We start from the raw sequence: 144,179 nt of genomic DNA, 5'->3' as shown, positions 1-144,179 counted from the left end.
CTTTGCAGTTGTTTGATTAAAATCCCTATTTTCTTTCTATTGGCTGGTGACCATTTTCAGTTCCTAGATACTACCTGTAATTCCTTACAATGTGGTTCCGATAGGCAACTCAGCCTAGATGTCTGCTTTCTCCAGGCTAGCAAATTGTCTGCTGATGCTACTTATTTATTTTAAGAGTTTACCTGAAGTTGGGCATGATGGCACATGCCTGTAATCCCAGTGGCTTAGGAGACTGAGACAGGAGGATTGTGAATGCAAAGCCAGCCTCAGTAATTTAGTGAGGTCATAAGCAACTCAGCAAGACCTTGTCTCTAAATAAAATATAAAAAATCTCTGGGGATGTGGCTCAGTGGCTAAGTGCCCCTGGGTACAATCCCTGGTACAAAAAGAAAAAACAATTTTTGCTTGAATGGATCAAGCTCACTGAGGATGATCTCCAATTTGAGACAGACCAATAAAATAGCCTAATCATAAGAATGATAGCTCATCATATTAACGGTTTTGCCCACACTCAAGGGGTGGGAGTTATACAAGGTCATGGTCACTACCTCCTGTATGTAGCCCACCACCCACAAATAGAACAATTAAAAGATTTTTCAAGAAGTACTCCTTGGTGTAATCATTTTCATACACTAGAATCTTGACTAATATAATCACATCCTTCTAGATACCATTATAAAACAGTGCTATTTCAAAGTTTCTCAGATTCATGACTTTTTCCTTCCTTCATCTCCTTGTCATTTACTTAACAAATACAGGTTGACTAACAACTACCACCAGGCACAGTGCTAGATGTTGGTCTAGTCATGGTCTCAGGCTTTGCAGAGCTTATAGTTAAGGCAAAGAATAAAACAACCAAACACAAACTCAAAACAGATAAGGAAACAGATACAATAGTCACTGATATGTGTTAAGAGCTTTCAACCAATGAAGGGCATTTTAGCAGAGTAGTGATATTGTTCAGATGAAATTTTTAGAAGATGACTGTGTGTGGAGAGTTGACATTACTAAGGTATTAACATTTATTAAGATGACTAAATCTATTCACAAAATGAGAATTCTGTACTTTCTACTGCACAGAAATATAAATGTGTTACCCTGTAGGGAGAACTCAAACTTCTTTCATAATCCTACCTTAAATTCTCTCCCAATGGAAAATAATAATAGATTCTAATTTTGTACAAGACAGCACACTGCATTTGACCACAATCCTAGTGGATGGAATCTGCTCACCGATGACCTTTGTTACTATGTCCTTGGTCTTCTTACCATTGGATATAATTTTTTTTAATTTATTTTCTTTTATTTTTACAGACTGCATTTTGATTCATTGCACACAAATGGGGTACAACTTTTCGTTTCTATGGTTGTGCACGATGTAGATTCATACCATTCATGTAATCATATATGCACGTGGGGGGTAATGATGTCTGTTTCATTCCACCATCTTTCATACCCCCACCCCTTCTTCCCCTCTCATTTCCCTCTACATAATCTAAAGCTCTTCCATTCTTCTCTCACTCCCTGGATATGATCTTAAGAAAATTTTTTCTTTGCTTGGAACGGTTCAGCACTTAGAATTAGTTTGGCTGCATATAATAGCAATATTTAAACCAAATAGAAGTTTATCTTTACCACATGACTGAAGAAGAAGGAGAAATAGAAGAAGAAGAGGAGGAGGAGGAGGAGGAGGAGGCCTGAGCATATGCATTCTGTTCCAGGGCTGGTATAGGGATCCATGACTTCATAAACCCAGTTCCATCAACCTCAGCTCATGACTTCCACTTCATGGTTTAAGAAACCTGGTGAAGTTCTACCTGGATTGCATGGAAGTCAGCTGAAAAGAGGAGGACTTGAAGAAGAAAGGGGGAAAAGAATATATTGCCAACTGACCATTAAAGAGAATTTAGAAAACTTATAAAGGGTAGGAGGGGTAGAAAACACTGTATTTTACATCTCATTGACCAAAACTTCACTAGATGGCCATCTGTAAATGCAAGAAAGATTAGAAACTATAGGATTTCTATTACAAGGAAGGAAAGAAGAAAGGAATCTAGAAAAGGTAACTAGTACTCTCCCATGTGGTAAAAAATTAAGGGATGGATTTAAGTAGAGAAAGCAAAGTCTACAACTTCTGGCCAGTCCTGCTCTAGACCACACACAGTAACCCAATCTAAAAAAAAGTGTCCTCTCCCTGGCTCAGGCTCATCAAATAATGTTCCCAATATGATGCTTGAAGCTGAAACACCAACTAGAACTGTTGTCACAATAGGAATCATGGGACAAATGAAAATCTTGGTATATTCGGATTTTGTTAGATATATATGACAGAAATCCACCTTAAATGAACTAAACCAAAAAAAAAAAAAAAAAGAAAGAAAGTTTTATTGGAAAGATATTTAGATATTTGCCCAATGTTCAGAATTTAGAAAATTACGAAGCATCCAAGACTTTTGGAGAACAGGTATTGAAATAACCTCAAGGATAAGCCAGACACTGAAGGAATCTTCTAAATATGGTAATACTAACAGTTTTTCATCTCTATTTCTTCGGAAGATGAGATGGTGTCAACTCTATTTTCTTGGATTTCCCAATATGGTGAATATGTGGGATGCCTTCTGACTAACTAATTAAAGGCCACATGCCACAGTTCCTGACCAAGAAAAGACTCGATTCCTGGAAAGAGACCCTGGTTTACCCAGGTTGGGTAATATTTCTGTCCACGAACCATTGACTATTAGCCCCCACTGAACTAGGTGAATGAAAACAGTAATAAGTGGGAACTATACCTGAAGAAGAGGGGAAGCTACTGAGAAAAATCAGTTCAAGAAGTCTGATAAATCTGGAGTTGACATGCAAAACTTTGGAAATCATAAATGCCAGTTCCAACAACAGGAAAGGAGGCAAAAAGAAAATAGATGTTTCTGTACTATTTTAGAATTTTAATATTTCTTCAGGAATTATTTAAGAGTAAGATCAATTTAAGGGACTTTTCATTTCTCAGTGGGAACAAAGGATGTTCTTGATTAAGAGAAGGGACTCATTTTGTTTAGTTTTATAGGAAGACAACAATTTTCAGACATTTTATATTTCTGGGCTCATATAACTGAGCCAGGCTTTTATCTCGCGCATGTTGCATAACCCTGGCTAGTTCTTCCACCCAGCTGCACAAGAAGAGCCAAGGGAGCTCCCTTGAGTTCCCTTCCCAGCCAACCCCCAAAACGCAGGGGATGGGAATCCAACCATTTCTGCCCTCTATCTTGAGCCAAATATTATCATGGTTTTCTGTGCTTTCTTCTTCCAGTGCTTGCTGTTAGATGGTGTGCTTTCCTTGATTCAAGGAGTGCTGACATTCAAAATTTAGATTGGAGTAAAAGCAAAGAAAGCAAACGGGTCTTCCACTCGACCTTGGCTCTAGGCTGCTGAGGCCCAATAAACCAAGCTGAAAGAAGTGAATGGTCAAGGCTAGCTCAGCCCACTTGAGCTCTTCATGGGAATTTGGAGCCAATCCCAAAGAGTATTACTTCTTTTCATTTTATTTCTGATCATACATTTTCCTGGATATGTGGGTATGAGTACTTATTGAGAATAGAATTAAGATGTTTACAGCCAGGTGCAGTGTTATTAGCCTGTAATCCCAGAGACTCAGGAGGCTGAGGCAGGAGGATTTCAAGCTCAAGTCCAGCCTTAGCAACTTAGTGAGACCCTAAACAACTTAGTGAGACCCTTTCTCAAAATAAAAATAATTTTCAAAAAAGGTGCCTATGATGCTCTGTTCTGGATAATAATATCTCTTTCCACAAAAATCTGTTGCAGTGTGTGTGTGTGTGTGTGTGTGTGTGCACGCGCGCACGTGCCACACACACACACACACACACACACACACACACACACACTGTTAGGCCCAACTGAACCAGGTGGATGAAAATAGTAATAACACACACACACACAAACATACTTCTTCATAACTAAATGCATATATATATATAATATGGGGAGTTTGATATATTAAAATAAAATGGTTCTGAAGTAGACTTTTAGTTAGGTTTTACTAAGAAGCTTGTGAGATCCCCTTAGCCAGTTTGGACGAGGTCATATGGTATCTGTACTTCTCCAATCTGGAGTAATTCTATGTACTCTTCTATTGCCCTGATGGTTTTTATCAGGCCACCTACACTGGGATTTGACTCTTTCTTATTTAAAAGCCCTCATTACTATTTTGAGAGTAGTCTTCTTTTTTGTATCTGCAAATGCTCAAACTTCACTATCAGTTTATTTCTTTAGAGAGTTGGCCCCTCTAATTTGTTCCACAAAATTCTTTCAGGCTGCTTTATTTCTTAACCTTGAAATGCTCATTCTTACTCATTTTCTCCTCCGCCTCACTCTTTCCCTTCCAAAGGGGAAGAAAGTTCTCGGGGAGCACTGGTATTATATTCCACAAATTGGGCCAGAAAAGTTATCTCCAGACAGGATTATAACTTTTACAGTGACCAAAGTATGACTATCACATCTGACACAGCCTACGTCAACCCTGACTGCAGAGATTAGCGGGTGCAACTACTTTTTCATTTTGTACCCAGAATCACAGAGATTATAGTAGATACAGGGAACACTCAGTACTAGTTTTCTTCTTCTTTGTAGAAATGAGAAACCACAGAGGCAACAGACTCAAAAGAGTCCCAGAGGGGGCAAAAAGAGACTAAGGCAAGAGACACTGGCTACCACATCTCAACTTCACCACTTCATGCCTTCCTTCATAGCTTGCCCTTGGCCTGCCTTCTCTGTGATTTAAGAATGTCAGGAAAAGGCTTTTCAGAGAGTAGGAGTGGCACTAAGAGTCCATTTGTAAGCTCTGAAATTAGGAAATCAGTAAGAAAAGTCCACTCGACTTGACTTTTTCCTTCTAGGTAACCTCAGATAGTCCCATATTGTCGAAAGTTAACTCTGCCCACTGTGTTTAGAAGTCTCACTGACCTGAGAAGGTTAATGAACCCATGATATTTCTCAGCCTTGCTTACATCATTATTACTTGTACTGATTTGCAAGTGCAATCAAAACATAGGGAAAATCAGCTTGAATTAAGGCAGGCATGCTATGTTATTATTTAAAATAAATTGAACAAGTATCTAAACTAATTAGCTAGAAACCATGTTGTTGTGACCCAAAAGATATGGCCATCAAAAGGAGGATGCCACCTGCTATGTGCTGACACCTCTCAGTGACTTGCTTTTAAAAGTAAATTTGGACAGATTCAAATTTTTTTTCCAAAATATTATTACTTTCCTTCATTGTATTTTTTATATTTGTAGAGCTGGCACATTCTTTATGTTCTGCCTACATTTCTTTGGCTTCCTTTTATCATTCCTAAGCATTCTTCTGCCAGTTGCTGGCCTATACCTAAGACTTATGAAAAAATACCTGAAGCTGTTTTGCCTGAAGACATAAAGCAAAGGAACTGAAAATCCCTGGGAGATTATGTACCTCTTATGCTTCCAGCCCTTGGTCAATTATTTACTTACTGATGCAAAAATATGAAAGCCCAGGTCTTTTCCCTCCTCAGGACAATACCGAGGCAAATTTTACATTACAGAGAATTTGACATTCCTGCAAAAGCAGGCTGATATTTTACTTGGCTTCTTTTGTGTTCCATTCTGCTAAACTTATTACTTTCCTGCAAGACTTACTTTACAAATCACAGCTACACAAATCCCTGTTTCAGAATTGTCAGGGTTCTGAGAAGACTTACCCAAAACGATGTGCTGTCTCCAATGTAAGAGAATGGTAAACTTGGTGTGTTAGCCAGCTTTCCATTTGCTGTGACCAGAACACCTGACAAGCACAATTTAGAGGAGGAAAAGTTCATTTTCACAGTTTCAGAGGTTCAGTCCTTGGTGGCTGACTTCATTTCTCTGAGCCCAAGTTGAGCTAGAGAACCATAGTGGAAGAGCATGGTGGAGGAAAGCTACTCAACTTACGACATCAGGGAGCAGAGAGAGAGCAGGAGGAGCTGGGGACAAAATGCATAATCCCCAAGGCCTGTCCCCAGTGACCCATCAGTCAGTAATCCATTCAAATTATTAATCCATCAAGTGCATTAATCCACTGATTCCATGACAACTCTCATAATCCAATCATTTTGCCCTTTGTATTACCACAGAAGCTGGGGAGGGGGGACATTTCATATCCAAATCATAACACTTAGAGTTGTTCTGTCAGAAATTCATAAACCTGAGAGTCCACCAGAACTGTCCTTCCTAGGAATCTAAGAATGTCATCTTTCACATGTTTCACTCCCAAAAAGGAGAGAAGAAGAAGAAGAAGAAGAAGAAGAAGAAGAGGAGGAGGAGGAGGAGGAGGAGGAGGAGGAGGAGGAGGAGGAGGGGGAGGAAGAAGAAATAAAAATTTAAAATATACCTCCATAAACTAAGCCTGCTTGATGGAGAGTCCTTTTATATATTCTATCTCAGAAAAGAAAAACTTGTCCATGTCCATATAAGCTTGAAGTTTCTTATGCCAATAAGAGGAATATTTCCAAATGGACTCTTTTTAAAAAAATAATATTAGGAATATTATAATATATTGATTTACTCAAAAATAATGCCATTTTCATATCAGTTATTTTCCAGGTAAACGTGAGTAGTGGAAAATGGAAAGGACGAGAAACAAGAAATGGAGACAAAGAAGCACCTAAGAATCAGAACTTGTGATGTCTAATTTAGAGGGAACCTCTCGTGGACCATCTATCATCCCAATACACACCTATGTGTGTGTACATAGACACATGTAATTATATATACACATTTATATTCATTATTTATGTACTTATTGACTTATATATTCAACTCTGAGTTGAGGACTACAGTATTCCCTGATTATTTGCAGAGTATATGTCCCAAGATCTCCTCAGTGGATACCAGAAACTCTGCATAGTACCGAACACTATATATACTATGTTTTTTCTTATACATATAAATCTATGACAAACTTTAATTTATTAATTTGGTACACTAAGAAGTTAACAATAGCAATTAATAATAAGATACAATAATTATAACAATATGCTGTAACAAAGATTATGGGAATGTGCTGACTCTAAATATATGATTGTAATGATTGTGTATATATACACACACACACACACACACACACACACGCTATATATATATAATATATATATAATATAATATATATATAATATAATATATAATATATATATTTTATATATATATACATATATATAAAATGGATTGTGCCTGGCACAGAGGCACACCCGTGATACTAGCAACTCTGGTGGTTGAGGCAGGAGAAACAAGTCCAAGGTTAACCTACGGAGACCCTCTCTCAAAATTTAATACAGCACTGGGTGTGTTTCTCAGTGGTAAAGCACCCCTGGGTTCAATCCTCAGTACCCAAAACAAAAATCTTATGAATTATTTATTTCTAGAATTTTTCTATTTAATATTTTGAGACCATATTTGACATTGCATAACTAAAAATTGTGGAAACTGCTGCCACCACGGATAAGCAAAAAATATTGTATTCTTACTTTCATATTTCTTATGGAAAAACTACAACAAACTGAGATATTTATTAAGAAATTTGTCCAAGGTTGTCACACATTAAATAGCAGAGGTAGCCTGCTCCCAGCAATTTGACTCCAGTGTCTTGCTCTAATCCACTGTTCTATACACCTTGTCCTGGGAGACAATGAGAGAAACTAGTAAGGGAGAGTCAAAGAGAAGGAAAAGTATAAAGTTAGTTAAACATGGAAAAACTGACCCATACATAAAGAAAAACATCATGAGAAATATACCAACAAGGAGAAACACACTTCCCTGGGAGGCAATGGGAAACTGATACGAAGTCTCCTTGCAACATTGTCAGAAGAAATTCATACACAAAAAGGAGTACGTGGGGCTGGGGTTGTGGTACAGTGGTAGAGCGCTTGCAGAGCATACGTAAGGCACTGGGTTCATCCTCAGCACCACATACAAATAAATAAACATAAATAAACAAATAGAATAAAGGTATTTGTCCATTACAACTAAAAAAAAAAAAAAAGCATTCCTGCTTTATACAGACAGACCAATTACACACCAAGGCAGGAAAGGATGTGAAAGGATGTTCATATAAATAAACAAGACTCAGAAAGAACAGAATGGGCAAGACAAAGTAGAGTGGGAACTGTGAAGGATATGGAAATGACAACCCCCAAAATAGTGTGACCTGGGAAGAGGGAGGGAGGAAGAAGGCGAAACATTGATAACATTGATCCTTTCCCAATATGTCCTTTCCCAGTGACAGGACAATCCCTGGGAAGGAAGCAAATATCACCCAGTGACAAGATAATCCCTGGGAAGGAGATATACATCAAGCCTAAAAATGGCAGTCTCTGAGAAGGAGCCAAAAAATTGATCCTTCCCCAAATAAACCTTTCCTGATGACAGTACAGTAGACCCTAGAGGGAAAGAGATAAGCACTGAATGCAGAACTTGGGACCCTCCATTCTTGCTCAGCAAAAGCAAATTTCAAATTCTCACAAACTGTTTACCAAATGCCCAAGCTGATATTTTCTGAAAAAGCCTTCAATGGTTAAGTCATCTCCCAGTGTGCAACCTATATAAACACATTCCTTCCCTGTAATCGGGGCCATTTTCTACCCAGAAAGCGAGCCTTTCAATGCCTGACTGATTGACTCTGTTGCTGAATAAAGGCTTTGCTGAATTCATAAGGTCTGCCCCTGTCCCAGTCACCTTGGATTCAGGCAGGAAAGTTTTCAATATTGAGGGAATGGCTGTGGTAGGGTGCTGTTGTTGTGGAAACTCAAGACGCACTCGGAAAGTAGGAGAAACCAAGCTTTATTAATGCCGGTGGGTCCAGAGGAGATTAGCACTCCAAAATTCTGAGCCCTGTTCCACAGTTTCTCACAATATTTACAGGTTATTTGATGTCATCTTAGACCCATCCTATAATTGGGGCTTTTTCCTCTGTTTTAAAACCAATTCTTAATCTATGAGGCTGAAGTCCTGTGCAGGGTCTCTAACATAAAGCATGCTCACAGAACAGATAAGAAACAGCTCTTTTCACAGACATCTATTCCATTTCAGGAGGAAGTAGACTCTTAGGGCGGTTATTGACAAATGCAAAAGGTAGGGACCCATAGTTAATTAGACTTCTTGGAGAAAGGCTAAGAGAGGGAGGGGGAACTGATCCCTTCCCCAGGCACTGGACTCTTATTATAATGTTTTTGTAATTTTATTTCACAACCAGTTCTGGTTTTCCCATCACACTGTGAAGGGTAGCTACCTATGTTGGGAACAGAGAGAGGAGGAGAACTGACATGAACCATCAGATAAGGGAAAAATTGATCCAAGATGCAGAATGCCTGATATCTATTGTTATGTAAAAAGTGCCCCCAAACTTAATGGTTTGAAATAATAATTTTACTCTGTCACATTCTGTAGGTTAGAATTTGGTCATACTCAGCTGGGTGGTTATTTTGCACTAAGAATGCTGAGTCACTAGTTTTTGCCTGGAGGCTGGGCTGGGCTTGAGCAATCAAGAGGGTTTCACTCCCTTGCACACTTGTTTGCCAAGGTTAGCTGGGAGACTGGCTCAGCTAGACCCTTTGTCTCTTTGTGTTAAATCAGCTTTTTGTCACTGTGACCCAAATACCTAACAAGAACAACTTAGAGAAGGAAAGATTTGCTTTGGCTTATAGTTTCAGAGGTTTCAGTCTATGGCCAGCCAGCTCCATTGCTTTGAGACTGAGTTGAGTCAGAATATTATGGAAGAAAGGCATGATAGAGGAAAGCTGCTCATCTCATGGCAGACAGAAAGAGAGAAGACAGGCAGGACCAACATATAGTCCTCAAGGACATGACCCCAGTGACCTATTTCCTCTAACCACGCCCTACCTGCCTACACTTTTCACCTCCTCCCAGCAGTTCATTCAAATTATTACTCTATCAAATGGATTAATCCACTGATGAGGTCAGAGCCCTCAATCCCCAAAAGCCCCACATCTGAACATTGCCGTATTGAGGACCAAGCCTTCAGCACATGAGTTTATGGGGTATGAAAGCAAAAATAATCGAAACAAATCAGCAATGCTTTTCATTAAGCAGCAGGGGGGCACTTTTTTAGGAGAGAAAATGGCGACAGTCTACAAGAAGGGTCTGAGTTTTATAGGGTTTAGCAGAGCTGGGTCATGGGATGAGTTGGTCAGTTACTTTTGGTGGGCTCATTTGGGGTGGGACAGGAGGGAATGTAGGGAAGTTCCTTGGGGTCTATTGTACTGGGGATAACCGATTCAGTCAGGTTGGGATCAGGTGTGAGTTCCTTTTATATTTTCCCTTCCTGCCCTCCCTTTGACTGAGGCCTGGACTTCAAAACCTCCAATTTACCATGGACATCTCCGTATACACATGTGGCAAGAAGGTAGGTGGGGGAACAGCTATAGATAGGGGAAGTGGCCTAGAGTCTATTCTCAATGTCCTTTAAGGCACATCCTAGATCCAAACCATAACTCCATGTATTCTCTGTCCTCTCCAAATATTCTCTCCAGAAGTTTGGTCTGACTTCTTATTTTGTGCCTTAGGGCTTTATGAGACTGAAGCAGAAGCTTCCAATCTCACAAAAATAATGTGTAGAACTGCCATAATCTTCTTCACTGCATTCTATTAGTCTGATCAGTTTCATACCAGTCCAGGACCAAAGGAAAGGCAAATAGGTCCCACCCCTTAAAAAGAACAGTGTCAAAGAATATGTGGTATTGTTCCCCTGCCACACAATTCTAGCAGAAATAGGACAGTAATGCACAGATGTCTGAGAAATCAGCAAGGGTTCAAGCTTTGGATATTGTCCAGAAAAAAAAATATCATGGGAAGCTGCAATTTAAGAGCAGAATACGTCTCTGAGACAAATAGTGGACCTGATGGTTAAATAATTGTGGAAAAGAGTAGAAATGAAATGACAGCTCTTTGGTTATAGTCACACACATTTATGTGGAACTAAACATGCTGCATTATATGGGTCAAAAGGTTTCCTGCCTATTGCAGACTATATGTTGTTTTCTTTGTGCATATTGTCTTGATTGTCTATATAGTTTTCTAATTTTGCCTCTATGTCTGTATTAGTCCATTTTTCATAATTATAATGAAGTATCTGAGGAAGGTTTCTCTATAAAGAAAAGAGTTTTATTTTGACTTATAATTCTGGTCCCATGTTGAAAGGCCATCACTTCTTGCTGGCAGACTCCCAAATTGGCACTCATCCTCACATAACAAGAGTCAGAAGCTCATATGTGTGTCTTCTGTTCTCTCTTATAAAGCCTCCAGTGTTCAACTACGAGGTTCCAACCCGATGGCTCTATCTAATACTAATAAGCTCCCAAAGGTTCTACCTCTAAACATCAAAGTCAAATTAAGTTATCACCCTTCTAATATCTCAAAATTGAAGCCTACGGAAAACCGCTGCTTGCCACTGGGGCTGCTTCAAGCAGCTCCGCCTTACGGAGAACCCTGCTTCTTTGCCTGGCTTGCTCCAAGTGGCTTGGCGCCACTTCTCAAGCTTACCGCCCGACCAGCGGGTCAAAAGAACACGTACACTTTAGAGGTTCATGAAGTAGCTTCCCGTTTATTCAAATAACACCCTCAATATATAAGCAGTCTCATGCATAAGCAATTGTAACCAGATATGTCCATCCAATCCTGTTAAAGGTCAATCAATCACTTGCTTGAGCATACATGTTAAGTATATCTGTCCACGTGCTAGGCAGCTGAACTGATTATCATACAGCCAATTGTAAACCGTCCTGCCGTTCTCCAAGCATAATTAGGACGCCATTTGCTTTCTGCCAGTCGCCATTTTTAGATGCACATGGCGTAACCCTGAGCAGGGTTTCACTTGCCACAGAAGCCAAACTTTAGCACTTGAACCTTTGGAGAATGTACTCATACCTTACTAACCATAGCAATGACCATGTTTTAAAGAGTATAAGCCCTGGTATATTTCATTATCCTTTATATTTCTGAAATAGCATCAGTCTGTAAATATATTCAGGTGCAAAGAGCCCACCAATAGTTCAAAGCTCCAATCAGGATAACTCCCTTGTTCTATTTGCTAATTGAGACACATACACAAAACTAGGAGTGGATCCATGCCTGGTGAAATGGGACCGATCATTAAGTCATTGAATTGGCAGTAATTCCTCTTCCTAGACCAAAATATTTCGAAGAAAAATAGGTTGTATAGGCCAAGTAGTCACTGTGTAGTCAAGGGGAATCTGACATGCCATTTTCAGAATGCATGACTTATTTAAGCAATACTTAACATGAAATAAGTACTACCTACTTTCAGTCTTGTTTGGGAATTATTCAAGATAAGTACATCATGTATATAACACATAATGACATAACACCCCTTCCATTGAGCCCCACAGTCAGCACAGTAATCCCCACTGAGAAGCAGTGGTAGAGCAGGGGGCTAGAACACAGGCAGTGAACTGAGACCTAGAAGGCAAGCCAGGGAAGGCAACCTGTCACCCTGAAGTGGCTCATCTAGGGTTGGTGTGGTCCCTCAATCCGCACAGCACTCTAGCCCACAATCCCTGAGCATCCATGATCAGACAACCTCAACCTCCCCTGAAAAGTGGGTAAACAGAAGTGGGGTGAACATGAACAGAACTGCAGAGTTAACCATTAGCCTTGGTACTTTCAAGAACCCTGATTAGCACAAATTTGTACCAATAGCATTAGTGATTTTCCAAACACTGATTAGTGTAAATTTGAACCAGTAAATTGACCTAAGTGTTATATAAAACCCTAGGCTAGCAAAATCAAGTGGCCACACCTCTCAGGTCCCCTTGTAGGAGTTCTGTTTCTACTTACTTGAATAAATTCTACGCTTATACTCACTCATCCTCATCTTTGGATTTCATTCTTTAATTCTGTGGGACAAAAATCCAGAAAGAAGAAATTGGCAGGAGTTCACTGAGGTCTAGAGCAACACTGGAGGGGCTTGCCCACAATTCAGAACTATAAAACATTTCTCAGTTGCAGAGGCCTACAGCTTAAGCAGACTCCACCCACCAGCAGAAGTAGAGAAACTCTAGTTTCAATAATAGTAATTCAACAAATCTTAGTAATCATTAATATCTTACCTACTCAAATACTATAATGCAAGTAGAAAACTAGAATGAAAGAATAAAATTCATAGGTACAGACCATGGATCTAGTTAAATCTCTGTATTCTAGAACTTTAAATCCTAAAATAAATAAGTAAAATAATACCCACACATAAATCATATGATTATGTTGCCATTAAGTCCGGAAATACATATTATATTAGTTTTCACCAAACTTTATAAATAATATTTGTTCTATTGTTGTATTAGTCCATTTTCTAATGTTGTAACAAAATACTCAAGACTGAGTAATTTATAAGAAAAAGAGATTTACAATTTTGGAGGCTGAAAATCCAAAGAGCATGGTGCTGTCTCTGGTGAGTACCTCATGGTGGACCTCATCACAATGATGGATGTTATGGCTTGGGTATGAGGTGTTCCCCAAAAGTTCTTGTTTTAGTGCATGAGGTTTTAGTTTATGAGATCTATAGCTGGGTCAGTGGATTAATCTATTTAATGGATTGCTAATTTGAATGAACCAAGGGGTGATAATTGTAGTGTGGTATGATTGGAGGAAACATGATGCTGGAGGCATGCCCTGAAAGGGTTAATTTGCAACTCCTCCCCCTTCTTCTCTCTGCTTCCTGGCAACAATGAGCATAGCAGCAGTCCCTCACCATGCCCTTCTGCCATGCTTTACCTTGGACCCAAAGCAAGGGAGGCAGCAGCCCATAGACTGACATCTCTGCAACCATGAGCCAAAATAAACTTTTTGTCTTCCAACTTGTTCTTGTCAGGAATTTTGGTTACAGCAACAAAAAACTGACTAACACAGTGGGAGCAAGAGGGAGTGATCACATGGTGAGACAAAAAGCCAGAGAGAACAGGGATGTCTTGTTTTTTTGTTTCTTAGAATATTCCTTTCTTGAGAACTACCCCAGTGTCTCATAAAAACTGCATTCATTTCTTCAAAGGGGAGCATTCCAAATGACATAATGACTTCCCACAAGGCCTTGATTCTTACAGGGGACACTATTTTAGTTTTAGTTTTGTTTTGTTTTGTTTTTTGCGGTACTGGGGGTTGAACCTAGGACCCCATGCATGCCCAGCAAGCTTTCTACCACTGAATTATGCCCCCCAGCAGCCACCACCACTTCTTAGCATCACCACCCTGAGAGTACAGCTTTCAACACATGAAACTTTGGACTGTACACTTAAACCATATCCGAATCATAGTAATTTTGGATTTGATTTGTCCAGTGTCTGATAGGGAATTTTTCTTTTTATTTATTTACTCTTTGTTTACAGAAATTTAGAAGACATTGTTAAAGTAGAAAGAAGTGAAAGAGAATAGAATTTAAAAGTAATAGATTCTAAAATGAAATTTGATAGTTTCGATGGTTTTTTATGACTAAGCATATTCTCTAGATAACAATTATTTCATAATTATTATCGATGTGCTTATTATATTTTAAAATGCATATAATGCCTCAAAAAGAAAGTTCTCAATAGATTAGTGTTCTTCCAAAATAGAAAAATATTTGAAATAGATTCCCCACATCTATTTTATAGAGTCCCTTGATCTGCCATTTTCTGTTTTCTATATCACCAGAATCAGGTCACCAGACCTAACTCTCTTTTGTCCCCCGCAGTTAGATTTAACCTCTTTCTCAGACTTTCATTTTTACGGGAGTATGTTGTGTGTTTGCTTGTATGTGCATGTGTGTTTGAGAATTGTTTTAGAATTTTCACTTGATAAAGTTTTACGTTTTGCTTGTTTTTGGTTTAAAGCCTATCTCCTTCACTTGATTATAAGCTAAAGAAAGGCAGACTACCCTGTTCTATACCCCAAAATATAAACCAAATGTTTTTATGCAAAAATAAAAGATACTCAATAAAAGGGATTAAATTTACTCATACACATAATCCAAACATATGTCTCCTTAACCAAGAAAACACAGGTGATAACATAAAAATAATTAGCTTTTCTACACAAATATTTCTACACAATCTCTACATATATTTTTTGTCCTGTGTTATTTAAAATACTTAGCTTTACTGCAACATTTCAACCAAAAATACATCATCTAGTGTCTTAAAAATAGAATTGCAAGTAGATAATCTCTAGATTTTAAACCAGTGCAACTGCAAGTATATTCTGAGGGCCAGAGGCAGCATCAGGACCTGAGAACTTTTTACAAATGCAAATTATTTGGCTCCATTCCAGAAACATTGAAGGAGAAGCTCTTGAATGCAGGATGTGGGAATCTGAACTCTCCAGTTTGTACTGTATGTTAAAAGTGGAGAGATGCTAATCTAGATACTTAGAAATCTCCAAATGAAAAGAGAATGTGGGAGTCTTTTGATCAGAACCATTTTTTATTGAATGGGAAGCTGAGGCCATGGAAGGATATTTGTCTGAGTGGCAAAACCAAGATCCCAACCAGAACTTTCGAATCCGGTGTTCCTATCACCTTAACAGTACTTAAACAAAGCAATTTTGTCATCATTTTTTCCAAATTGTCAAGTCATCCTCTTTTCCAAATTGCTAACTTAGCCAAATGTTATAAAATAAAAATGGAAAGATTATAGTGCTTGGCTATGAACAAGGAGTCATACGGTGTATAACCTTTCTATTAATCCCATCACTCAGCTATGAACATGTAGGCATTGCAAACACACACAAAATCACATTTCTCTCCAGATATTTGACTCTTATGACGAAAACCTTCCTGGAAAAAAAGCAGACATCTGTGCTTGTTCCTGACATCAGAGAAAAAAATTTACTATCTTATCACTAAGTATTATGTTAGCTATAGGTTTTTATAGATGCATTTTTATTGTTAAGAGAGTATTCTTTCTTTGCCAAAAAAATGTCTCTATCAGGAATAGATTCAGGACTGTGCTTTTCACTGAGATATGTTTTCAGTTCAATCTTTCTTTTCTTAGGCTATAATTTAATATATGCATTGATTTATTTTATGCTAAAACAGTCCTATATTCCTATTACTCCTAATCCTACTTGATTATGACATTATCTTTTTAATATAATCTGGTCTTAATTTGCTAAGATGTGTTTGGAATTTTTGTATAGATACTTATGAATAATATCGATGAGTGTTTCTCTTTTTTGAACTTTTTTTTTTCTGGTAATACCTTTGCCTGGTCTTGGCATTTGCTTAAAGATGGCCTCATAAAGTAAATTGGGAAGTATTCGTTAACCATTAATTTTTGGAATTTGTATGAAATTGATATTATTTTTCTTTAAACATTTCTTAACACTTTCAGGTAAGCAATACAAACCTGGAGTAAACTTTATGAAAAGTCTTATAACTACAATTTCAACTTCTTTAACAAATATAGGGTTATTCAGATGACCTATTCTTGAGTGAACTTTGATAACCAATATCTTTCAAGACATTGGTCAATTCCCTCCATTTATCATGGTAATTCTTGCTTAAGCCTTTAACCAAGGGGATTTATAGGGCCACCTAATTTTTTCTCCATTTCTCAGAAATCTTTCTCTTTCTTGTCTTATGTACAGTTTTTAAAGATACTGTCAAATATCATTTATACACTTTTAATTTATTTCATATGTATGGTTAAGTCCTATCCCTGTTTCTTCATTTTGATCAGAAATGATAGCATTCACTAGTGTTTTCATGATTCTTTGAATGGTACCTATCACCCCATGGTATATCTCTTCCCATGCTTTTACTTACATCCTCCTTTTTGTTTAAATTCCATGCCTTGTCAATTGTCCAGATTTGGGCCTACCTACTTTTAAAAACAACAATCTGATAATCTCCACTTTTTAATTTTTGTGTTAGACTTTTCACATTAAATATAGTTATCAATACATACAAATTTAAGTCTATAATCTTGCTATTTGCTTTCTAACCAACCCACCTGAAATTCTTATTTATTTTTTTCTGTATTCTTTTTGAATGAGTATCATTTCTCTTTTTTAAAAAATATTCTTTAGTTGTAGATGGACACAATATCTTTTCTATAATTTGATTAGGGTGTCATTTGGTATCTCTTAATGATTTTAATTGAACTTCCTGTATTATTGGGTTTATAGTTTCCATCAAACTTGAAAAATGTTCAGATATTATTTCTGTAAAGATTTTGTAACATCCCTTCCTTCATCCCTTTTCTCTGGAATTTTAATTACATTTGTAATAAATGACTAGATAATTGTGCAAATGGATATTGATTCTTGGTTTTTTTCTCCCTGTGCTTCTTTGTGTATAGTTTCTTTTATTATGCCCTCCAATTCACCAGTCTTTTCTTACAACATGCCCATTCTTCTTAATTACATAGAGTGTGTTTTTCATCGAGTTATTGTATTTTCCATCTCTACAGGTTTCATGTGGGACATTTTTATATTATCTAATTTTTCTCACCATTTAATGTTTTCTCTACCATATTGAACATGGGGGTTATATTGGTAAAAGCTGTTTATACATTATTGCTAGTTTCACTGTCACTATTATTTCTGAATCAATTTCAATTAATAGAGTTTTCTCATAGTTATGGATCATATTTATCTGCACATTTTTCAAAACATTTTACATTTTAATGTCAATTGATAATGAGCATTGAGAACTTTATACTATCAATTGCTCTACTTTTTTATATTCCTTAAAATTGTGTCAAATTTTGTACTTCATGTAACTTGTAATATGTAAGTTATGTAATAGGTATATTATTTGTTATCAGTTGGATCATGTTGAGTCTTCTTTTATACTTTTTTACAATGTGTCTATAGTATAAAATGTAAAATTTCAAATTCTTTCTTAGCATTTAGAGCCTTACCCAGCTCCAAAGTCCTAGTAGTGAGTTCCCCTGCTTTCAACAAATACACCTTCCACCCATCAGGAAAGGCTGGCTACTTGGTTTCCCTACAAGCTGAACCAGCTGCACCTGACCTGGCCCTCAACCTAATGTGTTTTACTTCACTGTCCACAAAATTATACAAATAAGATAATCACAACCTACCAAGGGAACTAATGAATACCCATCATCCTGTTACTGCATAGCCTGCCTCCCACAGCCCCTTTGGGTTTACTCTGCTCCCAGGTGCAACCTCCTGTGACCCTACATGGCATAAGGATTCACTTCTAGGCTATAAATGCATGTGGTCAATAAACGACTGCCATTCTTTTCTGTACAGGGCAACGTATCCAGTGTTTGGTCATCCTGTACTATTTAGGGTAGAGGATTCCCCCTTCACCAATGGGGTGAATAAAGAGTCTTAGAAATGTATCCAAAGCAATCTTTACTTTAGTGCCTGTGTAATTTCATTGGGGATACCCTTCTGAGAATTCTCTCAGATGCATTTTGCTTTTTATGATCTTTATACATTTGCTTCAAAGAACATGAACAATTCCCAATCCTGTGTAATTTGTAGGCATTGTTCTACCTACTCCTTATGGTGGTTCTTTCTGAGATCCTGAGGTGGTTTTCCTATCTCCTATGTGCAGATCAGTTCTTGGCTAAAAACTCAAGGGACTCGTCTGAATTCTCAGTAATCCCACTAGCAAACTCTCAGTTTCACCAAACTGATTTTTTCTCTCAACTTAATAAGACCACTAAGACCATAATCTCTGTCTGGGTCCTATCCCTGTACTGCAACATGAAAACTGCCTCCAAATAATAAACTGATAAAAATCATTGGGCTTGCCTTGCACATTTTCCTTCTCTCAGGGATTACAATCCTGTTCTGCCTGCTGGGTACAACATCTGAAAACTCTTTTTTCTCATGTTCCTCCTTTGTAGTTAAGGCAATGGATGTGGGTAAAATCTGGTCTAAATTAGTTCATCTTGAATTAATTCAAGTTCACCAAAGAAAAAGTTCTAATTTAAAATTTTAAATGTATTTTTAAACAAATATTTACTTTCTCATAAATCTTATTATTAAATATTTATTTTTGAATAGAAATAAAGTCGCTTCCCCTTAGGGAACTCTGAGATTTTTATTGATGTACGAAGGACTTACTTTTTAGAGATTTATTTTGAAACCTTCAATTTCTGTCAATTTTCACTCCGATGTATCTGTTATTCTTGGCAATGTTTCTCATTTTTTTCTTAATTCTGTCTTGCAGATCTCTTGTCATCATACAATGCTTGATTAAAATAACTCCTGTATTTGATCTTCATGGTTCCAATCTTGACTTCTTTACAGATCTCTTGCCTATCAATACCAAACATACTGTTCTTTACCACCTGCTTCACCATAATACTGTCCAGCTCAAAACTGAAAGATATCTTTCTAATGTTTACCACATAATTAAATCAAAGTTTTAAAAAATGGGATTATCTTGTAATCTATACTATAAAACAATGTTTTTAAAATTAATAATAGTATACTTTTCTGACATTTCAAAACCCTACAGAATTTGCTTCTTATTTTCCACTAATAATGTGACACACAGACTAAATGGCATTAAACTAGAATGTATTTAGTCTACAGTTTTTTTTAAAAAAAATTATTTGTTAGTATTTAAAAGTTGTTTTTAAGGGAAAATTCTAATCACTTTTTAATTGACATTGATTATTGGCCACCTACTGAATTACATAAACTATATAGTAAATGTTCTACATATGTAATATGCTGAGGAGTAAATAAGAGGAGTAAATAAATTCACCATTCTCATTTAAAACTGGTGAATTAATAAAAACCATAAATATAGCTTATAACTGAATTAGCTAATAAATTTAATATTTATGAATTGACTAAATCACACAAAAAAAACTTACACGGCCTTTTCAAGCATTCTTGTAATATGAAACAAAACTTTGCATGATTTTTCATAACAAAATCTCAGTGAACTTTTAAAAAGCAGATAAAGAATAGACAGAACAATATGACAAATGGAAACTAAGAAAATTATATTCAAAACATAGTCACCCTTAAAAAAACCAAAAGTTTTGAAAAGTCAAAAGTCTTAAGTGCTTTTATAAAATTAAGTAAAAAATAACAAAAATAAAATAAGGGTTCCAATCCAATAAATGACAAAAAGAGCATAGGCAAATGAAAAATAAGATCAAAATGGACTAAATTAACAAAGATAAAAGTTAGAATTTGTATCTTAGCAAAAATAAATTGGAAAGCACAAGAAGAGCCCAGGTCAGCTAGCTGTACACATACAGAAAATTCTGGAAGAAATGTTTTTAAAATGGCTCATATGACTTTTAACTTGAAGTCTACACAAGAAAACTCTAAGAACCATAACCAGCTGTAAAGAAGTATTACAGAAGGAAGGTGAAGCTGACGTCCTAGTCCATGATGTACTGGACAAGATATTTTGGTATCTTGTCCAGTACACCATGGGCTGGGATTCTAATGCAAAGGGAGAGACCAAAGAGCGACAAAGGATCTAAAAAGTGGAAAAATTTGAACACATTTCTCTCAGAAACTGATAATTAAAGCGGATAAAAATTTTAAGTATCAAGGTTTTCCAGGGTAAGATTTGAGCAAAAAAAAAAAAAAAAAGAAAGAAAAGAAATAGTTATTTAGAGAACAATTAGGGAATGCACATTTTTTTCAAGCTCAAATGAAATATTTTCAAAAGTTGAACGGGTTCTGGGTCACAAATAGTCTCAACAAATACTAAAAACTCATAACATGTATACCACATTCTATAACTATTCTATACAAAATAAAAATATTAGTAACAAAAAATAGATTAAAAATAAACATGTAAATCAAGATCAGACAGTCAAATGTGTGGACATTTAAGAGGACAGTCCTAGGTAAACCATGAATCAAAGAAGAAATTCTGCTGGACAGTGATTAGTAGTAAATATTATGTCATGAATTACAATTAAATTCCCTGATAGAAAAATTTTGCAAGGAAAATGTGGTCTCAGAAGCATACATATATTGCAAAACGAGAACAAGTAAGAAGAATTAATGAGCTAAATATCTACCCAAGAACTTAAAAAAATGGATAAATTCTGGAAATAGAAAAGAGAATAAAACTAAGCTAAAATATAAATTTATATTGAAAATAAGGATAAAAACACAATAAAAGAAACCAAAAATGACTTTTAAAACACTAATAAAATAGAAAAATCTGTAACAGATTAGATAGGAGAGAGAGAGGCAAAAAAGAGAAAAAGGAAAGCAGGCAAGAAAGAGAAGAAAGTAGTGGTGTTTTGCTGGTAGACAGCTCTCTGGGTGGGGTTGGTCCCCTATTGATGGAAGTTTCTGATTAGAATAGTGTAAATATTCTTATCATTGTTGACTCAACTCTACCAGTAAGATGCCACTGACTGCGAACCGGAAGAAATGAGGCTACTGGCAGCCGTATCAAGTCAGCTGCAGCACACCAGAGCTGTCACAGAAATACTATTGAGGGGCTAGGGAGATAGCTCAGTCGGCAGAGTGCTTGGCAAGCATAAGGCCCTGGGTTCAATCCCCAGCATCCCCCCCCCCCCAAAAAAAAAGGAAATAATATTGGACACAATGTGGTAAAAATTTAAAGCATTATAAGAGAATGTTCTGAATAACTGTCAATGCAAATGAAACCTTGGACAAAATGGACCATTTCTTGGAGAAATCTAACTTACCAAAAAGGTCAAAACTACCTTAATGAGAGCTACATCATAATTGTAGTGAATAGTCTGAAATCTACCCACTACTTATAAAAACCAAGCAAGTCGGCCCCTTGGATTTTATAAATCAATGTTCCCAAATTTTAAGGTAGTTTTAAAATTCTAGTTCTCAGAACAAAAGCACTTGCTAGAAATGGGAATTTTCAAGTTCACTTCATACATACTAAATTAGAAACTCTGGGTGTGAGGCTAATGAATATGTATAAGGAAGAATTCATGCTGAAGTTTGAGAATTACTGTTTCAAGTAAATGATGAATCCTAAATCATACAAACTATTTTAAAAGACAGCAAAAGAAGAAATTTCCCTCTAGTGATCTCATTTTCTGAGACCAATATAGCTTTCACTCCAGAATCAGACATAAATACTATAAGAAAAGAAAATTATAAGTGGATGTCACATAAGATATAAACCCTCTAGGCAAAATATTAGCAAATGGAACTTGCCAATGCTTATGTGTTTGTGGGTGCGTGTGTGTGTGAGAGTGTACCATGACTAAACTGGGAGTATCCCATGGTGAGTATCTTATGACTAAGTTGGGAATGTCTATACCAAAAGACATTCTCATATTAGGAATTCTACTTTTTATATTAAGAACTCCATCACTGCAATTTGCCACATTAAGAAATTAGGAAAAAACATGATAATCTCCATAAGTACAGAAAAGATTTTTAATATCTTCATATATTCACATAATTAAAAACTCTTCACAAAGTAGAAATAGAAAAGCATTATCCTGGTCAATGCTATCTACTAAAAACCTTCAAAAAACATATTTTTGATGAAATCACAGATATATTCCCTTTAGGAAAAAGACAAAGATATCTGCTATTACCACATATGTTGAACTTTGTGCTGGAGGTCTGTACAGCAAAATAATAAAAAAGAAATAAAATGGATAGAGATTAGATAGGAAGAAATAACTACTATATTTGGAATATGAGTAATGACAGTCATTTGACATCAGTAACCACATTCCACCTATCTGGTCTTATCCATATCCTGTAGATAGATCCAGTATCTCATGAGAAAAGTAAACCAGATAGATGGTGTTGGTAAGATGGTAGGATCATTTTATGATTCCACCTGGTAAATAGGTGAACCCCTATGTTAGAAATCTCATCTCTGTTTGTCTAATTAGAGCTGAGATTTTTGAGTTCTGAGCTTTGGGGGGAAACTTACGTATGGAAAAATTCAAATGGGTAGAACTTGAATTAGTTAGAAATCCTTAAGTGCAAGAAACAGAAATCAAGAAATACCAACAAGCACAAGAAATATATAATAGGACTAAAGAACAGGGACACCTTTACACAATCTTCAGTCAGTCTTAAAGTCAGAGCCAAACTGTATCTGGGGATAACAGAAACAAAAGGACAGTTAAAGCCAGATGGGATTAATCAGCACCAATGGCTTTTTCCACTTTCTTCCTTTTTTTTTGCATTCCACATGAACCCCAAATTCCAAGAAAAAAGCATCTGATTTGTATAGTTTGAGTCACATGTTTGTCCCCTGGCCAGGAAAAATGGGGACATGTGAATTCATATTTTCATGGTCACATCCATAGAGAAGGAATAGCTTTCCCAATGTAAGTTCAGGGCACCATTTCAAAAAGAAGGGGAATGAATTTTTGGCAGATATAGACAACAGATGTCCACTGCACAACTGAATAATACAGATTTTGGGAAATGTACCAATGTAGAGCAATGTTTTGATTGCCAGTTTAACCTTGGTGCAAGACTATTCTTTTCTTTTTTTTTTTTTTTTTCCTTTCAAGAATTATATAAAGAAGAACCATTCTGGAAGTGATTAATAGTAAAATGAGAAATGAGGTGGGCCATTTCTTGATGAGAAAGAAATAGACCGCCTCTCCAAGGTTGAAGGCATTGTGCTTACATCAATGTTTTCATCTTTTTTTTTTTTTAATTATTTTTCTGCAGTGCTGGGGATTGAACTCAGAGGAGGCTCTAGCACTGAACTATACTCCCAGCCATTTAAAATTTTTTTAGAGACAGGGTCTGGCTAAGTAAGTTGCCCAGGCTGGCCTTGAACTTGCAATCCTCTGCCTCAGTCTCCTGAGTAGCTAGGATTACAGGTATGTGTCACTGTGCCTAGCACCAAGGTGTTATTTTAGAACTACCTCTGACTGAAGAGGCTATTGAGAACCTGTTTACTGTGGAAGTAGCAACAGCAACAATCATGAAGGAATACAAACTACTTTCTGAGCTTGTAATATCCATGATAGTGATTGTCTCTACTATGTCAAGGAAGGGAGGGAGTGGTAGGTAGTTGGTGTATGATCAAGCAAACAAAAACTGCCTTCTGCATTAAGAAACAAAAACAGTAAAACGCCATTTAGACTGCAGGTTAAAGAATCTTCTTTGCCCAAGATCAAGATGGGGTATCTTGATCTTGATGAAAATCTGTGGTAAGCAAAGTAATTCTCAAGAGAATCAGCAGCAATAGCAGCATAGCATAGAATAAAGATGAGAATGCTAGAGTAAAGCAAATACACTTTTTCCTGAGCCACATGTATACCCTACACACTTAGTGAAAATCAATTTAGCCATTCTTGTATAAAAAGTTAACAAAAAGAAACTAAAATTATTCTTTATACTGTTTGCATTATTTTTTATTACATATCTATGTAATTCATCTGTGATAACAACCAGAACTTTTGTTGATCAGTATATGAATGATAGAAAAAGGTTTTGGTTTGTGGAGTGGGTTTTCATTAATGAAATTAATGGCATTTGAAATATATGCATTGGATGAAAAATTTCAGAACTTCTTATCTTTCTAAGAACAGTATTAAAAAAATCCAGGGAGCTCTCTTATTCACTCCGATATAGTGCCAGTATTTGATTCATATAGACGTTGTTCTGCCTGCCTTGCAGAGGTTATGTGTAACCACTGTATAATCTGGTAAACCACTTTATAATCTGGTAAAGAGATTGTAGGAAATAGTTAGTCTTCACCCATCTCTAAACTTTGGAGGCAACTGTTAATTTACATAGATCACCTAAACGCTGTGCAAGATCCAATTGACTTAAGTTAGTTCACAATAATCAGTTAAATATCTACCTACATTTTACTCTAATTTATTTCATGGTTTCATCTTTTATTACTCTTGACCTCCCTGGAGTTTCTAGCCTCAAATGACTACAAGAGTAAAGCCATGCATATAAATGCACAAAGTGAACTAGCATAAAACAGGAAGTGGGAAGAACTGGACCAAATTGCAGACACCAGGGGGGCTGCCACTCCTCTGTTTGTGCCAAATGCTACCATCTGGGAATGTGGGTGCAGAGTTGCTTTATCTTCTCATTTACTTTTTCAACCAAGCATTTGTATTCTGATGTAAAATTTTCTGATTTTTAAAATGCCAAGCAACAAGCAGTACACACATGTGGTCCAGTAATATTACCAGGGTGGCCAGTTTGTAATCTTTGGTTTATAGTGAAAGAAATGGATGTAACATATATTTTTTCTCCAGGTAGGCAATTTTTCCTCAAAAATCATTTGTTGAAAAACCATTTTTCTTTTTAAAATCTCATCCTGCCTTCATCAAACATGTCATTTCTGAATATGAGCAGCTATCCCATTGACTGACATATTCAACCAATCCCAATTATTTCATAATTAAATTAATTGAAAATTTCACATAATTAAATTCCCCATAATTATTTTAACTACTACTATTTTTGAAAGCACTTTAATAGCTATGAGACAAAGTACATTCATCTATGTCAAAACCAACATCTCTCTACTAATATTGTTTTCTAAAATTTTCTTACCCATTACTTCCTGAACATTGGAGAAAATTTGAGAATAATCTTGTTTATTTCCAATATCCTTTGTGATTTTGATCCAGAATTTTATCTTCTATGTGGTTATTACTAATATGTAAGTATGTTCTCATGTATTTATTTGCATGTTTAATTTGAATTTCTTTTGATTTTAAGAATTTTAAAATTTATTCTTTTCATCAATTTTGAAATCTATATAATTGAGTATCTGGTAATCATTTTCTGGACTACCAAGCATTTTATATAATATGGAGAATTTTATTTATTGAAAATGCTCAAGAGCAAACTGTCATGTCTTGGAACTAGTAAGCTAATTCCATGATTACTGTGTATGTGTTTTGTGATTCTAGACATTTTTGCTTTCTGAAGACTCTTTTTGATACTAAATACATATCTCTTCTATGTACATTGGGCAACAAAGACACACAAAACCCTATTCTCAAGGAACTTATGTTCTCAGAAAAAGGATACTAAATAAAAAATAAAATTTAAAAATGTCAGATAATGATAAATGCTCTAGTGAAACTGAAAGAGTGTGATATTGTAGAGAGTGAAAGGCTGCAGGGTGGTTTTTCTTGTTGTATAAAGATTGGCATGTTCCATTCCAAGATACGTGATTGAGATTTTCAAATTTATTAGTATGGGGTTATCTAGTAATGTTAACTTATTTCATATCTATGATTGTTTTTTACTTTTCATTCTCAATACTTGTTTGTTTTTTATATCATTTTCTCAATAAAATTTGTCCACGATTTATCTGTTACATTTTGTATTTATGTTTAAATCAAAGTAAAATGTTTGGATTATCAATTCTACTTTGACTTTCTTATTTAGGGTATTATTCCTTGTGCTAGATTTTCATCACTGTAACAAAATACCTGATAAGATCAACTTAGAGGAGAAAACATTTATTTTAATGCATGGTGTCAGAGGTTTTAGGACATGGTTGATCAGCTTCATTATTTGGGACATGAACTGAGGGAGAACATTATGATACAAGGGATGGCAGAGTAGAGTTGCTCATCTCATGGCAGCCAGGAAGCAAGAGAGAAATAAAGGGGCTGGGGACAGACATACCTTTCCAGGGAATTACCCTGTGACCTACTTCCTTCAACTAGGGCCCACCTTCTACTATTTCTACCACCTCCCACTAATAATCTGTCAATGAATTAATCCACTGAAGAGGTCTGAGTCCTAAAAATTCAGTCACTTCCCAATAGCCTTCTCTCTGGATATTAAAGCATTGGGGGAAAGCCTTCAACACAGGAGTCTTTGGGAATACTTCATATCCAAAACATAACATTCCTCTTTTCCTGTTTCCTTTTTTAAGTTCTTATTTTCATTATTTTTAGTAATAAAACTTATAAGATACAAATGTTTCTCTGAGGTAAATTTTGCCTGCACTTGAAAAATGCCAATGAATTTATTCTTTTTATTCTTGTTTTAATATTTTATCACATTTTAATGTTGATTGGATTTTGGGCCTAGAATTTAAGAGATTTTATTGTGAATTTGACATGATAGGAATTTTCTTCCAATTCAACATCTTGTTATTATCAGTCATTGTGGTCAGAAGATATAGTTGATAAACTTCTGATCTGAAAAATGAATTAAAGCATTTGTTATAGTTTGAATATAAAGTGTTCTCCAAAAGTTCCTGTGTTAATGCAGAAATATTCAGAGGCAAAATAAGTAGATTATGAGAACTATAACCTTATATATGTTAGTTTGAATGGTCTGACTGGGTGATACATGGCTGGAAGAGGTGGGACATTGCTGGAAGTGGGACATGGATGGAGGAGGTGGGTCATTAGGGGTAGGCCCTGGAAGTATGCATCTTTTCTCTCACTATTCTTCTCAGTCTCAATGTCCTGAGCAGCTTCCATCTGCCATGTCTTTCTTCCTTGATACGTTGCCTCACATTGGACCCAAAATGATGAAACCAGCTAACCATGGACTGAACCTCTGAAACCATGAGCCAAAATAAATTTTTCCTCCTCTAAGTTGTTCTTGTCAAGTATTTTGGTCACAGCAATGGAAAGCTGACTGATGCTGGTAGTGAAACTGGTACTGAGAAGTGATGTCGTTGATGTGACTAGCCTGACCTTGTGGTCAGAAACCTGTGGTGCTGGTTTGCAGGAGGTGTTTGGAAAAGTTTGGGGATGCAGGCTGAAGAAGTCTTAGATTGTTGTAAGAAGAGCTTAAAGAGTGATTCTGATGGGATATCAGAACATAATAGCAATAGGAATGTGGATGGTGCTCATGAAATAACAGAGGGAAATGACTCTATTGGGAATTAGAGGCCACATGTGTTATATTCTGGCAAAGAACTTGTATACATTTTGTCCATGTCTGAGACTTTATGTGAGACTGAATTTAAAAGTGATGGACTAATTAATCTGGCACAGGAAATTTCAAGATAGCACAACATTCACTTGGTGAAATGGATGTTGCTGGAAGATATTAGATGGGTTCACCAAGAAAATCAATAGCAGAAAACAGATCTGAAGAACTTTTAAAACCTTTGGTTTGACCAGAAAAGTGCATAAGTGTATTTAAAATTGGGGCCAAAGAAGCTATGATTGTTAAAGAGATTACAGTCACTAAAAAGAGGCTAAGCACTTTGCATAGAGGCAATAAGGAAGATGACTTGAAGATATCTCAGGAATTTGCAAGATCACATTCATTGCAAGCTCAAGTATGTAGAAGGGAAAATGCCTGAGAAAAGATCCCAGGAGTCCCTGGCTTGCAAAGGAAGGTGTTGGGGAGGGGACTATGATGTTGTTTTAATGTACCCAACTGCCCAGGCACTCAGAGGCTAAGACATCTATAACATGATTGATGTCATCCATGTGGGGCTGGTTCTGCAGGAAAACAGGTTTCTAGAGTTAGAGGGTCATGGAAGCTTCCATTAAGATTTCAAAGGAAGGCCTAGAAAGCTAGGCAAAATGTAGCAGGGTCAGAATCCCTGCAAGTTGTCCCTGCGAGAGTGATATGTGAAGTTGTGAAGGTAAAGTCAAAACTGAAATGGAGATCCTAGGAATTAAGAGATGCCAGTAAAGTGGACCACGTGCAAAAAAAAAAACAAAAACCCAAAAACAAACAAAAAACAAAAAAACAAAAAAACCTGCTGCCTACAGAAAGAGTCATGCTAAAAGAAAGGTCAAAGGGGCAGGGGCAGGACTACCCAGGCCCTTTGGAAATCACATCTCACCACCATGTGCCACAGATACCAGAAATGGACTTACAAAAAATGTTTACCCAGCTGGTTGTATCCCTTCTTTCTATGCCCATATTCCTCCCTTTTGTGGTGGGAACGTTTACTCTGTGCTACTGACATATTGGATATATGCAAATTGCTTTTGATATTTACAGGGCCCTGCAGTAAGGAGTTTCCCATAAGTCTCAGAAAACATTTTGAACTTAAACCTTAGAGCATGCTGGAAGTGTTAAGACTCTTGCACATTTGGAGATGAGTTAAATGCATTTTGCATTATGACATGACCATAAGCTTCTGGGGGCAATGGGTCAAATGTTATGGTTTGGATATGAAGTATCCCCCCAAATCTTTTGTATTAATGCAGGAATAGTCAGAGATGAAGTGAGTAGATTATGAGAGCTGTAATCTAATTCATTCATTCTAGTTTGAATGGATTGACTGCACAGTAACTGTAGGCATGTGGGGCATGACTGGATGATTGAGTAACTTTGAGCACATCCTGGAAGGGTTCATCTTCCCTCTCTCTCTACTTCCCTGCCACCATGTCCTGAGCATCTTTCCCTCTGTCATGCTTTCCCACCATGATGTGTGCCTCATTTGGGCTCAAAATGATGGAACCAGTCAAGCATGGACTGAACCTTTGAAACTGTGAGCCAGAATAATTTTCCTGCACTTAGTTGTTCTAATCACAGCAATGTAAAGCTGACTATAAAAGTATTCTTTGTAATCTAAATATATGAGTTTCCTTCCTTCCCTTTTTTCTTCCTTCTCTTTCCTGCCTCTTTTTGGTAATTATTACATGGGCACCTTAATATGTTATATTCTTCTCTTGTAGGTATAAACTGTATTGTATACATATTGAATTAACCTTAAATTATCAATTTCTCATTATCATCTTTTTTTTTCTACTTTCTTACTCTATCAAAAATCAAGAGATGTATCAGTTGCCTAAGACAGTGTTTTTGATTTCACATTTGCTTTCTATGCCTAACTGAGAAAGTAGGACTGAGAAAGTAGAAAAGCTAGAAATGCACTAGTCTGAACAAACATATGGGATTGTTTGAAATACCATCTAGGATGTGTATAGCATGGAAAGCTAACTCATACACATTTAAACAATATAGGGGCTGTGTTATTTAGCTTTCCATTGCTATAAAAAACACCTGAGAATCAACTTATGAAGAGATGAAAACTGTTTTGGCTAACAGTTTGGAGGGGGTTAGTCCATGACCAATTTGTCCTGCTGCTTTGGGCTGTGGTGGCACATCATGGTGTAAGCATGTAGTAGAGAAACCTGTTCACTTTACATATGGCAACAAAAGGGAAAGGGGAAGAGAACAGTGTCCTACAATTTCCTTCAAGGGCATGTCTTCAATGACCTAAAACCTCCTATTGGACCCCACTACTTAAAAGATTTCTACCACCTTCCAACAGCATGAAACTAAGGATCAAGTCTTTTGGGAGATATTTCAAAACCATACTACAGCAGGAGCTGTATGAGCTCACACACTTGAGAAGTACAAGTCAATTTTAGGTGTGCTTCATTAAACCCACTCCATTCTCTCAGCCTTGTTTTCCTCCATGTATCAGTTTCAACTTCAAGTTGGCTTTCCTTACAGGGCAATATGAATGAGCCAGTTTCCTGTGTGACACCTGCACCTGATGCCATCAAGAGGAGGAGAGGGTCTGTATCACAAAAGTCATAGAATTGCACATGATAACATTGTCTTATATCAAAAGTCCACATCTTTACAGTTATTAGCCCAGAGGTTGGTATGCACTAACTGGCTTAATCCATTTTACATATTCCATTTATAAAACTAGAAGATTGTTTCCCAGAATCTCATGGATTCCTAATGGAAATCAGGAACAATGGATATATTAATTAGTCAATGTTATCCAGAGCAACAGAGCAGTAGGATATACATAGATACACAGAAAGAGATTGGCTCACATGAGTATGGAGGCTGAGAAGTCCCACAATCTGCAGTTAGTTGGTGATGCAGTTTTAATCCAAATCTATATGTCTGAGAATCAGAAAAGTTAATGGTATAAGTCCCAGTCAAGTATGAAGACTTGGAATCCAAGAGAACTCCTGTTTCACATAAAGGAAAATTGAGCAGTAGGGATAATAAGAAATGTGTGTGAGTTAGTTCATGGCACTTCTGACCCCAGGACTCTTCATGGCTTTATGAACTCTTTATTAACTCATGTCCATACTTCTTTTCAGCCAGGCTCCCTCTGCTTATCTTGAATCTATGCTGGGCTATTTGTGACACTGGTAACCTTTCTGAGTTTCAGTTGTATTTGCAGTAAAATGATAAATGTATTCATGGATCTGGACTATTACTGTGAAAAAGTAACAGTTGTTCATTCAAAATGGTTAACTTTTGCAATTCTTTCCATATTTCAGAATATCATCTGGAACAATATAATTCATCAATTTACAACCTTAGTGAACTAAATACTTGATGCCCAACCACATACTGGCATTTCCCTAGTCTGCTTTATATCTAAGGGAGCTAGAAAAGGTTATTTTTGAAAATCTTTTGACAGCTGATTTCCTGTTTGGGTCTGGCAATGAGAGGCATACAAATGCAAGAAGGTGGGAGGGAAAAGACAGATTCTGGCTCTGGCATAGTAAGTAGTAGGTGACTATGACCATGAGTTCCGGGGCTCTTGCAGTCTCTGTGAGGATATGGGGCCCTGGATTCCCATTATAGCAGTTTAGGAAAAAGAAAAGAAAAAACTCCAGCAACCCTGGGGAACTCACATGAATACAACTATATCCTTTATTCTGCCAGCCTTAGAAGAGCAAGTCACTTTTTCAATCACTTATTTCAGGGTATTCTCATCTTTCTTTTTTGGCTCCTCTAGTTTCTGACATTTTTGACCACCAATTCAGTGACTTTAATTCCCTTTCTTTGAAATACCTGAGGTGGTTTCAGTTTCCAAAACAGGATCCTTACTGATAGATTTTGTGAAGGTATTTCAAGTTCCTAGGTTAAAATTGTATTAAATTGATATTAGATATGCAGATAATTCTATATATAAACTTAAAAGCATATGATTTAAAAAACCATTTAAAACTGATTCTAAAATCCTGACTATTTATTTAAAATGTGACTTTGCAAAACATAGTTGCCACTTTCATGTCTATAAACTATTTCCTTTATGTGATAGAAAAGACTATCTTATTAAAATAATAAACTAGCTTTAAAAGAAACTTTTTTTTCTGTTGTTAAAAAATAAAATAGAGCATTTACTCCTATCTTTCAATATTACCCTAAGGAGAGATCATGTCATTTAATGCAATAAGCATGAACTTTGGTCATAATATAATAGCTAATATTGTAAAAAATAAGACATCAAGAAATCAATACAGACATCTTAGACATATAGAACTAGGGTTAAGAAAGGCATATTTGACCTCATAGTCAAACTATAAGATTTGACTCAGGGACTGTGTTTATATTGGGCTGTTTCCTGGGCATACATTGTCATGTTTCAATTTTAACTTCTGGGGCTGGAGTAGGAAATTGAGAACTATGCACAGAAAGAGCATGGATAATCACATTAAATAAAAGAAAAACACTAGCAAAACTTGCTTGTAACCTATTATTGACAAAGTAGTTCTGCTTAAAAACATGTATCATTTGATTACTGTAAGAAGAGCAACATTAAATGATAAGACAAGAGAGCAAGCAAAGTATCAGCTTTGGAAGCAAAATCTTTAATTCAAGTTTGCTTTCCAAAACTTTCTTGGTTTTATTTCTATTCACCTGCTAGCTATAATGACTGGTACATTCTTGAATCTTGTGTGTTCTGCTTCCAGACATATGTAAAAGTTATGTCCATAGCTATCTGATGATTGCTGGCATGTGGAAAAAAAATCCCCTAGCAGTTGCTATAAAATATCCCCAGACCAGTGTTGACAAACTTTTTGTCTCTGGATACCTTTTTTTTGGAACTGAGCATTGAACCCAGGGGCACTTAACCACTGAGTTGCATCTCCAGCCCTTTTTTTGTATTTTATTTAGAGACAGGATCTCATTGAGTTGCTCAGGGCCTCACTAAATTGCTGAGACTGACTTTGAACTCTCCATCTTCCTGCCTCAGCCGCCTGAGCTGCTGAGATTACAGGCATGAGACAATACACCGGGCTTCAGGATACCTTTAAATTTTTTAAAAATTATAGAAGACCCCAAAGAACCTTTATTAGTATGTTAACCTATATTTTCCAAATTAGAAATTAAATTTGAGGACTGTTTAAAATATTTACTAATTCATTTTAAAAGATTAGATTCATTAAGCATTAACATAGTTGCATACATGTCATTTCATAAACAATGACTATATTTACCAAAACAAAGATAATTAAATGAATAAAATGACATTATTTTTTGTTTTGTAGGTCTCTTTAATGTCTGACTTAATAGTAAATTCTCACATCTAGTTCTATATTCAAACTTTACACTAGACATCATATAGCCTCTGGAGAGAGAGTGAGTACAACTGAACAGGACAACCAGAGACTTAGTGTTTTATGTGTTAGTCAGCTTTTTGTCACTATGACCAAATTACCAGATTAGAATAACTTAAAAGGGAAAAGGTTTATTTTGGGCTTACGGATTCAGAGGTTCAGTACATGATTGCAGGATTTTATCGCTTTTGGTTGATGAGGGAGAACATCATGGAAGAAGCACATGGCACAGGAAGGCTGCTTAGCTCAAGGCAGCTGGGAAGAAAAAAGAGGGGAAGAGACCAGGGATAGATATAATCCAAGGCTATGCCCCCAGTGACCTGTTTCTTCCACCCATGCCCCACCTGCCCAGTTACCACCCAGTAGTCCATTCAGCTATCAATGGATTAAAGCAGCAAATGGATTAATCCACTGAAGAGGTAAGAGCCCTAATTGTTGCTTAAAAGTCTCAACTCTGAATCTTACTCCATTGGGGGTAGTGCTTTCAACAATGAGTGTTTTGGGGGAACATTCCAGATCCAAACTGTTTTGTGAAAATAATTCTCCTCTTGCAGACCACTTGCAAGGGTCACAAGTACCCCAGGGTCACTAGACAACACTTTGAAAACTACTGCCTGATACTAGCTAAATCAATATATGCTTCACTGTGACATTATATGATTTTTCTCATTCTTATTTTCCTGGATTTATTTAGATATTAAGCAAATAATAAACAAATACTTTGATCTTTAAGTAAAATAAATAACATCAGATTATTTCAGGTGTTGGGAGAACAGAATGGGAAAGAGCAGCCCTGGAGGAGGTGTGTGGTATTCATGCAAGTGTTCCATGAGCTAGTGGAAAATAGTAGGCTATAAATAATGGACAATTCCCAGCAGTCTGCTGCAACTCCTTTATCTTTGTTTCAGTAAAGCAAAACAGAATGATAATGACAGGAACATTATTACAGAGATATATTGATTCTTTTAGGCTCTGATTTATTTCTTTAAGTAAATAATTTGAAAGTTTGGGTCTTTAACAATTAGTGGAAACCAATTATTCTTAAAATGCCCCAGAATGTTGAGTGTATCTTTGCCTTGTGTCATGAAAAGATAGAAATTTATCACCCTTATAGATAGCTGGTGGAAGTGAGGTGTATATTATCCTAAGGATTCAATTTTCTTTATATGCAATTGCTGACAAGTTTACTTTTTATTCCTTTATATATCAGTACATTAATGTATGCGTATATACATACACATACAATCTCATGTGTATGCACATATTCATTCATTCATTCAATATATTTACAAAGACTGTAGCAGGCACTATTCCTCACAATCTGGATACAGAATAGAACACACATTTCTGCTCTCCTAAATCTTATGTATTAGAGAAGACTAATAAAGATGAATAAGCCAAACAAACCATATATTACATTGTGTAAGTATTAGAGAAAAAACATAATGGTGGTAATAAGAAATTTGGATGTTAGGATTTAAAGTAGGGTGGGAAGTAAAGGACTGATTGAAAAGTTGACATCTGAACACAATTGGAGGGAATGTCATTTTGAGTGTCAAAAGCAGAGGAAACAGCAACAGCAAAAAATGTGGGTTTGAGAGTTTGCGTACAGTCCTGCAGGAACCCAGAGCTGAGTGAGTAGTCCATGAGGTCAGAGAGGTAAAGAGGGGAGGCTGCAAAGCAGTGTGGAGATTCCTTAGAAAACTCGGAATGGACCCTCCATTTGACCCAGCTATCCCACTCCTTGGCCTATACCCAAAGGACTTAAAATCAGCATACTACAGAGATACAGCCACATCAATGTTCATAGCTGCTCAATTCACAATAGCCAGACTGTGGAACCAACCTAGATGCCCTTCAATTGATGAGTGGATAAAGAAACTGTGGTATATATATACAATGGAATATTACTCAGCCATAAAGAATGATAAAATTATGGAATTTGCAGGCAAATGGATGAAATTGGAGAATATCATGCTAAGTGAGATAAGCCAATCTCAAAAAGCCAAAGGACGAATGATATCGCTAATAAGTGGAGGATGACACATAATGGGGGGGAGGGAAGGGTTAGTGTTAGGGTTAGAGTTAGGGTTAGGGAGGGGGGCAAGTATGGAGGAAGGAAGCACTGTATAGAGGGTAAAGAGGGGTGGGAGTGGTGGGGGGAAGGGAAAAAATAACAGAATGAATCAAACAACATTACTCTATGTAAATTTATGATTACACAAATGGTATGCCTTTGCGCCATGTACAGAGAAACAACATGTATCCCATTTGTTTACAATAAAAAAAAATAAATAAAAATAAAATGTAAAAAAAAAAAAAAGAGGGGAGGCTGTAAAGCTATTGTATAGATTTTTGTTTTTACTTTGTTTTGGGAAGCCATGGGAGACTTTGAACAAGAGGAATGGTATGATATCACTTCCTTGTTAATGGGTTTATTTTGACTTTTGTGTTGAGAATTGATCAGTGTGTTGGGGGGGGATACTGTAATAATCCAAGTGAGAGATAATATAGATTGTAGTAGAGGTGTTCAGAAGTCAGATCCTGAATGCATTTTGAAGGAAGAGCCAACAGATTATTTACAAAATAAATACGGGATAAAAAAGAGAGGGACTAAAGATAGGTTTGGAGAAGGCAAGATGGAACCATTTATTGAAATAAAGATTATGGGCACGAGAAAGAAGTTGAAACCTGGAGGCATGCTTTAGTGAAATCTCTGCTGATTAATCCCTGTCTTACATCTTTTGAAAGACAGAATATAATTTATTTAATCTGTTCTTGTTTTGGTGGTTTGTTTTGGTACTGGATAATAAACCCAGGGGTTTTTTACTACTAAGCTACATCCCTCTCTTTCTCTCTCTCTCTCTCTCTCTCTCTCTCTCCCCTCTCTTTCCCCCCTCCCAGAATCTGTTCTAAATATGGACCCAGAGTATATAAAAAATACAAAAACCTTTCTAGATTAGAATCATTTATGGACTAGGAAACATACTTATGTTCTGATTGCAGCTCTATTAAGGTCTTTAAATCATTTAACCTTTTATTATGTTTCTTTGAAGGGTTGGATTGACTAGGTAAACTATTATGGTCTCTGCCATTCAAATCCCAGCTGTGTGCTTGTTTCTTTAAAATAAGACTACATAAGACCTAACTCATACGGTACCATGGGGGTTAAAACAGTTTATGTGTGTAAAGCACTTAGGACAATGCTTGGCATATTGGTAGTTAGTATTATCTCTTTTAGCTGGAAACTTCAATACCCGATCACAATTTTGCTATTATCTGTTCATGAGCTGTGTGGGAGGACGGGTAAAACCAGGTGGCTAAATGACAGGGAACTAATCTCAAATCTGGAGTGCAGATACTCAATATTTCTATATTTATAGTATAGTATTTAGAGTATTGACAGAAAACATCACTTAAGAAATGGCACCCTTAAAGAGGCTTTTACATATTGACATATAAGAATATGGATCCTGAAATAAGTTTTCAGAGAAATAAGAAAATGTACATATTTCTGTACATATAAAGAACCTGAAAATTTTCAATCCTGAATGAGTTAATGAAATAAAAAAGCAACACCAATGTAAGGAAGATACTGTCACACAATGCTCAAATATAAGCTCTTCTAAATATAAAAAGCCATGCTCTTTCATTCTCTTCATTTAACTAAAAATAAAGATTAATTGGGGCTAGGGTTGTGTCTCAATGGTGAAGAGCTTGTCTGGCACACTTGAGGCACTGGGTTCGGCACCACATAAAAAAATAAATAAATAAAATAAAGGTACTGTGTCCATTTACAATTCAAAATTAAAAAAAAAAATTGCTGAGTTCTGAAAAGACATTGTGCATGCTAAAACGAAATGGAGAATACTGCTGGAGTTTTGATAAGACCACATTCCTTCCCAGCACCATAAAAACTGAAAACAAAAATACACCCTTGCCACGGAAATAACCCATTTCTTTTAGATTCTCATACTGATTAATTTCTTCGTCCCGTTTCTCATGCCCTATTTCGTTAGGAAAAATAAGTCCAAAAGGGTAGTAAGATCCTTATTTCTCCCTATTAAATTGCTCGACCATTCAGAAGGTGAATAAACTGGAACGTCGCAGTGGGCTCCCCTCCCTGCCTTGTTTTTACGTTTTTCTTGAAAGGAAGTACTTTTGCCACAGAGGCTTTTCAAACCGAAACTCGGGTAGGCGCGCAAGAGCTTCTTTGGGGTCACAAAGCTGAGCCGCAGCACTTCCTGGTTGTACATGGGTTTTATTTGCTCCACCCCAAATCTCTCTCAGGTGGCTCTGCATTCTTCCTGGGCCTCCGGCGCTAATATGCACAAGGAAAGCAAATTTGGGATCAGTTAGAAGGCTCTAGTAAGCCAGTGCAGCACCCGACCCTCAGGAAAGGTGCAGCACGTGGCGACGCGCACCCAAGCAGAGCGTGGAGACAGAAACCCCGCCGGCGCGCGCGCGCGCGAGTGCGCGGCGCGGCTCCCTCCCCGCGCGGCCCCGCCCCCGCGAACGCCGGGCGGTCACGTGACGGCCGCGCGCGTCCCCGTTCGCTGCGGGCTCCGAGGCCGAAGAGAAAAGACTGCGAGGTGGCCGAGGCTGTGGCCGGAGAGGTGGGATTCGGGGCGAAGCCCTCGCAGGGGGCAAGGTGAAAGCCAGCCACTGGGGGACCCTAACTCGGGGAGAGGTGGCATAGCTCGCCGTGTCACCTCCAGCCGCGACGCACTTCGGGTCGGCCGTGCGCTCGGGGCCTCAGAGGGGCGGCGGCGGCGGGGTCAGAGGCCGGTACGTAGATGGACGCCCTTGGGCCGGCGCGATCCCGGCTGTCCGCGCGGAGGCGGGTGGGGACAGCTCAGCCCTTCCGTCGCCCCCGCTTTGGCTGCTGTCGCAGGCAAGAAGACTGTGACGGCCGCTGCGTTGCCCGCGGGCGCCGCAGCCCCTGCCCTGGGCGACGGCCGAAGCTGGTCGCCACCGGGGTGCGAGAGGCGGAGCAGCGGCCATTACTGCGCAGCCTCTTCCGCCCGGTCAGCGCCGCTGTCTTGGGTGGCCGCGGGTCCTTCTTCCCATCGGCGGTGTGTCAGGCCTCTACCCGGGCATCTTCTGGCCTCAAGGTTTAGGGGCTGCGACAGGTTGGGGAGTATCCTGCTCCCTGCTTCGCGTGTGGTCACAGTTTGGGTCAGATCGGAGTCAGGGCGCACAGCCCCTGCATTTTGTCTTGGAGCCTTTGGCTGCTGCTTTCTCTTCTCCTCCCTCCTTCTAGTCAGCCTCTGGGTCTTGCTTAATACCGAGAGAGCATTCCCTCCACCTTGCCCTGTTGAAACCTAGCATTGCATTTTCTTAGTTATTTTGACAATTTCTAAAGCTTTGGAATAATGAGGGGATTTGTCCAGAATGCCCGCTGTGCCTCTACAGCCTCTTGTGCATCTTAAAAGCTGAGGTTGTTGCTTTGTTCTGGTTTCTGGGTGCGGAGATCTCTCCCTACTCTTCATCCCGTTTAAGAGTATGGTCTTCCATTGTTGTGGCTAGTTTATTTTCTGAAGACTTCTAAAGAAATGCTGTAACATTGTTTTTTAGTGTGGCGATGGAACAGCTCTCCTCACAGGTAAACTCTGTACGACTGTAACTTTGCCACATATTCTGGCAACTAGTTTTTTTTTTTTTTTCCCCTTGCGAATCTTTCTGGTGTATGTTTTTTATTTTGTCCTAAGTGCTATTTTAGTGAGCCTGTATTTCCAAGTTTTGAACATTTTGTTAGGTTTTAAAACTACTTAAATAATGTAGAACTGAGGGGAGAGGAAAGCCAATATAAGATAGGAAAGGCTTTGTTCTTTGAATGATTGACATTTCAGGTACCGGCCCCCCACCCCCGTGTGTGTGTGTGTGTGTGTGTGTGTGTGTGTACACGTACGTGTACTTTTCAAATGGGATGTGAACATATAACATGGACGTTGAAAGCAGTATGTAATTACAAAATCTGGAAGATCTACAACATTTTAGTAAATGACTGGATTTAGACTTCAAAAAGACGGGACATGTTAGGACATGAAGAAAATGACCCACACAAAATAACAGGATTTGTGATTTTGGCTTTGCTGAGGTTTTTTGACTAGCACATTGTTTGTTCAATGTCTGGGTGCTGTAAAAACAAATGAAAATAGGTCAAGTAAATCATATTTTAAAGAGAAAACTAAAGAGTGAATGCCACTCTAAAAATAGATTTTGGATGTTTTTGTTTTGGCCTTGGGTGTCTTAAACTGGAGCACTTGGATTTAAAATTTACATGTCAAAATGTGCCAGTGTAAGTTGTGGGTAGAATGAAAAGACTGGTACTTAAACATTTGAGGGTTTCTCTTATTTGCTGGTCATTAAGAAAGCAGAATTATAATAATCAGGAAGACTTTGTCCACATAGCTGGTCATTAAACAAGAGGGATTAAAAAGGAAATGACATTTTATTTTTCTTTTAGGAGAAACCTGGTAAAGTGTTTCAATTTTCACTGACTTGAATTGTCAGAAGAAAGGAGCAGACTTTTCGAAAAAGTCCAACATGATTTCTTGATTTAGAAGAGGAAAATGATAGGATTAAATCATTTCACAATGGTCTGTTTAAAGAATATCATTTTCTTTATTTGCATTAAATTCCTGACAAACTGTTATTTGGGTATTTGAATACTTGTCTTTTTCCTCCAGTGTTAGTAATGAAAAGTGCTGAGACTTTTCTCTTGCTGGTTGCCTTTTGATTAAGGAATCTGAATCTGTGAAACCACAGGGTGAATTAGGAACAATCTTTGTGAGTATAGAAATTAACCTGTTAACATTGGGCTACAACCACCTATCCCTATTTCTGGATTATGTTTAGTGTTTACGCCATATTATCTTTTTGGTTAATTAAAACAGAACATGTTGTTAAATGCCTATTAATTAATGCACTTAGAATTACAGAATTATAGAGTAGGTAGAAGTAACAAAGACATGGGAGTGATGACTTGACCAAGATCACAGGTCTAATTAGTGAGAGACTTTCTTATTTACAGAATGGTACTGGCCTTGTATCGTCTATATTCCATATAATTAAAAGACAGTATTTGTTCATGTATACATGATGCAAGCCCCACTTTGGAGAGGAGCAGTGTAAAGGTTAAATGCTTAAATATTTAGATTGTGAAGGGAGTAAATAGATGGTTTTTAAGGGAAATAAATACAGTAGGGAAAGAATTATTTAAAATAAAGTATTGAACCCCATTTAGCTGAAATATATATTGTCTTCCAAGTGTGACTTGTGCTTTTTTGTAAGCTGGTCTTTAACAAGGGTGATAAAGGCTAAAAATAGATACATTATGACATTTAGTTATATTTCTCAATTTGGAACTCTTAAGAAATGTTAAGATTTATTTGCTAAATCAAACCTGGTCTCTACTCTCCATTCCTTTTTCTCTTGTGTGAGAATGTGTATACATATATAATATTGTACATATTATATGTACATTATATATATATATTTAAAAGGTAATTATTTGGATTTGCTATCTGGGGAAAAATGACTTTTTAAAAAAGATTTGTGACAGACTTGAAAACTGGACTTCTAGATATTTTCTAGATATTTTCATAAAAAATAACTCTTCAAATAATAGTGTGAATTTCTTGGCTGGTCACAAATTTTAAACTATACAATATTACTTCATTTTCAGTTGTACTTCTTATTTAATTGGTTGTGTAAAAATTTTTAAGTAATCACTGATAATATCTAAACCCCTTTATGTAGTTATAATAAATCTGTCACCCCTTTTTTCTCACAATTGTTATCTAATGTCTTACGTTACTTTTTAAATAGATCATCGTATTGAGTCTGGTGTGTAATTTGCAAATCATTTATTGCAGCAGAATTATGTGTATTCAAATTATTTTTGTTTAATTATTTTTGGGCCTGTGGTTAAAATTATACTATTCTATCTTACTCCCTGATTTTGAATAAAATAGAAGCATCACTCTCTCTACTTTAAAAAAAAATTGTCACTTTCAGATAATGTTGAAGATTTGGGGCTTTTTCACGTGACTGTTCCGAGTTTTACATATATGGTCTATTTTGTGTCCATTTCAAATTATATTCTGTAGAGGTTTATGTTGATGGATCAGCTTGGCAGAATTGGGCCCACCTAAACCTGTTAACTGATCAGAATAGAATATATGCAATTTTCTTTTTTTAAATCTAACATGGAGTTCATTTTTTTCTTTTTATTGATTATTGTAATAACTTGCCAGTTTTGTGTTTTAAAAAAATGTTGACATGCAAGAAATTCTAGATCTGCATTGATCATTATGGTAGCTACTGACGACGAGGAGCTATTGATCACTTGATATGTGGCCAGTCTGAACTGTGCTAAGTGTAAGATACACATTGAATTTCAGCATATATCTCAATAATTTCTTTACATTGATTACATACTAAAACAAGGTAACACTGTAGATGCATTAGTTTAAATAAAAATTTTAAGTTAATGTTACCTTTTCTTTGTGTTAGATTTGAAATTACATATATGTTTACAAAATGTTTGTTAGTGCTGTTCTAGTTCTTTTCCTTGAGAGAGAATGTGGTAGAAAGGATTTTTTAAAATACACCAGTATATTTGAGTTTGAATCCTATCTAACAGTATTAATACCTCTGTGACTTTGGGTCAGTTATTAGTCTTCTGAGCTTGGGGTTCTTCTTTTGTAAAATGGGTATTAGTCTTTTTTTTTTTTTTTTGGCGGTAGCTAGGGATTGAACCCAGGGCCTCATGCTTGCAAGGGAAGCACTCTACTGACTGAGCTATCTCCCCAGCCCCTATTAGTCATTTTTTTACAGGTGGTTTTGAGGATGCAGTGATACAATGAGACTACAGGAGCCTTTAAATCACCTGGAGATCTGATATTTAGGTCTGGGGTAGAGCTTCAGATTTGTGAGAATTCCCTGGTTAATGCTAATACTGCTGGTTAGGAACCATGGTTTGCATAGTTAGGATCTGGATTTCTATTGACACTTTATTTTCCTTCCCCCAACTTCTATTATCCATTTAGCCTCTACTTTGAAATTATCCATGAGATAGAAATTTAAAATGTCATCATAACTTGTAATATTCAGTAATATATACTATATATGCACTCTTAGGGATACCATATGAGTCCTGTTTTACAATTAGAAAGTTTTGTCTGCTTTTTTAGCTGGAATCATGTTTATTGGCAGGTTAATATTACTAAACCTCAGTCTAGAAGGACCAATTTATGTTGACCTACAAATTATTTTTTAAAGATAATGCATAATTAGAAGTGAAGTATTTTTAAGAATGCATCAAGAAAATAGGTAGTAATTGAGTTTACTTTATTGTTAAAGATCTTTGAAGGAAATGGGTGTGGTGGCATACCCAGCAGCTATAATCCCAGCAGCTCAGAAGGCTGAGGTAGGAGGATTTTGAGTTCAAAGCCAGCCTTAGCAATTTAGCAAGGTCCTAAGTAACCTAGTGAGACCCTGTCTCTAAATAAAATATAAAAAGGGCTGTGGATGTGGCTCAGTGGTGAAGTGTATTCCTGGGTTCAGTCTCTGGTACCAAAATCCAAAAAACCTTTTCTCATTCTTCTGTCTCTTCTCCTCACTTTATCCTCCTGGCTTTCACACTCTCTCTAGCGTGCGTCCTTTCTCATTCTCTTTCTTCTCCTCTCATTTTCTCTCTTACCCTGCAGGGAGATACTCTGTTTGCTTAATAAACTCCCTTATGTGAAAAAACAAAACAAAACAAACAAACAAACAAAAAAAAAAAAACAAAAAAACCTTTGAAGGAAGAAAAGCATCAAGATTTTAAAGATTGGTGGAAGTTTCTGAAAGAGTCCTGACAATTACATAAGGCCAGAATTTTAAAAAGAAATAAATAAAATAAAAATAAGGAAGAAATATTAGGCTAAATAAATATTTTTGTGTGTGTTTTCTAGGAAAGGGTATTAGTGAATATAAGGAAAGGTCATACTAGAGTAGGGATTATGTTCTGTGATAGATTTTGTTTACAAAACCTAACTAAAATAGAGGGGTCTGAGGGTGAGAGTGTTCTATTCATTGAAGAGGATGAGATTGTGGAACAGTGTCTTATGTTTATAGTAGATGCTGTGCTGTCATATCATGTGAATAGGTCTCTGTTCCTAGGTTTGTTTTTTCAAGAACTTCTTCAGAGAATATATTATTTTGTTGACAAGTGAATTATTTGAACTCAGTTATTAGTCTATAAGTAAGGAAAGCAGAATGAGAGAACTCCATCCCCTTGTATAAACTAAACATTTAAAAAATAACTTTTGTCTTAGTGTACATGTAGAAAAGCTTTTACTTCAATGTGGCTACAGCTTTTTTTTTAGCTATGTAAAATAGATCTATAAAAAAAGGTCAGAACTTCTTTAGTTACTCAAATAGACAATATTTAGAAAATTTCTGTGTATTATTGTTTTTATTTATTTATTTTTTACAGACTATTTTGATTCATTGTACACAAATGGGGTACATCATTTCGTTTCTATGGTTGTGCACGATGTAGATTCATACCCTTTGTGTAATCATACATGTACATAGGGTAATGATGTCTGTCTCATTCCACCATTTTTCATACCCCCCCCCGTGTATTATTTCAAAGTTACTTTGCTTCAGTTAACCTAGGTTCCTTTAGGCATCAATCTGTTTCATAGTTAAAATATTTATGAACAAGATAAGAATAAGCAAGAATCAATAAGAATAATAAGAATTAAATTATTAAAATCTAACAAGATTTTTAAAAGAAATGGGCAGTTAAATCTGCCAGAGCAGATTTAACATTCAATCAAATGTTCATAGAACAATAAATGAATGATCAAAGTGTTTTAAAAAACTTGCGGAACAAGGAAGCACTGCTAATGAACAACTAATGCTAATGATCAACAGCAGTCTCCATCAGTAGTTTTTATACCAAAAAACTTGGTCTCAGAATGGGAGTAAAGTGTAAATGGACTTTTGAACGATGATCCAAATACCTTATGCATGAAGAATGGAGTGTTTATATAATTCATTTTCCAAACTGGGATGCTTGAAACAAAGGACTCTGCTGGACAAATGCTAGGCCATCTTGTATGGTCATCCTTACCTTTATTCCTAGAGAAAGAGCTTTGTGAAGCTGTTTTGGCTATCTAGAAACCTATTTTGGCTTATTGCTGAATTTTTATCTGCTTTCTGGCGAATTCACTACCGGCAATAATAGTTAGATATATCTTGCCAAAAGATATGAATTTGACTTGAAGCTTCATTTGTAAATGTAGTTATATTTCACACCCTGTCTTAAATTTTTAAGTTCTTAAAAGGAATTAGTTATCTTGACGTCTTTTGTAGCTTTCAGCTGGGTGCCGTGTTCACAGAACACACATGTATTGTTATGTGAGTAAACAAATTTGGTTATTTTTGAAAGTTAACTTTTCACTTATGTAATAGCTCCCAATTCAAATAAAAAAATGATTGGCAGTTTACTAGCCACTTAAAGATATAAAAATGGTCCTATCTTCATGAGGCTTATTTTTTAACTCTTTTTGTCCTATCATCCCAGCTGTGAATCACCTATTAAAAGCTTAAATTGAGCAACAAATATACTGCTTCTGGTAACTTTGAAATATATATTGTTTTTAAAGTTCTGTTGAGAAAAGTAACAGGTGAATATGCCGGTTCAAAAATATTTTTAACTTCATTGTGAAAATGGCATAAACCTTACTGCAAAAGTTACTTTTACTCATTGTTCAACTGAACTAATATTGCTTGTATAACTGATACAAATGTAAGAAATGCATTCATGAAAACATATTCCAGAATTAGAAACTAGAGCTCATTGTCATTTTATTTCATTTCTAGAACAGTCATTTTATTTCAAGGAATGCATAGTATTTTAGATTATCAGTTTTCAGAAGTATCTGTCCTATATATAAGACTCTGGGATAATGTATACTGTATAGTAATGTGTACTGCACTGCTGTCTGATAAATTCTTAACATTTTGCTACTGTGGTTTATTTGTTTACAAGTTATAACCTGTATTTTTGTATTCCAAAGAATATGTTAACAGAAAACATTTTTATGAATGCTTGAGAAAATTATATTGTCACAGTGTCCTATTTATAGAATAATCTGTATTGTTGTTATTAAGATAATAAAGGTTATATAAGTTCTAGAATATGATTTCCAACCTATTTAACATTCAATCAAATGTTCATATTTCAGTGAACCTTTGTCAATTTTGTTGACGTATTCACTGAATTGAGAACTTGGGACTTAATGGGTTAATAGAAGAATCAGAATTTGAAAACTAATACCATCAGTGCATGTGAAATTTCACAAAAACATACAAAAATGTGTAACAATCCCACCATTATGTACAACTATAATACACCAATGAAAAATAATGGAAAAATATTTTAAGAAAAACAGAAAATAGAAAAGAGGGAACAATTAACTTTCTGGAGGTAAAGAAAATGGTAGGGATGATCATGCCAGAGCAATATATTGAAGAACAAATGGCATTTATGAAAGAATATGCTGTAACAGGTAGAAAGAAATTATAAAGGGAGGCTTGGAGGTGGAGTAAGTTGGCATAACTACAGTATTAATCTATAATGGTGGTTCTCAGAGTTAAATAAGAGTAAAGAGTTTGTTTAGGATTCAGATCACTAAGGCCTTTGTTGTCATAAGGAACTTTGCCTTTGTTTTGCAGACTAGGGAACTAATATTGGGCTTCAGGTATGGAAGGAATTTGGTCTGTTTTGTCCTTTATCACTGAATGAATTTGAGAGTGATAATGGAAGTAAGACAATTTCTGCTGAAGAGTAGTCCAGGTGAGAAATGTGTCTAACCTAGGGTGTTAGCAATGAATAGGGGTACAGAATAGTTTTCAAAGGTGTTAGAAATAAAAATTGGCACAATTTGGTGTGGTTGGGTGAAAGGGAGAGTGGAGGTGAGAGGATTTTTTTCCTCCATCAACACTTAGGTGATAAACGCACCGAAGCTGTGGTGTTACATTCACTGTTAACATTTATGTAAAGAGGGGGTATGTGGGGTGTACAGATGAGAGACAAGGCTGTGAGGGACTTAGGGGTTAAGAAATTGTGTTTCAATTTGAGCAGGAAAGGAAATGAAATCAGGAACTGGATAAAGGAAGGATTTGGTCAAGAAGCTTGAGGTCTCCATAATTAGCAGATGTGGGAATGATTAAATAAGCTGGAAGGACCAGAGCTCGTGATCTGAGTACAATTATGATTTCAGAGAGGCAGCAGTTTTAGGTGTCAGTTCCAAATATGATACTTTGTTACTGAGAGGAAGTGAGGTTAATTGAATTTAGGATTTTAGAAATTGAAAATTGAGGATAGTTTTGGACTACCTGCATCAGTATCCCTGACCTAGAATCTCTGGGTGTTGAGCAGGAAAATGCACATTTTTAGCAAACATAGTTGTAATTAATAAGTTAATTCTAATGAACATAGGCTGGGTAAAGTGTAAAACCCTCTGAGATAGATGTTAAATGGTTCATTCTCAAGTATATAATAGGCTCATAGTGATGTCAGAATTGGAGTGCAGAGGAAGATCAGTAGTGAAATGATAGTTAGTGCCTTAAAGGTGAAGAGAGAGTAGCAGGAGGGTGTTGTGAAGTGTATAGTAGCCAGTGGGAGAGACTTCAAGGATTAAGTAATGTTAGAGCAGTAGAATGTCTCCTCCTGACTTGTAGATAAGAAACAGTTGGGTGGGTGTGAAAATGGCACTTTTTCTTGTAGGCTACAGGAGGGACATGAATGGTCTTCTGTGATGCCATTGAATTTGTAGGCTATTTTTGGGCAAAGTGAGAGTTGTGAGGAATTTCATATTAGTGGAGCCTATGTCATCTAAAGTCAGCAAAATAAAGTCATATTAGAAACCTTGTTTAGTCAATTACTTTTGAAAGTTTACTGGTTCTGAAACTGCTATTGGTCTGTTAAATATTAAGTGGAATAAACTGTCTTGCATTTAGAGGCCTTATATATTACAAGTATTTATTTTTAAACACTAGATATCTTAGGGAGATATATGCCCACAACATAAGAGGCACATGGAACCAAAAAGATGAGTGAAGCTGTCCTGTCTTGTGCTTACTGTGAGGTTTGTCATCTCTTCAGTTAATCATATGTGCTTCATTTGAAGTTCTATATAGTATGATGTCCCTCTTGGCAGTAGATATGGTGAAGTGTAAGGAAATAAAAAGTGAGAAAAAAATTAATGACTGAGGCGTTCTGGATCGTGCCTCTGAATTTTTTGGACAAGAGGCAGAAAAGCTTGACTTAAAGGTTGTGAACTTGGGCATGCAAATAGTGGAAGTCGTAGTTAATGTGCTCACACTGCATTTGCACACACTTCTTGCAGAAGGCTATGACTGCTGAATACATTTCAGTATCAAAGATAGGCAACTTGGCTTTTTTGTCACTACTTTGTACATAAAGGTCTTGTTTTACTTTAAAGATTTTTATTGTGGTATAATATAAATAAAATCATTTTATGATTTAACTATTTTAACAGTATAATCCAGCATAGTTAATTTTATTTACAATGCTGCGTAGCCATCCTCGCTATGTATTTCTACAATGTGTTCATCATTCCAAACAGAAAATCTTTAACTATTGGAAATAGCTCCTCTTTCTCTCCTTTCTAATTTTTCTGTCTATAAAATTTGTTTAAATTGAATTAAATCCAATGTTTATCACTTTATGTCTGGACTATTTAATTTAGCATAATGTTTTCAACGTTAATCCATATTGGAAGAATTCATTTGCTCCTTTTTATTACTGTGTAACATGATTATATATGTTTTGTTCATCTGTTGAGGAATCCTTTGGTTCATCTCTGACTTCACTGATAATTCTGTGAAGAATATTGGCATATGAATATCTACTTAAGTCCTTTTTCCAGTTATTTTATGTATAACTAGGGACAGGATTGTTGGGTTATATAGTAATTATGTTTAATTTTTGAGGAACCATCAAATTGTTATCTGTAGTAGTTACACAGTTTTTCATTCTCAACAGCAATGATTGAGGGTCCAATTTCTCCACATTCTTGCCAACGTTTATTTTGTCTTTCTAAAAATTATAGTGGCTATATTAATCACCAATAAAATGTTAAGCATCTTTTCATGTGCTTATTGACCATTTGTGTATCTTTGGTGAAGTCATTATTCAAGTTCTTTGCTTATTTTTAATTCTTTTGTTCTTTTGTTATTGAGTTATAGGAATTTTTTATACTGAACTTTAAATCAGACATTATTATTAGATTATTTTTTTTTACTTTCTTTTTTATTTTTATTTTGTGGTACCAGAGATTGAACTCAGAGGCACTGCCACATCCCCAGCCTTTTTTTTTTTTTTTAATTTTGAGACAGGCTGTCACTCATTTGCTTAGGGCCTCACTAAGGTGCTGAGACTGGCTTTGATTTGTGAACCTCCTGCCTCAGCTTCCACAGCTGCTGGGATTACAGGCATGTGCCCAAATGTCTGACTCTTTTTACTTTCTTGACAATGTCTTTTGACACACAAAGTATTTAATTTTGATAAAATCATTTATCTGTTTCTCTTGCTACTTATGCCTTTGGTGCCATATCTAGGAATTTATTGCCAATTCCAAGGTCATGAAAATTTGCCTATTTTCTTCTAATAGTTTTACTTCTGAAATTTAGGTCATTGATCTACTTTGAGTTAATTTTTGCAAATTGTGTACAGTAAGTGTCTGACTTGATCCTTTTGCATTTGGAAATTCAGTTGTCCCAACGTTGTTAAAAAGAATATTCTTTCCTCCTTGAATGGATTTTATACCATTTTGAAAAATTGCCAATGGGTATGAGTTTATTTCTGGATTCTCAGTTCTGTTCCATTGATGTCTCTCTCTTTTTTTTTTTTTTTTTTTTCTCTCAGCATCGTACCGTCTTGATGCTTTTCTTCAAAAAAGACTGTTGGGATTTTGAAAGGAATTATATTGAATTTGTAGATCCCTTTGGTAATATTGGTCCTTTTAATGTTGAATCTGTAGATCACTTTGGGTAGTATTTATTGTCTTAACATATTAAGTGTTCAAATATATGAAGGCTGTTTTCTTTCCACTTCTTTAGTTCTTCTTGTTTCTTTTGATAATATAATTTTCAATGTACAGGTCTTTCACCTCCTTGGTTGATTCCTAGCTATTTTATTCCTTTGGCTGCTATTACAGCTGGAATCACTTTGTGCATTTCCTTTTTGGATTATTAACTGTTAGTATATAGAAACACAACTTTGTGTGTGCATGTGAAACTTGTAATCACAGCTTTGCTGAACTTGTTTATTGACCTTCTTGGGGATTCTTTGGAATTTTTTATGTATAGAAAATAGAAACAATTTTATTATATGTACAAATAGACACTTTTGAAAACTTATTTCTTAACAGTTTCCGTGTCTTTAATTTCTTTTTCCATTCTAATTACTCTGCTAGTATGTCCAGTAACCAATGGTGAAAAAACAGGCATCCTTTTTTTTTTTTTTTAAATAAATTTTATTTACTTTTTTTGTAGTACTGGATATCAAACTCAGGGCCTCACACGTTAGCCAAACACTATACCACTGAGCTACATCCCAACCCGCATTCTTGTTTTTTGTTTTTTTAAAGATAAAATTTGCCACAGAATTTTGTGAAAGGGTCATACATATTTGACTAATTCTGTTGATCTTGATTAGTCTATAGAGAAATTGATATTGAAATTTTTTTCTTTTGTAGAACAAAGAATGAATCAGCAGTGGAAGAGAATACAGTATAAGCTGGCTGGCTGCTGATGAAGATGATGTTTTATTTTTGTGGCAGGCTTCTGTGGAATCTGTAATAGAAATGTAAGTATAGCATCATGGTTTTTCCAAAGCTGCAGTGGCTTGGTCTAAAACACAGTCAGTCATCTATTATATTTAGTTTTAATTTTATCAAATGAGCATTTTGTATTGACTTACAGATACTTTATCAAGTTAGCAGTTATTTTTGCATTGTTATCATTATTGAAGTCTTCCAGTAGTCTCCTAGGAAAAAAAAAATCTGTAAGAAGTGAAACTGAAAACAGGAATTTGCTCATAAAAGGCTGAAAACTGGCAAGATCTTCAGGCCCTCTAGGGTCTACCTTTTTTTAACATAGCAATAAATGACCCAGTTAGACAGTATCTGCTTTTATTTAAGAAAGACTTTCTGGGTTATGAAAATAGTAGTTACTAAAAACTTATTTCACTAAATTTCAGGAATTTCTTCAGCCCATAGCTTTTTTTTTTTTTTTTTTTTTAAACTAGTACAGTATTGTTTTTTATTCATATCAGTTCACTCTGATTTATAATTTTATTTTCCTGTCATGTAGTTTTTCTGTAATATGCTTTAAAATGTTAGATTACTTGAACTTGCTCATATTGAACTGCAGTCTGTTATTGATGTAACTTTTCCCACAATAAACATAATTAGTTCTTTTTTTCAAATTGATATGAACCTTATTCAACTTGATGTCATGAAAAAAATCATCACATATTTCACTGACTTTTGAAGCTTTGTGATTATAGTGTTTAAATTACTCAACCAGAGTAACCCTTGTAGATACTATTCCACCTTCTGCAGTTTGACATGTAACTTGCTATCTTTGTTTTTAGTGTTATCTGATTATGTACTTAACTTTGAAAGTATGACCATATCATTCTTAGTGTTGAGAATTGGATAAAATAAAAATGATACCAGTAATCCTTTTTCTTTAAAATCAGAACAAATATATCTTTTATTTATTTAATTATGTTAATCTATCCCCCCCCCCCAGATTGAACCAGGCAGGGCTTTCTACATGCTTTGTAAGTGCTTTTAACCTCTGAGCTACATCCCTAACCTCAACTTTTTTGTTTGTTTGCTTTTGTTTTATCTTCTTGGTCAGGTAGTCTAACTGTTGATCATCAAGGAACTCACTGTGTTCTAGTAAGTGAGACAAATATATACATTAGCAATTAAATGGTGGGACAAATGTCATATTGAGGTAATAGTAAGATGCTGTTATAAGTGAGGGTAAGAAGTAAATCCTGAGTGGTTGAGAGTGAACAGAAGAACTTTTAGTTTGACCTAAAATAATAACTATAATTTTAACAATCAGAGAAACTTAGAAAATATTTTTCAAGTCAAAGGAATGAAGAGGGATATAGCAGCCTTCAAAAGTGTAAGTAAAGGGAATTAAATGTTTATTTAGTACTTACTATTTTACCAGGGGCTTACTGGGTGTTTTATTTGGTTATTGAGTTTTATTACTATAAGTTGCCTTAACTTCTGATGAAAAAACAGATTATGTTACTTGCCTGGGTCAGTGTACTGAGTTTCTCTGAGAATAATCACCTTGGGGCACTTTTTAAATGTATAGATTCTGAGACCCTAACCAAAACACTTGGGTTCGGTAATTTTGTCTTTATGTAAGTTTGGAAAATGCTAGGTAAACATACTAATAATACTTGGTAAACCCTAGATTTCATCTAAGTCTGTTTTAGCGTAAAGCCTGGATCAATGGTCTTGAAAGGTAATATTTAGGAATTTGAATTTAATTAATTTGAGGGAGAAAAGACCTAAGTCAGTTGGAAGGTTAGTATTTTGTACAGAGTGTGTCTAGGAGTCTAGAATTAGGGTCATAGGCTTTGGTAATGAAGGGAACATATTTTAAAGGAGTTTCTGTTGTTAAACAATAAAAAAGTGAAGTGGCCAAGGAATAAGGTAGCACTAAGAATGGCTCCAGGTGTTAGCCAAGGTAGAAAACAAAGGAAGAGGATACAGATTAGGGGAGTAGATACTTTTGTTTTCAGTCATATTTCAAGTACCATGAGAATGTTAAGGAAGACTTTTTGAATACAGAATTAGAAATATGGACTTTAAGGTGAGGATTTCTGGATATTAGATGTTGAGAGTCCTATAGGTCTATACATTAATGTCAAATATTTGGGGGATTGTCTAGGCATAGAATATAGTACTACCCACTTGTGAGAAGTACTGGTATTTAAAGGATGCCATAGAAGATAAAAAGAAATGAAAGAAGATAATTGAGAATACTATTATGGAAATGAAAAGTATGAAGTTTTAGAAAAAGAATAAGCAGTTAATGTCATTTAGTGCAGTAGTTTTGAATAAGATTGCATTAAAAGATTCATGAGATTTACCATGTTAATTGATTTTGAAATAATTAGAGTCTTGGAGGACATCAGGGGATGGTACTATCATTAGAAATTGAAGGGTTAGTTTTGAAAACAACCAGCAGTACCCTGTTCTTAGGAGGAATGATGATAAAGCAGAGTAAAGATACAGGTAGATTTTGAAGATTTATCTTTGGCTTAAGTAATTTGTCAGTGACATTGGAGTCAGAGTATCTCTTAAGCTAGGCATTGGAAAAGTTTTACAACAGTGTTTGGGGGAATAGGGAAAGAAAGATGTCTTTGCTAAATTAAAAGTTATCCATAGCAGGCTTGGTGGTTTTTGGGAAATCAAAATAGTAAAATAGCAAATCAACTTTCGCAGCATGCAATTCAGTGCCAATTGAAATTTTGACCACAGAAACTTTTAGTTCTTTCTTTGACACTTTTTGCAAACGTCTCCCCTGTTGTATTTTGTGGTGATTCTTTCTTTGTTCCCCATCTTTCTTGCAGACTGTTAGACCTCATTTACAAATTTCAGAGTAATCCAAGATTATGTGGTTGGCCTTTTCTCCTGCTGTCCTTGAGAGTTTAATTTGGGAATATATCAATGTGGTTTTAGTACCAGGTATTGAACTCAGGGGCACTCGACCAATTAGCCACATCCCCAGCCCTATTTTGTATTTGATTTAGAGACAGGGTCTCACTGAGTTGCTTAGCCCCTCACTGTTGTTAAGGCTGCCTGTGAACTCGAGAACCTCCTGCTTCAGCCTCCCTAGCTGCGAGAATTACAGGCATGTGCCACTGCACCTGGCCTGGAATTTATCAATTTTTGTGGTTCCAAGAATCATGTTTGTGTTAGTGACTCATCAGATTTTTTGGCAGTTTGATTTCTTCCTAGATTAGAATACCAATCTAGTAAATTTAGCTATCATCTAGCTGTCTCCTCCTGGAAATCTTATAAATATATCAAAGTCCTTATGTCTGAGACAGAAGTCTCCTCAAATTCTGGATTCTGAAAAGTAGCTGCAACTCTCCAAATACTTTTCTATTTCTTTTGCTTTTCTTATATTCTGTGTATTTCTACCTGGATGTATATAAATTCCTGTTGTTTTTTGCCCTCCCCCACTGCCAAACTTTTCTCCAAACTGCTGTCCAAAGTCTTGAAAAAATTACTAACCCGTTACTTTCTAAATTAAAACCTTGCAGTGAATTCCTCTTGCTGCTATAGGGATTCATATGTGGACCAACTTTATAGAGATCCTTAACCCCTTGAAATTTGATGTAAGACTTCATCAAATTCTTAATAAACTGACCTAAAAATGTTTAGGAACCATTGGCATTTAGAGTAAATGTCTAAACCTATGAAGATACCATAATGACAAGATTTTTGCAGCACCATTTCTTGAAAAGTATCTATTTAAGATACACCTGTGCCCTCCTGGAGGCAACATTTCTTTCTGGTGTCTGTTGTGCCTGTCGTAAAACCAGTAAGCAAGGCATGTGTTAAATGAATTTTCTTCCCTTACACTTGGATGGGAAATATGATGTATCTCTTTCCTAGATCCATAGGCATAATAGATAATGAAATATTTTCTTCCTTAGTTCAAAACAGAAAGGGAACAGAGAAGTACTGAAAGTGACAAACTACTCTTTGAGCAGGTGATATAAATTTCATTCCTTTATTAGTCTGCAAATTTTCTTGTTAACTTCTTGAAATTTTATCTTTTCTAAAATTATTTGTGGTGGTTCTTATATTTGGATAGCCATAGTTATTTCAGAGGCAATCTGTAGGATTAAGATAATAGACCCTAAATCAGATCACCTGGATTTGAAGCTGTCTCAATCATTTAATAACTGTGAGTCAGTGACTTTGGAACATCACCTGAACTTTCTCACCTCAGTTCCCTTATCTGTTAAAGAAAATAATTGACCTATTTTATAGGATAATATAAGCATTAAATATAAAGTGCTTCAAACAATGCCTGGCACATATTACATAATAAATGATAGTCTTATGTTTATATTTGAACATAGTGAAAGTAAACATCAGTGAACACCTGATTTGTGTTTTTGTTGCTGGCTGAAATGTTCTTAAATGTACTGAAGACTTTTTGTGTTTATCATAATTTTACCTTTCTTTTAACTAAATATCTTTAAGAAGTTTCAACAAAATCTGAGTCCTTGAAGATTTCCACTAATACCATCCTATAGTCTGTCTTTTTTTGAGAGAAGACTTACTAGTGTTGATAGACACACACCCTATTTACCATGCTTGTCTATGGGAATAAGAATAGGTTTATCCTTGAAAGTTATAATAGCACATGAAGAATTTTTAGTTAGTAAAAATGGCTTTGAAAATGAGTGCCAAATTTATGCTCCTCAGCAGAGTTGAATTAACTACAAATTTCCTTGTACTGAATTTTTCTTAATTTAGTAACCTAGAAATAAATTCCTTTTTTGCAAAATGATTTGTAGAATTTCCTACAACATTTATTAGACGGGGAATACTTCTTTTTTGTTAGCATTAATTCTTTACCAAATCTTTGCCCTACACAAAGGGGATGGGGAAGCATTTCTTACTTACACATTGGTATGAACATCTTCATATTTGGGCTCTCAACCTATTTTAAGATTATTGAAACTGTGTGAAATAGACTGTAGAATAGATTAAAATGGTAATAAAAACAGTCTTGAAGTACGTCTTATACGCAGGCTCGTTTGGGTTTGCTTTATCTTTACATTGTTAAATATCTTCTCTGTATCTTATTTGTTGTTTATGCCTCATCCAGAATTATATAAGAAGTATTATCAAATGTTTCTCCCAGTTTCGTAGTTGGTGTTAGACTGGCAGTATACTTGGTGGACTAAAGTGAATCAGAATTTAAAATTTGCTATTGCAAATTGATAGTTGAGAATGCTTCATATGAAATAATGCACCTTTAGTTCTCCAATGTCCCTTGTTTGTTTTCTGATAAAATTTTCCGATGAAGTAAACTTCTTGTGATGAGGGAAACAGAATATCTGCACAGGGTTGTTTTGCCTTTCCAAGTATTTCGATTTGATGGTTCATGCCTTGGGGTGGTCATAATTGCTTTTTTATGTTTTAAAGATATTTAGTTTTACTTATACATGCAAGGGTAAGAGTCCTACAAAATATTGATAACATTAAGCAGAGTGGAAAGTTTTTTTTTTTTTTTTAATTTGGGTGCTGGGGGATCGAACCCAGGGCCTTGTGCCTTGTGCTTACAAGGCAAGCACTCTACCGATTGAGCTATCTCTCCAGCCCCGGAAGTAATGTTTTTAGTTGAAAACTTTTTTTTAATGGTACTGGGGATTGAACCCAGGGGCATGTTACCAGTGAGCTGCACCTCCATATTTTATTTTGAGATAAAGTCTCACTAAGTAACTGAGGTTGACCTCAAACTAGAGATCCTCCTTCTTCAGCCTTTTGAGTTGCTGGGATTATAGGCATGCCCTGTGGCACCCCGGGAAAACTGTGTTTTGTATATAAACCAGTTGCATCTGGAAAACTGATGTTTTGGGTCAATTTTACTTAGATCAGATCTAACAGGTTTGGAATTATATATTTGAAAGTATGACATTGGTCCCAGTGACATGTTGAATATCTTGTTATCATTTTACTAGACTTGTATTCCATTTAAACTTAAATTCATAAAATTGTAAATTTGTCCATTGTTTATGAGTTATCTAGATAGTTTAGGATATGAACTTTTATTTGTAAGATATTGCTATTTTTTTCAAAATAATGATGAGCAGCAGCCCATTTTTTCATTTTTTCTAATAATAAATGATAGTCTTGTTACTCATATAAAAGATTACTTGTAAATGAATTTTTTTTTTCTTGATTGGAAATTTACATACATAGGGAAATCCTTAAAAGATTTTTGAGAATTTCAATGAAATTAATTTCTTTGACTTCAGTTGCAAAGAATGAGAGTTTCTAAGACAAAATGTGGTGGGCACTGCCATTTCTTTTGGGATGGAAAGAATGGGATAGATAGGGGTGTTGATTGGCCAGTTAAGCATGTGCTTTACTTGTAACTTAAGTTGTTTTAAGATCTTTGAAGACAAGGCAGAATATTTCAAAGCTCTTATACAGTGCCTAATACATATTAAGAAGTCATATTTGGTTGATTTAGAACTTTCTATGGATTAGGAAAAGTTGTACTTTGTTGGTTTCTATAACCTAGATTTTTTTGGTAAAGGAATTGATTGTTAATCTTATTAAGGTTTGAAAAAGATTTTGGAAATTAAGCATTTCTTTGATTAATTCTTCTCTAGATAAATGTAATCTTTTTAAAAACTTACATTATTAGTAAATTCTTGAGGAACCAAGAACACAGAAAAAGCAGTAAAAAAAAAAATGGGATTGTTACAAGATTGAATATGGTGTGATTAAAGCCTAAGAATATTTTTTTTTTTTCAGTTTTTGATTAATGTAAATATTTTTATTGACTATCCCCTTTTTTGTAACCACTGGACTTGGGCTCTTTTTTGGGGGGTGGGTACTGGGGATTGAACTCTGGGGCACTTGACCACTGGGCCACACCCCCAATCCCATTTTGTATTTTATTTAGAGACAGGGTCTCACTGAGTTGCTTATGGCCTCACTTAGTTGCTGAGACTGACTTTGAACTTTCAATGCCTTGGCCTCCCAAGCCACTGGGATGGTAGGCATGCGCCACTGCGCCCGGCACCACTGGACTCGTTTTTAAATTCTTGTTCTTGGACAAAAAGTAAAGGTCCTTATGGTTATTATAATCTAAGTATCCTTGTTTAAAATGGCAGAATTAACTGGTACAGAGACATTTTAACTCATTTTAAATATTTAATGGTTTCTAATCTCTTAAATCTTTACCTCCATTTCTCTGTCTTTAATCTACTGCCCTGTTATTTTCTCCCTTTTTAAAATAGCTTGGTTTCCTATTACTGTGGGATAAAAGTCAAATCAGATGTTTATTTGGCTTCTGATATCTTTACAGTTGCATCTTCTGCTATTCCATTGCTTACATCATTGAGTGCTTTGCATGTCTGTGCTTGAAATCTCCATTATCCACCCACCCAATGACCATTCCTTTCTCATAGTTCAGTATTTTAACACATTTTGTTTACTGCAAGATGTGATTATCCACATGCACGTTTGTTTCCTTGGTTCACAAAGTGAATGTCTTATTCATCTTTAGATCCATCAGTCCTTAGCATTGTATATGGACTCTAGTACATGTTGTTTACCTGAACAAATAAGGTAGAAATTCAAAATTTTATCTCAGTGTTTAAGTTCAGTACATCCAATTTGACAAATCTTGCCTTTTATTTCTCTTTCCCTCCTTTTCAGGGCAGTTTTGATAGTGGTATCTTTTTCTTCCATAGTTTTATATAGTTCTAACCTTTATGGAGCTGGTGATTACTAAGTATTTTGGGGGCCATTTTTCCCAGGGCTTTGTAAATTGAATTTTCAGGTGAGGAAATTTAGACTAAAATTTTCCCTGAATGACTAAGAGCACATAATTAATAAGAGAGCGTAACACTCAGGTTTTTAGAATTCTTGTTTATGTGTTTCACCATGTAAGTTCTCTCTTAATTAGTTATCCTTTTTTCATGGGCTGGCTGCAGCGTTTCATTATATAGTTCTTCATTGTGCTTCTTCAGGGCTGATCACTAAGTACACTTCAAGAATTTTTTATACATTACCAAGGTGTATCTAAGTACATGTTTTAAAAAAAGTTTTAGATCAGACAATTTAGGCTAAAATTATTTAAAATGAAACCCAAATATCTGTTTTATAATATGATCTATTCATGTTGTTTAGAAACATTCATTTTCATAAAAGTAAATGTTATATTACAATTCTGATAAAGAATGGGGAGTTCATGGTAGCAAGAAGTTAACAGGATTATTTGACTTAGTCATAGAGGCTTTCTCAAGAGAAGTGAAAGATGGATACTAGTTTGCCTATCAAAAAGGGTGTGGAAGGCAGGAGGTGAAAAGGAAGTGTTCCCTATGGGGAAAACTTATTATAGGGAGTAGTCAGTGTGACTGGAAGCCTGATCTAGGGGAAGTTTGATATGAGGTGAGGCTTACATTGGAGATAGGGGGCCAGACCATTCAGGGCATAACAGATTCAGAGATTTTGATTATTATCCTAAAAAACAACTTAAAAGCAAGTATTGTGTTTGAACCAATTAAAAGGCAATTCAATAATTCAATAAACGTTTGCTTGATAGCTAGGGAAGGTAGAGATGGCTATTAGGTAGATTTATGAGATATTTGCTAGAATTGATAATAGCAATGTTTTGGATGGAAATGTGTAGGAGAGTTTTCGAGTTGGATTTTTGGCTTGGATAAGCAGGTAGTGGTGTCACCAAGAAGGCTATTTTAGGGAGTAAGAAAGAAACAGATCATGATTTCAGGTTTGTAACTTCCAGTTTATACTAATTCTAAAATAGACAGAAATACAGGTCCAAAATGAATGGAGATATTGTTTGTATTAATTTTTGTCATTTGTCTTTAAGTAGTAATTGATGCCATGAGTATAGGTAAGATCATGTCAAAAGAATACAGTGAGAAGAACATACGGTTTAGAAAAAATAGAAAAAGGCAATAACAACAAAACCATTAGAAGAATGTTTTACAGAAAGGAAATGGTCATGCATGACAAATCAATGGTTAAACGTGTGTTTTTACATATACAGCAGAGGTATGGAACTTCTAGGATTTCAGCTTTAGTCTTAATTTTATATGGCCTCTATGAATTAACAAAAATATATTAACATGTGGCATAATTTGAAAATTGCTAGTGATTATCCTTGAAGGGTTCAAAATTGTTTCTCTTTGTAATCTTAGTTTTGGGCTGTGTTGTGGTTTTTAGACCGATTATAGTCAGACTGGATTGTATATTTTGAATGTTTGTATCTGGTTCTATTTGGTTCTATGTCACTTGCATATAATGCATGTGATAGGTGCTTATTAAGTGTTTTTTCTGAATTGTTGAATTTAGATATTGGAAGAGTTCATACATGATTTTAATATTGTATGTATTTTTTTCATTTTCTTAGGATGGCTGGCTGTGGTGAGATTGATCACTCAATAAACATGCTTCCTACGAACAGGAAAGCGAATGAGTCCTGTTCTAATACTGCACCTTCTCTAACTGTTCCTGAATGTGCCATTTGTCTGCAAACATGTGTTCACCCAGTCAGTCTGCCCTGTAAGCATGTTTTCTGCTATCTGTGTGTAAAGGGAGCTTCATGGCTTGGAAAGCGATGTGCTCTTTGTCGACAAGAAATTCCTGAGGATTTCCTTGACAAGCCAACTTTGTTGTCACCAGAAGAACTCAAGGCAGCAAGTAGAGGAAATGGTGAATATGCATGGTATTACGAAGGAAGAAATGGGTGGTGGCAGTATGACGAGCGTACTAGTAGAGAGCTGGAAGATGCCTTTTCGAAAGGTAAAAAAAACACTGAAATGTTAATTGCTGGGTTTCTGTATGTTGCTGATCTTGAAAATATGGTTCAGTATAGGAGAAATGAACATGGACGTCGCAGGAAGATTAAGCGAGATATAATAGATATACCAAAGAAGGGAGTAGCTGGACTTAGGCTGGACTGTGACACTAACACTGTAAACTTAGCAAGAGAGAGCTCTGCCGATGGAGCGGACAGCATATCAGCACAGAGTGGAGCTTCTGTTCAGCCTCCAGTGTCTTCTGCAAGGCCTCTAACATCAGTAGATGGCCAGTTAACCAGCCCTGCAACACCATCCCCTGATGCAGGCACTTCTCTGGAAGACTCTTTTGCTCATTTACAACTCGGTGGAGACAGCATAGCTGAAAGGAGTCATAGAGGGGAAGGAGAAGAAGATCATGAATCACCTTCTTCAAGCAGGGTACCTGATACCTCCATTGAAGAAACCGAATCAGATGCCAGTAGTGATAGTGAAGATGTACCCGCAGTTGTTGCACAGCACTCCCTGACCCAACAGAGACTTTTGGTTCCTAATGCAAACCAGACAATAGCTGATCGATCAGCAGCTGATCGATCAATAGCAGGGGCTGGAACAGTTAGTGTCAGATCTAGAAGGCCTGATGGACAGTGCACAGTAACTGAAGTTTAAATTAAAAAAGTCTTCAGCTCCATGCTCATGGTTGAAATGGTTATCTGTAAATTGCCCCCGTAACATTATACTCATCCCTAGTAGTGCAATTGGGGATTGGGGTGGGAATGGGTGTGGGAAGGATAGAACTGAAATTAAAATGTCTAACATGTCTCTGCTGAGAAATTTATTTAATGTAAGGAACTTGGGTGTTGATAGGAGAGCTGTTTAGTAATGACCCCTTTTCTTGATGTTTGTTTATGGTTTTTTTATTTTAAATTTCTTTAGTTCTTTTGGCCAGTGTGTGTATATTATCTGTGCATTAATAGTCCTCATCCAACTCTTGCATTACCTTTTTTTTCCTGCATGGATTGGCATAAAACCATTACTAAAATTTGGCACTTGTGAGATGTTTGGTATCATTATGAGCAGGAAGCTTAATTTAATGTGGAAATAGATGTGAATTTGGGATTTTAAAATAGATGAGCTAACAACTATTATATAGTAAAGTTATTCAAATGGATTGTAAAGAAATCATTTAATAACTCATGTTTCAGACTCTTTGTAAACACACTTCATGGCGTTCCCAGAGGCTTTGCTGTCTAGTCCTTGTAGTTTGAGGTTTCTCTTGATCTGCATTTTTCTTTTTTTGATTAAAAAATTTATAATTTAATAAATACTAGAGTTTATTGAAAATAATTTGTCTCTGGTTTGAGTGTGGAAAAAGGATGAAAAGTGTTCGATATTTGTGGCCAAAAGTCACTAACAAGTTAGTGTTTTAACTGATTGTATTCTACCTAAATAGTCACCTGCTTAGAAGTTTGATTTCTTCATAGAGAATATTTAAACAATGTGTAAGGTAAGTATGGAAAATAAACCTACAGCCTGTGAGACTTAAGAATTCTCTCAAATAGCTGATATTTTATATTTTCTGTAGCAGTCTTGCACTTACTTCATAAGTAAGTCTTACACTTAATTAGTGTTCTTACACTCTGAATTACATGGCAGACTTGCATATAAACAGCATTAACAAATTCACTTTACACATAATATTGTAGACCAGAAAATCCACTTTTATCTTGGCAAGATAGGAAGTAATGGGTTAACCTGGTAATGTCCTCAAAAAATGAGTCTGTCTAACTGTATTTTTAGAACTCAGAAAGCAGGATCATGCTGATTAAGGATATGCAAGTTATTTTTACTATGACTCAACTGGAATTAAATATAACACAAATAAAATCAAGAATTAAAAACTCCATAGTTTGAAGTTCTTTTTTACTTCTTATTGTGAAAAGTTAGAATTGGGACTTAATTCTTTGACATGTATTTTTAAATAAGTAAATTACTGGGATCATAAAAATTTGAGTTATGCATTTTTATTAAATTTACTTTTAAAATACAACTAGTTAGAAAAGAAGAATAGTTAGGATGTTTTCCGGAAAAACAAATCTAAATGCAAATTTGTTATAGGATGCTTCATTAATCTTAATGTCTCAACTTTAAAACTATCAATAGTACTGCTGTTAACAGAAGTTCCAGGAAACGAATGAACAATAGAGTCAGTTGATGTTCTGTATTATGCTTACTCACTGTTTGGTAGATCTTTTTTAAAACAAAGGGTCATTTCTCACTGCTTTTTACTCCAGCTGCTTGGAGCAGAAATGATAAATTATACCTTTTCTTATCTTAATGTTCTCTTGATCCCTGCCCATTTTTTTCTTTAACTACAAGGTTTTTTTGTAAGTTATTTCCAGGTAAGACAGAACAAAACATTTACGAAAAATAAACCAAGAAATAGGTTTTGTGTAGAAGCTTTCCTTTTCAAAAACTTCTGTTACAGTCTAAGAACTATTATGCAAATTTAGGAATTGACAAATATTTTTTAAACAAAAAGTTGTGTATATGTTAATAAGCCAAATGTTGGCAAACAAATGAGTTCAGATAGTCAAACAAAGCTGAATTTTAGTAGTAGACTTCAAAGTAATTCTATTCATATTTAGTACCATTTAACTTTCATAAAAATTATTCATTGAAGTATTCATTGTAGTATATACACATTTAAAAAATCTATTTATTAAATTTTCCTTTCCTAGCAATGGCCTCTAAATTTGCAGGTCCCCCCCATACTGTTCCTAAAAGATCTCTCTCATTCTGTAATGCCTCCTCTAAACACAGCTCTCTGCCTGAACAAACAGATTTTTTCAGAGCTCTAATGACTTCTGGCGGCCCACTGACAAATTGCATTAGCCACCCTTGTGCTTCCTCTAGAGATTTAGTTTCATCTGAAGACTGCAAGACCTCTTCTATCATTCCTATGTTTAAGGCTTTTTCTGAATTCAGTTTGAGGGCCCCACTTAACACTTTGAGAGCTTGTCTGCTGCCAATGATTTCAACCAGCCGGCTGGCCCCACCCCAGCTTGGAATTATGCCCATCTCTTTGTGGACAAATCTGATCTCACTCTCTGGAGTCATTAACCTGCAAAAGCAAAAAGAGAAAAATATAACTGCATATATGTGCTAACAATCCTAAGTACCAACTCTTCATAATGTGACATGAAACCACTGATCTTTTTAGGCAGATACATATTAAAAACTGAATATTAGAAAGATGAAGTTGTTCCATCTAAGATTTTTAACACACAAAAAAAATCATTTTTGTTGTGCTTGCTTATTCTTAACTTTGCAAATTGTTTATTTCTAAAAGCCCAATTTTTTTCTCAAGTGAGTGGTGTCCTAATGAGAACCTGAATCAGGAGAAAGTATGGGCATAGGAAATGTAAGGTATTTACTGTTGTACACATGCCCACACACAAAAGCATAATAAGGTAGGGTTCTCAGTCCTCAGGAAAAAAATATGAAATTTTGTTTTACTGCCCAACATCTGTCTAGCAAATATTTACTGAGCACTGCCAATACCAGGAAGTGTTTTAGATGCTTGAATACTCTGTGAATTAACAGAATTCTTGTGCTTGTGTACCAGTTTGGAGAGAAAGGCACTACACAATATGTGTTGATAAGTGCTATAAGGAAAAAATGGGGCAAGGAATTAACGAATGAGGATATGTATGTTGATGGATATGGCCTGTGACAGATATTTGAGCAGTGCAAATATCTGGAGAAAGCGTTCCAAGAAGAAGCAATTCCAAATGGAAAGGTCTTGAACGAGGACTGTTTTGTATCTCTGGGGATGGGGTCAACTTAACTGGAATAGAGGAAGCAACGAGTAATGCAGAACAACATCAGAGGGATCTCCATAAGGAGCTCAGGTTTTACTCTTTGTGAAATTTCTTAAAGGAGTCAACCAAGAGACTAGCACCTCACATTTTGTAAGGGTTGTTCTGGTTGCTGTATAAAGACTTAAATTAGTATTTAATAGCACTTACACCAATTGTTAAGGAAGCTTATGTTAATCCCTGAGAACAACCATGTGATGTATGGTAACACCCTCATTATTAAAGATGGAAAAATCGAGGCAACAAAAGTTAAATAGCTCAATCTAGGCTACAAAGCAATGGCAAAGCTAGGACTTAAACCTGGATAGTAAGTGTTGTATGTACTCAACTTTGTGGCACACAGTAGTTGGTGGGTCAAGAGTGGGAGCAGGGATACCAATAAAAACATCACTACCTGGATAGACTGATAGCAGTGATTTCCTACAGCAGGGGTTCTTTTTCTCCAAATTGTGGAATGTTTATAAGTATGACCATAGATTAATAAGCAACATGGAACAACAAAAGGGAGTTAGTTATAAAAAATTAGTGGTCATAGCAAAAGGCTTCATGTTTGCCTAGAAACATCTGTATAATATTAAGGGATTGAGTAAAGTTATATAGTTAGGAAATAGTATGAAATGAGTTTTTGACTGCATGCTTTCACTATGTTAAAACGTCATTTTGACTAAAATGTCATGTCAAAATTTTAAATTCCTTAAGAAAAATTGCTTTCAAACTAGTTATAAAAAGAAGACCTTGAATCTTGCTTTTCAAAACATTAAATGTTAACTGCAGGTGATTTACTTCTCTTATGCCGAAAGAACAACAGACTTGAGGCTTCTGACACTTTACAGGAGAAATACTTCAAGTACAGAAATATCTATGAAAATAGTTTTGATAAATTATTTTTAAATGAGGCATAAGAAAGAACAGGTTTCATTAAGAATCTGAATGTAGATGAAAATTGTAAGAGGAATACTGCCTTATCACAAACAAAACTCAAAAATTTAAGGATTCAAATTATAATGTCTGATAGCCTTGGAGATAGGAATATTGTTAATTTTTAACCCAGTCATAAAGCTTTTCACACAATGAATTATGTCATTCAAATTAAATTGTGGAATTCACACTGATGTTGGTTCAGAGTTATGCCTACAATGGAGAAAAGGACTGTTAGGAACATCAGCTGAACATAAAAATTATTGTGCTACGCAGGTAGGCTCAGTGACAGAGTGCTTGCCTCACCCTTTGGGTTCAATCCTCAGTGCTGGGGGGCAAAAAAATTTGGTTAACAACCTAGATGTTAGTATAATGTATATGGGTTTATACAACAAAAGTTATTACTAACATATTTTAGATTCTTTGCTTCTAAAGAAACTTCATTATGATCTTCATACCATCATCTTCCCCCTTTGTTCTATTTTACAAGATAAAATGCCTTTTTAAATACTACTTCATAACTAACAAATCCTGAGGTAATCTTTGTAAGATTATCTGTTGTGTTCAAACTGACATCTGTTCTTTAGTGTGTGCCTTTTTGTATTGATATACAGTAAATAAATATGATAAAAAAACCACTGGTGTTTGAAGAACATAGTTGTTTAACAAGAAGGAGAAACACAGAACAGAGAGTAACCTTTCATAGCACTCTATTGACCTAAATATTATAGTCTAAATATAACATTTTAAATGTAGAAAACCTAATTTAAGGAAACATGATCTAATCAAAATACATGCACAAATAGAACTGCTTCTTCATCTTATAAGATTATAGACTAATTCCAGAGTTTAATGTAGTTACCTGGTATCACCTGTAATATATTGTGAAGGGGTAATCTATCAATTCATGTAAACAACAGAAGACTTAGCTCTTATAATTCTATAGACTTACTACAGACTCTATAAGATCATACTAAAGCCCCTTATTTTGACAAGTAAAAGAATTATAAGTATTTTAGTCTATTCATTCTGTAATCATTACTGGCAATATTTAAAATTTCCTCTGACAACCTGGGGGAGAAGAAATAATCAAATGTTTCTTGTTACTATCTGGATAGAAGAGTGTTATAGGAGAAACTGTACAGAACTACAGAAAGACTATTAACATTTGGCTGATGATACAAGGTCAAGTGTTGATACCTGGAAAGACTGTTCAGTGTGCTACTTACTACTTTCTGAAAGTTAATTCTAAGTTTTGGGGTGAACAAATGTAGTCAAGAAAAACAATTTTAAAAAGAACTTATCAAATTTTACTAAAACAGGAAGTTTTTAGTAAAAGTTATACAAGAAAAATAGTTTTTAAAAGTGTTCAGTGTTGAAGGAAAGGCACATGTACTTGGTGATGAAGGATGGAAATGCATATTGAATTGGGACATTATTCAACTATGCTGTGAAGTGCACAGATGATGTCGCTAGACTGCTTGGCTTGGAATCCTAGCATGGCTACTAGACTGGCTGCATACCACACCTCATAAATTATAACTAAGTAAAAGGACACAAAATGAAATAAGTAACCAAATACTTGAAAGTTTTTAAATATTTTTGATACTGTAAAATTAACAATTATGTCACAGATTTAAAGGTTTTAATCATTGATTTAAATAAGCTTTGGGGCTGGAAACTGCTAATCCTTTTTCATTGCATATTAGGAGTCAAAGACAAGGCAAGCTGCTGACTTGGGGGAAATATGGTATAGAAAACCACATAATTAGCATCTCTGACCACAAACAATACTTTAAATCATGTTTGAACATAAATACTTATTTGCACACACACTTTCCTGGCGCCTGCTTCCCTTTTGCTTTCTACTTGCCATCATGAGACAAAGTATAGAAAACAGAAGGAAAGAAACCAAAAATTCTCCCTAAAATCTCAATTTTTTGATTCCCAACTCTCAGATGACTGGCCTCATGAGACTCCCTTCATTTACACAACAGTATAGGCTGAACGAAGGAAAATTTTTATTTGTGTGTGTGGTGGTGGTGAGGTGGGGAATAGCCTGGAAAATGTTTTGTGAACATCATGGGATTTTGGTACCCAGATAGTAATCCTAGAATGATCAAAGATGGATTTTCTTCTTTCCTTTTTTTTTTTTTTTTTTTTTTTTTTTTGGTATCAGGGATTGAACCCAGGGGCACTTAACCACTAAGCCTAAGCCCCATCCCCAGCCCTTTCTTATGTATTTTATTTTTAAATATTATTTAATTGTCCATAGATCTTTTTTGTTTATTTACTTATACGCGGTGCTGAGAATCAAGCCCAGTGCCTCACACATGCTAGGCAAGTGCTCTACCACTGAGCCACAGCCTCAGCCCATTAAGTATTTTATCTTGAGACAGGGTCTTGCTAAGTTGCTTAGGGCCTCAGTAAATTGCTGGTTTTGGACTCATGATCCTCCTGCTTCACCCTCCCAAGCTGCTGGGATTGCAGGCCTGCGTGAGCCACCACACTTGGCTGAAAATGGGATTTCTTGGTATCACAGGATTTAAAGTAACAATTTCCAATTAATGTGGAAACCACAAAACAAAGTGACATGGGCAATGTGCCTGCTTCATGAGGGGGGCATCTTATTTTCAGAATCCAGAAACTTCCAAATAAAAACGGAAATTAGTCCTTTGGGGGTGGAACAGTGCACAAATGCAAAATGTGTATTATGTATATATCAAGCAAGAATTTTTAAGAAAAGTGCTATCTACAGTAAGGTCCTTTGGAACTAGCATTGTTTTATAGCTTCCTTTCTTTGAGATATACATTGAACTAATGGGTAATAGCTGGAAATGCTGATACCTGAGGCTGAGGGTTATTTATATACAGGAAAACAATGTTAGAGATTGGAAGCCAATTAGCTAGGTAAGGTTCTAAACTGCAAATTGAAAATTTTATTTCATTATAGAGATAAAGGAGTAAAAATGTGTTTCTCAATACCCCAAAAGAAAAATGGAAAAAGGAAATGCTGACAATTCACATGCATATACACAAATCAAAGAATATATAAAATTGTATATTGTGTATCACTAAAAATCTCTAAAAAGGCAAATTAAATTAAGTTTTGATCATCAAATCAGAAAAGATCTTTAAAAGGATTATATTCATTGCAAAGGCTATGCCCAAACACTCATTTAATGCTGGTGGTAGTATAAATTGGTATGCTCTTTCCTGGAGGACAAGTTGGCAATACACATCAAAAGCCCTGAATACTCTCTTAGCCTTTAAATACTTGTACCACTCATAAGATCTATTTTCAGACAATTATCTTTAGTTGGATAAGGCCTTATACATAAATAGTTATCACAGCATTAAAAATAATACAGAAAAATTGGAAGTAGAACAAAACAAAATCTATCAATAGATACAATTACAAGTGGAAATCTAGTTCATGATAAGGTGGTATCTAAAATCACTGAAACACAGAAATCCTTTCAAAATAGTGTTGCAGAAAAATAGGCATTTGGGGAAAAAAAAAAGAAAATAGTCCATTTTTACACCTTTCATAAATAAGTTAAAATGGGTTAGATAGATGAAGCCATAAAATTACCCAAATACTAGAATAAAACATTCTCTATAGCCTGGGAAAATGGCAAAGCTTTTGTAGAAGACTAATGGCAAGCTAGGCAAATATTTTTTAAATGTATCACAGATGACAAATATCACTAATAGATGAAAAGCTTATAAAAATTAAGAGTAAAAGATCAAATACTCTACCCAAAAATAAGCAAAATATGAATAGGTAACTCACAAAGATTTAAAAAATGGTTTTTTTTAAATATGAAAATAAGATCAACTGCACTTAGAGAAATGCACATAAAACTGCTGAAACACTATTCCTCACCCATCAGATTGGCAAAAATTCAAAAGCTTAACAGTAGGCTCTGTTATCAAGGCCAATAAACAGGCTAGAGAGAATGCAAGGCTGGTCTCTTTCCTATGAAAGAGAAATTGTAATAACTAACAATATTCATTAATTTGTTAATGTCTATTTAACCTTTGATTTGTCAATCCTATTTCTAGAATTTTCCTGAGAGATACCATTAATAATACCAAAAGTACAGTTTTTATTATAAAATTCTATATATTCATAAGATAGAATTCAATAAACACAGATGGAAAGGGAAAAAGAAAAAAACTAAATGCAGAGCCTACAGACTAAGAGAAAATCTTTGCCAGCTGTTCCTGCCATGGGGGATTAATATCCAGAACACATAAAGAACTCAAAAAACTTAACACCAAAAAAACACAAATAACCCAATCAATAAATGGGAAAAAGACATTTCTCAGAAGAAATACAAATGGTCAACAAATACAGAAAAATATTTAACACCTCTGGCACTCAGGGACATGTGTGACTAGATTCTGGGCACTGAAGAATACATTTTGGAGGAAGGGGGTACTAGGAATTGAACTCATGGGTACTTTACTACTGAGCTACATCCCCAGTCCTTTTTATTTGTTAGTTTGAAACAGGGTCTGGCTAAGTTGCCCAGGCTACCCTTGAACTTGCAATCCTTCTGCCTCAGCCTCCCAAGAAGCTGGTATTACAGGCATGTGCCACTGGGCCCAGAAGGAATGCCCTTTTCTTTCTTTTCTTCTTCTTCTTTTTTTTTTTTAATCATAATCTGTACCTTAATTTTTAAAATTATAATTATTAACCCACATTAATTATACAAACTAATGGGTCTATGATATTTCCATATACATCTTTTAGTCTGATCTTATCTGCCCACCATATGACCTTCCTTTTCTATCTTTTCTGCTGTCCCTCCTCCCTTCCTTACCACTCCGTCTTTTGCTTTCAAGTCATCTCGTTTTATTTTTCAGTTGAGAAATGCCAATTTTTAATCCGCAAGTTAGCCTTTTGTTTTTAAAAATGCTTTTAAAAGGTCATTATCTTTTGGAATATTTTATGTGAAATGACTCAACAGAATACAATTGAATATGAAGACCTACATATGCCAAGTAGACTTGTTTCTGATATATGTATTCATTAAATCTATAATCAGCTGGTGCTTAAAGGGGTTTTTCTGGAGAGGAAGGGGCAACGCTAGTATAACATCTGGGCTCATTTCTGGTGGAAATTCCTATTAAGTGTATTTCCATCTGCTGAAGTATTATCCATTAGAAATAGAAGGGTGGCTTGTGCAGAAATATAAGTTGAGTGAATTCTAGGCAATTCTCCAGGGTAAGAAAGTTAAACAAGCTAAAGAGGACCAACAGATATACTTTTTAAAAGAACTTATTTTAGTTGAAAGCTTTTGGTGTTCTTTGGGCACAAGCAGATTTTCTTAGAATTTAACTTTAAAAAATATAATTAAAGCAACTTGTCATAGACGATAACTAATAAGGTACTGATAGGGTTGGGGAAAATATCAGTTAGAGAAACTTGTACTGATTTATCACCTCCTTATAACTGAAGTTAGTAATGTAGGTCATTCAATGAACACTCCTCCTTATTGGCCTCTTTTAAGAATTATAGTTATTCTTGGTATGTGGGTTTAAAAAGGCCTAAGAAGTCTAGGACAGTGCTTTACAAACTACAGGGTGAAGGATCAGTTTCACTGCTTTAATTTCTATAGTGATCTCCCTTTACCCTCTGAGGTTAGGTTCCAAGACCCCTGGTGGATTCTTGAAACAACAAACAGTGCCAAAGCCTATGTCTGCTATTTTTTCCTCTATATACATACATATGATAAAGCTTCATTTATAATTAAGCACAGTGAATGATTAAGAATGATGACTAATGAAATAGAACATGAGATTTCAACAATATGCTGTAATAAAATTCCAGCATAATTATTCTTGAGCTTTGGAACCATTATAGAGTAAAAAGAGGTTACTTGAATACAAACACTGATACCGTTAACAGTTGATCTGAGAATGCTAGACTACTACTAAAGCTAGGTATATACTACTGAATAGTGGGCAGGTAGTATATAAAGCATGAACACACCAAAGGCATGATTCACATCCCAGGTAGCTGTGAGCAGGATTGCGTGAGATTTCATCAGACCACACAACAATGTGTAATATAGAAGCCTATAAATTGTTACTCCTGGAATTTTCCATTTAATATTTTCATACTGTGGTTGATCACAGGTAACTGAGACCATGAAAAGCAAAACTCTAAAGGAAAGAAGGAGGGACTATTATAATTGGTTGTGGACCAGTGTATTTAAAAAATAAAACAGAAACATACTACTAGAAAAATAGAACAAAAAACTAAGACATAAATATTTTGTGAATGACAGTGCCTGGCATGTGTATGTACTAAAAATGTTTACTGAATGAAGACACCACTTCCAGAAAAGTTGATCATGTTTCATTGGAAACTGTACTCTCCTCTGTGAATACACCAGATGTATTACTGAATGGTCTGCTAAGAGGGCAATAATCTCACATACAACAAAATTAAATTTTAATGAGACTCTGGGGCATGTTATACTTCCTTCAGTTAGAAGTTAAGATAATAAAGCAATTTAGAAGTATCAAGGGATTAAGTATTCTCAGATTATTTTTTCTGCTATTTGGCCTTTTATTCTAAACCCTAACTATACCCAAATACAGGTAAGGAATGAATATAAAGGATAATACACAAGTCTAATAAATGCTTGAAGATAAACAGTAGATTCTAAATAATTTTCACTTTCTCCAAAGGATATCTATAAAGTCTTTATGTAGTGAATTTTGAAATGCAGTAATGCACACATACATTCAATTCAATAGTATTCAATTCTTTCACACATGGACAATTTCCCATTAGTCTCACATCATCCATAATGTCAATGACAGCTCATAGAATAAAGGGTAGCTGCATCCTAATGCAATCTGCATTGACGACAGCAGAGGGCACTGTCAAACAAAATGATCATTTTTCATTGTGTACAAGAATCTGTTCAATTAGGAATTACTAATTTTTGAAGAACCTAGGATCTTGGTAACTTGTCTTATATGCTGAAACTATTTACAAATCTCTATGTAAAAAGTGACATATTTGAACTAACAAACTAAAACTTGAGTGATAAATTTAAAAAAGAAAAAAAAATAACATACTACCTTACACATTTACTAAATATTTTTCATACTATTTCTATAAAGCTAAAATAGAAAAAAATATATATCTGTTAGGGAATATTTATTTTATAAAACCATAAAAGAAAGCAGGAAAGGAATTACCATATTTAAGGTTAACCCTATATGGAAATGAAAGGATTGGGACTAAGAAGGGGCAGGTGGGACACTACAAGAGTGTTGGCAATGCTCCAATTCTTGACCTAAATCATGGTTACATAGGTTCTTATTTTGTAACAGGTCATGAAACTCAATATTTATGTTTTATATACACAAAACCAAAATATTAGAAGGGCTTATCAGACTGAATTAGTAGACAGAAGAATCATCTTTACTATATAAAACATAATGACAAATTATTATATATGTAGAAATATCTATTTAAAAACAGGGTTTCTGAACCAAGGGTCCATGGAAAACATTTTATGTGAAGTTTCCTAAGATAGAATTTCTAGCTTTCATTTCATTCTCAAAAAATTAGAAAATCAATGTAGAAACATCATCCAGGTATTCATATAGGTCTAGTTATTTTGGAAACAAATGAGTTCCAAAACTATTCAAACAACATAGAAGAAATATCTAATACTAGAAAAGTTTCTGATTAGGCAAGTCATCTTCCTGAATAAAGTCACAAATCAAAATATGCTTCTAGAAAAATATTCCTTCTAGAAAGATATAAATAAATAAAAGACATTTGATTCTCATGTTTTTTCTTTAAGTGATAACTATTTAGAGCAAAAATATGATTGTGGAGTGACATGGAAACAAACATATATCAACAATACACAAAGGACAGGAAAAGAGAACTACAAGTATATTGTACTGCCCTTATATCTTATATGAATTAGTATAATATCATGTGCAGCTGGACTGTGACAAGTTCACACTGTTTAAGAAATTTAAAAATCTGCATATATGGCATATGTGGCATATAGTAGAGGGATAATAGGATGATAAAAATATTCCAGAATGCGGCAGGAAAAGAGTAAAGTAAAAACAGATGGGACAAATAAAAAATAAGTATCAATATAGTAAATTTAAACCCAATCATATAAAATATCATATCATAACCCTGACTACAAATATAAAGTATACACTCCATAATGGTACTCTATTAGACAATTCAAAGATTGTCACTTAGAAAAAAAAGGAGGTGGGGAAGACACCACAATGTTGTCTCTTAAAATCTACTTTTGAACAATACAAATCAATTAAAATGGAAGGACAGGCAAATGTTAATCATAAGAAAGTTTGGGTAGCAGTATCTATATCAGATAAAATATATTCTTGGCTGGATCACTGACCAGTAAAAGAATATTAGCATGCCAGGCATGTTGGTGCATGCCTGTAATCCCAACTACTCAGGGAGCTGAGGCAGAGGATCACAAGTTCAAGGCTAGCCTTTGCAACTTAGTGAGACCCTATCTCAAAATTTAAAAAAAGAACTGAAAATGTAACTTAGTGGTAAAGTGTCCCTGATTCAATCCTCAATTGAGTGAAAGGTATATAGGAATTACATGTATGATTTTTCCAAGTTTTTCATAAGTCTAATAATTTTAAACTAAAAAGCTAGAAACATTTTAAAAATTGAAATTCTCTGCTCTTCAAAATATACTACTAATAAAAAAAATGGCAGGCTAGGAGCAAATATTCACAATATTTATATGTTAAAAATATATCTGACTTATATAATTTTATTCAGTATATATAAATAACTGATACAATTCAACTAATAAAAAGGGGCAAAGATTTTAAAGAGCAAAAAAGGAGATATATCAACTGACTAATAAGCAGAAAGCAAGACACTCAACACCATCAGGTCACTGGGGAAATTCAAATTAAAATCACAACAAGATGCCACCACAGCTCTCACCCGCCACGGGAAAGGGAATATGCAAACGTATGGGGATAATAAAAATGTTCTACATCTTAATTGTGAAGGTAGTTACATAGATGTACACATTGATCCAAATTTATTTTATATTATATAATTAAAATCAATGCATTGTAACTGAATTTATGCCACAATAATTTCTAAAAATTGTTAAAATGTTATATAACAATGTACTGAAATATCTAGAGCAATACATGCCAGAGAAGAATGGCTTTTTCATTAGTGTCTGAAAGAAAGCAAGTCAAAAGTTGACTGCAGGTCTCCACTTAGTGTACTCTCCAATGCTTCTGTTAGCCAGGACAAGTGTACAATGAATAGAAAAACCCAATGAAAGAACAATGAGTTTAAAAGTATTGGCATTTTTGTAAAAGAGATTAGTATAAGATTATTTTAAGATTCTAAGAATATTTGTGTATACTAATGTATACTTAAAGTTAAAAATTATGCTAAAATCTATATAATCATGATCTCATTTATACTTCTATTTAAGGGAGATTTTTCCATTTTACAGATGAAGAAACAGAAAGGTGAAATAGTTACTTGCTCAAACTCAGATAAAAGTGGCAAACTGAGATTGACCTAAATTTATGTGACTATGATGCTCAGGCTCTTAACTATTTTACTGGTTTATTTCATCATTTTACCTCCAATCATGCTTTTATATACGATCCTTTACTCTTTACATAAAGAGGCACAAGTGAGGAGTTTGTAGAGATTATTGTACTAATGTTTCCTTACAGTTGTGCTTATAGGTCTTGGGAATGGTGTTGAGAAAGTAGTTTCAAACATATGTAAAGCATACGATTTTATAAAAGATCATTCCTAAATAGTATAGCTATCAATACTGAGAATGATTCTAGAGATTGAAGAGCTATCAATCCTAAAGAACTTTCTCTAACTTCATTCCCTAATCTTCGCCAAAGCCCGACAATGCTGTTATAAATCACATAGATTAAAGACATGAAATGAATCTCAGAAACCCATCTCCCCGCCTTTTTTTGTTGTTGAAATGGGGATTGAACCCAGGGCCTTGTGCATGTGAGGCAAGCACTCTATCAGCTTAGCTATATCCCCAGTCCAAAAAATCCCTTTTTATTGGTAAAGAGACAGTTATAACTTTGTTTTTTTCTCTATTCTCTTTTCTGGTTTTTTTCTTTTTTCCCACCTATTTACTTTTTGTGCATAATGCTTTTGGATTTTAAGTTTTATATTTTCCTTCCTTTTCTCCCTAGAAGATCTGCTAATATGGATTTGATTTAGTCAAAATAATTGTGTTTTAATTTTTTCAAGGCATAAAATAGTAATTATACTAAAATCAAATTATCTACTTTAATGATTGACAAAAAAGATAATATTCACTAATTGATTACCTTAAGAACCTATGAAATATAGAAATGAAAGTAGAAAATAAATCTGAGCATATGCTAATTATATTTATGCAAGAAGTAATGCAATTTTTATCCTACCTGAAATCACATGCTGTAGTAAATTCTGCTCCTCCACCCAATGCCCGACCTTGAACCAGTGCAACACTTATTAAAGGAAGTCTGAGTATTGAAGAACAAATGGATATTAATATTTCTAATTTTTAATATTTAAAAAATCTTAAAATATAGTGGAAACAAAATTACTGCACTGTTTATAGTAAACACATCAAAGGACTGTAGAAACTTGAATTTATGCACCTTGAGAAGAAAAATAGTACAACACTAAAAACACAAAAATTCATACTAAATATGATATAAGTTTATCAAAATACTGCCCTCATTATATACTTTTATGAATGGCATATTGTACCTTTATTCCAAACATGGATGCTTTTGTATAATTTACAGCCCCTGGGACTTCTCAGCAGCTGACAATTGTGAATAATTTAATATGATATCATCTTAGTCCATTTTTACTAAGACTCCTTAAGGGTAGGAAAATTAAGGCTGCAGCCAAGGCAGAAACTGTGATCTAGAAGATAGAGGTCCAAAACTGTGTACTGAAGGTTCCTCAAAAATCTCATTAGTGCTTGAAATGATCCACAGATTAATCCTATATATAGGCATTATTTTCTGATGTAGATCTCTTACCTTTTCTGTTTCTAAGAATGTGTGAATACTACAAGGTAAATCTAAAATGTTTTAAAAGTATGGAATTTTTTGGTAGGTTCTAAACAAAATGTGAAACTGTAGGTAAAGTAACTGAGTGCTTCTCAACACATACTGCTCTCAAGTAGAAAAGACTGTTGAAAAAAAGAATAATTTTTCAGATGTATCTAAGAAAAAGTCAAGCATAATAGAGGAAAGAGATGAATTCAGGAGCTAAGATAATGAAAAAAAGTATTTTAGATAGTAATGTTATGATTCAATTACTCTATCAGATATCATGAGTACCCAAAATAGTGATGTAAAAATAGAGATGTCCAATAAATAAGTATGCTTAAATATAAATTTCCTTAGTTTTTATAATTTTTAAATTGTCTATAATCAGAATATGAAGGTAGAAAGTTAATTAGCCCAAACATGTCAGGTTTTAAGTCCAAATGCATATAAGAATTGTCCCCTTTTCTTTTTCATCTAGATACAAAGTTAATCTATCTTTCTCAGAAAACTGTAGTGTTCTCCAATCCTTAATTCTTTGTCTCACCTCTCTGGATACAGTTCACTCCACTCCAATTCAACTCACTTAAACATCAGATTATCTTTGTTTTCAGCAGATCACTGTCTTTATTTTGCTCTAATATCAGTATTTGACTCCCCCATGTCTATTCCTTAAGATACCTAGTGATATAAGCTCCTTAGGGAAAAGAGGGTAGGTCTAAATTCTTTTCCCCCTCACTTATTTTATTTATAAAGTACTTGTGTGCACTTCAGTAGCAATTAAATGACTGTTCTCCACACAAAAAGAAATAGTTAGTTCATCATTCGAATATATATAATTTGAAAATCAGTTATTATTTTTAACTGGTATAAATAATGGAATGGGTGGCTGGGGTTGTGGCTCAGTAGTAGAGCACTTGCCTAGCATATGTGAGGCACTGGGTTAGATTCTTAGCACCACATATAAATAAATAAAATAAAGCTCTACCAACATCTAAAATAAAATAAAAATAAATAGAAAATGAGCAGAAAATTTTTTAAAAAATGGAATAATGAGAGATTTTTGATCTTTTAGAAATCATATTTTTAAAAGAAAGATACATTACCTCATAAATCTTGTTAAGGTGTTTTGCATGAACATAGATAAGGCCACTCCATCCTTTAAATAAAAATAAGTATAAACACAAAGGCATAATGCAAATGTATTACCTGAGAAATATTTTAAAAATTCAGGTTTTAGTAAACAACGAAGACAAAAATATACCTAACTCTTTTTAAAACAATGAGGTTTCTATTTAAATCCTTTGATACTGTCTGAAAGTTAACAACAGTACTTCATTCTTGATGTCCTAAGGGCCCCTGGCTGACCTTTGCATGAGGTTATGATAAACAAGATGCAGGTAACAGAGTCAGATTATACAACTGGAACAGTAATGTATTCTATTCCCTACTTGGCGTAATCTAGGGGGAAGAGGTATAAGATACATCCACCTATTATCCCTATGAACATAAACATATAAAAGGAGGAAAGGAGGAAGGGAAACATTGTAATATGATTTCATGTTCTGCACTCCTAAGGCTTTTATCCTGATATCTCCATAAATTGCAAATTTCTTAAAAGTAGTCCAAATGAATTATATTTCACCTCACATACTTTCATTGACAGTATGATCTGGCTTTCAACCTCCTTCCAAATGATTTTCCTTAAACTTTCTAATAATCTCCTCTTCATCAAATTAAATGACTTCTTCTTCTCACTCATCTTCTCTTTCTCCATAATAGGTAGTGCCTTTCTCTGACCAGATTCTTTTTTCTAGCAAAACTTTATACTCTTTATTCTTCCTATTTCTTTGATTATTCTTTTCTAGGTTTCATTCCTGACTTTTTCTATTCAGCTAATCCCCTAAATGCATGTGTTCCCAAAAACCTAATCCATGATTCTCTTTCTCTTCTTTATGTATATTTTTCTCCTTGGAAGATTCATTCATTCCAAATGCTTCAACTATTGTTTTAAGTGAAGCACTAAAACCTATTAGATATTTACTTCCACATTCTGCCAACATCTCAAACTCAGCATGGCAAAATCAAATGGGAATTAAAAGAGCTGGGGATATAGCTCAGTTGTTAGAGTGCTTGCCTTGCAAGCACAAGGCCCTAGGTTCAATCCCCAGCACCACAAAATAAATAAATAAAATAAAAATAAAGGTCCATCAAACGGGAATTAAAGAGCTGAGTGTGAATCCTAGTGCTACCACTGAATAACAACATGATCTTAAGCAAATCATACTATGAACTTCACTTTCCTCTTCTAAAGGAATGGGGAAGAAAAAAATCTGTTTTATTTGATTTAAAGAATGGTTGGAAAGGTAAAAATGTACCATACACTCTGTAGAAGATTACATAAAGATAAGAGTTCTGAGTAAGTTGAAAAAGTTAGTGGAAGAATTGAGTTAATGGTTAATAAGGTTTAGAATTTCTATAATTGACTGCCATTTCACAATTTGCCCATACTCAACTAGTTACTAAGTTCCCTCAATTCTTCCTTTTAAATATTTCCAGGATCAATTTTTACTCCTGCTAAACCAATTTAGATCTGTATTACTTATGGTGAGATTACTACAACAGTTTTGCCTCCTAACTAATCTCTCTGTATTTAATTTCTCACTTTTTATATAAATATGTGTATGTGTATATATTATATATAAATGTATATGTTATATACATACATACATATATATATATATATATATCTTCCATCCTGCTACCTGATAAAACTTCCTGTAAGATGATGATTTCATATCACCAATAGGATAAAATCTAAATTTCTTGGCAAGACCTGATCCTTCCTGATCTCAAACTATCTTACCAACTTCATTGATACCATACTTCTCATCTGAGCATTTTAACCACAGTCACAACAATATTTCACATTCCACTAACACCTAACATTCAATGTTGTTCCTATGTCTTTGTTTATATCATTCCCACTACTTGAAGTAGCCTGTCCTATTCTCTATTTCAAGGCATGCCCAGAGCAAATAATTTTCATACACAATAAATAAATCTGTAATAGTTTTTTCTCTTTTGTGTTTTCAGTATTTTTTTTACCTTATCTATAGTATTTATGGATTGACATGAATTATGCATTTGGTTTCATTATTAGACACAGTATCTCTATAAGATAGGGGTTAGGGAACATAATAATTAAATCCTCAATCTTACTAAAGATACAGAAATGAAACAAGTATCAAGATACAGTATAAGTTTCTTACAAAATGCTTCAACAAAGTTAGAAGAGTGACAAAGAAGAAATGAACAATTCATTTAGTTGGGGTGGGCTATGTGGAAGCCTTTCTGAAGAAGGGGCAATGGCAGGTGTTTGGCCTAGACAATAAGCTCCTGAGGTTGATATTATGCCTTTACCCTCATAGACTAGATCCCAGTAAATGCATAGACTATCCTCTATAGTACATTATTGAAGTTAATGGAATTAGATGAATTTTACATGGAAAAACATGTTGATTTATAAAACAAATGCTGACAAGAAAAGGGAAAAGCCAATGTGGTAGAAACTTCCTCAAGCAAAGCCTTTGTCAGGAAGGTCAGTCTACATCACATAGTGATGAGAAAATTAATGCAGCCACAAAGAATGAAAAAAGCTTTAAAAATAGACTGACTTATACTCTGTTAAAAAAAAAAAAAAAACCTTTCTAATAGAGTTTGTTAAATCATAAAACACATAAAATAAAAATTTCACATAAAATAACATTAATAGGCCTAATTTTTCTCTTGCTAGATTCAGATTACTTAAAATTCCAAATGAAGTATTTAGAATAGAATTAATTAGCCTATGCAATATATTTTTTTTTAATAAATCTATGGGTTTTTTTAACCTTTATTTATTTATTTATTTTTATGTGGTGCAGAGGATAGAACCCAGTGCCTCACATGGGCTAGGGAAGTGCTCTACCACTGAGCCACCACTCCAGCCCCATATAATTATTATTTGAAAAATAAAAGTCACCCTAAAAATGTTTAGAAGCAATAGGGTATAACATTTACAAATACAGACTCTAGAGCAAAATTCCCTAGGTTTGATTCTAGGCTCTACCACTTGCTAGTTGGTTTGTAGTTGCTCAAGTGGTTTAATGATAGTGGGTTATATGTAGGTAATTAAGTTTTAATGGTATTCCACAAGTCTCACACCATTGTATGTAGTATATTATTCCTATTGCATAAATACGTAAGAGAAAAATCTCTCTTCTGATAAATCAGAGCATTGATTTTGATGCTTGGATTTCACTTTCTGGTCAAAAATTGGGCAAATCACTTAATCTTTCTAAGTCCTATTGGTAAAACCTTAACAGTTATTTATTTTCCCTAAATCATTCACCTTATAATTCTTATAGTTTTACCAAGAGCAAAACAAATCCCAAAACCCTCTGACCCTTTGAAAGCTATTTAAGAATACAAATCATGCTAATAACCATATAGATAAAATGTAAATATCTCAGCTGTCTGGTCAACATGTACAAACTAGTGCGTTATTCACATAACACTTGCCTGTGGAGTTCCTAGTGCTTTCACAGCATTCAGATCAGATCCTGAAGAGAAAGTATTTTTTGCCCCTCGGACAATGAGGCCTTTCCCTTCCGTCCAATTTTCCAATTCAATCACTTTTTCCAAAAGTTGTAGCATCATAACACCTGCCAGAGAGGGAAGGGGAAAAATAACAAACACATGTAAGAAACTACAAAAACACAAACAATTCAGAAATAAAAATGTGTCAAGCAAGACTTTTAGTTCATAAATTTTACAAATATCTACTGAATGTCTATCGAATGCCTATTTGTGCTGGTACAACGGAGTATATAAGTGGAACCTATTACAGTCTCTGTTTTAAAGATTTAAATTTGTTAGTTTATCTGTCTCTACCTTAAGAATTCATACAAACAGCTGGGTGTGGTGGCACATGTCTATAATCCCAGTGGCTCGGGAGGCTGAGGCAGGAGGCTCCCGAGTTCAAAGCCAGCCTCAGCAACTTACTCAGGCTCCAAGCAATTCAGAGAGACTCTGTCTCAAAATAAAATATAAAAAGTGTTGGGTATGTGACTCAGTGTTTAAGTGCACCTGGGTTCAATCCCCAATACCAAAAAAAAAAAAAGAATTCATACAAATAAATATATATTTAGGTAGGAAAATTAAATTTATCATACATGTCCCAGGAGTAGGAACTGGAATGTACAATATAAGGAAAACTTACTTCTTAGTATAAACATAAAAATATAGAGATAATTTCATAGCAAATGTATCAGCATCTCAGTCAACAAGTTTAACAATCATTATATGACTACGAGATTTTATGACATACTAAACACACGATATACAGAATAAAGTGAAGTTCCTACTCTGTTCACATCAGTAGGATTATAACAGGATGCCAGTTCAGGAAAGCCCAGGAAGTATCATCTCATTCCAAGGTTGACAAACTGTGCTTTTACAAACCCAAGGTATACTATAGATGTGCTTCCTAGGCCTTCCAACCATAAAGTCTATGAAATACTGATCAGATATTTCAAAATTCTATTTCAGCTTCCTTATAAAAAACATATTTAAAACAGAAATGGAAACTTTTAAATGTGCTTATCTTTGCTAATCTTCCAAGTTTATAAAGTTTATGTTTTCAACATGATTAATTTTATTTTCCTTTGCCTAGAAAATGGCAATGTAGAAGAAATGTAAAGATTACAACAAAGGATTAAATTGCCAAAGAATCTGTACAAGTTTACAACAATTTCTTTATAGCTCACATTAAACTACACACATTTAATTTTGGAATATAAATTCCATAAGGTCGAGAGCTATTATTTTCTTTGTCATTTTTTGAAGGAACCAGTAGTAAGGTGGTTCTACAATAAATGTTAAATCAATGTTTGTACTTATAAATTGACTCACATAGCTATGCTCTGTAATTGCTAATTATGACATACTCAGAACTGTAACCCTTCCCAACAAAGTCCTAGGTGCTTTAGAAATAGAGTTCGTGCTCTCAAATGACTTACAGTGTAGCAAGGGAAGTAAAAGACCCACATGTTTAAGGTAGAATAAATCTATACAGGCAAATATGGACTTGCAATCATCTAAGATATTTAAGAGTCTAAAAATAATTATGTTGGCCTTGAGTATAACATTATCTATACCAGTAGTTAATGTTAAACTCATCTTTTTGACTTTGTGAAATAAATCTTAATATCTGGGTGAATGATTTTTAAAGAAGGACCTTGGGGGCTCACTCATCCTGTTCCCACCCAACCTAATTAAACATCATTACTCCAAGCAGCTCTGTTTTTACTAATTTAATACATCATGCATTAATGTTTCCTATTGAATAAAAGATTATAACTATTCAGTAGTAAATTAAAATCACTGATCTAACTTAATCCTCTAGAGCATACTTGACTTTCTATTTTTCCTGAGCTAATATTAAATTTGGATTTTATTCCTTAAACTAACAAAAGGTATGGAACTATACTATCTAATAAAATAACTATTAACCACATGTAACTACCGAGAACTTGAAATGTGGCTAGTTAAACTGAGATGTACAGTGAGTTCAAGACCACATTTCGAAGGCTTAGTGTGAAAATAAAAATGAAAATTTCTGATTGATATGTCAGTTACTTGTTTAAGTAATACATTGGATATGCTGAGTTAAATAAAAGGTATTAGTTTTAAAATCAATTTTATCTGTTTCTTTTTATTTTTTTAATGATGGCTACTACACTATTTAAAATTACATATGTGGATCACATTTGGGTGTGGCATTATATTTTATTGGTAGGACTGAACTAGAAAAGTATCTCTGAATTCTGGCAAGTGAAGAGAAAAGTTGTTTTGGTTATAAAGAACCCTCTACTGGTATTTACAAAGTTTACAGCTTACTCAATTATATCTGCAGTTATAATGATAATTATATATAGACACATAAAATTATTGAGATATTTTTTAGTCCAATATTCAAGTGCTACTGAAGAATAGAATTTATCTTGCCCCATGCAGTGCATAACTGATAAGTAGATTACAAAATCACCTTGAAAAGAGATGTGTGGTCAAGAAGGCTATTCGTTACCTCTTATATAACATAATGGTAGCATGAGTCAAATCTGAGCTTCAGCAAAAATTATTAATTACCATGCTCTGCTCTCCATGTCTCTTAAATATAAAATTCTTATGTGTTAAGAATTTTGACTAACAAATAAGTTATTCATTAGAATCTAAGTTAGGCAAGAGTCAACAGATAGGCCAGTGCAGTGCTGCCACTGGAGAAATGAGATCTAGTATTTCATAGTTTGGTAGATGCTACAGAATAATAATTTATTATTTATGTTAGTGATCATTATATATTACATATATAAACACTTTTATTATATAGTTTAGTATATATAAATAACAAATAACATGTATCGAAATAATTACAAGAGGAGTTTGAAGGTATCAACACGAAGAAATGCTAATTACTCTAATTTGAACATATATGTGTATCAAATTATCACACTGCACTACATACATATATAATTATTATATACCAATTAAAAATTTAAAAATAAATTTTTAAGAAAGAGTGCCTTTTTAATGCTAAAATGAAGACTGTGGGCAAAAGAGGGAAATTAACAATGACAGTCTTTATCTCAAATGTAAACAAAACAGTTTTTTTCACTTATGGGTTTCTCTCTTCAGTTTCAGAAAATCTTTGAGACCTTCTCCTCCTTGTTCTCTGAAAACAAACAAATGGAGTTTTTATACAGTTAATAAATTATAGAAAAAATAAGATTAACAGTGTCCTTTTTATCAATATGTGTTTAAATTTCTTGAAAACATTAAAATTCTCATATTAGTAAAAATATTCCTAGTTCATGTAATAGCTTCATTTGTTCCATGTGTTCTACAAACACATGAAACACATGATTTTGAAGATTCTGTCACCAGACAAGGACAAAAAATATGTGTCAGCAGGTAAGACTTAGTGTCTGTCATTCTTTATCTAGGAAAAGGGAGATCTGATACCTGAGAAGGCATTCATTTTACTGGGATTGTTCAGAGTGAGAATGCCAATGCCGTTGTCTTTCTTCTGAAGGTCAATGGACCCACCAGGAAACTGCAGCAGAGTCTTTTTCACTTCTTCTTCATGGAAGCCATGAGAAGTATTATAAAGTGATGCTCCCACTTGATGTAGTAGTTTTGTCCTTGCAGACAGAGATGATTTATTCAAAAAACTTTGTGCCATATCTGAAAAACAGAGATAAGTATATAGTTTTCAAGATTAACAGACTAATTTTTCTACTATTATGTGTTAATCAGCTATAGCCTTTCTATTGAATTGGGAATATTTCCCTGTTTTAAAAGTACTCTTTCAGCTGCATGTACCTATAGTCCCAACTACTCAGGAGGCTAAGGCAGTAAAATTGCTTCAACCCAGGAGTTTGCGACCAATCTTAGGATATAGGCAGACCCCCATCTCTTAAAAATAAAAAAAAGAAAGAAAAATACTCTTTGAGGAGATGGTCAGTGTGGAATTTATTTTTTCTTTCCCTCCTTCTCAAAATCAAATAATTCACAAAGCATATAATTTCAGTATATCAAGGAGGAAGACATAATTGCAATGTATTTACTGGGATCTAATAAACGAGAAAGGCTTAGAAAAAATGTTGCTCTTTTCTATTTAGCACGAGATCTCCTGTCTCTAAATAGTCTTTCTCATCACAGTACTTTCTCATTCTCCAATCCTTAACTTTTCGAAATCTAGTTCAGTCCCAACAACCCCTTGGAAGTAGTCTCTATGTAGAATGCTACAAAAGTAACTACGCTCTAATAGAAATTTTATTCTTAGCAATATCCTTATCTTTTGCCATGCTTTCATGCAAAAAGTCGGAAAGAATCATGAGGAAAATGGAGGAGGAAAGGAATGTGTATGTGGACTTTGTGTTCCCCATGGTTCTGTCACTCTTTTCTTATTTCATGCATACATTCTCAATAATCTCATCTTTGCCTCTAGGCTTTTTTGCCCTGTGTAAACATTTTTGTTTATATAAAATATACATTCAAAAAAGTATACAAAACATAAGATACAGCTCAATAAATTTTCACTAGGTGAAAACATTCTAGTAAATAGCACTCAAATCAAGAAACAGAACATAACTTGAACCTCAAGAGGTTCTTAGTGCCACCTTGCAGTCATAATGCCTCAAATAAGGATGACTATCTTGCCCTTAACATCCAATGTTAGTTAGCAAACTTTTTAACTTTACATAAATTGAAAAGTATATATTCTTCTCTGTATGGTTTCAACATTGTTTCTGAATCCATTACTGATGTTACGTATAATTAGAGACTAAACAGTCGATTATCATCATTCCTGCATTCCATTACATGAATGTACTAAATTTACTTATTCCAATGTTAACAGACATTTGGGTTGTTTCCAGTTTTTAGTATTACAAATAGAGTTGCTCTAAACACTTTGGCATGTGTCTTTTGGTCACTTATATATACATTCCTGTGGGCTAAATATCCAAGAATAGAATTATTGGGTTGGTATGCTGCAGCCTAGCTTATCCCAATTGCTAAATACTGAAGAACTTTCAGTTAACTTTCTGCACCATTGGTAGCTTCAAACTATTAACAAGCACTAGCACGCTCTCTCACACACACAGCCAATTGACCAGTATACCACCAGTCATAACGTATGCATCTGTTCATTTGTTCAACTTCAGAAGATACTACCAGCATTTTCTGAAATGATTGTACCAATGATACACTCCCATAAGTAGCAAATGTTAAATTTGCTCCACAATCTTGTTAGCACTTGCTATTGTCTTTCTCCTCCCTGCTTCCATTTAAAGCATTCTAGTGGGTGGTAGCTCATGTTGTTTTCATTTTGTTTGTATGATGTGTGATGAAGGTAAGCCTTATTATCCTTACTCTTATTTGCATTCCATCTTTTGTGAGAGGTCCCAAATTTTTGGCCATTTTTCTACTTTTTGGCCTTTTTATTATTTATTCCAAATGAATCATTTGAAATTATTTTCCTACAAATATTACTTTTATTCGATGAATATTTTCCCTCACATTTGCCTTATCCATTTTCCTCAGACAGTCCCAGTTCCCCAAACTGCAGGCCAATTCGGATTTATACCCCTGCTTTCCCCATAAAAGTTCTGTCTGTGGAAAGGAGACATGTCTGAAATTATGGACATTAATTATCTACTATCACTAGAAAATGAGCTATTCTAGTCAAATAAACTATTTAAATAAGAGTAAAACTGTCCTGGGCAAGGCAAATCCTTTCTAGAGCTTTGTCTCAAGCACATGGAAACACGTTAAGTATTTTGGCCAATTTTAAGATACTTCATATTATTCTTAGAAACTGAATTTATAACCATGTTTCTAATTTATATCCTTATAAGTACAAATCTAGGTAGATACTCTCAAAGAAACTTAAAAGACTTAGAATAAGGGGGTCTTTAAAAACTTGAGTAGGACCTAAAGAATGTACATGAAGGAGAAATAAAGTAATGAAGTTAGAAAATTCAGACAAATAGATCTATGGCAAATGGAAGTGGAGGGAAGGCTTCAGAAATAAAATGTTATTAACAAATGGGTTTGAGATGGTTTTGAAAAAAACACAAGGATTTTGGAGACTTTGTAAGTCTCTTCGGAGTTATGGGATGGATTTCCCATGCATGCTGAGGGAGGACTGAATCTACTGAAAATATAGCTAAGTGTCTCCTCGTATTAAGCTATTAGAGACTTGCATTAAATATAGCCTTAACTTCCATAAAAGGATTTTCTTACCAGTACACTTATTATCATGTAGTTTGCTTTTTTTTTTTAATAGATACCAATGGGTTCAAACAGATTAGGAGGAACAAAGGATTATTATATTCTATTTCTCTCATTCTTTCTAATTTTAAAAATTCTAAGCAGAGACAAATTAAGCTACAGATCAGCTCTAGAGAGGATGCTAAAGGAAAACAGATTTTTTTCTTTTTATTTCCCTGTGGCTGAGCTATTGGTAGAGGGAAATACTTTTTCTAATATTCTAGTTTTCATGCTTTCAGAGTATCATCTCTTCAAATTATGTTGAAAGCTAATTATTACAGCATGAAAACTATATAGTCCCATCCCCCTACCCAAAACAAACTTAGAAAATAAACAGAAATAAGGTCATACTATGATTTAAATGTTTTTGTCTCCTCCAAAATTCATACTGAAACTTAATCTCCAATGCAGCAGTATGGGAGGTGTGGGCTTTGGGAGATGATTGAGTCAAAAGGGCTACATCTTCATGAATTCAATTAGGTGTCCTTATAAAAGAACTAGATGGAAGGAGTTTGTTCCACTTGCCCTTCTGTCTTATGCCAAGTGAGAACAAAGCAGCCCTCCCCTATGAAGGACAAAGCAATTTATGTGCCATTTCAGTAGCACAGAGCAATTCTAACCATATGCTGGTGACTTAATCTTGGATTTCCCAAACTAAAGCTGTGAGAAATAAATTTATATTCTTTGTAAATTATGTAGTATTGGTATTTTGTTATAACAGCAATCTGAGACAGTCCTACATTTCTATTTACAATGAACTAAAACTTACCTTTGTGTGCAGCTTTCTTCTACAGAGTAACTTTCAAATTTTAGAAAAAATACTAGCATTGTCAACACTTTCACTCTCAGCATTTCCCTCCAAATAAATACATACTTTTAAAAAGCAAGTATCAATTTTATCAAAAAATCTGTAAAGCCTGAAGTACTCCTTCAGGTCACTCCACAGCTATTTAAAATAAGAAGTCTTCTGAGTGTTCTAGAATATATACAGGCTATTTTATTAATTATTTATTATTAAACATTTATTATAAAGTAAAAAAATTTATGGTTATGAATTTCAAATTATATTACATTCAGTCATAAAGAAGATAACCAAAATGTCAAGAATGAAAAAAAAAAATCAGTGTCTGAGTCACCTAACAGGTGCTGAACAAGTTAGGTTTCAGAATATGGATGTGTTCTATTTCCTAACCTACATAATAGATACAAAGGTAATTACTTTGTCATTGCTCTTTATATTCTTCTTATATATTTATATTCTCTATATGTTACATTTACTAATCAGGAAACTTTTTAACAAACACTGAAGAATATACAGGTAATGTTTCCTAAACTTCTAAACTGTCAATTTCAAAGACAGTTTCTTAAGTACTCTATTTAATTTCATAGTAGAAATCTGGGTAAGGAATACAAATGTTACATTGGAGCTACTTATAACACAGTGTGAAGTCTTTGGCAGGTCTAGAAACTAAGCAAAAGGTAATGATATCTCTTACAAATGGACACACAATCAAAAAAACAACAAAACAGAATTTCATCACTGACACAAATGGTAGCTGTGTGTGTGTGTGTGTGTGGGTGTGTGGGTGTGTGTGTGTATTTTACTGGGGATTTAACCCAGGGGTGCTTTACCATTGAACATCCCTAGCTGCCTTTTAAAAAAAAAAAATTTTAAATTTTTGAGACAGGGTCTCAATAAATTGCCACGCCTCGCCTCAGATTTGCGATCCTTCTGTTTCAGCCTTCCACATAGCTGGGATTACAGTCTTGTACCACTATCCCTAGCAAATGTTAGTATTTTGAAGGTGAGTTCCTGACTCCATTAAATCAAATTTTTAAAGAGACTATGTCTTATTCATAGCCCTTAGCATATAGTTTTAAATTAAATATTTGTAGAACTAAAAGACACAGAATGTGGTTATTATTATATAAATATTACTGTAACTATGATTTTCAAAAGATAATATTTATATTTACAAACTAGAAAAAAAATTTTGTTGAGTTTCTAAGAAATGCCAAGTTCAAGCTGTGTAGGGCATCATATTTGGCCAAATTCTCTTCTTTACTGGCCTCTGGTCAATTGGCCACCACTCATCCCATCAGTGAAGGAATCTTTCTTTTCAGAAAAGGAAGACAAGAGCTCCTTGTCTGGTTTTAATCAAGTTTATGAAAAGTTTGCACACAACATGATCTCTACTGGATCATTAATCAAAACATTTCCTTTAAAGAAATGACATTATTGAGATAATCCAAAGGTACTGTACATATCTACAATGTATATTTTATATACTTTATAAGAAGGGTCCATTAGTAATATTCTTCCTACTTCAACTATTTGAATAGATATCTCTCACAAAGCTGTTGGATATTTTGGGCCACACTAATACATTCTTCCTAACTTTCTTAGAATGACAGGCAGTATACCCAGTAGATACCAAAGTAAACACCTAAAAATTATTATTAGCACACTGAAATGAGAAACCCTAAATATGACCTGCATTCCCCCTTCCAGAGGAAGATAGTAGTTATCCTCATCCCCTCTTCCAGAGGAAGATAGTAGTTTTGAGCTTTCTGTAAGGGTCAACAAAGTGAACTGCCTCCACTGGTACTGCTTTTTTAGATTCACTGTGATGTTCTCCCATTTTGTCTTTCTTTACTTGTGGTCTCTATAGGTCACCTCCAGAACTACCCCCTCCAGAACCCCTGGACTGGACCCTTGTGGAAAAGGAACCTAGGGTTGCTTTCAGTTCATGGAATGTTCCTTCCTAAGAAAGCAACACAGGAGCTGGGGAGATAGCTCAGTCGGTAGAGTGCTTGCTTGCCTTGCATGCACAAGGCCCTGGGTTCGATCCCCAGCACCGCAAAAAAAAAAAAAAAAGCAACACAGATTAGGGTTTCAGGGTTCCTTAGGGCTCCTTCTAGTCTAGAGAAAATAAGTTATCAAGGTTGCCTACTAGTTCAGTTCACACAGCTGGCAGGCATATATACTCAGAACCAAACATGTTTCTAGGAATTTGCTTTTGCGTGGATTGTGTCTGCTCTGTGCACATTTTACTCCAAAGGACAATTAAATACAGAGCGGCAACTCAATGGAGAAAATTAATTTAGGGCAGAAGTCCTGATCCTCTCCACAACAATCATGACTTCAAATAAAAATGTTAGAGGAAACTAGATGTGGATTATGCAACATTAAAAAAATAAGTTTGCCTGTGTTCTTCATAATGCTCTATTTAGGGAAAAGAATAAAGAGTTAAAACTAGAAAATACAAAGGAGTACAAATTATTATTGTAGGATAACAGAATCAGCAAACAATATGTCTTCTGCTATCATTTGCAAGGGATCTGTCTGCTGTCTTGATACACTGTCCCTCCCTCCAGCAGCCAACAACACTGGTGAAATTAGCATGAATACCATCAGATCCCCGTCCCCTTATCCTTAATCATTAAACTTTCAAATATTTATGTAATATTATGTAATATGTAAATAACAATAATACTTTACCTCATTAAGTATCTTTGATCTCTGCAATGCTGACTTCTCCCAGGAAACCTTATAATAATTCATGTACCCTTTTTTCTATTAATTCCATATTTTTCTCTTTCTCCCCTTATTATATACTCCTACCACTACTGTTCTTTCTTTTTTCTCCTCCTCTCAGATTCCCTTCCTTGTCTGTACAAGAGTCGTACCAGAAAAAACTCAATGACACTGCTTAAACCTGCCAGATTAGCTGACTCAGTTTAGGAAGCCAAGTCTAAAAATTTAGAAAGAGCTATTTTGTATACTTTAATCCAAATTCCAAATTCAGAGTCTAAAGTACACAGCAGGTCAATGCTGAGGAGATAAGCTGTTAGTCACTATTCAACTACTATAGTACCTGAAAATATAAGTAAATACAGTTTAAGATTCAAGTCCTGTGTAAGCAAGTAGTTAAAAAATCTGTACTTGGTTTACTCCCTAAATTACAAGGCAACAAAAAGGTACTGAGGCATTTACAATGTTATAAACTTTTTTTTTTTTTTTTTAAGAATCAGAACTTTATTTGGTTCTCAACACTGGCTACCAGCTCAATCTTCTTATGTAATTATTTTAAATCTCCACTATTTTTCTCAAGTTCATACTTCACAGCCTCTCTCCACAAAGAATGAACCTATAATTCTGCCAAATATACAGGCATCTTATTCCTTTCTCTTATATTTATGTGAGAATACCCCAACTTCTTACTTAAGGAAGAGATGGCTAACTTCCCAGAAGATCCCAAGCTTCAAAGACTCCTGTTACCACAGCCTAGACTGAATTTATCCATAGCCCAAACTTTTCACCAGATCATTGATATGTTCATGTTTTTTTAAGTTTGAAAGTTTCCTACCTATTATACTAACATTCCACCCACCTTTGCAGGTGACATATTAATTTGATAGAGTAGTGTCTATCATTGTACCCACATTACCACTTGCTTTCTTTGGTGAAAAAATGTTTAAAATCTGTCTGGCAGGATGCCATGCTGCCCCACCAGGAGGCCAATTCAGTCCAGCTGAACAAGCTTACTGCCAAGCCACCAGAAAGGGGTAAGACAGGAGACCCTCTGGTCAAAAAAAAAAAAAAAAAAAAAAAAAACCCAAAATGCAAACCAAAGGTTTTGCTCTGTTTCCAAGCTGTATAAAGGTGATCAAATAGTTCCCCTGAGTGCAGAGGGAATACACTAGTTGATTTATTAAAAGCACTTACCTGTTTGACCATTATGTTAGAATCATTAAGTACAGAAAACTAACACAAATCCATACTTAATCAGAAAACCTAAGACAGACAGTGAACAAGAAAAAAATCAGAGGTATGTGAGTTTAGACTGTCGACATGCTGCCTGTTTGTCAAGGCTTCAATTTGATGTTAAGCTATTACCATATAAAACTACCTTTCAAGTTTCGCTGCATGCCACCCACACCCCTCTCATTCACACGACCACAAAACATTTTCAGTTCTTCAAATCCTTTAGGTTTTTCATTATTCCAAACCTTGGTTTATCTGATCTCCGTGACACATTTTTCTTCCTTAGAATAATTCCAAGTCATCTCCTCTAACACCCTAAACTACATAAAATCCCACTGTCTGCACTCACATATATTTTCCTTATCAAAACCCTCACTCAATGACGTCACAACTTCTTTAAATTGTTCCACTACATTTAGCTGCATGAGGGCCTTTGCAGTATCTAGAAAAATGCTTAGCAAACAGTAATTGCCAATAATAATCTTAAGTCTGAATTTTATACAAGGGTTTAAGAATCTGGCCACAAAACCAACAGTCCACCTATCCAATTTATTATTCTCATAACTCACCTTTTTTCAACTCCATGCCTCTTCAAAGGCTGATTTCCCTTACTGGAATGCTGAACACTCACTGCCTGTGCCCCCAATAAATTATTATGTACTCATCTTTCACCCAATAAGTTGTCGAGGAAAGATCAGATGTTGTATCACCATGTTCCTCCCTCCCTCAGATAAAATAATTACACTCTTCCCTCCCACCCCAAGCCTATCTCAGGAGAGCACAAGGTCTTCAAAAGGAGCCTTCTATCCCTGCCCACGTCCAGTTTATCTCTACACCTGCAGCATCTAGAACATGGCTGGTGTACCTTAAACTCTTTGATGGGGAACGCAGGAGTGTTGATTTGGATATTCTCTTAGTCCTTATAAGTCTTTTCAACCATAACTTATCTATGGGTTTAATCTACATTTGTAGTCCCTCCACTTGTATACTGCATTTTCATTGCTGCAGCAGAAACATAAATTCTAGAATAAAGGAACCCATAATATCAGGTTTGGCTGCTCATTTTTTGTTGTTCAAAAGTTGACTGGATGAAAACAATATTAAGAAACGTTTCAGCTAAGCAAGACTGAATAAAACAGAAAGAGACAAGTACTGAGATCTCAGGGACCATTACCTAAGTTATCCCAAGGCTTTGGGAGTTTTCAGAAATCATTAAATAAGTGCCTTGAATTTAGATTTTCTTATCCTCTTGAAAATATTAAAGGCCTCCACCTCCCCTGGAAAGTTTTACTCATCGTTTTCCAGCGCCTCCACTACCTCTGAAGGTCAGTGGGCGGCGCTAGCCACTGCTTTCCCACGCCCAGCAGGGGGCAGTGGGCCTGCGCCGCCGCCTCGCAGGGAACCGGCAGCAGAGCCCCACGGCTGTCCGTTTGAGATTCGCTGGAAAAGGCACCAGCATCTATTCCACAACTACATCCTGGGATTCTCTTACGAACGACACTGACGTTGTGGCCAGCTCCTAGGAACACAGAGCTCGAAAGGCCGGGGAAATTCCCCTTCCGCTTTCCCGCGACCCTCTTCCGTTCTCTTTCACGCTACCTTCCCCTTTCGGAGTCTTTTTTCCGCTTCCGTGAGACCCTCTTCCGCTCCCTGGTGCCCATTCTCTGTTCCCCCCCCCGCGGTTCCTTCCTCTCACCCAGGTCTTCTTCCTCTCCGACGCCTTCTTTTTCCGACCCCTCGTGCTGCCGCGACTCCGGAAGTTCCGCCCCCTCCCACCAGACATCCCCTTCCCGGGACCACGTCGCAGTTTTCCTCCCTCCCCGGTGTCGCAAGAAAGCCTAGTCCTGCGGGCTCCTGTTGTGCTAGCATGGAGTGTTTGATTCTGCAGTACAGGGTTTAGTCTGGGAAAGGGAAGCCGCTCCATCCAGCTCGTTCTGCTGAAAACCTGGATACAAGTGAAGGGAAGAAAACGAGTTTAGGGGAATCGCAAAAGGGGTGGGGCGAGGTATAGAAAACTGCCTCATGTAATGTATCAGTTATCGAGGGGTAAAGGGATATTTTTGTCTTTTGTTTAAAAAAAATCAAATACTCAGTGTAGGTCCTGAATAAATATGCTTTTATAAAGCTCAGTAAACTTAAAATTCTGTGCCAACACCCATTTTATGGCACAGACAGCAAATGCTTTGGAAGACATGAAAGGGAAAACTTTTGCATCCGCTTTGGAATCATTTTGTCAAAGAACAGGAACTGAAATTAGATATTAGGTGGTTGATGACAAAGATAGTATCTGGATGTTAGTTAAAGCAGTGAAAAACATTTGGGGGAAGAGCTGAGCTCGATTTCCTTTATGCAGAGGCCATTTGGTGTTTTAAAGAGAATTGGAGGGAGTGGGAGTGTGGGTGCAAAAAAGTGAAAATTACAAAGGGTTGGCTAGTGTAAATGTGATTAGGCCAACAGTGTGTGTTAACTGGCAGTTACCTTAGACTTTTAACCTCTTGAGACCAAGAGGGCCGTATCCTTTTTGATGACTACTTTTGAAAAAAGTGGCTGTTGGGTCCTTGATAAAGTACTTCTATGTTGTAGTAGGTGCACATTTGCAATGATAAGTTCTCTCTGATAATTGCTCTAAGAAAAGGAGATCAAGAGCATATCATAAGTTTGTTGACTGGAAAACAGTTGACCTTTCTCAGGCAGGCATTTGAAGGGTGAATCCGGCATAAATATGCCGCAGATGGGAACATCTGAGCCAGTGACAATAGGAATGACATCTGGCCAGGCAGAATTGTAATAGGAAGGTGGGCTAACTTCAAGGAGAGGAGAGACAATACTGAGAGAAAGATCATGCTGCCTTCTGTCAGGTTGTTGGGGTGCACTAGAGTCTGGTTGATCATTATCTCAGTTCTGGCTTTGCTCTTTGGCTCCATAGAAGGGCTATCATTTAAGGGGGAGATCTATATTTATTTTGCATGTTTATCAGACCTGTGACCCTGAAGGATTGGCAATTTGGTTCCTATGAGGTGATTTGCTCCTGCTTAAGAGGGACAGTTTCCTTATGAACTGCTGTGTTTGCCAGGCTCTGTTTTTCCAAAAATTATGGGTGACTGCAGGTTTAGGGCAATGACTGGAGATTCCAAGGCACTTTCTAGGGGTATCTGAAATAGAACATTGTAAAAGCTCGCAGTTGAATATCCCTGCAAATCTTGAAAATTCTTTAGTTATTCTTATGGTGGTGTCCTCAGTCTTGAAGGAGACAAGATAGGTAAATTTGGGGTTAATAAATCTCGTATAACCAGTTGTAGATGAACACTCCTTTATTGGTTAACATGCCAATGTGCAGAGTTGAGCAAGAACCTGACGTAAGGTTAAAGGTAATAAAGGAGACAAATGTGCAATAAAGGCGTAAGTGCCAAGCTGTATTCTGTTTTTCATTGTTCATCCAGCATTTGCAGCCTGAGTGAAGTTAGGGCTTCTTGGCAAAGGCAACCTCTCTAGTCCTTGTTATTGTAGGGGGCTTCAGATTATCTAGTTTATTTATTTATTTATTTTACTTTAATTTTTTAAGTTGTAGACGGATAGCATGCCTTTATTTTATTTGTTTATTTTTATGTGGTGCTAAGGATTGAACCCAGGGTCTCACACATGCTAGGCAAGTGCTCTGCCACCAAGTTGCAGCCCCAGCCTGGATTGTCTAGTTCTTATGATACATTTTATTTATTTAAATTTTTTTTCTTTTTGAGACCACTTACTAATTTGCTGAGGTTGACCTTGGACTTGTGATCGCCCTACCTCAGCCTCCTGAATTTCTTGGATTACAGGCATTTGGTATTATTAATGGTTCATGATTTAAGGCCTTGGAGTTTATCTGCCTTTTTTCTGTATGGTGATCCCTGACTATATCAAGACTAGTCATGTAACCGTTTGTTACTAGAAGCCATACTGAGATTTGGTGCAGGGGTTCAGATAAAGTTTTCATATCCCCAGATTTCCACAGTTACCATAGGTAAGTAAAGGAAATATTTCTAGTGGGAGGAATAGAATGTGCCACAGCACTGAAATAGGGATGAAAACCACATTTTAGAGTATAGAGATTACATGATAGGGAAGCAGGAACCTAGTTTGTTATAGACTGGTAGAAAGAAGTCATTATAAGAAGTGTTTAGTTCCACTTTTATTATGAAATATTCAACTTTATAGCCATTAAAGGAACAGGAAAGTCACTTAAGTTATGGTCTGGAAGAATAAATTCATTAATTTGCAGAGTGATGGGGGTGACCGGAAATATTGTTTGTGCTTTAAGTTTGCCCAAGGATATGTGGTATTTCAGGCTTTCGAGGTTGGCAGCTATGGTTGGGAAGCTTGACTTTTGTTCTTTTTTGTGTTACTTCCTGATGCTTTTGAAGCCAGAATTGGGGACTGGCAGTTAGTATAGAATAAAAAATCTGGTCAAATCGAGGTATGGAGGCAATCTGAGTCTTAGGATTACATCAGCCATGGCTCCCTTCTCCCTTCGGGGAGAAGTCTGTGTTATTGCTACTTTTAAATAAAACCTGCTTAACATGCTTGCCTTGGTGTGCTTCTCTAATGTTAAAACTTCAACATTAGAGGAAGCAGAACTCGTCACCAGTAAATGGGGGTATCAGATTTGGAGGTCCCACCAAGATCTACATCAAGGTAAGCTTCTCTCCACACACCCCACATCTGTTTGAAGTGCCTCTTTCTGTCTCTTTATTTCTGGAGGGCAAAATGGGCATGCAAAATGGGCTACTTAAATGCAGCTAGTGCAGCTGCCATCCTTCGAGACTCGGGTGAGAGGTTTCCCAGCCCAGGCAATTCCCAATCACCTGCTCTATGCAGACCAGCCATGTTGGGTCCTGCTGAAGCCGATTCCTATTTTTCTCTCCAGTCCTGAAGTGCAGTTGTCCTCCGTACACAGTATCCCTAGTCCTGATCTACCTCGGATACCTTGAGGCGGATGAAAGGTTGGAACAACTGTGGGCTTCTCTGACCTGGGCTACTCTCGGGCAGATCCCAAAAGTTCCTTCTCCAAACTCCCCCCTCCTGACTGCCCTAAGGGATATCTAGGGTGATCGGTTGATGAATGGCACTGAGGGAAAGTGCCAGTTACCTTTTCCTCCATATTGGCCATAACATATCCCACATCTACTCCCTCCTGAATGCTGCCCTTCTCTCACTGATTAGACATTAGGAATTCAGATTGTAAGATTAAAAGGAAGACCTGGAATGATTAGTAAGAAAATGCCCAGGTTCCCTTTGTTTACATAGTTAGCCTTCACTAGTCTATCTAGAATCTCCCCTTTACTGTTCCTGTGCTTAAATGTGCTGTGTTCTCTTTACGTTGCAAGTGGGAGGCATTTAAAATCAGCTCCTCCCATGAGACCCTCCAAGAAAAGGGTGTTATATGCCTACCAACCAATAGATGTTTCCTTACCCTCTGGAGATTCCTTTAAGTCTACAGGACAAAGAAAAACAAAAGGGCAAAAATGCACAATTTTTACTTTTGTCATTTTTTTCCCCATAATTAGGAGTTTATAATGACAAGGAGGAAAGCAGTAACACCTTTAAGTGTGAATCCACCAACGGTCTCTAGCAAAGGGAAAACTAGGACCCCTAGCACTTTGCCAAAGAAGGTCAGAAATAACTTTGGCAAAACTAGGTAGTGAGAGATGGATTTTTCTGGACCATAAGGAAGCTCAAAGTTAGGGAAACATCCCTACTACTTCTAACTCAGACTGGAGCTTCCCTCTTAACAGTATTGCCAGGTTCACCACTTGCCCGAATACTGCAAAATTACAAATGATCAAGAAAAGTGACTTTCATATGTTACCAGGCTTTGCCTTACTAATCTCTACTATGAGAGGAGAAAACTTTGAGGAATCACCTACTGAGGGAGAAAAATCAAAGGGGACCCCAACTTAAGATAGATAAAAATAAATTTAGGAAGGTTTTTGGAGGATCTGAATATAGAGATATTTCAAAACTTATTCCAGGCATTTAAATTCACCTGGAAAAATTATGCTATTACCTAACCATCTAGAGCACAGGCAGTTCCCAGAAACCATCCTAATTGGGATTCAAATAATGAGTAGGTTGCCTGGAAAACTATTATATGAGGCCTTCAGGAAAGTCATGCTATTTTTATGGAGAGACTCAGGAAGGCAATAAGAAAACACACCACCCTGATTCCTGAATCCATAGAGGACCACCTACTTTTAAAGGATAAGTTTATCATTCAGTCAGCCCTAAACATTCAAAGGAAATTATAAAAATTTGCACATGGTCCTGATCAATCCTTAGATGATCTTCTCCAGCTTGCATCTTCCATTTTTTGTAATAGAGATCAAAAGGAAAAGAAAGGGAGCATAAAGCCAAGAAAAATGTCTTATTAAAGATTATTCAAAACCTTAAAGATCATTCAAAATGACAAACTTTTAATGCCTTGCAACAGCTCATGCAATTCAACCATTTTAGGAGTTAAAAAGCAAACTGCCTGGTCCAATTAAGCAGGCATTTCCCTCCACCTTGTAGTTCTTAATCCATATACTCTGTTATCTTGGATTCCAGCTGCTGCTAGGTTTAGTATGTTAGATTTAAAAGATGGCTTTTCCTGTATATCCTAGACTCTCAATCACAATTTCTGTTTGCCTTTGAGGAACCAGATAATATATCTCAACCAATCTAGACAGTGTTGCCTCAGGATTTAGAGATTGCCCTCACCTTTTCTGGACAAACCCTAGGTAAGGACTTAATAAAGTTTAGAGATAAAAAATCTGTAATTGTTCTCCAATATGTAAATGACATCCTTTATGTATATTCACCCAGGAGGAATATCAAAAGGCCATGACAGAACTCCTAAACTTCTTAGCTGATAGGGATTATAAGATCTCAAAGAATAAAGCTTAATTATGCCATCCACAGGTTCAATACTTAGGATTGCAACTGTCTCAAGGAATCTACAAGCTATGAAATAACCACCATAGGACAATCATCTGCCCCAGGAATATCAAAAAGGGGGCCTTACTTCAAGTCCCTGTCCTCAGCTTACCTATGGAGCAAGATTTAACCTGTTTGTCACTGAGAAGAAAATAACCCTAAAAATATTCACCCAAAAATACTGGATAGGCAGCCATGGACAAACCAGCTCAATAACCAATGGCATATCACAGTGAGAAGCTTAGCATAATGGCTTCATTCTCAAACATAATGGAAAATAAGGTCTCATAATTTTCTTTGACATTCAAACCTGTCCTGATATAAATGGTTAAAATGCCCTAGGCATCAAGTTTCTGCTGGAACCAGATCTCAAGTAAAGGCTTACATTGAAATGAACCTGAAGACTCAGTAGGAGACCAGTACCAAACTCAAGGGGGAAAAAAAGGAAAAAGTCTTTTAACTGAACTCCAGCAAAAGTAAATTGTATGGTGCTCTACCAAAATAATTAATGGCCATATCATTTTTCCAAGACTTTGTATTTTTTCCCTTAAATTCTAATTTTTTTGAGCTCATGACATTAATGTTTTTTTGATCAGTCCTATTTTTATCCAAATAGTTTTTGAACATCTTGTTACATTGCAATGGAGATTCACCTATAAAAAGGGCAAATATTAACAAATTTGCATGTAACTAAGTTGGTTATATGAGACAATCAAATAAAGCTATTTAAGGTTTTTCCCTAAGGTCAAATATTAATGGCTGATATAAACCAAAGTTTAATCTATATGTTAAAATGACAAGGATTTCTTAAAAACACAAATTTACTCTTAACATCGTGTCTGTTAAGTTTTATTCTTTAGAGCAATTAGTCTTAAAAAATTGGTTTATACAATTGTGGTTAAACAACAACTATTAGAGTATTGTACTATGTTAGAGTCTAAAGTTTTCTTTAAAAACTAAATTTGGTTAATATAAAAATATCAAGGTAATTGTGGAATGGTCACTCTTCTTTGTATATTAAATGCATTCATATTTTCCAGGTATACAAATCTTTAAAGCAGAAAATTTATCAAGCTGCTATTCTCCAAACTAAACTTGTCTGTAATGGCAATTTTAAACTTATAAGAAGAGTAAATTTTATTGGGGATTTATTTCTATCATTTAATGTTCTATTACCAGACCGGTTATCATTAAGGTATATATAAAATTTGTTACTTTTTACACTGAGATAAAAAATTTTTAAATGTATTTCTAAAGGTTAGTGAAAGGCCTGATTTATTGAAAGGCTAATATTGTAAAACAAGCATTTTGTCACACAAAAGGAAAGTTAAAATCTCTCTCAGCCTCTCTTTGATTTGTTTTGGATGTAATGTTATATTGTATAAACTAAGATTCACATAGACTCAGAAAACAATATATGAAACTTTGTGAAATGATATTTAGAGTGGAGGTAAAGATCAGCTTCAGAACTAGAACACTTTACCTAAGATTTGTAAAGAGCCCTGCTGCACCTGAGATAAGGCTCTGTCTCCCACCTTACTACATGTCAGAATGGCTCTAAAATAAGCCAGACTTAAGCTTATTTAGAGTTATATTCAAAAGATTGGTTTTTTGTTGTAAAATTACTGTGATCTCAAACGGGGGATATAATGTATAGATCAGTCAAAATTCAAGATAGCTATTATGCAAGCTAAATATATTTTTACTCCTGCTAGTTTCATTTTTTAAAACTGTTACATGATAATGTTTTGCAGAGGTACTGCTTCAGGAACACATAACCTAGGTTAACTTGTGATAATAATCCATCATTATATATTGGTAACTTTCAGTACTAATAAATACTCCAGTTAACTAAAAGGGGGTAAATAACTGTAAACTCATAAACATTGAACTTAAAGCCCACTACTCTTACTTTATGACTGGTAAGACTGGCTTGCTGGATGTTTAAGGTCAAATTTAGAGATTGAGATTAAAACAAAGGGGCAAAAAACAAATAAACAACAACAACAACAACAAAAAACAGTATTTGGCTCTTGCCCTCAGTCAGCCTGAATTCAGGGAACAAGAGAACTTCTCTAAGTAACTTTGCAACTCTGGGCCACACGATCTCCTGATCAGGGAGATTGATGAGACCACTGGAGGATGAAAAGCCAATCACTGCACCTGCTGCAGAGGAAGGTCATTGAAAAAAGTGAGCCATCCCGAATGCTTCCAAAGGGAGCCACTGCATCAAGGAGACACTACCTAGCGAATGGCACTAAAGGAGCTAAGAAGCTACTCTCAAGTTCCCCATGAGTGACTGACCCCTGTGGGAACTAAGCTGACTCTTTTGCCAGGAACAGGTCAATTTGACCAGTTTGATCTTAAATACCTAGCAAAGCAGTTCAAACCAAAATATAACTATTCTTGGGTATTTAAAAGAAACAATAGTTAAATGTAACTTAAATGTACACTTATGTTAACCCCCTGGAATAAGTAAAGATTGGAAGCCATGAAAGAGAGATTCTTAGGCAGATGTGCCTGATAACTATCAAGAGAAACTGCCACCCAGCATCAGAAATTCTTAGTCAGCTTAAGGCCTACAGAACTTCCTAAGCTACACAGGTAGGCTTAATTTATGTTTGCTAGTATGATTATCTAGTCCTATAACAAATATAGAGGTCTCTACTTAACACAGGTTATACCAATAAAAGAATATTTTACAAAAATCAGATGACATTAAGTAGCTTAACAGTATTTTCTGGGAACATCAATGACATTAAAAATTAAATGTTATGTTTACATTCCTGATAACTGACAGTATTAAAGTTCTCAAATAAAGGCCTTGTCCTCTTCAGCCTTTCTTAGACCTTGTTATGGAACTGTCTCAGTTCTTCCACCTTCTGGTGAGAAATTGACTTCTTTCATCTTCATGATATTTATTGACATGTTCCAGATGCTGCAACATTTATTTTGTATTAATCTCATTTCAGTACTCAATGTCTTTTTGTTTCTCTCTCATAGAAGTACCCACCCCCAGATGAATTTACAACCAGCTCTTCCCCAATCAGACTTCTGTGAACCCCTCAATTGACAAGATTTCTAAAAGGGAACTCCAAGCTGCTTGCCGCACATTGCCTACATCCAGCTTCAGGCAGCCAGAGCGTCTGTCACCCCCTTTCCTTACAGCACTAAGGAGTTCCTAAACAAAAGGGGGGAATGGAGCCAGAATTGGAGACAGGCAGTTAGTATAGAATAAGAAATCTGGTCAAATTGAGGAATGGAGTCAGGGAAGTTGGAGACTGCCCCTGGGCTATTGGAATGTCAGTGTCTCCAGAACCCTTTTGATCACCAAGGTTACCTGCCTAACTACCCCTCCCAAAAAGCTGCAGGCAGGGAGTTGCTAATACCTGCCTGAATCACTTTGGCCCTCCCCCTGCCGTCTGCTGCTCACCTTTTTGCTTTGTCACTGGACCTAGTCATGTCGGCAGGAAGGAGATATAATGGGGGAGAGAACTGAATAAAAGAGACCCTAACCTATAAAAGATGTAGGGCATGTTCACTTCTTGGGATTACGTCAGCCATGGCCCCCTTCCTCCTCCCAGAAGTCTGTATTATTACTACTTTTAAATAAAACCTGCTTAATATGATTTCCTTGGCATGCTTCTCTAATGTTAAAATTTCAACATTAGAGGAAGCAGAACTTGTCATCGGTAAATGGCAGTATCACTATCTTCCTTAAGTAAATAGAAACCGAAGTATGTCTTTTGGGAATGATACTGTCTGATTCCTTGTCTCTTTTCCAAGTATTTCATTACTTGCCTATTCCCAAACAATTCATCAACAGGTTGAAGAGAGGAAATATTTTTTTTATTTTTACAGACTATATTTTGATTCATTGTACACAAATTGGTACATCATTTCATTTCTATGGTTGTGCATGATGTAGATTCATACCATTCATGTAATCATACATGTACATAGGGTAATGATGTCTGTCTCATTCCACCATTTTTCATACCTCTAATGGAGGAACTTTAGATTATGTAGAGGGAAATGAGAGGGAGGGATAGAAAATATGTTTTTTAAGAAAGGGTAAGAACTTTCAAAATAGGTGACGCAAAAGAAGACACACACATTTTCAATTTTGACCATATAATATGCTGATAGAAAAAACCCCAGCATTTCTGTTTTCTACTCCAGCATACAGCTGTCTTGAGTTTCACTGAAAACAGACGTGAATCTGCAGGTGAGATGTATTTTGTGGTGTTTGTGGGCTAAACTAATGAAGTCTATTAATAATAATTAACCTTGATAAATTGCAATAGCTTTTGAGACTAAACCACAAAAAGAAGATATTTAAGTGTCCTAGGTGGTAGGAAGCTAAGAGGTGTAAGGGCTGAACTAGTGAACCAAAGATGATATGATGATATGGTGTTCTGAGTTCCCTTCCCCCAGTATTGAAGATTGAACACTGGAAAACTCAGGCAAGAGCAAATAAAAAAGGATAGAATGGGAAAAGAGACAGAGACAGAGACTTTTCTCTGCAGAGGAGGGGGATTCAAAGCCTGTGCCTGAGGGAATAGAGTACCCTGCCCCTTTTAAGGACTAGATTTCCTTTGTTCTCATGCCCCCTCCTTGCGTCCTGTATACTTGACCCAAAAGGTGGAGTGATCCAAGGGTGGAAAGGGAGCTGTCCAGAGGTACAGGCAGGAAAGGAGGGGCCCAGGAGCTACTCCTTGCAGGGAGGACCAATTTGCTGGAGACAGATAACTTTGTCAACAGGTTGGAGGAGAGAAAGTGCTCTGGAGGAATAGGCATTTTATTTCCTTTGAATCAGTCCCCATCTTCCTGACCCATTTGTTACCTACACTGACTGTCCTTTTGCCCCACCTTACTAAGATCTCTAATTCTTACTCCCCATACCCTGTAGAAAGTGGGGAAGTATGCTAAATCCAAAACCTAATTTTTCTTGGTGGTTTTCTTTTTTGCCATAGTATTCTAATGGTTCATCTGTATGTATAGCATTTCAATAAACTTGTATATATACTTTAATATGAAAACAATGTTCACAGCAATAATTTTCATAAGCAACCACAAACAAAAGTTTAATGAACTATAGTATTATGTTAATACCTAGTCACCCTTTAAGTGCTGGTTCAGTTGACAGATATTGAATGGCCATTTTCTAATTTCCGTTCATGAAATACAGATCTAATTACAATTATCCCTCTCATCTGACTCACTGTTAAACTGCTCTTCTCCCTCTTGCCTATATAATGTTCTGTAGTTAGGATTCCCCACCCGCACCACACATACACACACACACACACACACACACACACACAGTGGTGATGTTGGGGATCAAAACAGGATCTCATGCTTGTTAGACAAGTGCTCTGCCACTGAGCTATACCCCCAACCCTGTAGTCAGGGTTTTACAGTGTCCACTCTTCTTGAGAAATTGACTCAAGGTGGCTTTAATTTTGAGACACATAATTTTCTTTCCTATATTATTTTGTTAAAATATTTTATAATAGTCCCTCAAAACTGTGAACCTTAGAAAGTATTTTGGCCTTTGGAACAGTCACCTTTCCATCCCTCCAGAAAAAAAAAATTAAAAGGCAAAAGAGGATTTTTTTTTTCAAATAAAAAAAATAAGTACAATAAGTAACAAATAAGTACATCAAGTGGCTATGACTTCTGTTACTTTGTGATTTTTCTACTCTCTTGCATCAGCCTATCTTTCTGACCCTTCTTTACTCCCCATATAGTAAAAAACATTCCTTGATAATCTCCTAAATAATTTTAAAAGAATATGTAATTCTTTACTGGCATTAAACATTGTTTCTGTTTAGAAATGTAACATTCCTGTGCACATGCAGCACAGTTTAAAAACAGCAAAGATATTCCATAAATCCCATCATACAGAAATAATCACTGATACTTGAGCATATTTTAAAAGATAATTGAAATACCCAGTCTATGGTAATATCTATATACACACATATACACATATAAAAACTACATAATACTTAGCAAAACAAAGTATTAGAAGACTTCCCCCATGTTAGAAGTGTTTTAAATTAATAATTATCAATATTTTCCCATCCTTAGGTATTTCTCTTGTAAGCAAAATTTGCTTAACCTAATCTAAGAGTCTGTGTTTTAGGAGAGTTTAGACCATTTGCATTTATTAAAATTGACCTTTTTAACATTAAGATTTGTACTTAATGATATTAATGAAGGAATAGCACTTTTACATTGTTAGTCTATATATTTTGTAAGAATTTCCCTTCCCTCAAACACGTAACTCAGTGCTCATTGCCTCATAGGAAGGAAGCTTGAAATAATCTGCACAGCTGTTTGGTTTTATTTTCCCAAAACCTGAATCCTGAGTATAACTTAAGAGAATTGGCAAATAAATAAAAAGAGAAGATATAGGGCCATAAGATAACACCAACATATCTCTAGGTGTGTTAGTGAGTTTTCCATTGCTGTGAAAAAATACCTAAAAGAATATACTTATAAGGAGGAAAGATATATTTTGGCTCATTGTTTAAGAGGTGTCAGTTCATATTCACTTGACTCTGTTGCCTTTGGTTCTGTAGCAAAACTACACCATGAGAGGAACACGAGGATGTTTACCTCATGGTAACTGGAAAGTAAAGTGAGAGGAAAGGGCCCATCATCCCCACAAAGGTTATGTCCCTAATGCTGTGATGTCCTTTCATGAAGACCTACCTCCTAATGGTTCCACCACCTCCTGGTAGTGCTATGGGTTGGTTACCAAGCCTTTAGCATGTGGACATTTGGGGGCCTTTTAGATCCAAACCTTAACTCCAGGAAATTGGAGAAAGGATTCCTTCATAGGTTAGAAAGAAATTCCCTGAGGTTCCCTGAAGTTCCCTGAGGTTGAAAAAGAGATTCTTAGAGCAGAATCTTCCTTACAGAGCCACTGAGAAGAGCCACAGGATCTTTGATGCCTGTGAGCCTAGGCCATGGGCATCAGAAAAATTCTCATGATGAGTAAAGGGTAAAATCAGAAAACTACAAGATTCTAAGAGGCCATTTAATCTGGGGTTTGGGGAATTTCAGCAATAATCTTTTCATTTCCCTCTCAAGAACTAGATTGTCTGCCCTTGTAAATTATACAAACCTCTCAGTGTTGCTACAACACTAGGGCAAAGAGAAGCAAACTTTACATTTCTGAAATTTAAATTGCCCACTCTTCATCAGAACTGAGACATCAAAATAGAAACTGACTTGAGTCAAAGAAAAAATTATTTGTGTACACCAGTTTATGGCTTGTATGTATGTATACCGGTTACGTATGCTTCTTTGTGTTTCCTTTATGAATGTGTGCATGTGTATTTATTTCCCAAATTGTAGCTTTCTATGTGAATAATCTCATACACTTTTACTTTCTCAGTGCATTCTAACTTTGATTCTACTGCAAGTTATTAACATTTTCTAAGAATTCTATTAAGACATAGTTTAAGCATTTTATTTAGTCCTTTGTAGAAATAAGAAATTTAATATTTTTACTTTTATTTCATCTTTCTATTTCATTTGTCAGGCTTATATAATCTGGTTATATAATCTGGTGTTTGAGACTTAATTGACATTACAAAAATTTTATTTTATATATTATATGACTTTTCTGTGAATTACTTTTCAAATTTGCATTTTATGATTTAAATCACATTTAAAAGAATTTAAACACTATGTTTCAACCCATGTGTTTTTTTAAACATGCTTACTTCAAATTTCCATTTTTATTCACCTCTTACTTGGTTACAAAGATACTTAAAATGATTTTTGTTGTTTTATTGCTTTTTTACTATTTCCCAAGTAGTATATATATATTACCTATTTTCTGAGTCCATGCATATCTGAAACTGTTGGTTTTTTCTGCACATGAACTTCACCTTGGCTAGTGGTCAGCTCTTATGTCAACCCTTTCCCTTTTCTCTGTAGACCATACTCTCTTTTCTTTTGGTAGGAGAAAAACCTGTTGCTAACATGGTATTTATTCTTTTATATGAAATTTTCTTTTAACCTTATCTGTATGTTTGTAGGACTTTCATATTATCCTTGTAATATCCATTGCCACCCAAATGTTGCTTAGCCATGAATCTGTTTTCAGTGATTACACCATGGACTCTACTGAGTATTCAGTCTGCTTAGGTAGGTTTTTTTCCCCCCCCTCTCTGAGGAAAAGTCTCTGCAGTTATTTGGTTTTCTCTAATAATTTTCATTCTTAGCATCTTAGTAATAACTCTAATACTAAGTGAGCTATTTATTTCTGTATCCTAATTTCTGTTTATCTTTTTATGTTTTAGAAAAGTGTCCAACTTATGTTCCACATTACAGATTTTCTAACAGGGAAGATAAACATTGAAGAGCTAAAAAAGTAAATATATAGTGCAATGTCTGGTGGTATTAAATTCTTTGAAGACAAAATATGTTGACACAGCGTTGGGAGTTTGTCTTTTAGGTTGAGGGAAGGTCTAGCACTTTTGTCGTATTTATAAATTCCTCACAACCTTCTTGACAAACATGAGGTTCTTAGTCATTGGCAGACATATGGTCACATTGGATAAACATGCAGATTCCTGGCTCCACTTCCAGATATTTGATTTCTGAGCAAGTGGTGCTTAAGTCAAATATTGAAAAACAATTAGTAATAGTTATTATACCTCAGGTATCTCCTTACTCTGAACAAAGAATGCTTGCAGTTATTTACATCTTTCAATATTTGTATAATACCTTGTAATGGGAGTTTTACTAATTTATTTGTATTTCACCTTTGCTCTTCATGTATTATATTTTTATCCTACTTTTCATGACAATGCAATGAGCTTTTCAGGATTTTCCATCTAAAGTGCAAAACTATTTCACTCTAAAAATGAGAGGAGAGGGAAACAAAAAGAAAACAGAAACCAATCCTTAAATATCATGATTTTCTCCACTCTTCTTTATTATGAATTTATGGAAAATTGTTGTAACTCAAAATCCTATAATTCGGGCTGAGGTTATAGTTCCATTTATATTAACAACACAAAAGTATTAAGTTTAACAAAAGAAATGGTTTGTAAGTCAAAACCTTACTGAAGAAAATTAAAAAGACATAAAATAGACTTACCATATTCATGAGTCAGAAGAGTTAAAATTAAGATGGCAATACTCCCCGAATTGATTTACAGATTAATCGTTATCAGAAACTTCAATGGTTCTTTTACAGAAATTGACAAGATCATCCTAAAATTCCTCTGGAAATACAGGAAAAGAAAGATAAACAAAAATTCTTGAAGAAGAATAGAATACTTCCTGATATCAGAATGCACTGTTGAACTATATAGTAAATAAAGCAGCCTGATACCTGGATAAGACTAGACATATGGATCAATGGAGAAGAATGAGAGTTCAGAAATAAGCATGTAGGGCTAATTATTGTTTAAAAACAGGAAATTTAATGAGGGAAATAATAGTCTTTTTCAACAACTGGTGCTAGGACAACTGAATGTTCATATTCAAAAGAATTTGGAATACTTCCTTACATTATATGGAAACAATTACTCAAAATCGATTGTATGTAATATCAAGAGCTATAAAACTCTTAAGACACAAAAGTCAGTGTTTCTGACCTTGGTTATAAAATAACTTAGATATGACACCCAATGTTGAAATCATAAAAAAATTGTATACATGTACATATATATACATATATATTAGATTTCTTTTTTATTACAAATTATATCAAGAAAAAAGAATATAATTTATTACAAATTATATTCTTATAAATGTAAGAAATATGTCTGAAGGGGATCTCATATTTAGAATTTTAATTTTTCCATAATCTAAAAGATCTATAATCCAAGCTTTTAAATGAAAAAAAAATTGAATATTTTTCAAGTGTCACAGAACACCACTTTTTTTAGTGATGCTATTTTTTAAAATTTATTTTTCATTGGTGCATAATTATATATAATAGTGGGATTCATTGTGCCATACTTTTACATGCAAATAACACGATTTGATCTATCTCATTTCTCAGTGTGGTATTTTCCCTTTTCCTCCCTTGCTCTCTCTACTGATCCCCCTTCTATTATTATTTTTTCAATTTTAATTTTTATTGTAATTAGTTATACATGACAGCAGAATCCTTTTCAATTCATTGTACATGAATGGAGCACAACTATTCACTTTTCTGGTTGTACATGATGTAGAATCTATACCATTTTTGTGATTATACAAGTATCTAGATTAATAATATCAATCTCATTCCACCATCTTTTGCACTCCTCTGTCCCCTTAACTCCCCCCACTTCCCTCTGCCCAATCCAAAGTTCTTCCATTGATCCCTCCTCCCCCACATCCATTATGGATCAGCAACCACATATCAGAGAAAACACTTGACCTTTGGTGTTTGGGATTGGCTTACTTCACTTAGCCTGATATTCTCCAGCTCCATCCATTTAACTGCACATGCCATAATGCTATTCTTCTCTTAGGCTGAGTAATACTCCATTGTGTATATATGCCACAGTTTCTTGATCCATTCATCTATTGAAGTGCATCTAGGTTGGTTCTGTAACTTAGCTATTGTGAATTGAGCTTCTATAAACATTGATGTGCTTCATCAGTGTAGTATGTTGATTTTAAGTCCTTTGGGTATAGACCAAGGAAGGAGTGGGATAGCTGGTCAAATGGTGGTTCCATTCCAAGTTTTCTAAAGAAACTACATACTGCTTTCCAGGGTGGTTGCACTCCTTTGCAGTCCCACCAGCAATGTATGAGTGTATCTTTCCCCCACATCCTCACCAACAGTTATTGTTGCATGTGTTCTTTTTTTTTTAATTGTAAATAAATGGGATACATGTTGTTTGTACATGGAGTAAAGGCATACCATTTGTGTAATCATAAATTTACATAGGGTAATGTTGTTTGATTCATCCTGTTATTTTTCCCTTCCCCCCACCCTTCCCACCCCTCTTTTCCCTCTATACAGTCCTTCCTTCCTCCATTCTTGCCCCCCTCCATAACCTTAACTCTAACCCTAACACTAACCCCTCCCACCCCCCATTATGTGTCATCATCCACTTGTCAGCAAGATCATTTGTCCTTTGGTTTTTTGAGATTGGCTTATCTCACTTAGCATGATATTCTCCAATTTCATCCATTTGCCTGCAAATGCCATAATTTTCATCATTCTTTATGGCTGAGTAATATTCCATTGTATATATATGCCACAGTTTCTTTATCCATTCATCAACTGCAAGGAATCTAGGTTGGGTCCACAATCTGGCTATGGTGAATTGAGCAGCTATGAACATTGATGTGGCTGTATCTCTGTAGTGTGCTGATTTTAAGTCCTTTGGGTATAGGCCAAGGAGTGGGATAGCTGGGTCAAATGATGGTTCCATTCCAAGTTTTCTAAGGAATCTCCACACTGCTTTCCAGAGTGGCTGCACTAATTTGTAGCCCCACCAGCAATGTATGAGTGTACTTCTCTCCCCACATCCTCTCCAACACCTCTTGTTGCTTGTGTTCTTGATAATCGCCATTCTAATTGGGGTGAGATGGAATCTTAGGGTGGTTTTGATTTGCATTTCTCTTATTACTCGAGATGTTGAACATTTTTCCATATGTTTTTTGATTGCTTGTAGATCTTCTGTGAAGTGTCTGTTCATTTCCTTAGCCCATTTGTCAATTGGGTTATTTGCATTCTTGGTGTAGAGTTTTTTGAGTTCTTTATAGATTCTGGAGATTAATGCTCTGAAGTATGATTGGCAAAGATTTTCTCCCACTCTGTAGGCTCTTTCTTCGCATTGCTGATAGTTTCCTATGCTGAGAGAAAGCTTTTTAGTTTGAATCTATCCCAGTTATTGATTCTGTTGCATGTGTTCTTGATCATTGCCATTCTGACTGGAGTGAGATGATATTTAGAGTTGTTTTGATTTCCTTTTCTCTAATTACCAGAGATGTTGAACATTTTTTCACATATTTGTTGATTGATTGTATTTCTTCTTCTGTGAAGTGTCTGCTCAGTTCCTTAGCCCATTTATTGACTAGGTTATTTGGTAAATTTTTAGTGTTAAGTTTTTTGAGTTCTTTATATATTCTGGACATTAGTGCTCTATCTGATGTGCATGTGATAAAGATTTCCTCCCACTCTCTAGGCTCTCTCTTCATGTTATTTTCTTTGCTGAGAAGAAGCTTTTTAGTTTGAATCCATCCCATTTGTTGATTCTTGATTTTATTTCTTTAGCCATAGGAGTCTTGTTAAGGAAGTCAGGTCCTAAGCCAACATGATGAAGATTTGGGCTGCTTTCTCTTCTAATGGTGCAGGATCTCTGGTCTAATTCCTAGGTCCTTGATCCTTGATCCACTTTGAGTTGTTTTGTGCCTGGTGAGAGATAGGGATTTAATTTCATTTAATTTCCAGTTTTTCCAGCACCATTTGTTGAAAAGACTGTATTTTCTCCCTAATATATTTTTGACACCTTTGTCAAATATCTGATGACTGTAGGTATGTGTATTTGTCTCTTGTGTCTATTTCGTTCTATTGGTCTTCATGTCTATTTTGATGCCAGTACCATGCTGTTTTTATTACTTTAACTCTATAGTATAATTTCAGATCAGGTATTGTGATACCTCTGCTTTGGCTGATCTGGGTCTCTATTATGCCCAATAAATTTAATATTATTTTCTAATTCTGTGAAGAATGTCATTGATATTTTGATGCAGATTGCATTGAATATGTATATTTCTTTTGGTAGTATAGCCATTTTAGCAATGTTGAGTCTGCCTATCAAAGAACATGGGATGTTTTCCCATCTCCTAAGGTCTTCATCAATACCTTTCTTCAGTGTTCTATAACTTTTATTGTGGAACTCTTTTATCTCCCTTATTAGATTAAATCTGAGGTTTTGTTTGTTTGTTTGTTTTTTGTTTTGTTTTATTTTTTGCAGCTGTTGCGAATGGGGTAGCTGATTTATTCCTTGACTGAATTGCTGTGGGAGTATAGGAAAGCTATTGAGTTGTGGCTGTTAATCTTGTATTGTGCTACTTTGCTAAACTCATTTATAAGCTCTAGAAATCTTCTGGTAGAGCTGTTATTGTTGTTGTTAGATTTTTCTAGATATAGAGCTATATCATCAACAAGCAGAGATAGTTTGAGTTCTTCTTTTCCTACCTTTATCCCTTCGATTTCTTGTTTGATGACCCTGGCCAATGGTTCAAGGACTATATTGAACAGGAGTGGTGAGAGTGGATAGCCTTGACTTGTACTTGATATTGGAGGAAATGCTTTTATTTTTTCTTTATTTAGTATAATGTTGGCTTTGGTTTTGTCATAAGTGGCTTTTACAATGAAGAGGTAAGTTCTTTTGATCCCTAGCTTCTCCAAAATTTTTAACATGAATGGGTTCTGGATTTTATCAAAGGCCTTTTCTGCATCTATTGAAATAATCATGTGGTTCTTGTCCTTAATTCTGTTTAAGTGGTGAATTACATTTACTTTTTAAGTTGAACCCAACTTGCACCCCCAGAGTGAAATCCCCTTGGTCATGTTATATTATCTTTTTGATGTATTTTGGAATGCAGTTTGCTAATATTTTATTAAGGATTTTTGCAACTATATTTATCAGGGATGTTAGTCTATTCTTTTCTTTATGTGATGTCTCTGTCTGGTTTTGGTATCAGGGTTATACTGGCTTCATAAAATGTATTTGGTAGTGTTCCCTCCCTTTAAATTTCTTGAAATAATTTGAGAAAGACTAGTGATAGTTCTTCTGTAAAGATTTGAAATTTGTCAACATCTTGCAGATTTTCCAGTTTCTTGGAGTATATATTTTCAAATGGGTTCTGATAATTTTCCGGATTTCAGACACGTCTGTAGTGATATCTATCTCCTTTTTCATCTTTGATCAGAGATCAATAAGATCAATTGGGTCTTCTCATGCTTTCTTTTTGTTAGTTTGGCTAAGGATTTGTCAATCTTATTTATCTTTTCAAAGAGCCGACTCTTAATTGATCCTATGTGTTTTTTTATTCTTAGTTTTTTTGATTTATTGATTTCAGTTCTGATCTTAATTATTTTCTGTCTTATACTGGTTTGGGGTTAGTTTGTTCTTTTTATAAGGCCTTAAGCTGTAGCATAACCTTATTTGGGATCTCTCTAATTTTTAAATGTAGCCACTCAATGCTGTGAATTTTTTTCTTAGAACTGTTTTCATATTGTCCCAGAGATTTTGATATTGTATCTCTGTCCTTGTTCATCTCTAAGAATTTCTTGATTTCTATTCTAATTTCTTCTTTGATTCATTCTTCATTTAATAGAGTACTGTTCAATCTCCTTGTATTTATTTCTCTTGTAAACAGTATATAGTTTGTCGCCGCCCGCGGCAACAATCCTGCGAATATTTGTTACCACCTGCAGCAACAATTGCGTGCGTATTTATCGGAGGTGGGAATAAACTACCTCTATTTCTGCCTTGCTTGCTTGCTTATTCCCTAGCTTATTGAGGAAAAAGAGGCTTGCTTGATTTTAGAGAAAGAGAAGCTTTGAGAGAAAGATAAGCTTTGCTTATAGAAAAAGTTTTAGAGGAAGACAGGCTTCTACGCTTATCAGAGATCTATTTCTTCTTAGAGTTCTGTTGCTTCTTCTTAGAGGTAGGTCCTGTATCCTGTGAACTAGGTGCTATCTATCTGAGGTGCTTCTTAGTGGTACATCCCGCATGCTGCGATCTGTGATCTATGACCTAGAGGTGTGTTCTCAGTTCTCCGCTCTACGATCTGCCTTCTGCCGCTGCCTGCTGCTTACTGCTTGCTGCTTCTTCTCTCTGCTAGCTGCCTCTTCTTGCTAGCTGCTTCTTTTTGCCTTCCGCCTACTGCCCACTTATATTCCCTCCAGGAGGCAGAGGGCAGGGCCACACCAGTTGAGATCAGGTGAGGAGCCAGCTACCCTATCATGGCAAAGGTCAAAATGAGCAGGCCTGAGCAGGAGCACTCAGGAACACCTGTGCACGCGTTGTGTGCATGGACTTAATTGAATATGGCCAATGATAAATCACCTGGATGTGCTTATATTAATCAACCTCCTCACCACCCATGTGATCAAAACAACCTCTGGCTGGCTGCCAGGTGCCATCCTGGCACAGCCCACATAGCACAGCCCCCAAAAATTTCCCCTTCCTTATATGAAATGAAAATGAAGCTGGCAGGGATCATGTCTGTCTTAGGTCCCGGGAATCAACATCCTGTCCTTACCCATCATCAAAGGATACCAAAGCAGAGTTGGCCCTTCTGTCTTAGGTTGGTACAGTGTTTTCCCGTGGTTACCTGTCTTTGACTACTGATCCAGCATACTAAGCCACATACTGTGTCCTGCTTCAAGGGCGGCCATGGCCTATTTTATGATCACATTATGAGCCTGTTGACTGGCTTTGAGGTGTTTGTAAATGTAGAATAGAATTAACACAAGCATACCCAAACTTATTAGTGTGGGATTTAAAAGTCCCCCAAATTTTGGTGCCAAATTGTGTTAGTTTATCTAATGCTCCTGCGATAAGCCCTCCCGGTTTGACTTCCACCTTAGTGGCGTTTATGGTGAGGATTTGTTGTCGAAGCTTTGTTACTAGCTTGTCAAATCTATCTGTCCGCTGTGCGATCTGTAAAGATAACTGTCTAGAGAGTTTCCCACTAGAAGTCACAAAAAGAAAAGGAAGAGCTAGGCACACAGGAGTATATGAAAAAACAATTGTTTCACCCTCTCTAAATATTTCAGTACTAACTCCATTAACCTTTTGATCAGTGCACTTCCCTTTACTTATAGACCCTCCTTAAAGGTGAGGCACCAACATGAGGGATTAGAAAGTGAGTTACACAGGATGAAAATAAGCAGCTTGCCATACTGAGAAAAAGATGAAAACCATCTAAGTGGCTAAATCAGCTTATGAGGGGCTATGGGTCCAGTCAATTCTAATTTGGGAATCACCTGAGTGATGCAATCACTATCAGCAAAAAGATCTGTTATTGATTTTGAGTATTTATTGAAGTGTATTGGCCGTCTCTTAGTCAACATTCCTACCAGGAAAACTTGCTACTGCTTTTCTGCAAGTAGTTCCAACAGCAATTTCTTGCCACTGAGTTCTCCAATTCAGATTTTGTCCTCCAGATAACACTGCTCTGCATAGCTGTTTCCAATCAGTCATAACTGCCTCTTTAAACTTTTTACAGGCAGGTTCCATGAATTTTGGGGTTCTTTGTATCAGATTTAGCTTTCTCCTACATTTTTCCCTTGTTCTTAAACTTTCTGAGTAATTGTTTTCTAAGTCACTACCATGCAATTATTCCTCACTTTGTTCTCTTTAACTGTTCTTTTCTGTTGCTATTAGATCCTGTATATGAAGATCCCCTTGTGGCACATTGAGCAGCTTTTCCTCTATAAACCCTGGGCTTATTTCTGTTAGAGTTTGAACATATGATCATGCAGTGATTTCCTTATTTTCTAATTCTTCCCCAGTGTTTTCTTCCTCCCCAGAACTTTTCTGTTTTTGGCTACCCCAGCTAACATCCTCTTTAATCTCTTCCAGCACTTCTTCTCCTTCTTGTAATATATTTTTCACACCTCCTTTTTGAATTATCCTTTCAGACTGATTTCGTGATATTTCTGAATCCATCTTTTACTGTACAAAGGCCACACTAATAGCAGTACAAACACACAAACAATACAAAATACACACATTCTGGAGCTCCTTTCAAATAAAAGCAATAGAAATATTAACACAACTAACACTTTAAACACATTCATTTACTATAGGACATCCTTTTGCTGTCTCCCGGGACAGCCTTCTGTTACGTTCCCTCACTAGGGGAGCCTTCCGTTAAACCTTTTTTGCTGTCTCTCAGGACAGCCTTCCGTTAACTTGAATTTGACAAACACACAAGCAACACAAAATACACGCATTTTTGCACTTCACTGTCGTGTCCTTTGTGACCTTTCCTACTATCCCTCGCTCTTAAACCACTGTGGCCAGAGACTCCTGTGAGGTTCCTACTTTCCCTGCCATACCTATTCCTGGAGGCAGACTTTGAATTTTCCCTTGCCCTATTCCTGCAAGGCTCCTCAGTTTACTTTACCCACTGTTCCGATTTCCTTTTTCCCCATACAATTTCCTTTCTCCCCGTATGATTTCCTTTCTCCCTGTACGGGCCACCATAGTTGGATCTTGTTTTTTGATCCATTCTGCTAATCTTTGTCCTTTAATTGGGGAGTTGAGACCATTAACATTCAGCATTAGCATGGATATGTGTTTGTGGTTTCCTGCCATTTTGGTTTTTTGCTATATTTTATCCTGTCTGGATTCTCAGTTAGTGTGCAATTTATCTTTCAGTAGTCTTTGTAGCACTGGCTTTTAGTTTATTCTTGTTTTTATTTCCCCCTTGAATTTGAAACAGAATTTTTCTGGGTATAGTAATCTTGGCTGACAATTACTTTCTTTTAGGGCTTAGAGTATCTCATTTCAACCATAGAAATGAAAAGTGGCACCCCATTTTTGTACAGTGAATCAAAATGAAGTCTAAAAATAAAAAACTTTAAAAAAGAATATCTTGTTTCAGACCTCCTTGATTTTAGGGTCTGAACTGAGAAATCAGAAGTAAACCTTATTTGTTTGCCTCTAAATGCCACATGATGTTTTTCTCTTTCAGTTTTTAATATTATTTTCTTATTTTCTATGTTAGGCATTTTATTTTTCATTTTTATTTCTTTTATAATTAACTAGTATATTTTATTTATTTATTTATTTTAATTAATTTTATTGTAAACAAATGGGATACATGTTGATTCTGTTTGTACATGGAGTAAAGACATACCATTTGTGTAATCACACACTTACATACTGAAATGGTGTTTGATTCATTCTGCTATTTTTTCCTTCCCCCCACCCTTCCCACCCCTCTTTTCCCTCTATAAAGTCCCTTCTTCCTCCATTCTTGCCCCCCTTCCACCCCCCCATTATGTGTCATCATCCACTTATCAGCGAGATCATTTGTCCTTTGGTTTTTGAGATTGGCTTATCTCACTTAGCATGATATTCTCCAATTTCATCCATTTCCTGCAAATGCCGTCATTTTATTATTCTTTATAGCTGAGTAATATTCCATTGTATATATATGCCATAGTTTCTTTATCCATTCATCAACTGAGGGACATCTAGGTTGGTTCCACAATCTGACTATTGTGAATTGAGCAGCTATGAACATTGATGTGGCTGCATCTCTGTAGTATGCTGATTTTAAGTCCTTTGGGTATAGGCCAAGGAGTGAGATAGCTGGGTCAAATGGTGGGTTCATTCCAAGTGGACCCACCATTTGCTAAGGATTTCTAAGGAATCTCCACACTGCTTTCCAGAGTGGCTGCACTAATTTGCAACCCCACCAACAGTGTACGAGTGTACCTTTCTCCCCACATCCTCACCAACAACTATTGTTGCTTGTATTCTCGATAATCGCCATTCTAATTGGGGTGAGATGGAATCTTAGTGTAGTTTTGATTTGCATTTCTCTGATTACTAGAGATGTTGAAAATTTTTTCATATGTCTGTTGATTGCTTGTAGATCTTCTGTGAAGTGTCTGTTCATTTCCTTAGCCCATTTGTCCCTTGGGTTATTTGTATTCTTGGTGTAGAGTTTTTTGAGTTCTTTATATATTCTGGAAAATCAGTGCTCTATCTGAAGTATGAGTGGCAAAGATTTTATCCCACTCTGTAGGTTCTCCTTTCCCATTGCTGATAGTTTTCTTTGCTGAGAGAAAGCATTTTAGTTTGAATCTATCCCAGTTATTGATTCTTGCTTTTATTTCTTGAGCTATGGGAGTCCTGTTAAGGAAGTCTGATCCTAAGCTGACATGTTGAAGATTTAGACCTACTTTTTCTTCTATAAGATGCAGGGTCTCTGGTCTGATTCCGAGGTCCTTGATCCATTTTGAGTTGAGTTTTGTGCAGGGTGAGACTTAGGGGTTTAGTTTCATTCTGTTACATATGTATTTCCAGTTTTCCCACCACAATTTGTTGAAGAGGCTATCTTTTCTCCATTGCATATTTTTGGCACCTTTATCTAGTATGAGAAAATTCTATTTATTTGGGTTTGTTTTCATGTCCTCTATTCTGTAACCATTGATCTACCTGTCTATTTTGGTACCAATACCACGCCATTTTTGTTACTATTGCTTTGTAGTATAGTTCGAGTTCTGATATTGCTATACCCCCTGTTTCATTCTTCCTGCGAACAATTGCCTTAGCTATTCTGGGTTTCTTATTCTTCCAGATGAATTTCATGATTGCTTGCTCTATTTCTGTAAGGTATATCATTGAGATTTTAATTGGAATCGCATTGAATCTGTATAGAACTTTTTGTAGTATGGCCTTTTTGACAATATTAGTTCTGTCTATCCAAGAACATGGGAGATCTTTCCATCTTCTAAGGTCTTCCTCAATTTCTTTCTTCAATGTTTTGTAGTTTTCATTGTAGAGATCTTTTACCTCTTTTGTCAGATTGGTTCCCAAGTATTTTATTTTATTTTTTTGAGGCTAATCCAAATGGGGTTGTTTTCCTCATTTCCCTTTCAGATGTTTCATTGCTTGTATATAAAAATGCTCTAGATTTATGCATGTTGATTTTATAGCCTGCTATTTTACTGAATTCATTGATGAGGTCGAGAAGTTTTCTGGAGGAGTTTTTTGGATCCTCTAAATATAGAATCGTGTCATCAGCAAATAGTGACACCTTAAGTTCCTCTTTTCCTATTTGTATTCCTTTAATTTCTTTAGTCTGTCTAATTGCTCTGGCTAGAGTTTTGAGGACAGTGTTGAATAGAAGTGGTGAAAGAGGACATCCCTGTCTTGTTCCCATTTTTAAAGGGAATGCTTTCAATTTTTCTCCATTAAGAATAATGTTGGCCATGGGCTTAGCATAAATAGCCTTTACAATATTCAGGTATGTTCCTACTATCCCTATTTTTTCTAGTGTTTTGAGCATGAAGGGGTGTTGTATTTTGTCAAATGCTTTTTCTGCATCAATTGGTATAACCATATGATTCTTGTCCTTAAGTCTATTGACATGATGGATTATGTTTATTGATTTATGGATGTTTGACTATCCTTGCATTCCAGGGATGAACCCCACTTGATTGTGGTGCACAATTTTCTTAATATGTTTTTGGATACAGTTTGCCAATATTTTGTTAAAGATCTTTGTATCTATATTCATCAAGGATACTGGTCTAAAATTTTCTTTCCTTGATGTGTCTTTGCCTGCTTTGGGTATGAGGGTGATATTAGCTTCATAGAATGACTTTGGTAGGGTACCCTCCTTTTCTATTTCCTGGAATACTTTGAAAAGTATTGGAATGAGTTCTTCTTTGAAGGTCTTGTAGAACTCTGCTGAGAATCCATCTGGTCCTGGACTTTTCTTGGATGGTAGATTTTAATGGCTTCTTCTATTTCATTGCTTGATATTGATCTGTTTAAATTGTGTATATCCTCGTGGTTCAGTTTGGAAGGAGCATATATCTCTAGAGATTTGTCAATGTTTTCGGTAGTTTCTATTTTGTTGGAATACAGATTTTAGTAGTAGCTTCTCATTATGTTATATATCTCAGTGGTGTCTGCCGTGATACTTCCTTTTTCATCATGAATTTTAGTAATTTGAGTTTTCTCTCTCCTTCTCTTTGTTAGTGTAGCTAAGGGTTTGTCTATTTTGTTTACTTTTTTAAAGAACAAAGTTTTTGTTTTGTCAATTTTTTGAATTGTTTCTTTTGTTTCAATTTCATTGATTTCAACTCTGATTTTAATTATTTCCTGTCTTCTACTACTTTTGCTGTTATTCTGTTCTTTTTCTAGGGCTTTGAGCTATAATGTTAGGTCATTTAGTTGTTGACTTTTCATTCTTTTCTGGAATGCACTCCATGCAATGAATTTTCCTCTTAGTACCGCTTTCATAGTGTCCCAGAGATTTCGATATGTTGTATCGTCATTCTCATTGACCTCTAAGAATTTTTTTATCTCCTTCCTGATGTTTCTGTTATCCATGTCTCATTCAATAGCATATTATTTATGCTCCAGGTGTTGGAGTAATTTCTGTTTTTTATTTTATCTTTGATTTCTACTCTCAGTCCATTATGATCTGATAGAACACAAGGCAGTATCTCTATTTTTTTGCATTTCATAAGGGCTGCTTTGTGGCATAACATATGGTCTATTTTTGAGAAGGTTCCATGTGTTGCTGAGAAGAAAGTGAATCTACTTGTTGATGGATGGAATATTCTATATATGTCTATTAAGTCTAGGTTATTTATTGTGTTATTGAGTTCTATGGTTTCTTTGTTTTGTTTTTGTTTGGAAGATCTATCTAGAGGTGACAGCAGTGTGTTAAAGTGACCCAGAATTATTGTGTTGTGGTCTATTTGATTCCTGGAATTGAGAAGGATTTGTTTGATGTACAGGGATGCACCATTGTTGGGGCATAAATATTTACTATTGTTATATCTTCCTGACTTATGGTTCCTTTAAGCAGTATGAAATGTCCTTCTTTATCCCTTCTGACTAACTTTGGCTTGAAGTCCACTTTATCTGATATAAGGATGGAAACCCCCACTTTTTTACTGAGTCCATGTGCATGGTAAGTTTTTTTCCCATTCTTTCACCTTTAGTCTGTGGATGTCTTTTTCTATGAGATGAGTCTCTTGCAGGCAGCATATTGTTGGGTCTTTCTTTTTAATCCATTCTGCCAGTCTATGTCTTTTGATTGATGAGTTTAGGCCATTAATGTTCAGGGTTATTATTGAGATATGATTTGTATTCCCAGTCATTTGGGCTTATTTTTGGTTTCTATGTTGGCTTGGTTTCTCCTTTGAGTGGTTTTTCTCTAAGGTAGTTCCTCCCTTTGCTGACCTCCATTGTTGTTTTTCATTTCCTCCTCATGGAATATTTTGTTGAGAACATTCTGTAGTGCAGGCTTTCTATTTGTAAATTCTTTTAACTTTTGTTTATCATGGAAGGATTCTATTTCATCTTCAAATCTGAAGGTTAGTTTTGCTGGGTTTAGGATTCTTGGTTGGCAACCATGTTCTTTCAGAGCTTGAAATATGTTGTTCCAGGCCCTTCTACCTTTTAGAGTCTGGGTTGAGAAGTCTGCTGCTATTTGTATTGGTTTCCCCCTATATGTAATCTGATGCCTTTCTCTTGCAGCCTTCAAAATCCTATCTTTACTTTGAATGTTAGGCATTTTCATTATATTGTGCCTTGGTGTGGATCTGTTGTGATTTTGAGCATTTGGTGTTCTGTAAATCTCTTGTATTTGATTTTCCATTTCATTCTTCAGGTTTGGGAAATTTTCTGATATTATTTCATTGAATAGGTTGTTCATTCCTTTAGTTTGTATCTCTGTGCCTTCCTCAATCCCAATAATTCTTAAATTTGGTCTTTTCATGATGTCTCATAGTTCTCGGAGATTCTGTTCATGATTTCTTACCATCTTCTCTGTTTGGATATCTTTATTTTCAAGATAAAATATTTTGTCTTCATTATCTGAGGTTCTGTCTTCCAAGTGGTCTAGTCTTTTGGTGATGCTTTCCATTGAAGTTTTTATTTGGTTTATTGTTTCCTACATTTCAAGGATTTCTGTTTGGTTTTTTTTGTTTTTTGTTTTTTGTTTTTTTTTTGAGAATCTCTATCTCTTTGTTGAAATGATCTTTTGCTTCATGCAGTTGCTCTTTCAACTGCTTATTGGAATTATCTTTCATTGCCTGCATTTGCTCTCTTATCTCATTTTTACTCCACAGATCATCTTAATTATGTATAATCTGAAGTACTTTTCTGACATTTCTTCTACCATACTGTCATTGGATTCTATTAATATAGAATCTAGATTTGTTTGGATCGTTTTCTTCCCTTGTTTTTTCATGTGGTTCGTGTATCTTTCCCTCTAGCATTACAGATCTGGGGTATTACAGATTTCCCCCTATAGGCTTATAGTGGCCCTATAGGTTTCCAAAACCTTTTCTTTAAGGGGAGATCAATATTAGTGCCCAATTCAGACACTATGCAATCCTAGACTAAATAGCCCCTATGAGGACAATAACAAAATTATCATAATAAACAGAATGAGTTTAAATATTATCTTCAGTATAACAAACAGATTTGCAATAAGGTCTGCAGTTTCTAATGGAGGACAAAGAGGGTGCAGAGGGATGTATGATGTAGCTGTTAATGGGATAAGAACAGAATATACAGAATTTCTAGATAATAGAAAGTTTGAGAGTGTAATCAAAAGAAATTGGATGTTAGCATGCAAAAAGGGAGAAAGAGAATCTGAGGGAATAGGTAAACAAAAGGAAAAGAGAGCAAAAAAAGTAAAGAAATAAAAACTTAAAATTGTTCAATAAGAAGAAGAAAGAAAATCTACACTATAACAGTCATATAGTATTCAAACCTCCCAATCTTCAGTAGCCTGTTGCATGAGATGTACCTGACAATGAGCTTCAAGTCTCCAGCAGGCATCTCAGGATGGGATTTGTCCCACCTAAAGATTGGAGCTCCAGCTTCCAGCATTATCCAAGATGGCCGCTCTGGCTTCCAAATGTGTTGGCAAATGGGGAGCTGCAGCTTGGAGTGTGGACGTGGTTGGCTGGAGTTCCTGGAGGCAGGATGTGGTTGGTCAGGCAGGGGTCCTGGAGGTTGGGTGTGTTTGGTGTGGTTGCAGGATCCTGGAGGCCTGATGCAATTAGTCAGTCTGGGGTCCTGGTGATAGGACACAGTCAGTTGGTCTGGGGGTCCTGGTGGCAGGGAGCAGTCAGTGGATGTGAGGACCCCGGAGGCAGGGAGTGTTCGGTCGGGTTGAGGGATCCTAGAGACGGGGCTCAGTCAGTCCAGCCAGGGGTCCTATGGGGCCTGGCTGTTGTCTTAAAATGGTGGCATCCACGGGTAATCAAACCTGCAGATACTGTCACAGTGAACTTCCAGGCAACAGCAGGCAGCTGCCGCTCCACTGGCGGTCGGCGATCAGTTTGCTGACTGTTGTCAGACTATCGGGAGGTGAACTTTGTGCATTGTGTGATGGATAGGTGTAAGGCAGGTGATGGACAGGCGAGAGGCAGGCAAATGGCAGATAATAGGTGCCTGACAGTGAGCAATCTGCACTCAAAAAAGTCATCGATATGCTGGCAGACTGCAGGTGATCACAGTAGACAAATGGGGTAAACAGCAGGGGATGGATAAGCAGGAAAAACTGCCTCACCAAGAAACAGATATCCTCTGCTTGAATCCGGAGTTACAGAGCGACAAGGAACACAGCCTCCCTCTAGTCTGCCATCTGGGATCTCTAGGCATTTTAATTATGATTCTTAACAAGTTTCTCATTTAACTGGACCTATTTGGGGTCCTGTAAACCTCCTGTATGTAGATGTCTATTTGTTTCTGATATGGAAAAAGTGTCCTGTAACTATTTCACTAAAAATGTTCTTTAGGCCTTTAGTTTGCATTTCCATGTTCTCTTTTATCCCAATGATTCTCAGGTTTGGTCTTTTAATGTTGTCCCTGAGTTCATGTATATTCTGGTCATGTTCTATAATCTTTTCACTTCATTGTATTTTGCACACTCAAGATCATATACCCTGTCCTCAAGGTCTGAAGTTCTTCCTTGAAGGGCTAATATTCTATTTTCTATGCATTCTAGTCTATTACGCTGCCTTCAAGTGAATTTTTAATTTGATAGATTGTGTCTTTTATTTCTAGGAGTTCTGCTTGGTGTCTTTTCTTAATGAAAGTGGTCTCTCATCTCCTGTAATTTCCTCTCCTAATTCCTTCCTTAGATCTTCTTTTAGTTTATTGAACCTTTTAATAACCAGTTTTTGTAAACTCTGTCTTGGATTTTGTCTACCTCGCCATCAGTGGGATCCTTTGTTGGGGGATTGTGGATTTGGGGAGAGATTCATTTGCCTGTTTCCTTGTGTTTTTAGAAATCTTGGACTTGCGCATCAATTAAGGAGGATTCCCTTACCTGTTTTTTGCATAGGCCTTTTGAGTGTAATTATTTATTTGTTCTGAGTCTTCTCTCTGTGTTTGATGTATGAGGAGATGCAAAGGGGTGAAACCTAAGGCCTCTCTCTGTTGTTCCCCTTTGTTGTTGTTGTTTTTTTGGTGGGCTTTTGTCTCCTCTCTTTTTTGAGTTGGAATAATGTCAGGGCTCAGGTGGAGTAGATTGTGTGTGAAGTGAGATTCACTTTTGCTTGATAGAGATTGAGAATTTCTCAGCCGCAGGATCTCAATCTGTGATCTTGAAGTGTCCCAATCTCTTTGCAGCCCCTCTTAGAGGGAGAGGGGAGCCAAGAATGTCACTAATATCAGTAACAAATGTATAGTTTTATTTTAAATGTCCAGTGTCTACTTTGACATCTGTAATACTGAAGGAGTTAAAATTTAAGTGCCCACAATTAAAGCACAGAATCTGTAGTCTAGCAAATGAACTTAGGAAAAGAAACAAAGAGGGACAGGCTTGAGGCCTGAACATACCTTAACAAGCCTAAAATAAGACTGCCAAAACATCAAAATCTAACTGGCCATGGAGGATAAACAATCTCCACAAGGCCGTGGACCATCTGGTGTCACCCACTTTCCCCCTTCTTCCCTTTTCTTTAAGGTTAACTTGACCGCCTGCTAACCAAAATAAACTGCCCTACCACATTGCTGGAATGTCAATTTGCACGTACTACTTGCTGATGTAATCAATGTAGTCATGTGCCCGCTTATGTTTAAATCAGCCAATTATGTGTACCCGCGCCAAACTCCCTAACTTTTCCTATATAAACCCCTGACTACTGAGCCTCGTGGTCAACTCCTCTATCTCCTGTGTGAGATACGTGTTGGCCCGGAGCTCCGTTATTAAAGTGCCTCGTGCTTTTGCATCAAGCCGGTCTCTCGTGCTTCCTGGAGCGCGCCATCCTGAGACTCGAGTAAGGGTCTTCCTTTTGGGGGGTCCTACAATACCATTTGCCACCTATATAGGAATGGTAGCATTTAACAACAGTAGCAACAATTTAAAAACAAAACAAAACAGGAACTAGATCAGAAATTCAATGGCAGGTGTTTACTGTGTTGTATAGTTTATTAATGATGACCCCAACTTGAATGGGGGTGAGAATTACATAATTTAATCATTAATTTTGATGTTTGTCTCTTCTATTCTTTGTATTAAATGTAGCTGAAGGTTGAATGTCATTAACTTATGTGTGAAGCAAGGTGTGCTGTCTTTTGTTTGGACTTAGTTCAGCAGGAAAGTCTCTAACCTGTGAACATTTAGTGTTCCTGTGGGTTCCAGCACCTCACAGGATCAGGTGACATAAACAATGGTAACAATCATTGCAAGCAATACACAACATTAAAATAAATACTTAGTTCCTACTCTGACATCTTCAACATTAATTACCACCAAAATACAGGAATGGTGGCTTCATCAATTGTCAATAGTAAAAAACAACAACCATGAACTAAATCTGACTTTAAAGCGAAGATTGGGTATTAAATATAGCAGTAGTGATTGTATCAGCATTTATGATGGGGTCAGGAGTTATATAAGTCAATTAGTTCTGAAAGATGGTAAAAATTCAGTTAATTGGGGGAAAGGAAAATGTGTTAGGAAGTTAGAAAAGAGTTTATAGTTTCAAAAAGTGAACAGAGAGAATGCAAAAGAGATGTAACAAGTGATGTTTATATAGGAGGAAAACATAGAAGCAGCAAAGTATTGGGAGGGAGGGGGAGAGAACAAAAGAATTTAACCCTTAGCAGGAGAGAGAAACACAAACAAAAGAAATAAACATGCAAATAACACAAAACCAAGCCCAAAATCACAATCTAAAATACTCAAACCCTCAAAAGACAAGGTTAGGAAAAAATAATTACATTTAAATGTGCTAGAAATGAGAGAAAGAGAAACACATGTATGTATTTCCCTGAACCAATCAGCACAGCAAGAATACACACACATACACACACAGAAAGAATTTAAAAATTTGTAAAATCAAAATAAAAAACATAAAACAATTTTTAAAAATCTTAATGAAAAATGCAGGAGCCATCTCTATTGAGGTGATCAAAATAGTTGATCAGATTGGGGTGGTCACTAAGTCCAGCAATCTTTCCTTCCAATTCTTGAGTTCTGTACTAATACAGAGAGCAAGGGATGGGGATTGTTAACACCTTCCTGTTTTTGTGTTGCTCTCTGAGCTGCCAATTGGAGTTTCCTTAGATTAAAGCTGTGTAATATAAAACTCAGCTTCCCTTCTCACCAGTATGAGGTGGGATGTAGTTCAGAAGTACTGTCTGTTTATGTTTTGTTCATTCCGACCAGTTTGGTGCACTTCCGGGATACAGTTTCTGTAGAGTTCTGTGAGGGGAGTTCCAGCAGATGGGACTAATCAAGGTCTAATCAAGCCTCCAGGACTTTGTTGAGTTTTGTCCGCTTTGGAGAGATTATAAGACTTGACAGTAACCAATCTATGATGCAGGTTGGGGTTTCAGGAGTCTCCCACAAAGTAGCTCCACCTGTTGCACTGGTGTGGCAGCCAGATAGGTACCAATGTGTTCTTCTTTGTTTACTGTACCCAAATTCCTGAGCCCCTAAACTACTTTTTAGTGATTGATATCAAATTTTAGTGAAATCTCTCTTTCACTCACCTCACTGAGAATTTGTACACCTGTTGTTTTGGTCCGGAGCCATGTTGTGACTTAGAAAACAGCTTTCTTTTACTACATCATGCTCCATCCAACAATGAAACTACTGTATAGGTTGCCGAATTTTAATTTTGAATATTTTTAGAGAAACTTTTATATATATTTATAACAGATATTGGTCTATGGTTTTCTTCTGACATCTTTGGTTTTGTTATGAGGTAACATTGACCTCACAAAAAATGTTGCCTCCTTTCCTTTATTTTGAGCAATTTTTTGTAGAATTGATATTAATTCATTTTTAAATATTTGGGAATATTCATCAGTACAGGCATCTGGGTTTTTGCATTTCTTTGTGGATAATTTTGAATTACTAATTCAGTCTTTTTACTTGTTATTTTCTCTTCTTGAATAAGATTTGGTGGATAATATCCTCTTAGGAATTTGTCCATTTCATTTACATTATATAATTTGTTAACATATTATTGCTTTTAATTGTTTTAGATTTTAGTCTTCTATTACAAAAATACCATAGATGGTAGCCTCAACAACAAACATTTCTCACAGTTTTTGAGTCTGAGAATTTTAGTATTAGGGCACTGACAGATTTGGTGTCTAGGTGGTGTGATTAAGGCTATTGTGAACAATAATGTAATGAAGATGGATGAACCCGAAGGACACTACACAAAATGAAATGTCATACTAATGGACAAATACTGATGATTTTACTTATATTAGTATTTTTAATAATCAAACTTATAGAAGCATAGAATTGGGACATAGGGGAAATAGGGAGCAGATGGTTAAGTGGGTATAAAGGATCATTCATACTAGATAAACAAATTCTACAGATATGCTATAAAACATTGCTTTAGTCTGTTTAGACTGCTGTAACAAATTATCATAGACTAAGTGACTTTTTATTTCTCATGGTTCTGCAAGTCCAAGATCAGGGTGCCAGCTCAGTTGAGTTCTGGTGAGGGCCCTCTTCCCAGATGCAGATGACTGATTTCTCATTCAACCTTCATGTGGTAGATTGAGAGCTGGTGAGCTCTCTGAAATGTCTTTTATGAGAACAATACCATTGGTAATGGCTCCAGCTTCATGACTCAATTACTTCCCAAAGGTTCCATCTCCTAATACCATTGTATTCAGAGTAAGGATTGCAACATAAATTTGGGGGCAGGGACAGAAACATCATATTCATTGCAATAGTATCCCTTATAATCCTTTTCATTTCTGTAATATCACTGATACTATCTCTTTCATTCCTGATATGATCTGAATGTTTATGTCCCCAAAATTCACATTTTGAAATCCTAATCACCTGTATGATGATATTTGAAGGTAAGATATTTGAGAGACAGATCATGAGGGAGGGAATGAGAGTAACACCATTATTAAAAAGAGCCCAGAGAGTTGCTGTACCCTTTTCACCATGTGAGGGGACATCAAAAAGGTACCATATATGAACAAGGAAACCACACCTTACCAGACATTGAATCTACTTGTGCCTTGAGTTTTAGAATTTTGCCTCTAGAAATATGAGAAATGTATTTCTATAATTTATAAGCTACCTAGTCTATAGTGAAGCCCCCAAAGACTAAAAGGATCCCTGATTTTAATAACTTGAGTCTTCTGTCTTTATCTTATGTTCAATTTAGATAAAGGTTTATCAATCTGGATGATCTTTTCAAAGAACTGCTTTTCTTTTCTCTATTATATTTCTATTCTCTATTTCATTAACTTTTGCTCTAATCTTTTTTATTTTCTTCCTTTTTCTTACGTAAGATTTAGTTTTTTTCTTTAAAAAAAAAATGTGCCCTAACTAACCTTGTGTCACCAGCTGCCTGGAGGAGGAATCACTGTGCAAGCAATAAGTCCCCAATTAGGCCAACTTCTTGGCTTCTTGTTTACCTTGAAGAACCCCTCCTCACAAGAAATTCCTTTGCTGTGTTTTGCTATAAATAAAGAATTCAAGGGCTTTTTCCCTTTGTTAGGATCAGACTCATCAGGTCTTCCACCTGTCAAGCCCCTGCTTTAAAAAAATATTTTCCATGTTTTTTGCTATATTTCTTAATACTACTTTTTAGCCTTTTATTTTCAGCCAGCCCACACTTCCAAGGGTTACATATTCCCTCCCCATACAGACTGCAGATGACAGACTGTCTCTGTGGACCATCACATGCAGGTACATCTGGCCTGCTGTGCTGTCCAGTAGGGGCTGAGGTTAGTTCTCTGACAAAATGCAGTAACTAACTAGCTATTGAAAAATGTGCCAGCATGTATGCAAATTATGGTTCTGGACAATGCATTAACAGTACTTGCTTCACTTTGGAAGCTTTCAAACAAACCAGGCTATATTTTCTTCTTCCCCTCCCCCTTACCCAAAATTCTGATTACCCTTGTATATTCAAGTATGGAGAAGAAAAGGTTGATATGTATTCTTCGTAGACATCCTGGCAATAAGCATCCTCAGTTTATTGCTGAAGGTCCATAGAAGTTAAATGAAACAGTTTCTTCTGAGACTGAAAGATGCCATAGTAGGATTGAGAGAGTGGAGAGGAGAAAAGAATAAGTATTAAGATCTCTTTGGGGAATATGATTGTGACTCAATAAGAAACAAAGTGTTATTGATTTGAAGTAAAAATCACAGGAATTTGCACTGGGGCTGTAGCTCAGTAGTAGAGTGCTTGCCTCACACATGTGAGGCAGTGCGTTTGATCCTCAGCACCACATTAAGAAAAAAAAATATATATATATATAAATAATATAAATTGCAGGAATTCTATATGACCCTGTCAGCACCATCTTGGGATATACAGTAACATTGAACAATCTGAGGAAAAGCAAGAAGATTGTGACTATGAAAGTTATATAAACTTGTCTGATTTTAAAGTTGATGAAGGTAAAAACATCTCAGGATTCAAAGGTGTTAAAAGGAAAAAGGATAGCACTGACATGAGTGAACCTAGAATTAGATCAAAAAGGTTAGATAAGCCAAAAAAGGCCTAATATATAAGAGAGTATAGGGACTTGTATAAAAATATAAAATAAAATAGAAGGAGCTAAGAAACCAAGGATCATGTAATGATAAATATTAGTGGCCCTTAATAAGGAAAGAGAAAAACAGGAAAAAGTATTAGATGGAGGCAGATAGAACCTTGAGATTTGATCTTCAGAGTGGAATAATACAGAGCTATCAGACTGACACAAAGGAGAAATATTGAGATTGAAAAGTTATAAAGCCATAGTTTCTGATGTGTCATTAAATGTAATGGTACATAATAAAAGGAAAGAGAAAATTCTGACTAGTAATTAAGTTCTAAAAGAAAAATAATGTAGAATGTTTATAACTGGACAGTGTTGGCATTAAAGATTTGGATAGGATGTGTATTTTTCAGAATACCATATCACATGTAAAATTATTTTGATACTTAACAGAGAGATATCATCTGTTTTATTTAGTTTATACAGTGCCTTAGTATGTTTTGCATTGCTATTACAAAATACTGCAGACTGGGTAATTTGTAAAGAAAGTAATTTTATTTGGGTCACAGTTCTAGAGGCTAGGAAATCCAGTTTGAAGGGGTCTGCATCTGGTGAGGAAGTTTTTGCTCTATCATCTCATGGTAGAAGGCAGCAAAACATCAAGAGCAAGGGGAGAACAAAAGCCAAAGAAAGACCAAAGATGAGAGCAAGAAAGAGAAATAGGAAGATGGCTGAATTCATCCTTTTATCAGGAACCCATTCCTTCAATAACTAACCTACTCATCATAATGATAAACCATTTATGTGGGCAGAACCCCCATGCCCTCTCTCCATCTTATTTTTTTTTTGTTTGTTTTAATTAGTTATACATGACAGGAGAATACATTTTGACACATTGTACACAATGGAGCATAACTTCTCATTCTTCTGACTCTACAGTGATGCTGAGTCACACCAGTAGTGTAATCATACATGTATATAGGGTTATAATGTCTGTCTCATTCTACTGTCCTTCCTATCCTCACTGGCCCACCCTTCCCTTCACTCTCCTCTGTGTAATCCAAAGTTCTTTCATTCTTCCCTACCCCCTTCCACTATGGATCAGCATCCACTTACCAGAGAAAACATTTGGCCTTTGCTTTTTGGAATTGGCTTATTTCACTTAATATGATATGCTCTAATTCTATTCACTTACCAGCAAATACTGTCATTTCATTCTTCTTTAAAGCTGAGTAATATTCCATTTTGTATATATCCCACATTTTCTTTAGTCATTCATCTATTGAAGGGCATCTAGATTAATTTCACATTGTTGTTTAATACTCTATCTGCACAACAAACGGAACTATTAGTAGCTATAGAAGTATTCAAAACCCACCATGAGCCTTTTAACCTATTCTCTGATAGCAAATACGTTTTTAATGCTGTTCAAAATTTAGAATTAACTGGTCTGATTTCCCTCACCTCCACTATTACTAAATATTTGCAAAGTTTACAAAAACTTATCTGGGACAGAAAAAATCCTTCTTTTATTGGGCATGTTAGGGCTCATACTGGCCTTCCAGGTCCTTTAAGTTTACACAATGATTTAACAGACATGGCCACCAGAGACCCACACATCTTTAATACGCTTGAAAATGCAAAAACTTTTCATTCCAAATTTCATGTAAATGCTTCCACTCTATGCACACGCTATAAAATTACTACGGCAACAGCTCGGGATATAGTCAAGTCTTGTGCTAAATGTGTTACATTTATTCTTAACCCCTCGTTAGGAGTAAATCCAAAAGGGCTTCAGCCCAATCATATTTGGCAAATGGATGTAACTCACTATTCAGAATTTGGAAAACTACAATTCATTCATGTGTCTATTGATACCTTTTCAGGATTTAATATGGCCTCTGCTCATACTGAAGAAAAAAACCAAAGATGTAATAACACACTGTTTACACTCTTTCTCCATCCTAGGAGTTCCCAAACAAATTAAAATGGATAATGGTCCTGGATATACGTCCCAGGCATTTAAACAATTTTGTTCCACCTTTGGTATTCAACATGTCACAGGAATTCCCTATAATCCTACTGGACAAAGCATTGTTGAGCGTGCCCATTTAACTCTTAAAAACATGCTTTATAAACAAAAAGGGGGAATAGGGGCATCATACAGATCCCCAAAAGACAAATTGTCTGTTGTCTTATTCATTTAAAATTTTTTAAATCTTGATTCTGAGGGCCAATTGGCTGCTGACCGTCATTCAGAGCCTAATAAAAAGCATCTACCTCAAGTGCTCTGGAAGGACATTCTATCAGGACAATGGAAAGGCCCAGATACTGCTAGTTATCAGTGATGAGTTCTACTTCCTCAAATGTTGAAGTTTGAACATTAGAGAAGCATTGAGGCAAGCATAGAATGCAGGTTTTATTTAAAGGTAGTAATACAGACTTCTCCCAGGAGGGAGAAGGGGGCCATAGCTGGTATTCTGGTATCCCAAGAAGTGAGAGCACCCAGCCCCTTTTCTATATTTTAGACTTTCTTTTTTTCTCCTGCCCTCCTTCCCCTTATCTCTCTCCTTCCTGCATACTTGACTAGGCTCAGGAGATACCAGTGGGATGACAAAATGGTGAGAAGCAGATGGGCAGGGGAAAGGGTCAAATGGAGCGATCCAGCAAGAAGCAGCCCAGGAGGCATTAATTAACAACACCTTCTGCAACCTTTTGGGAAGGGTAGTACAGGCAGGTAATCAAAGCACTCTAGAGACATTGACATTCCAATCTCTAGGCGCAGCCTCCAACTTCCCTGATCCAAAGGGCCTCCATTTTCTCAATTCAGCCTGATCATCTATCTACACTAACTGCCTGTCTTTAATTCTGGCTTCATTAACACTGAAATCTTCCAAGTTCTATCTGTGTTATGGTGCAATTTCTTATATTTTCTGTTTTCACTTGTAACTTCCTAAAGAGAAAACACTTCATTTTTTTCTCTTTTTTTTTTTTTTATTTATTTTTGTGTGTGTGTGTGTGTTTGTTTATGGGATTGAATCCAGGGCCTAGAACTTGTAAGTACCTGCTCTACCACTGAGCTATTCTCTCAACCTACTTACTGTACTTTTGATTTTAAAATCTTAGATAATTATATATCAGAGCAATATGTAAGTCTCTAAATAGTACTGTTGTTCCACCATTTTCATTTTTTGGTGAATTCTTTTAAAAAGTCAGTGTTGAATAATTGACACAAGAGAAAAAATGTATCTAAAGGAATGCACAAAGGCTAAGTGAAATGTTTAATCAAAAGAAGGGAGGGAAAGGAAAGAAGAAAGAAATGGAATAAATTAAAGAAAGGAGTGAATAATGACTCTTCTGAGAAAACAAAGGGACAATCTTTCCCACTTTGCCTGAGAGGATGTGAAACTTACACCAATGTTAGTGCAGCCCACAGGTGCTGGGGCGAGTGTGGGGCACAAACAGTATTTGATTCCACAGACTAAATTATTTTCTATATGAAGGGGGAAAATATAGAACTTCTGAATCCATCTACATGTGTCACTTTTTGCTTATTTATGTCTTTTGAACACAGAAAACAATGTGAGAGAAGCCCCAAATGACTTTAAAATGTTATGCAATGAATGAAAAATGATTTAGGAAGACAAAAATAATAGTCATAGTTAAATACTGACAATTTCAGCTTACCATCAACATAAATTCTGGGGACTTATTTTTGGGGTAAAATATTTCCTATGATTTTGAGAAAGTACACTTTCATTCTGTACCTTCTTTTTTTTTTGAGCATTCAATAAATCTAGTTCTTTTTAATTTTCTTTTGTACACAATTCTCTATGAAATGAAGGCCTGCAACATCTTAAGAAGTAGAAAAGGGAAGGGCTTAACTGTTCATAACTCGACAGCAATAACATTTGCTTCTTTTAAGGACCTATTTCTCTGATCTTTCCATATTTAGTAGAGTCAAGAAATAATAGAGTGAGATGCATTAATAATGCTGGCAGTTTTATGTAGCAACGCCTGGAGGTGGAAAAGGGAAAAAAAGAATAAAAGGAATATAGTATATATTTTATCCAGGTCAGAGGAAACTTTTCTAAATTTTTTATCTGAACTATTTAGACAATATTTTTTTGAAAGGTACTCCTGACCTTAGCAAACGTTAATTTCCATTTTGTAAGCCTTGTGACTTGATTTGTCTGTGGCCTGGGTAGCAGGCTTGGGTTTATTCTAGCATCCTTGACTGGCTTCAAATTATGGAATAAGCAGTACTCTTACCCACCTCTTAAGAGGATGGCGGGAAGTGTGCTCTTCTTTATTTCAGTAAAGGACATCTTTCCATTTCCTCTTGTTCATGTGGAACAGCTTTCCCCAGAAGGCCTTCTTAAGTGCCTATGGTAAGGTGTGGAAAAACACACAGGATTTTAATCAGAAGATGGACTCCTCATATATATGGTTTATATTTAAATTCTTAAACAAGTTAAAATTTTACATATTCTTTTCTGCACACAAAGTTATAAAGCAGTATCTTATGGTTTCCTAAGTCTTACATTTTGCTTATCATATTTAGGACTTCAACAGTAACTTTCATATATGGTGTGATATATGGGTATAGTTTTACTTTCACATACTTATAACCAATTATTTATCACCACTTATCAAATTATTCATCTTCTGACTATTGATTAGCAATTGCATTTGTCATTTGTGAAGTTTCTGTTTATGCATGGTACTATTTCTATGCTTACTAGTCTGTTCCTTTGGTATTTTCTTTACTCTGAGTCAATACAATATTGCCTTAATTGTTATTGCATTGTAGTAAGTATTGCTACATAATCAGACAAATGGTTCTGTCTTATCCTTTTTCAAAATCATCTTGGCTGTTCTTCACCAGTACGCATGCATATTTATCTTAAAACCACTTTGTATAACAAACTAAAGCAGGATTTTGAGAGGAATCAAATTAAATCTATAGTTAAGACATGATTACGTATGTCTTTTCTTTATAAGAGTATCTTCTGCATGTAGTTGATCTATTTCTTTAATATATTTTAATAAAGTTTTTTTCTCTCTGAACTAAGGTTTTACATTCATTTTATTAGACTTAATCCTCAGTATTTTATATTTCTTGGTGCTTTTTTGGATGCTATCTTTAAAACTATCTTCTAAAATTGTTCTTTTTATGTATTGAGCTTATATTCACTTACTCTTTTTATCATTCAAAGACTTGTATAGATTCTTTTATTCAAACACATGATTTCAATATAATGACTATTTGGTTACTTTTATTCTGTTAACTTGTCTTATTGCACTCCTACGGCTTCCTTTATGATACTTAATAGGTAATAATAGTAAACATTCTTTTCTCAGTAAAATCCAGGACCTTACACATGCCAAAGAAGTACTTTATTACTGAGCTGCATCCCCAGCCTTTAAATCCTGATTTTAATTTGAATTGTCTTAACATTTCAATAGCAGGTGTGATCACTTTCTTTAAGTTTATGAGGAATTCATTTATCATTAAAGAACTTTTCTTCTATTCCTAATTTGTTATGAATTCCTGTGACAGTAATGCTGCATATTATTAAATGCTTTTTCTCATTAACCTGGATGATCATGTAATTTTCTCTCTGAATGTATGAACTTAGTAAATTCTAGTAACAAACTTTCAAATGCTAAAGTATTCATATATCATTGCTTGCTATTAATTCATTTTAATCATGGTGTATTTTTTTTTTTTTAATATTGGGGATTGAGCCCAGGGGTTCTTTACCACTGAGTGACCTTGACCTCCCTAGTCCTTTTTTTTTTTTTTTTTTTTTTGTATTTGTAGATGGACAGCCTGCCTTTGTTTATTTTTAAGTGGTGCTAAGTGCTAAGGATTGAACCCAGTGTCTCACACATGCTAGGCAAGCACTCTGCTACAGGACTACAGCCCCAAACCCCATTGTGTATTATTTTTTAATACATTATTAATTCAATGTGACTGGTAAGTCTCCTGTGTTTTGAATCTGTGAGTCTTAAACTGCCTTAAGATTTATTTCTACTGTTTTCTCCCCCCTTGAACTTGAAAATTATATATTCAGTCCCTTAGGTTCTCCTTTGACAATTATAATAAATACAATGTTTAACTCCGATAAACTCTATTTGCAATTGTCAACTGTTTTGTTACATTTTCTTCTCTTCTCCTTAATTAAACATTTCTATTATTGTTCTATGTTGTCTTTTAAAAAAGATTTTTTGTCATTTAATTTTTATCAATTTCTTGATAATTTATTACTTCTATCATCTAAGACCATATTTATGGAAACATTTTCCTTTTTTCTGAAACATAGATTTTGGAATTACCTTTTTTGAGAGTGTTAGTAGAGAACTAACCTATTTTTGATTTTTTGTGTTCTGGAATGTTTCACTTTATTCACTTTCTTGAATAACAGTTTATCTATGTATATAATTACAAGTTAATTAATCTGTTAATGCTTTAAAATTTTTCTAGTTTCTGTTTTTGAGGTTGAGAAATTTGCATTGTGTTTAATTGCTATGTCTTTTTAGGTATTCTCTTTTTTTATTGTTTTTTTTTCTTGCCTCATAACTTTAAAAAAAAGTTTTTATTCGTTCTAAGTAGTTCTACATAACAGTAGAATGCATTTTTAAGATCATCTTTGTCATTACTTTAAAAAAAATTTTCCACTATAGTGACATGGAATTTTCTTTTATTCTGATTAAGAGAATTCATCTTTTATCAATTATAAACAATGTTTCCACCATTTTACATTCAAATATTGTCTTTCTCTTTTTCTGTTTGATTTGTTCTATAAACACACACACACACACACACACACACACATACACATGCACATACACATGCACAGTAGGTACATTTATATATGTATATACAGATATTTTCTGGTTCTTTCATTCATATTTCTTAATTTGTTTCTCTGATGTTTGCTCTTTATTTCTGTGTGCTACTTTTTAGAAAATTAGTTAAGATCTGCCTTCCAGATCATCTATTTTCCTTGTAAGCTGTTTGAAGTATGCTATTTAAATTTCATCAGGTGTTTAAATTAAAAAATTATACTTTGCTCTCCACAACTTGTAAACTTCATTTGCTTTTCAAATCTGCCCATATTTGGAAGCATAATTATGTGGTTAATTACTTAGTTTTTATTCCTCTCTGATTTTTCAAACGTTTAAAACTCTTCAAAACTTTGTGATCTTTGTAATTCTAAGATATAACTGAGTTTGGCCTGAGTTCATCTGCTCAACTGTTGAACTTGGGGATATTACAAATGTGCATTTTAGCATGGCATTTCCCAGTCAACTTCAATGGTTTAAATTAAATTCCTTAAACTAACTTATACCTGTATTTATAAGTTCTCAAGATATTTTTTTCTTGCTTATATTTCAATGTTTTCTGGTAGGTTTTGCCTCATATGTCAGTTTACTAATAACTCTTCAAGAAGCACCACTTATGCAATGTGGGAGAGGAGGACTCAGTATTAACTGTCTACCTAGAATTATCCCATAGGTCTTATTTTCTGTTTCCTGTACTGCCTTTAAAATGCAAATCTCTAGGTAACCCAGATCATCAAATACTCTGAAGGCTAGTTTAACTTAACATTGTAAAACATATGGAGCTGTAGAAATCATTGTATATAGAAGGTTGCTAAATAAATAGTGACGTATAGAAAATGGTTGCTGTGAACAAGGGTGTTTAACCTGAAGAAATTAATGACATTTTGTTGGGGTGGATGAAAGATAGTAGCTTTACTTTTGGAAAATAAAGAGATTGAAATAGATTTGCTTTGCACGGAATAATTGAGCAGGATTAAAATCAATCCATCAATAAATATAGCAGCCATTGTCAATGCAAAGCATCAAGAACTAAAATCCCACCTTTTGATTTATTTTCTTTTTATAAATTTTTATGGTTATCTTTATATAAAATTTTATTCATTATTTAAAACCTTAACATTACTTATAAACCTTTACAGATAATATCAAAACATTTTCAAAACATTGTTATGGGATCCATGATATTTCCTAATGCAAAAATATTATTAATAATGGATTATTTAACCATTCCCTTGTTGCAGAGTTAATTCTAGCTCTTATGAATAGTAGTGTGAAAAACATTAATACAATCTTTAACAAATCGGTACTAACTTGTGTAGTTTATGAGTAAGTTTTAAAAGATTTTGACATTTGTTTCCAACTTGTTTTCTGGAAAGATTAGACTAGTTTTATACTCCACTAGCTATACATGATCTTGATTGTGTCATTTCGTTAATTTCTTTTCTGAGTGTATTGATTATAACAACATAATCTCATGTTTTCAATGTAATACTTAAGTAAACTGCAGACATTGCTTATAAAATATGCACAAATTTAAGTTATAAAGATGGATAATTTAGAGAGTTGCCCAGTTGTTGGATATTCATGTGTTATTGCTATATTCACTTGTCATGTTCTCCTTCTGCAACTTCTGTTTAATTTTCTTCTTATTTCTTTTGCTTGGAAAAGGTTATTTGAAGTGCTATGTGCAATCTTTCTGAAAACTGCATGGCATTAGGTGCCAATTATACCACTGCCTTTTTAAAATTAATATACCTAGAATCTAAAAGTACATCCATTTTAGGTTCCTTTTTCAGATTATATTCTGTCTTCCTATAATAACATGAAGTCCTTGATATCTAAGAAATGGTACTTATTAGAGGACAGAGACTATGTTCTAGAAGTTTAAATTGTTATTTTTTAAAATTTGAAGATACTGAGGTTGCAATTTATATTTTATTCAATACATAAATTATTATAGGTAGTGGGAAAAACTGAAGCTGTATTTCCTAATGTATTTAAGTAAATTATTTTAATAAGTAAGTCAGTGGCCCAGAATATTTAATATTTAATCCTATTCCACCCTGAGATATATTATACAAATTGTTCCATGAGCAGAGTTGTGATCAAGTCATCTCAGTATTTTACTGGCATGACTGAATCAGTCTCATTCATTTATATCTTGAAGTAAATTTAAACCCACTCCTTATCTTACTTTCTTTCAAAAGTCCTCTTTTGAGAGAGAATAAAAGGATTTTTTTTTTCTCTACAAGAAAATCAGATGGGAAGTTGTTTTGAGTGGCAGGCAGCTTTCCAGTTTTCCCTGAAGGAAAGTCACATAAACAGTCACAAACTCCTCCTGGATTTGAAATGTCCCCTACAGGCCCACCTGTTAAAGGGTTGGTCCTCATCCGATGGCACTTTTGGGAGGTGTTGCTTCCTTGAAGAGGCGAGGCCTAGTAGGAAGTCGTAGGTCACTGGGGACATGGCCTTGAAGAAGATGATGGGAAGATGGTGTTTTTCTCTTTTTTCAATCCACAGTCACTGTGAGGTGAGCAACTTGCTCCACCATGCACTCTCCACCATGACGTATTGCCTCTACATAGGTACAGAAGCAATGGGGTCAAGTGACCACGACTAAACCTCCACAACTCTGAACCAAACTAATTCTTTCCTCCTTAAAATCTGATTTCTCAGATATTTATTACAATGACAGAACACTGACTAATGCAAGTAAGGATAATTTTGACTTTATGGCCTCTCTACCTCATGACAATGTCACATATGGACACATAAGCCATGTGTGACTGGAACCTTTTGCTTTCAGAGTTCAGTTCAATAATCAATACAATGAAGCACGAGGTAGTTTTTTGGTTAGTTTGTCCTTTACTGCAGTCTTCATTTATATTTTAGAAAGATTTCCCTTGAGGTTTATTTCAGTAAAGAAAATTTAATTTCAGTAAAGAAAATATCATAACTGAAAAAAACCCTTCTTTCTCAGGACAAACACATCCATGCCATCTGTCTTAAAATTGATCAACAACTGTTTGGTCCATGTGGATCAAGCAATTTTTAAAAGACAGCAAGTCACAAATAGAAAAAGTAATGGCCATTTCCTTTAAAAGTTATTTAAGCGAAATATCCTTTGTGACCTTTCCAAACTGTCATCCTGAAGTCTAAGGAACACAGCTCATCCCTCCAAGACTCATTTCTGGTTTTGTGGTTGCAGAACTGTTGTTGCCTGAACTGTTTTTTGTTTTTTGTTTTTTTTTTTTTTTGTCAGTTTACAATGGATCTTATTCCTGTTTCTCAGGGAGACCATCTCCTCCTTCAGTCTCCCCTATATATTCTCTACTCATGCTATTTTCCCACCCACAGATGTCTCCCATCTTCTCACTATGAATTAAAATGCTACATACTCTGATTAATGCCAAGTTATGGATTGACATTTTACTTGTGTACAGAAATATACTGTCCTAGTTTGTATATATCTTAGAATATTTGTATATTGTATATTTGTATACTTGGTTTATTTGTATATACTTTTTATCTTTGTTATTTTTAACCTATTTCTTTAATTGTTTTATTAAATTTCATAACATCTAGTACAAAAAAAGGCTCTTAGTAAATATTTTTTGCTGCAGCTTGGCTCTCAAATGTCCCCCAAAGGCCCATGTATTAAAAGTTTGGTCCCCAGAGCATTGCCATTAGGAGGCAGTAGAAAGTCCAGGAGGTTAAATAAAAGAATAAGTAAGTATAGTGGCAGATATTAACTTAAAAATGGCTTTATTTTACCTTATTGAAAGACAATGCTGGAAACCTGAGCTGAACTCCTACAATTCTGCTGCACTTAATTAATTAATTAATTTAATTTTTTAATTTTTTTGGTGGTGCTGGGGATTGAACCCAGGGCCTTGTGCATGCAAGGCAAGCACTCTACCAACTGAGCTATAACACCAGCCCCCTGCACTTAATTTATTAAACCAGGGCCCTTAATTAGAATCATGGTTCAGTTTTTCAGTATTATTCATTTTGTAAATTAATTGAAATGGTTATAGCATATACTTTGCAATATTAGTTATTAAAATAATTGAAATTAGAATAGATGCAGACAAATGGGGCCTGAACAAAGTTGAAAGAGACTAATGTTTAAAAAAACAATTCATGAATACGGGAAAATAAAGTCATTATTTTAAAAAATGTTTATTTTGCATCAATACAGTAATTGTATTTTTTTCTATTTTGGTGCAATTGTCTATATGTTTATATATATGTATATATATAAAATAAACTGTTATAAACTATTGGAATAGAATACTATAATTTATTTATTATGTACTCTTTTTTGTAAACATTTTACTTTGATAGTTTCAAATTTACAGAAAATTTTCAAGAAAAATCCAAAGAACTCTCATATATACCTTTTATCCAGATTCACCACTTAACATTTTATCATATTTGCTCTTTCTCTCTCTCTCTCTCTGTCTCTCTCACACACACACACATACATGTAGTATGATTTATTTATTCTGAAACTTTTAAGTGAATATACTTTAATATGCATTACCTAAATTTTGGAGATTGAACATTGATATAATAGTGTTATCAAATCTGTCTATAATTTTGACAATTTTCCTATAACTTTTCCTTCTAGTGCAAGATCAATGTAAGATCATATATTGCAAGAAGTTGTTGTGTCTCTGTAGCATTCTATTGTCAGAGATGTTTCTTCAGTCAATAGCATTGACATTTTGAAGGATACATGCAAATATTTCCATAAGATATTCCTGAATTTTTAATTATCTGATATTTCCTCATAGTTAGATTCAGATAATGACATTCTGGCCAGACTGCTACAAAAGTGATACTGTGTCTTTCTCAGGGTATAAAGTTTTGAGGCATAAGGTCCACCTGAACCTCCTCAGTGATCTCAGTTTTGATCACCAATATTGTGTCTGGTTTCTCTACTATGTATATACTAATTTCTCCCTAATAACTAAATAGCAAGTTATAAAGAGGCACTTTGAAGCCATGCAAATATCAATTCTTTTTATCAATTTTATTTATCAGCCTGCTTTCATATTTAGCCTCTATTGGTTACCCTTGCTGAAATCAATGTCAATATTGATGATGGAAGCAAAATTATGGTTTTACAACTCCATCATCTTTTGCACCTTCATTAGTCATCATTCTAAGGAAATGCCTTTTCCTCTTTTTCTATCTCCATGTGGACATGGATTCCAGTTTTATTCAATGGTATTCTTGTCCTTATGTATTGGTTAGCTTCAAGTTACTATAATGAAATACTTGAGATATTTAACTTATAAAGAGAAAAGGTTTATTCTGTCACAGATTGGGATGTTGCAATCACTTTTTGGTAATTTCTGATAGACCTATTGCTTTGGGTCTCGGGCGATGGTACCAAATGACAGTGGCAGGGAGCATGTGGTAGAACAAACTGCTTACATCATGAACCAGGAAGCAAAGAGTGAGGAGGAAGAGACCAGGGTCTCACAATCAGCTTTGAGAGCATTCCCTCAGTGACCTAAGGACCTCCCACCAGGCCCTATCTCCTGAAGTTCCACCATCTTCCAATATTGCCACTTTGGGGACAAGCTTTTAATACATTGTTCTTTGTGGGGGTCATTCCACATCCAAATACTTGTACCTTTATATATTTGGATAATCAGGTTTCCTCAGGTTGTTATAATCGGAGATACTTCAGGCTGGTTCCTGTGCCATCTATTCATACTCCACAGTTTTTTCCTTTCTTTCTGTGAGAACTAATTAAATTTCTTATAAGACAAATGATTCCAGACTCACCTTGTTATCTTCTTTCCCCAACTTTGGAATTAGCCATTGCATCCTATCAGTTTTTGGGAACCAGTTAAATATTGATTTTTTTCCCTTCAAAGACTTATTTTGGCATTGTAATATGTTCCCTATCACTTAATGTGCAGCTAAAAAAGAACTAAAATGTTTTCCTTATGAAAAGCATGTACTTGTGTATATGTTTACTTACTTTGTCAATTAAAAAAAAGTCAACACTAGGTGATCTGCAACAGAACTTTCAAATCAGAGATTATTATGTGTTAGGACATGTTAACAAGGACTCGGTTGCAATTTGTATGATTAAAGGTAGATGAAATGACAGGAGCAACTGTAAAATCTATATTTGTCTTCCCAAGTTCTGCTGCTCATTAGGCTAATATACTTACCAATTCTGATGATACAAGCTCATTGCATTCTGTCACAACCTTGCTTTCATCAATGATTTTGAAACAATTTGCAGTGCCAAATGTTATTTTTATTAATCTAATATTTTCATTACATGATCCAATGATAGCTTTCTCCTCAAAATGAAATAGTCTGTAATCATTCCTCCCCCACAAAAAAATCTTAGTTAAGTTACATTATAATATAAAGATAAGTTTGGGAATAGATTAATAGGTTCTGATTTTAAGACAAGCTACAACACAACAACACAATGAAATCAAAGTGCAGTCTGACCAACAATCTTAGCCATATCCTCCAAGATTTGGCCCCAGTATCCCTGTGCATGCCTTTGTTTAGCCTTCTCCCTGATCACCTCTATACACACTGATCTACTTTCAGCCCTTGTGGATTATAAAATGGTAACCTTAGATCTTGGGTTTTATCATCCTTTGCCTGGAGGATTCTTTCACCTTCGGTTTGCTCAAGTCACTCTTAATCATTCTCAATAAAATGACTTTCTCAGGAGAATAAGATTTGATGCCGTAGATTAAGCAAGGTCTCCTGTTATATACTTTCAACACCCTATATTTTTCTTTCATAGCACTTAATAGGATATAATTAAATGATAATCTGTGTGATTAGAGATTTAACATGCATCTTCCCACTGGGTTATAAACATTTTTGAGGGCACTCAATATTAGATGAATGTGAGACATAAAAGTCTAAATATTGAGACACTTCCTTGCTCCAATGAGTGTTTTTAAAATTATTTACTATGACAGATAAACTTGTGTGTATTTATCACACAAAACATAATATTTTTAAGTGTGTGTACCTTTGTATATACAAAGGAATGGTGAAATCTGGTTAATTAACAAATGAACTGTCTCACACAGTTATCTAATGTGTGCTCACTATAGGGACCGTTCATGGAATGAATCCCACTAGATATCCTCATGGTGCAATTTGCCAAAAAGAGATTTTCCAGCTGATTACAACCTCTTCTACCTCTTTTTCCTAGAGAAGATTAGCACCTAAGAGAGAGTTTGTTTTCTCAGGTAATGGTTGAAAATTCTCTTTCACTCTGTCCCTTCTCATGGGAAGTCTACCATGTTCCTTCCCCCTGCTCCAGACCCTTCACCCTTAAATTGGATGTTTGCTGAGTTGAAGGATCTAGTGTTCCCTCACATGCCTCTGGAATGTGTAGAAATATCTTCAGAGTAAGATGTCTAGTGGATCTATGTAGGGGGTCATCAAAAATGAAAAGATGTTAAAGCAATAACACAAATGAGATTTCTTGGGAACAAGTATCAAAAAAAGTGTGAAAAAATAACTAAAATCTATGGGGTACCTACATTTAAGGGGAAGATCTGAAGAGAAAGTGCATCTGAGTGGGAGTAGCTGGTGTGGAAAGATAACAGGAACTGTGTGTCCTATAGACCAAGAGAAGGGCATCTTCCCAAACGTAAATTCGGCACTTTTGATGCCACACAAGAGGTTGGGTATGATTTCATAACTTTCCAAATTATTTCCATCAAGGAGATCATTGATGACTTTGGGGAAGGAAATTTTATAGGCTTCATGTTGGTGCCTTGTCAGGATTGGGTAAATCAAAGAATGGCTGTGAAGTAACTCCACAGGAATCACAACCATGGAAAGAGAAAAGAAAGATAGTGTGGGGCTTAGGGAGCATGTCATTGGGGACATCTATTTGTTTTAAAGAGATCATAAAGGGAGAATGATTTAGGATATAGAAACAGGGAGGGAGTATTTGATGGAGGGAATATCTTTACAGGAAACAGGAAGCTATAACGTCTAGTGCACAGAAAAGAAGAGGAGGGAACAGGGTGACTCAGCGGGAGTGTGGGGAGAAAAATAAATCTGGTTTTAACCAGATGACTTCTATTTCTTTTACCCCAATTACTTAAAGAAAATGTTGACAATGAGAAGTGGGTGTGAAGCAGAGCTCATGGGAAAATGGAGGAATGAGATGCCCATGGAGCAATGGGAAAAGAGAGGA

General features: G+C 35.4%; 2 protein-coding genes, 1 long non-coding RNA gene and 1 pseudogene across 13 annotated transcripts in view; 2 read left to right on the top strand and 2 right to left on the bottom strand.

Moving 5' to 3' along the window:
• The first annotated feature begins 37,763 nt into the window (after positions 1-37,763).
• Positions 37,764-62,373, top strand: RNF146 (ring finger protein 146). Of its 2 annotated transcripts, none has more exons than XM_079146264.1 (3): positions 37,764-37,875; positions 50,047-50,156; positions 59,525-62,373. In XM_079146264.1, coding segments are annotated over exons 2-3 (1,059 nt in total). In that variant the 5' UTR covers positions 37,764-37,875; positions 50,047-50,154; the 3' UTR covers positions 60,582-62,373. The 2 variants fall into 2 exon arrangements, with proteins under 2 accessions (XP_079002390.1, XP_079002389.1); XM_079146263.1 differs by having other exon boundaries at positions 37,797-38,047.
• On the bottom strand, positions 61,923-94,303 carry ECHDC1 (ethylmalonyl-CoA decarboxylase 1). 8 transcript variants are annotated; one of them, XM_079146257.1, is made up of 6 exons: positions 93,157-93,238; positions 83,879-84,100; positions 80,378-80,520; positions 76,921-76,973; positions 75,194-75,274; positions 61,923-63,036 (listed from the first exon to the last, which is right to left on the bottom strand). In XM_079146257.1, the coding sequence occupies exons 2-6, from the start codon at positions 84,096-84,098 to the stop codon at positions 62,628-62,630; spliced, it is 906 nt and encodes a 301-aa protein (XP_079002383.1). In that variant the 5' UTR covers positions 84,099-84,100; positions 93,157-93,238; the 3' UTR covers positions 61,923-62,627. The 8 variants fall into 8 exon arrangements, with proteins under 8 accessions (XP_079002383.1, XP_079002381.1, XP_079002385.1 ...); XM_079146255.1 differs by having other exon boundaries at positions 93,060-93,197; XM_079146259.1 differs by lacking the exon at positions 93,157-93,238 and adding an exon at positions 92,778-92,919.
• Positions 94,304-94,312: 9 nt separating this feature from the next.
• LOC306665040 lies at positions 94,313-135,620 on the top strand. 2 transcript variants are annotated; one of them, XR_013764900.1, is made up of 3 exons: positions 94,313-102,639; positions 107,638-107,754; positions 134,940-135,620. It is a non-coding gene; the product is annotated as an uncharacterized lncRNA (long non-coding RNA). The 2 variants fall into 2 exon arrangements; XR_013764901.1 differs by lacking the exon at positions 134,940-135,620 and having other exon boundaries at positions 94,313-101,634; positions 102,594-102,639; positions 107,638-108,099.
• A 4,651-nt stretch (positions 135,621-140,271) lies between these two features.
• Positions 140,272-144,179, bottom strand: part of LOC306665036 (inhibitor of nuclear factor kappa-B kinase subunit alpha-like) — an 8,242-nt pseudogene continuing 4,334 nt past the window's right edge. The window contains exons 1-2 of the transcript XR_013766697.1: positions 144,084-144,179; positions 140,272-143,212 (exon numbers count right to left, since the gene is read on the bottom strand). The exon at positions 144,084-144,179 is cut by the window's right edge and continues 4,334 nt beyond it. The product of XR_013766697.1 is annotated as an inhibitor of nuclear factor kappa-B kinase subunit alpha-like (transcript). The remainder of the gene's footprint in view (positions 143,213-144,083) is intronic.

This window comes from Sciurus vulgaris (assembly GCF_902686455.1).
Source record: "Sciurus vulgaris genome assembly, chromosome: 7".
Classification (NCBI taxonomy): domain Eukaryota; kingdom Metazoa; phylum Chordata; class Mammalia; order Rodentia; family Sciuridae; genus Sciurus; species Sciurus vulgaris.
Note: the sequence above shows the minus strand (reverse complement) of the source record. Positions and strands in the feature narration are given on the sequence as shown.

What these genes read in the sequence shown, in the direction of transcription:
- ECHDC1 (XM_079146256.1), bottom strand. An exon ending in TAAAATGAATGCCTTCTCAG is followed by an intron (nt 80,521 to 83,878) that starts GTATCAGATCTC and finishes CCTCTCTGGCAG; the next exon opens with GTGTTATGATGCTACAACTT. An exon ending in AAGCACTAGGAACTCCACAG is followed by an intron (nt 76,974 to 80,377) that starts GCAAGTGTTATG and finishes TTTTATTTAAAG; the next exon opens with GATGGAGTGGCCTTATCTAT.